Raw genomic sequence first — 103,145 nt, forward strand, 5'->3', positions numbered from 1 at the left:
GAGAGGGATGTCTGGGGTGCTTTGCTTGGCCTGCTGCCCCCGCAACCCTGCCCCAGATAACCAGATGAAAATGGACGGATGTATCAGCACCCAATGATTTCAGCATGATGTAAACAGCTGCACTTTCGTAGAAGTTTCTAGACCAAGGAGCGGTTTTATCTGTTGATGACAAATGCTTCTTTAAGATAATATATCTTCACTTTGGTCAATTATTTTGGGGTTTTTGTATTGTCCATGATGAATGTCTTGTTCATGATGTGGTCTCCTGGAGCAAAGATGGTGGCAAATCTGAGGCCTGTACTACAAAGCAAGATTTGGAGTTGGCGAGGCAACTTCAGGGTTAACTCTGGGGTTTCAGTGCTGTGAAGCTGGTTCTCCTTTTAGCAAGATAAATCATCATGGTAACTTATGTTGAACAGCTAACTTGTTCTGGAGCAGGTTAATTTCAGAGTATCGGATCACAGCCTGTCAACGACATCTGACCAAACAGATCACGGAAGAAAAAAGTATCCATGGACAACTGGAAGTCTGGAGTCTCAGGTAAAGGAGAGGAGCCTCAGTACTGTTACAGGTCAGTAGAATCATATCATTGTTCCAGGGCTCTGTTTCCACTGGTTTTAAAACAGCTTTTGAGAAGCACAGAGATCATTTATATCACAAATGATTTTAGCAGGATTTTAACTTATGCAAAGTTTATTTTAGTCTGCAGTGATAGCGTTGCTATTGATATACTCTGATTCTGTCACTGCAGCTCAAAATTACATGAGACACCTGTGTCATTAGAACTAGGACAAAACAGTCAGACAGTAACACCCTGCCTCTTGCACATGAACGTGCTCCTATCTGGATAGGAAAACCCAGAACTGACTGAACTAGTTGAAAACCAGCTTTGTAGTACCGGCTATCCAGACGACCAGTATTGGGGTTAGTCAAACCAGATAATGAAAAGATGTCCTGGGTAAGCTGAACTTGCTTCATAGTGGGGTCAATCAGCTGTTGTTTCTGGACATGTCTCCCTGCTCCTGAGTATCTCCAGTGTTACAGTTCAGTCTTTCCATGCCTCTCTTTGTTCAGCAGGGTATTGGCATGTTGAAACAGATAGAGGTCTTCCCAAACTAAAATATATTTGTTTGCTGTAGCATTAAGTTTTCCCAAACTGGAAGGAGCCTGTCCTATCATGAAAACCGTTCCACAGCAAAGCCCACACAAGTATGACGATATGAGTGTCCATTTACTTTGGTCGGACAGTGTAAAAGCATGTAAATATTAGCGAGACTGTTACCCCCAAATCAGAGCTACATATTTTCCCTCTTACCTGTAGAGCTATTTATCAGTCAAGATTGTTTTGGTGTAAATGTGGAGCATTGGTGATATATAATCTTATTATACCATGTTTTATACAAGCCCCAATAGCTGTATACTTGGGAGGATCACATTTTGTAACACCCAGAAAAAGAGTGCTTTGATTTGACTCAAGCCCACCTGGTACCAAACAGCCCTCCTACTTTTCTGAAGGGACCTGGAGAAGCTGGAGAAAGCTCAGACCGGGGGAGTCTGGAGGATGACAGCAGGCATTATTTCACAGGGAGGATAATGAATGCAAAAGTGTTTTGGTATTACTGCGCTTCTCAACCACTAAAGGGATTAAGGGCCCGATCAAGGCTGCAGTGTAGGTGATAAGAGTCAAAAAAACAAGAAGAAGAAGTGAGTCACACGCTCTAATCCCTTCTCCACCGTTCTCACCAGCAGACATTTAGCATCCTCCTCTGCTTGACACGTCCCCCTCTGAGACATAAGGAGCTTAGATGATGCAGCACATTTTTTTTCTCTCCTCTGAAAAATGTTCAGAAAACTTGAAGAAGAGCTCGTGCTCATGGTCTGCCTGGTTATTCTGACTCCTGATGAAACACAGACGCTTCTGGTAGTGTTACAGAATATATTATGCTGTAGGTTTCATTCAAAGTTATATGATACGATGCGATGCAATATGATAAGATACAACAAGATACCATACCATACCATACCATACCATATATGATGTGATATGATATATGATACCATATATTATATGATGCCATACCATACCATACCATGCGACACCATGCGATACAACACCATACAATACCATATATGATATGATACCATACCATACCACATATGATGTGATATGATATATGATACCATATATTATATGATACCATACCATACAATACGACACCATACGATACGACACCATACGATACCGTATATGATACGATACCATACCATATATGATGTGATATGATATATGATACCATATATTATATGATGCCATACCATACCATGATATATGATACCATATATTATATGATGCCATACCATACCATACCATGCGACACCATGCGATACAACACCATACAATACCATATATGATATGATACCATACCATACCACATATGATGTGATATAATATATGATACCATATATTATATGATACCATACCATACCATACGACACCATGCGATATGACACCATACGATACCATATATTATATGATACGATACCATACAATACAACACCATATGATACGACACCACACGATACTGTATATGATACGATACCATACCATACATGAGGTGATATGATATATAATACCATATATTATATGATATGATACCATACAATACAACACCATACGATACGACACCATATGATACCGTAGTTGATATGATACGACACCATACCATACCATACCATACGATACTATATATTATATGATACAATACGATACCATACTATATATTACATGATACGATACCATACGATACAGCATCATACGATATGATACCATATGATACCGTATATAATATGATATGATGCCATACGATACCATATGATACTATATATTATACGATACGACACCATATGATACCGTATGTGATATGATACGATGCCATGCAATACCATACCATACGATACGACACCATACGATACGACATCATATGATACGACACCATATGATACCGTATATGATATGATACGATGCCATACAATACCATACCACATGATACGACACCATACGATACGACATCATATGATACGACACCATATGATACTGTATATGATATGATACGACGCCATACAATACGATACCATATGATACAACACCATATGATACGACACCATATGATACCGTATATGATATGATACGAAGCCATACGATAAGATACCATATGATACTATACATTATACGATACGACACCATATGATACCGTATATGATATGATACGAAGCCATACGATAAGATACCATATGATACAACACCATATGAAACCATATATGATATGATATGATGCCATACGATACGATACCATATGATACCATATATTATATGATACCATACCATACCATATGATACTACATATTATATGATATGATACGATACGATACAATGTCATACGATACAATACCATATGGTACTATATATTATACGACACGATACGATACCATATGATGCTATATATTATATGACACGATACCATACAATACCATATTTGAAATGACATGATATGATACGATACCATATGATACGACACCGTATGATACCATATATGATATGATACGAAACCATACGAGGCTATGGCAATTAAACCTCTGATTGTTCAGAAGTGAATAAGAGTGTTTCATTGCTTATGAACTCAACATCTCATTTGTAAAAGAGAGGATGTAGTCTGGCTTCAAATAAAATTGTAATCACATTTGCATCTTCTGGTATAAAGCACAAGCTTAGGTTTGTAAGTGATTATGTATTATAACAGTTACGGTAAGTATGTATCTTTAATATGAAGTTTAAACTGAAATCAGCTCAAATTCATCTGCAGTCACTGCCATTGAGGTGGTACCTTTTTCCAGGTAAATATTCATGAAAAATGGTATTTCATCAAATAAAAATCATGTTGACTATATGCAGTTTAGCCTTCAACCTTTCATCTAGTCTGATTTTTAAATCCCCCCCAGCTTTTCTTTGCACTTTGCACTGTAAATCAGTGAGAGCAGATTACAGAAAATCCTGTATTTCAGGTGAGAAACTAAAATTAATCCAGGTTGTGGAGGCTCAGTGTACAAAGCACCAGGATCACTGTGAGATTTGCAGCACACACTGTATATCGTCCTTCCTTCTTTCCGATGTGCAGCATTTTTGTGTGAGGAGGAATAATCATGAAAAGATGCAATCAGTTAAATGTGATTGATTGTCCCATTATTCCACATTATATAACTCAGTGCTGGGATGCAGGGTTTGAATCAGTTCACTGACAGCTTCTCACTGAATGTGTCATTGATTTCTGTTCATATACTGACACCTTGTGGTCATTTAAAGTAAGGCAACACATCGTGTGTATTGTGGAGCATCATACACTTTAGGGGTACGTTTTTTTCAACCTGTACCCTTTTCCCCATGTTTTTGCACTTCATTGACTAATGGGACCAACAGTAGTAATCGGTCCAGTTCTGAGCGTCATTGGTGCAGTCAGAACAGCATCCCAATGTCAAATTATGTCCACTAAAAGTTTTTTTTTTCCTACCAATAACATGCTCTGACAACTCATGAAAAGCAGATTAACCCTTCTGTTAACGCGTAAAATCCTTTTTTTTTTTAATCCTTTAAAACCTGGAGCAACATCACTTTTCTTGTGCTGCATTCAAAAGCCTTTGAAGAGTATTTAAACCTTTCAAGATTGAGCAAATTGGTCCGATTTCTTTCAAAAACATGGGTAAAAAAAAGGCACTGAGCAACTTGGTAATGTCCCATGAACTGCAAAATCATATATATATATTTAGAAAATTAGTTAAAAAAAAAAAAAAAAATAGGGTAAACGCTAGGGAAAAACTATATTTATATTTATAATAATTATATAATGTTTATATTTTAAAATTATGATACAGAACAATTATAGTTTTTTTTTCTTTTTTCTTCTCCTTTTTACACTAATTTTCTTTCTTTCTTTTTTTTTTTTTACTAATTTTGTATTAATTTTTAAGGTATTTTTTTCCTTTCACTGTTCATTGCCTTCTTGCCTTCCATGTTTTTAAATGAGTCAATTTGCTCAGGTTTAAAGAGGTTAACCAGAAACAGCTCTAAAAATTGCGTCAAACAATTTCTACCAGACTCCATGTAAATAAACAGTAATTTAAGCGTGTATAGAGAAAGCATATTTTCAGAACTGGGTGGATGAAGAGTTTATTTCAACAAACCAGAGCTGGTGATTGTTGATACAGTGGAAAGATGAACCAAGACCGTTTTCATGACTTTTATTTTGCATCTGTTGACTCGGAAGTGTGAGCTACAGTGATAAAATTACTGTATATTTAAATGGAGTCTGGTGGGTAAGTTGATGGTGAATTTGGGGCTGGTTCTGGTTTAACAAAACGTGTTCAACAAAACGTCTCTGTAGGGATGCTTTCTGTGCGTTGTCAGACACTCAAGATATTATTCTATTAGTGGAGTGCACTTTTAGTGGACATAAATTGATGGGGGACTGCAGGGGTGTCACTCAATAGTGGACCAACTTCAAAAATTGTTACTCCCATTAATTTCTTAATCACAAAACACAGGAAAATAGGGCCCAGGTTGTATACCCTACTGTTACTTCAAATATGTTACTTGTAGAGTGCACATACTGCCATAACACAAACTGCCTACCCTCCCTCTCAGTGTCACCTACTTATCAATGAACACAGTGGTTTCATACCTAACAAAATGTCCACGTGCAGTTCCTATTTTTGTTCCACATAAAGTTTCCAGCCCTTAAAAACAAACCTTTTAATTTCAGTCTCCTCAAATAAGTCAAATCCGCTTTGGATAAAAGTTTAATTCACAAAAATACATTGACCAATATAATGAAAATGTACTAAAATGTACTTTAATAATCCATAAAAGCTGGAACATCATTGACAGAAAAACACAAGAAGCATTATTAGAGTTGGTTTAGTATAATATATTTCAGCTTCAAGAGACATAGAAATCAATCCTTATTTTTCCCCATATTTCTTCTATAAAAGACCCATTTTTTTCTGAAGCATTATTATGCAAAAAATGGCATTAGAATATATTATGGGAGCTATGAAATCCCAGTGACTGAGTATAAAATTAAGTCACATCAGAGAGAGATATTTGCAGAAGAGAAGTCCATGAACAACAGGGCGAACAAAGAAAAAAATATATAATAAAAATAATAATACATATTATAGACCTTGATCTATCATCACTGACATGACAGGCATGGAGAATAGGTGTATGGCTATAAAAAAAATTCTCACTTTTCCACTTGATTTCACTTGAAAACATCTACACTTAATAACTGATGCATTTTTTTCATGCTCGTTTTTGAAGAATATTTATAATCATACAACTAAAAAGAGGTCAACTTCCATGTCTTTCAAATACGATATTGATATTGAAAAAGATGAAAAATACTGAATCCAAGTTCTAACTTTGTTTTTCCTTCTTTTTAACGCTGTTATTTTCTTTTTGTTAAAACTGTCAAGAAATGAAAATAAGTGGGCTGCTGTCTGGCCACATAGGTGGCTCATGGACACTTTTTTTTAAACTTTCAGAGGCTTTTATCATCATCATCATCATCATCATCATCATCATCATCATCATCAGTTTGTGGTGTTTGTTGGTGCAGAAAATGGAGACTGTCCGTTCAGGGTTCACACTGAAACTGAGACACAGAGGAAGGTCCTCGGAGGCGAGAGACCAGAGTCTTCTTTCTCTTACTGTCTTTTCTTTCTCTCTCGTCACTCTCTCCATCTCTCTTTCTCTCTCACTCTCTCTGGTGTAGATCATCCTCGTCTTTGATAGGAGCAGTTCAGTCAGCTGATTCACCGTTTATGGCTGATGGAGGGAGGGGGGGAGGGGCTGTTGGAATGCTGGCACGTTCCAATCAGGGCAACAGTTCTTCATTACAGCATTTCTGCAAGACAGCACAGACGTTAAGACCTCGTTTCAAAGCTTCACTGAACACCATGTACAAGTAATCAGCGCCCTCTAGTGGCAGGTCAGTCACATTACACCTGTAAGAGGAGTAGGAGGACAGTGTAGGAGGAGAAAAACAAATTCAGGGCCACTGTGTTACATAAAACCACTCAGGAGTAAAATTTTGGCCTTAAAGCTACGGCTGTTAACTCTTATAAAAATAACCTGCAGTGTCATATTTGCCGAAACTGTCACTATGTTCTGAAAAAAGAACATGAGGCAGATTATCTGTGAAAAAAAACATGTCGCTCCTCCTCCTACTGCTGCTTCTAAAGGCATTTGCCAGAATCTCCCACAGCTCACCAACAACAACCCATCAGAGCTGAGGAGTCTCTAAGCAGCTGTCAATCATGTCAATCACATTTTAGCAAGGCAATTCAAAGTGCTCTACATAAAACATCAAAAGCATCAAGACAAGGTGCAAAGAAACACATTGTAAAAGGGCATTTTAAAGACAACTATAATATAGAAAATAAAAAGTTAAAATATTCTAAGACAGGTATAAAATTCAAGAATAAAAGTTACACTGCAGTGTGATAAATTAACAGACAAGTCATCGGCCTTGATATAAAAGAATTGAGAGTTCAGGTCTATGGAGGAAGTTCATCTGGAAAAACACTATGAGGTTCTTTATGACTCCCCAAATTAAAAAAATGTGTCTGCTGGTCATTTTCATATCTTTTGGGAGCGTCCTAAAATGTCTTCTTGCTGGGTAGATGTGGTCACAGAGATCAGATCAGTAATGAGCTTACTAGCAGGTTGTAAAAAAGGAATAACCAGGAAAAGAGTAACAACCTCTGAATGGACAGAAATAGTTAAGGGAATTCTGTGTGCTTTTTTTCTTTTCATGAAAAATAAATAAATTGTTTAATTAACTGTTTAAATAAATAAGGCTTAAAAAATAAAAGAACTGAGAGTTGCAGCAGACCTGCCCTTTTCTGGGAGTTTGGGTTTGAAAGCAGGAGCAGTTTGATGAGCACTGCCTAGTTTGACAGTTTGACCACAGTTCACTCGCGCTGACTGGCATGATTGACAGCTGCGTTAAAGACTCCTCTGCTCCGATTGGTTGTTTTTGTTCACGTGTGTTAAGGCGATTAGAGGCACTACAATGCAATAGACTAGGCAGAGTATGATTTTTTTTTTTTTACTGATTATTTGTCTCACTTAGTGAGAGTTTCAGCAAATATTACAAGCAATTTTTTTTTTTTATTTTACCAACTTGAGCTTTAAGGGCGAAAGATCCATTTTTAATTCTTATTCTCCGATTCAAGATTAAGTCAATTTTATTTACATAACCCAATATCACAAATGAGTAGAGATGGGCAGATGAAGGCTTACGAAGATTCAGGGCTTTCTTTCTAATTGTGCTGAAAAAAATCCAAAGCTAAGGGTTTTAAATGCAGCAAACACAGTGACTGCTAATGGCTTGTAAAACTTAAGCATTCCTTCAAGATGAGTACGAAACACTGAAACATTAAATTTGTTCAGAGGAGCTGTATTAAATGTAGATGGCATTGCTTTGGTGCATCTGCATCATCTGCCCATCTCTACTAATCCGCCTCCAGGGGCTTTACAATCTGCACAGCATACGACACTGTCTAACGTTAGATCCTCAATTTGGATAAGGAAAACTCCCACCCTCGAAAAAAATAATCCCTTGAACGAGGGGAAAAAACGGAAGAAGCCTCAGGAAGAGGAGGAGGAGGGATTCCTCTCCCAGGATGGACAGAAATGCAATAAATGTGTGTACAGAACACACCAACAGAGTACAACTACACAGCTGACACACAATACAACCAAATTATAGATAGACTGTAAATATGTATGAAGAATAAAGTGTCACGCATAAATGCTCCCCAGTGTGGAGACAAGGTCTTGGCTTTCAAATTATTTAAGAGCTCTGCAGAGGTCTCCTGAGTCAGTAACCAGCGAGGCAGCAGCTGCACGTCTTCCATATTTTTGAATAAGTGTATAAAAGATCCGAGGTCTGAGCTCATACTCACACTACCGCAACATAAAAAAGGCAATGACATGATGGATTCAGTGTAGTACACATTAGTGCGATTCTTCCTAATGTTCACACTGAACATTAGATCACTCCCTGGTGGCTGACTGCAGTACAAGTCATAAACCTCACCCCATCCATGTGGACAGGACATGGGACGAACTAAAAGATCCAAATACATGTCAAATTAATTTTTAATGTAGTTCTTTTCCCACTCATCTATCTTTGAACCACCTGAGCTGGCCCCTTTGAGGCGGTTCAGGCATCTGATCGGGATGCATCCTTCTAAAACGTTTTGTTTTAATTCGTTTTTGATGCCCTAAAAATCAGGTGTGGTGTCATGATTGCGTGTGTGTCAATCAGTATGCCAGCAAATGGTGGCGCTGCTCCCGTGGGTCTGGAACTCAATACCGCAGCTCCACTTCCTGATCACTACTTCACAGACTCTGGTCACAAAACTACAAGATGGCAGTGCCTGTATCGGAGATTTGTACAGTGTGTAGAAGAGGAGACAGGTCGTCCATCTTTTTATACAGTCTATGGTTTTTACCAATGGCAAAGCCTGAGGGTGGAGGACAGACAACAGTCCTGAAGGTGCCTTGCTACCATCCAACCGGCCAGTGAGGGCAGTTGACTTGTCTCAGGATGCCAAGGAGACAGTAAACCAATATTTTTCACAGCTGACATGTTGACTTGTGATGGTTACGAAGCACAGATGTTATTAACAAGATTAACGATGGCTGCATTCCAATTAAATGTTCCGAGGCCATGTTATCATGCATGCTACTGCAGCTCACGATATGTCATGACCAACTGGGGAACTTAAAAGGAAAGTAGCCATAACTAATGTCCTTGGTTTCACCTGTGCTTTTGCTGCTGTGACAGTCTGCTTTGGAGAGAGTCTGTTGTGAAGTCTCTTAGATGTTTCTCCAGGTGGGAGGTGTGTATGAAACTCAAAGTGGATTTTAACGTTTAAAAAACAACCCAAAGTTACCAAGTCTATAAACTCTAATGGCAAACTTGTGTATTGCAGTAATAAAACAACATGTGGGCACATCTGACTCAACACTGCAGAGTTTAGCACTGAGGGGGAGGAAAGCCACCTGTTGCCTGTAAGGTCTGTCTGATTTTTCTCAAACACAGTTATACTCAGATCTTTTAAGACACATCGCTTCTTTTTTTTTTTTATCTCCCATGTCTACAGTATGTCCTATAAATTCCAGGTTAAGAAAGGTCTATAATACTGGAGCTGCATCTGTTCTTGTATTGGTACTGAACCGTCATGGTCTGGAGGTCATGGTTTGATGCACGCAGCCGCACGCAGAACACACGGTATGTAGATTGATGCATGTAACATGGAACCAAAGATCACAAGCAGGAGCTCGACTCAGAAACTCAACACTTGCACTACCATCTGTTTAAAATGTCTTTTTTCCTTTTGCTGTACCAAACTCACACCAAACTGTGAGGTACGACCTCTACTGAGCCAGCGAGATGCTAAGAAGCTTGTCCGTGCTTTTGTTTCTGGTCGTTTTCATTATTGTAACGCCCTATACAGCAGCCTACTTTAAACTACTATTGCAAAGGTGCTATAGAAATAAAGTTCATTCATTCATTCCTAACCCTAGGTATGAACTGAAATGTGACTTTTGTGCATCGTTACACCCCTAACAAATACTAATATTCTGCACCAACACAATCAATATACCATGATATCAGGTATCAGATCTCTGTCACTGTCAGCCACAGTAAATCCAGTGGCGGCTATAATCGCAGGCTGACAGCTCATGAGGTCAGCAAACTGGAAACTGCCCATGTTGTACAAAGTGAAATGTCCCATTAACTCTCTCTCTGTGTCCTGTCCGAGGCTGGCACAGTAACCCCTCCCTCTCTCCTACACTGTATGAGCTTATGTGTTGGGAGCAGAGGAACAGGGGCGCTGTAATCCCATTAGTGTTGGTTCACTGGGCTGGCCAGCGTGTGAACGGGGGCGCGGACAGACACCGCCCCGGGGCCTGCTGACAGAGGCCCCACTCTCACACACTGGACCACTAACTGACCAGCACAGATGGATTCAGACGAGGAACGCAGTGGGTGGTTCAGTGACCCTGATGTCTAGGCTGGGCACAATGGTGCTGTCTGTTTCACTAATCCTGTGTTATCTGTCATATCAAAGTTTTATTCCCCACCCCCACCCCGAAAGTTAAAAGTGAAGGTGGATGTAAAATCTCTGCTGCTGGCTAATTCGGTGACACTGACGTTTTGTCCTGACAACATAATGACTTTACAGTGATTGTGAAACCTTCTGACCAAAACTTTTGAAAAGCTCTTGTAAAATGTGAGCTGCTCAGCCACACCCATTTTAATATATGAACAACAAAGAGGCCCTGCTGCTGACACCAAACCCACACTGTTTTATGTTACATCTGTACACTTTTAATGAACTGTTTATGCTTATTATTTAATGCTGGCATAGTGCATAAAGATCTCACAGTCTAATATAGAAAGCATTACTCATCAGGGTTTCCATTATCCAGTAATTACCGTTCTTTAACTGAGGCCAACATACTTAAATCTCTGTGGGGGAAAACAGAAGAGAATATTGTAGGTCTAACATCGAAAGCAAGCACTCATCTATTACATCGCGCCACCTAACATTGGACACTTTCTGTCTACACTTAATCACTTAAGTATGAACATCTGTCAGGTCAGGTACGTCATGTGAACAAACCACGCACCTATCAGCTGCGTGCTCCAGATCAGCCTGGATATGTGGGGTGAGAACTTGCTATCTTTCACCTTTGTACTTTTTAAACAAATAAAAAACATTGTATGCTGTGATACTTACTGGAAATGACATATGGTGTAGCCAACAGAAAGTATGTTGTTATTAATGATAATCATTTACCAGAAACTTTCAGCTCCCTGGTGATCTCCCTCCAGCCGGCTGCCACCTTATTTAGGTTTTTGTAGTGAAATGAGGGGTAGGTAACTCCTCATTTCCACAAATCAGCTGCTCCTTGTCCACTGTGGTGCTTTCAAAGGGAGTGACAGGAATAACGGGGTTGTCCGGTAAAAGCTCAGCTCAGGCCGACAGAAAACAAAGCAATCAAACTGATTTTGTTGCCAACACTCACTCGGGTAGCATTCAGTTAGAACATGATGTAAAGCTGATGGAAACTCTTCGTGTTGTATGCTATAATGATGAAGACACCAGATTTTAGAGGATGAATAAAGTGATAAACAGGTGGGCAACAGCCTCTCTCCTGCAGTAGTAATTCAGTACTAATACCAGAAACAATACAGGAGATTCAGCAAGAGACATTCATGTCAGAACGCTGTCAGCAAAGAATATAGCCATTATGATTACGTGATTATGACAATGTGACACTGAGGTCTGTGTTAAGAAATATATTTTTCAACTCAAATAAAATAGTCAGCTACAGGACGGCAGCCCTGAACCGTGTCAGGATCAAGGACACTTCAGCGTGGTTGACACCCACAGAAATGACAGCTCATACTGAAGTCCTGCAGTCTAGGACAAAGTCTATTCATTTTGCCACCCTGGTGCCCTTTAGTCTCAATGACTAAACACAGTGGGGGTGAAATAGAAAGCTTCTAAAAATTCAGGCAGCAACGTGGTGTCAGAGACTCCTGTATCATCAACAAACATGAGCCAACTAACCCAAAAAGTGTTGAGGCCTTAGTTATAATATTTGTAACTGTCCACTGACAATCATGCCCCCAGGCAGGGCTTGAACTTCTCTGTCAAAGCTCTTTTATTCTTCACACGGCTACGTCCTTCACTGTTGGTGTTTCAATCCAAGTGCAACACCATGAATGCCCTTTGTCTCATTCACACTGCACAGTTCAGCTTGACTCAACTCACGTTTCTACTGCAGGTACCCCCTCAGTGTAGGTGTAGGCTATCAGCTGATCGCCATAGTGACGCTGCATAAACTGCAGAGACGTCACGTTTAAGACAGCACTCACTGAATGCTTCATCGGCAACCAAACAGAGGGATGTCTGTACTTCATCAACTGTATGTTGTAGTTTTGAGGGCTGGCATTTTCTAAAATCTGGAGAGCCAATAAGGAGCAAGTCAAGTTGAGTAGAGCTGTGAAAATTCAGCATTTGACTCTCCGTCCAGCTCCTCATCCTGCCTTTGAGAGTGGCCATGAAGAACATTTCTTTCCCAGTATAGTGTACACTTTAGGCTTATACCCTTCAATGTTTGGAAATACTGAGGCCCAACTCCATAATCTCCATGTGAGGCTGAATATACATCATGAGATCTCACAAGATCTGCTCAACTGACTGAACCTAAACTCATCTTTCAAAGGAAACTTTCCACATCAGGTTGGAAACATTCTTACTGAGACTTTTTAAGTCAGCGAGCGGTGGGTTAACCGGGGTTAAATCTTATCAGCAGCTCATGGTGACCTCTGACATACAGTGGGTTTTTGGCCAGTGTGACCAGCAGCAACTGCATGAAAGGGCAAAACACCATGTAGGATGGAGAGCTTTTGTCCATGGCTTCAGGGAACACACAGGCCTTAGTAAGTGTGTATATACAGTATATATTGTGAGATGATAGAGATTTGTCTCTCTGCAGTGATTTAGCTTCAGAGCTTAAACCAAAGTAACTATGCCTTTACTATTTCTGTCTGTTTAAAGCTATTATAGCTGATGTTACGAATCAAAGACAGGGTTTTCCGACACATTTGTTTATTTGCGATGGCCCGCCAGGATTGAAACATCTGCCGCCACATTCTGATTTTCTGTTTTTGGAGCCCATTAGGTGCACTGTTGGAATATATACATACCGTTCAGTTATTCATTGCTCCATACTCGGCAGTGCAGAGCGTACTCTAGGCACAGAGAGCAGCAGAACGTCAGGTGCAGTGACAGTGAAAATCATTGTGCTGGCTATTTGTATTGTATTGTATTTTGCTTTCACTTGCAAACAGCTGCTCCCCTCATTCATCCATCAGATCTGATTAGATCAACTGATTAATAATCCACCCTGCAACTCTTAAACTCCACAAACTGCTCCTGAGGAACAAAATGAAGAGCTCCACCTGTGCTGCCTTCATGGACCCACAAAAACCTTAGAATTTACAGAGCGGACACAAACTGATACGCAAGGACACCCAGCCAAGAAAGGGGGAAAAATGGACCTAATGATTTAAACCGGTAAAACACTGAATAAAGCAGTTTGACATTTAACGTCATGAAAGGACTGTTAACGACAGTGGTCGACACAAAAACACGAAGGAACTGGACTACTGTAGAAACACGTTGGTGCAACATGCCGGACTCTATGGACGATGACGCTCTCCCCAAGTCGACATAAACGGCTCACTCTAAGGTAACGAAAAGACGGTGATTCTTATTTTCAGTACCTGGTTATACATTTTAACTTATAATAGTTTCTCAGCTGAATTTTCAGGTAAATCATGACACATATGACAGCAGATGTATCATGACAATTTTCACCTTCAGCTAAAATAAAGATGTATAATATTTAAGACAACTGTAGAAAAATTCTTAAAACATTACAGCAGAAGGGGAAAAATGCAGCTACCAATGTTTACAGAAAGGGCTGAAAGGTATCTAATGTCCTGTTAAGCTGCAATCCAACACACCTACCATAGATGAAGATTAATTATTGCATCACGTACAGTAAATACCAGTAAACGCCGGTCTAAAATTAACAGACTTGATTCTCTATTTAGAAAGACTGACGGGAATAAGCAGCTTCGTTTACAGAGCGTGTCTGTTGCCAGACTTCCTCTTTACTAGTATCCGGTCAAACTGTTAAAAAAGGCTGTGAAAAATACATGAAAAAAAAAAGAAGAAGCGATTCTGACTTTCCTGGGAAACAACCTGATGACAGATCCAGATTTCCTCAGATTTAACCAGCCGCTGCAGTCTGCTGAGGGCCATGTTTAAATCCAGCCATCATACAGTGACTCATTCATTCAACCGCTATGAAGACGTACAAAAAATTTGCTAATGAAAGCACTTCACACATTTGAGGGCTGACTCAGGGGATGTTTGCCTGCCCAGAAACATTTAGTGGAGCTGTAACTAATCAGCATCAAAGAAGTGCTATTCGTTGTCACAGGATGACAACTGGAGCCATTGACAGAGTGTGACAAGACATGTCGGACACATACCGCTGGGAAAAAGAGGTCTGATCTGTTGTCACGTGGAATAGTTCCTCTTAGGACAAACACTCAATTTGAAACCCAAGACAGAGAAGAGTTACACAACTAAACACCAATTAGTTGCAGTGGAATAACTACACACACCTCAAAACACACATATGCTTGGTCAAGTAAGATTTGAGGTGTCAAACACATGGCCCACAGGCCAGAACTGGCCCGCCAGAGGGTCCAATCTGTCCCTCTGGATGACTTTGCAAAGTGTGAAAGTTGCAAAGACGTCATTAATTTCATTTCTTTTTTAAATAAAATGCACAGCTATACTGTGGATCACAGTGTAAACGGTCCAGTTTTACTATTTCTTCACTGAGGTAAATGGGAAGCCAGTGTGTTTGGTGTGTTCACGGTACCTTTCAGGGGTCAAGAGTATAATATTTGGCGCCACTCTCTGACTAATCATGGCAAAAAATGTAACAGGCGTGGACAACTGAAAACACAGATGATAAATGAAATGTTGGCAGGTTTGAGAAAACAGCAGACTGTTTTTATTCATATCCAAGAGATAAGCGATGCAGCTGTTAGCTACCTAAAGCTAGCTGCCTTATTGCTAACAAAATGGCATCAGCATCAAAGCCATACTATGAGGGAGAGTTTGTGAAGACTAGGGGTGCAATGAATAATCAATGTAGATGACAAAAATCTATGACCAAATTAACTGCCAATGAATATAATACTGCAATGGCAACACTTTCACAACTAAAAATCCCCTAAGTGTGGGAACATTTACTGTTAACTCAGCCAAAAAAGATTGTGTGTTGTAACATTTGCAAAGCTGACCTCGCCTGGCATGGGAGCACATCATTTATATTGGAGCATCTGAAGAAGAGACACGCTGGCTCTCCTGATGATGAAGGCTTGTCTTGTAAATTAATTAGCTTTTTAGCTAGCTAGCTTAGTGTTAAAATCCATGATTTGAAGGAATTAAACACCATCTATGACCCGCATTAATGTCCAATGGAACATGAGCTGTAATGTCCTTTGTTTGACCAAAACACTAAATCCTGGAACAGCGGACAGCGTCATTCAACCAGGTGACTTTTTTTAATATGGTGATCTGACAGAGTTAAGGAGTCTGTCGAAAAAGAAGCAGGAGATGTGTGCTTCATGTTGAGTAAGGACTGTTGTGACAGTAGGAAACAACATTTAAAAAGGTAATAAGCTAAATAAGAGCCATTACTTAATTGTGCAATTCATAATCTGAATAGCTGATTGTTAGTTAGGCTATCAGACTAGTCCTTAGTTGCAGCCCTTGTAAAAACATGCATGCTGAAAAAATGAGACATACTATTGAAATTGGACTTGTTATTCTTAAGAAGTCAGACATCAGACAGGTTCATCTGTTTCATAAATGGATTGTTCATTAATTGTGAATGTTTTCAGAAGTCAGAAAACATTTCAGAATGTGCATGTCCTTCGTTACATGAAAAGAAAGGGAAACATTTGGAGGTCATGTTATTTACAAGTTATTATATGGCCCATGAACTTGAATGAGTTAGATGAATCGTACTCAGATGTTTGAGGAGTCAGATTATTTGGACTAAACTGACCCTGTTAACTTAACCTAGCAAAATAACTAAAGTTTCCACAGAAACCTTTGTAACATTTTCCTTCTTATAGCATTTGTTGCACCCCCATCTGCCTGGAGGGGGGGCTCTCTCTCTTCTCCAATACTCCTTATGTGCTCAGGTCCTTATAAAGCTAAAGAAGGGACGGTAACAACTGTTGACACGATGTAATATTACGCTATACTGATTAATTTGACTCTACTTCACTGCAGGTAAACTTGTAATAGCCTGTGATGAATGATGACCCACAACTGATGTTAGCAGCATCATCTGAGATGACACAGAAAGATCAGAGCTATTATGTAACGCTAATTAACCTGACAGCCTGTGCCTATGCATCATGACCCCGTGAATAGGCAAGCTGCTGGGCCATTATGACTTACACTATGTGTCGAGAAATTTTAGACACACACACCTGGCTCAGAGCTGCTGCAGGGGCTGGAGGGGGATCTTTAAAGGAGGACACAGTTGGATTTCTTTTTCGCCTTCTTCTTTTCCACTGGCGTTTTCCTATTTATCTGTCTGACCAGGTCATAGAAGATCTGAGGAAGACGCCACAAACAAAAGAGAAAACTGTTAGTGATTTGACAGTGGTAAAATAATCCGTCATCATTCATACACAGCAGCACACTGCGGCACCTTTCAAGGGGACCCATTATGCTCCTTTTCAGGTTCATACTTATATGTTGGGTTTCTTCTAGAACATTTTTACATTTTTTAATGATCAAAAAACACTTTATTTTCCTTTATAATGCCTGTGCAGGAACACCTGTATTCACCCTCTGTCTGAATCGCTCCATTTTAGCACTTGTCTCTTTATGCCCCCCACCCCCCCCCCAAAAAAAAGCCCAGTCTGCTCTGATTGGTCAGTGTTTCAGGTCTTCCATATCCTGGCATCTCTGCACCATCACTGCAGCCATGGGAATGACTGTAGCAGAGTTCAGCGGTACTTTCTGCCATGAAAAAAAAAAAAAATCACCAATAAAAGCTGTTACACTTCCAAGCTCACAATTGGACATGTTCCAGCAAAAATCTGATCCGAAATCTGGGAGGAATTAACATCGGCAACCAAGAATACATGTTTCCCTGTTGTTAGCATGTAGCTACACGTAGCAGTGTACTTGCAGATTAAGTGTGACTATGTATAGCGTGCTTTCTACTATTAAAAACCACCAATAAAATCTTCCCACAACCGTACATGTTCCAACAAGAATATGATCCAAAATCATAAAGTAACAATATCGGCAACCAAGATTATGTTAGCATGTAGCTACAAGTAGCAGTGTATGTAAACACTTGCAATAGCATGGAGCAGATGACCATATAAAGACATCCATCACGATGCAACATGAGTATTCAGCGGTCACACAGGGATTACTTTCACATGTGCTTACCTCATTATTTTTAACTTAAACCACATTTCACATGAACATCCAACATTGCGACATTATATGTATGATGGGAAATAAGGAAAAGCATAAAAGGTCCCCTTTAAAAAAATCACTTGTAGCCTCATCACTAAATGGATTTATGTCAGCGTTTACACACAGTAGGTTTAACAAGGGTGTAGCACTGAGTAGAGGGAGTAATCCAGCTGAGCTCATTATCACCTGCATCTTGGATAAACCTTAGTGATCTTTGTTAACAAAATAAAACTCTGCTGAGGTCGCTTTTCAATTAGGTCAGCATTTAAACACTTCCCTGAGAGATAAATGTAATGGTGTGTCTTGTGTTTGAGGACTAATTGTGTACAATACGGGCTGTGATTTGTATCTGTGTGCACTCACATCGAGGACGTTGATCTTTGACTTAGCAGAGGACTCTAAAAAGGCACAGTGGTTCCACTGTCTGGCCAGGTTCTGGCCCTGTTCCTTCCCCACCACACGCTCATCCTCCAAGTCGCACTTGTTCCCCACCAGGATCATCGGCACCTGAGGACATGCAAACAGAATGTAAGTATGAATCCCTTTGTGGAAAGTGTGTTAGTTTGTTATACATATATACACATAAGTTGACTGCACACATGCCACTAAAAATACAGCACTGTCTCTTTTAAAATATTTTCTTTATACAACATTGTACAACAAAATTGTCAGCACCCAAAGAGGAGAAACAACATCTGAAGCAATGAAAAATGCTGATCAAACACAGATGTGTCTTGACATTTATTTGACTGGTAAGCCTGAAGGTTCAACAGTAAGCCCATAAAAACAGAGAACAAGAGGCAAGAGGAAGCGAGTGGTGAGGAACATTTGGTAATAAAAAATTAAAAGTTAGACAGAGAGGAGAATAAAGAAAAGTAAGGGCTTTAGAGGAAAGTGAAAAGGGATATGGAACGATGTTTGTGGGACAGTGTGAGGCATGAGCGAGATTTTTTTTTATACAAGCGCCAATAGCAGTACACATTTTAAAATTGTACTTGCTAGATATAACGTTGATAACATGAGAAACAAGTTCTTTTTTTAACAAAATTATCCAAAATTTACAAACAGTGTGTATGCATGTTTGCATCTTTTTTTATACTTTGCTTCGCTTGTGGAGCCAGCCTCAAGTGGCCATTAGAAGTACTACAGTTGCTGCTTGGTGAACACATGATTAACAGCTAAGTAGTCTATCCACTTTAATTTGAAGCCTGGATTATAGGGTCACAAACACAATCAAGGGAATCAATCCATCCCTGGAGGGAGGCCAAAGTAATCATTTAGGTTACACAACAGTGACAAAAGAGATTAAAGAATCAATATGAGCTTCCAATGAATGCAGTTTCTTTTGGTTTTATTTCTTTTGAAAGAAAATCCTTTTCAACCAAAACTGAAAACACAACCACTGACATGAAGTGCAGCTGGGTTTGGAATCTCCCAAACACCCAACACTTCTCCTTTCGTGCCCCGATTCAGATGTTTCAACGACCAAGGTCAAAAAAACAAAAACTCTCAGAGGAAGAGAGAATATTCTGGGCAAAACTTCACCCCTAACTGTCACAGTGGGCAGAGCCGGGGCAGTCAGGGTGTCGGGATGCGTCTCATCCTGCCTGCTGTTTCCTGACCGTCTATCTAGGGAGCACGCTGGCCCGGAGGAAGTCATGGCAGCCCCGCCCAGCCCGGGATAACATCGCTTTCCTTCCTGAATGTTTTCGAACATTTCAGCTGGATTCCACGCTCAGACTGCTCCCTGGAATTATATGATAGTGTGAGGCTGTGTGTGTGATTGTGCTCATTCGTCATTTAAAATTAGCTTTACTTTACTGCCCTCTATAAACCTGTATGACACCAGAGAAAAGCTCAAGACTCAAGTCTGAGGAAGAGTTCAGTGCTTTGTCTCAGTTTTCCAGGGGTTCACGGGATATTTGTGTTTGTGGTGCAGCTTAGCAAACAAGACATAATCAACGAGTGGAAAATTTTGCAGGCAGCACAACGGGCGCCAATAATATATCAGCTGGGGAAATCTATTTGTGGTGGGACTGCAACAAATAAATCCATGCATGGGAAATCCTGCCTTCTCTCCCTTCTCCTGGTCCAGAAACAGCACCCAGACATGTCTTGTGGATCTGGAAAAACTGGGTATTTGTCAGCAATATGGTCGTACCCTGACATGCTTTGACTTGCTCAAACTTGAGACCTTCTCCCACACACAAGTCGACTGCTCAAGGGTCGTTTTTGACAGCACTGTGGCCACACTCCTCCAGAAAATAATACTTTTAAAGGCATAGCATGAATATTCCAGGGTTCTTTTTTCTTTTCTCTCTCGCCCTCTCTGTGCTGTGGGGCAGACGACAGGAAACTGCGATGTTTAGATTAACCCCATGGAGGTTGCTGCTTGATGTTTGATATCCAAACAAGCCCTCACACTGGACTGCTGAACGACATTTCTCCCAGGGGTCCTGGGAGAACGAGTGCTATGCCCCTCCTAACACAAACCCTGGGCCAAGCTGGGATGAAAAGGATGGAGAGAGCGGATGGTAGGATGGAGGTATGCAGGGAGGTAAAAAATGTTCAGTGTCAGCAGCACACGAGGCAGCATTAGCCTACTTTAAGAATCCACGCAGCCCACAGAGAATCTGTTCAGAGGCTGTTAACATGTTACAGACAGGTCCTGTCCCGCCCACAATGGCATGCCAGAGATTGGATTGCAGGGAACACAGAATGCAGTATAGAATGGCTTAAATGAATGGAGCCAGTCGTTCCAAATGGAGCGGTGAGTCACAAGCATGGAGTCAAGCATTAGCACCGTCCGAGTCACACAAGCAGAGACGGAGATGGCCCGGAAAAGTCATAAGACCTCTCTTACATAAGAACAGTGGAAGGAAGTAAATGGAGTGAGCTTTTAATACACTGGTGACTGCTCACTCACTTTATTCTTCTCTCCTAATGACTTTTTCTAAGGAGATGGAATTTGGTCCCACTGTGTTAAATGTACAGTCATTAAAAGGCTTGTTAATTGAGCTTGGCGATATCAAGTGCGTCTGTTCATTTTGCCAGCTTTGCAGTAAATGTTGCGTAGAAGAGCTGAGAGTGAGAACAGCTGCAGCAGCAACGAGAATGTCTGCTTTAGCAAAAGCTTGAAAGCTTTCACCAATAAGAAAATTGCTCCTCTTGGATGGAAAAAAAGGAATGAATGTTAAGCATTTCCTTTGTGCATTCCTGCAAGGGGCAAAGAAAGATAAACAGATGTCACAGTCAGAGGTAAAGGCTTAAATCACCAGTGGACTGATAGCTGACAGAGTGACTGTTATACCCAGATAAGCACAAACTGGGGATATATTCACAGGCAACATAGTTAGGGAAGAAAAGGGACGTCAAACGTTTTCCTGCGCGCTGAGGAGCCACTGATCCTGCAATCCATCTGTTAGCCTGAGGCTAACCTCAGCTCCCTGACCACGTAGGCCCTAATGAAGAACCACAACCTCACGATCCTGTATGTTTTTGATGAGCTGAGGCTTTCCTTGCACATCATCCCTGACAGTCCAATCACCCGCACAGAGTGCCAAACCACAGTAAGACCACAAGGCAGGCCGTAAAGAAGACGGGGAAAACACAGAGCAACAGGCGCTGAAAAGGCCAGTCAAAACAACAGGCAGAGGAGAATCCTGGCACAGATATAGAGGAAGGGGAGCAAGAGAAGGACTGACAGAAAGATGGACATTAAAGAGTGGTATAAAGCTTCCTCGCCAGGGCTGCACTGGGGCTTTTAGATGGTTGACAGGGAACAGAGAGATGCAAAGGAAGGAAAGAGTGAGGAGGAAGAGAGAGAGAGGGTTATGGTAACATTCCCTCCAGAGATCACCAAAAAAGGGCATCTAAGATCCAGCTGACGCACTATCTTCCCCACCAGAGAGGGGACGGAGGGCTTACTCACTCTACAGCCTCACAATTAAACAGAAAAATGGAAATGTGCTTCGAACAAACAGCGAACTAGGAAACTAATGACACATCCTCTTTTTATTTGCACTGTTTCGGGCAGACTCAGAGGGGAAAACCACATCCTATGCGTGTTAAAAAGCAAGAATAAGGGCTGAACATCCACCAGTGAGGCAAAGACATTCCCTTAATTTTAATTAGCTAAGTGGGGATGTTGGCTCTGTGTCCATGTTAAACAGAGATGAAGTAATCAAACCACAGGGACCTAACATTAGCTAATGCTAGGCTACGTACAGTACACAACTTTCACTGAGTGCTTTCTCATTGTTTTCGCTCCACGGACAACACAGAAATGACACCATGACACCGTGTACATTATGTCGAGCTCATACAAATTTGTAATTACTGGCATAAGATGCAGTGATTACAGTGTTGAATGGTATCCATAGCAACAGTGCAACCAGGTCCTGAACAATGTAGGCGGCTGAGAACACAGAAGTGGGGAGCTTGTAACCTATCTGTACCGTTAACACTGTCTGTGTTGCTACAACCCATTCAGCCATGATTTAAAGTTGTGTGAAAATGAAGAAGAGCTGGGGTAAACATGCTTAATAAGAGTGTACACTAAATACTTACATCCTCTGTGTCCTTTACTCGTAGAATCTGTTCTCTCAGGTCCTGGAGGTCGTTGAAGGTGGACTGTGCTGTGATGGAGTATACCAGGGCGAAGCCTTGGCCGTTCTTCATGTACAAGTCCCTCATTGCTGTGAACTGCTCCTACACAGCGGGAAAAATAAAGAGCAAACAGCTCTGTCACATGTTCTCTGCGATTTTATAAACTACTGAATGGTTATTGTAAAAGTCTACTGCATATTAACAGGAAATCACAGTGTCGTGATATGATCTGAGACTAAGTACATATAGTGACAGATGTAGTGCAGTGGAAGTGTTGGATCTCTGTCAAGTCTTTCCACCACACACACACACCGTTGTTCAGTGTAGGTAGACTATCAGCACCGTCTGATTCTTTCCACTAAAAAACAAGCATGAACACATATGTTGCCCCTGCACCATCGACATACGTACAATTACCTTACATTCTTCCAGCATACCTGTGCTGGACAAGACAGAGGTATTCCTACATGAACAAGACTTACAGTCTACAGCTATGTTGTAAGGCTGTACCTAGCTTTGATGCTAACATGCTGATGTTGAGCTGGTATACTTAAAATATTCATCATCTAAAGCCCCTCTCACTTATGCACTTCAAACTTGAAATTACCTAGACATTACCTGGAGGAGCTGTATGTAAGTAGGCAAGTCTGAATCACTTGCATTGGACATTAAACGGACGTCACCCTACCAGCACCTGAGTGTGTGACTAAAGCAGGTAATTGTCCAGAAAACTCATAGCGAGCAAGTGGGTGTGTAAATATCAGTTAAAGTATTAATTGTTTCCTCACAGACACAGGAACATCTGTGCCAAATGGTAGTCCATCCAATAGTTGTCAAGATATTTAACTCTACTAAACCACTAATGTAAACTTTAAGGTGGCACTAGGGGAAAGTCTGGGCGTCAATAAAGCCAGTAGATTTCATCCTGTGGGGAACAGGAGTTGCCAACTCTTTTCCAATTAAAGTAGCTAGCTCCAAAAGTTCACCAGATGATGTAATGCACTCATATGCATTTTGGTGACACCACTGTGTATTAATTGGGGATAATGGAAGCATTTTACAACTTTGCTGGATTAGATTCAAAAGAAAAATCCTCAACAAAACATCTGAATGCAATGAGAGCTTCCAATCCAGAGAGCCAGAGTGTCAACTGAGCCATAAACTACTGAACTCCCACAGTGCAGCAAGCAGGGTCTACCCTCCTCCCGCCTACACCACACCTACTGACTGCCTGCACCGTGCTGCTGCATAGCAGAGAGCGGGAGAGACCCCTTGCCATTATCAGAGGAGCAGCAATTACTTTAAGCAGCATGCAAGGGAATGAATTCCAACTTAATATCTTTGAATCTAGTTCTCGTGTTTCCTCTAATGGTCTGAATAAGCCGCTAAGTGTGTCACAAATCACTTTTTAGAAATAATGTCGCAAAGAGGGTCTGAAAAGTTGCTAAATCTAGATAGAAAGTTGCCAAGTTGGCAACATTGCTGAGTACTCTAAATGTCTTTACAAGATTTTATCTTTATCCATAATAGTTGTTGAGTTTGATTCAAATATTGTTTTAATCTGGATCAACCTCCCTTCGAACCGACACTGCCATCCTTAGATCCACGCCACTCACATAGCTAAACCGTAACACATAATGCTGTCGGTTATAACAGTGTCGCACAACTTGATGGCATCTTAGGTGGTAAAATCTTTGAATGCAAGTCCAGACATTCGGTTCATCGACAGCTTTTTTTTTTTTTTTTTTTTTTTAGATTTTCTTCAAAGATTCACATGTTAAGCCTGACATTTCTGAGAGAAGTTTCCATCATCTAAAATGTCACCGTTCAATACAGTGACTCAGGGGTCCGTATACACAGCGGTGCAGGGTATCGACAGAGACTTCAGTTGTATGGAGTTCACTTACTGTGCCTGCTGTGTCGAGAATTTCAAGCATACATTGCTGGCCATCTACCTCCACTTGCTGTAAGAGAGAGGATAAGGTAACACATTTCAGGATAATGGGCAAGTCATTTCATATTTAAAATACTGCATACAGTGAGAATAAAGAGAGACAACTAACACAGAGGGAGAGATGAAAGAGAGTAAAAGTGTAAAGACAAAAAAAAGAAAAACAGGAGGGAGAAGGAGAAATAGAGAGATGAAGGGAGTTAAAAAAAAAAAAGAGCACAATATCATGACGTGAACCCGCTGAGCAGCTGCTAACAATCAGCTCCTTCCTATCCAGCACTCGGCCTCCCCCTCAACCCCCCTCTAGGGACACTCACCTTTCTGTACGAGTCTTCTATTGTAGGGTCATATTTTTCCACAAAGATTCCCTGTACAAACTGAACTGTCTGTAAGAGAAGACACAGAGCGAGCCAGCGTCAGATCAATGTGACCTCCCCGGCCACAAGAACAAAACATCCAGAGTGGCAAAAATGGCCCCAAGTGCCAGATGTCCTTGCTGGGCAGGAGATTGGAGAAGCAGTTGTTCATGATGTTGCCAGAGAGACCAGAAAGGACGCAAGTAAAAGTCTGACTGATCTCATAGACAAATGTGACATACATATGCAAATGAAAGACTCTTAGGTAGGACAGTGCTACATTAAAGTGACGGTTCACTCGAAAAATAAAAAATATATATTTTTCCTCTCACCTGTAGTGCTGTTTATTAATCTAGATCGTTTTGGTGTGAGTTGCAGAGTGTTGGAGATATCAGCTGTAGAGATGTCTGCCTTCTTTCTAATATAATGGAACTAAATTGCACTAAGCTTGTGGTACTCAAAGCACCAAAAAAAAAAAAAAAAAAAAAAAAAAAATTTGAAAATCTCAACAGCAATGTCTCTTTACAGAATTCATGGCTCAGCTACTATTTTCATTGTACCGAACTATACCCGCCATCCGAATCACCAAACAGAAGGAAGAGTGCATCTACTCATGGACCTCATGGTCTCATAGTGAGGCTTGTACTCGTGACAGCTCCATATTTAAACATAAACTAATCGGCTGAACTGTAACATTAGCTAGCTCAGTGATGCTAGGTGAGCTAGCAGTAGGGCTGGGAATCACTAGAGGCTCCATGGTACAATATCACAATACTCCAGTCACGACACAATATTATTGTGATTTTAAACACATTGCGATATGCTGAGGATTGCAATATATTGCAATTTATTACCTGTTTTCAACTGCAAATAATGTCCCAAAACAAAACCCTTAAAGTTATTTGACAGCACAGATGTTGAAAAAGTTCATTTCACCAGTATGTGCAGCAGCGGCAGCAAAATGTTTATGGTGGTAATAACTGCAAATGATAATATTTTTCAAGTAGGCTACCTTAAGTTTAATTTGTATTTGTAATATTCATCATTTTTACATTAAAAAAAATCGATACTTGTCACTGTAATAATCCGATATTGCCACACAAAGATATCACAATATTATGCTATATCAATTTTTTTCCCCCTCCCATAGCTAGCAGTAGATGCACACTTCCATCTGTGCAGTGACACGATTGGTGGGTGTAGTCCGGTTGAGAGAGAACAGCTCCTACATCACGAAAGTGATCACAGTAAGGTCTGAAGGTATGATTTCTGCAAAGAGACATTGCTGTTTATTTGTTTAATTGTATAGATTTGGCTCTTTGAGCACCACAAGCTGAGTGCCATCTAGTTCCATTATATTAAAGAGAAGGCAGACATCTCTATAGCTGATATCTCCAACACTTGGCAACTCACACCAAAACAATCTAGGTTGATAAACAGCACTACAGGTAAGAGGTAAAGTATGTATTCTTCATTTTGGGGTGAACTGTCCCTTTAAGCACTGTGCCTAATGGTAGGTTTACATTAGGGGTAGACTGAGTTCACCTAATAATGTCTTAAGGTCTAAACATGTCTGCCTGCCAGTTTGAGGGATTAACCTGACTTCAACACCTGGTCGCAGTAAGCTAAGGAGGACATGCAACATTTTACAGACATTCACAGCCTCCTGACAAACTTACAGTGACAATAAAGTACACATAAGTACAGGACTCTGTGTTGGTACTTAATCAAAATGGTGAATTTGGAAATGGATTTCAACTTCTATATATCCGTCAATCCTTGACAAATAGATGGGGAATACAGAGTCAGAGAAGCCTGCAGCACACACAGCTAATCTTTTGAAAGAACTGTACTGTGTAACACCGGGCTTGAAGACTGTAGAGCTGAACACTTACCTATAAATAGTGATAGCAAAACAAAACACTTGAAGTAAGAAATGGGAAACAGACAGTTTGTTCTGAGGTGTTGTTGCTCGCTGTGACAGAAATGCCTCACATTATTTTACAACAAAGTTTTCACAAAGTTTCAATGACAGCCCTACAAAGCCTGAAGGCAACACACTGCAGAGGTGTAAGAGGTGATGGTGGTGGTGGGGTCAGAAAGGGGTTCAGGAGTGAATACTCACCAGAGCGGACTTGCCCACACCTCCAGAGCCTAACACCACTAGCTTGTATTCACGCATGGCGGGTTTGCTTCACTGGACAGCCCAACAGTCTGCACTGGACAAATGTGGGAAAAGCAAAAATGGACAGACTGATTAGAAAAAGGTGCAAAAAATAGATAAAGACAAAACAAAAAAACAAAGTCGAGCTTTTCAAGTAAAACAAAGGAATTTTCCCAGTCTGGTCTGTGAGTTTTTCCACTCGAGAAAAGGAGGGATTCTAGTCATTCCTGGAGGTTATGGACAAGAAGCAGCACAACAATGGAGGGAACACCCATAAGTGGAGCTGCTTCAGGGTGGAGGAGGTGAAGAGTATGTGACCCCTCTCTAACACAAACCAGCTGTGGTGTGTACGAGTGGTGGGGGGAACTGAAGGGGAGATGATACATGGATCTGGCAGATATTCCTCCTAATGACACAATAATCTGGCCTTCACACACCAAAACACACCCTGCTGTCAGATGTTTCAGTCACTCGCTCATTCTTTGGTATTGTAACACAGCAACACACTGTCAGTGTTTTTTGACTCATGACAGAAAACAGCTGAGGGAAGTGGAAACTGCGATGGGGAGGAAATTGTGAAATCACTGGAACATCCCTTTAAGGGATGCAGAGGCTTCGACTCTTTGGCACACAGTGTGGTGTAAAGTCAGTTGGGTTAGCCAACTGGGTCACTACAAGTTGGGCTACAGGGACGGAGAGACGGCTACACTGAGGGATAGCTGAGGATGGGTGAAGCGGGGGATTTTGGATTCTTTGTCTTCTTTCTGGCCTTAAATAAAATTATATTGTTGGAAAATCTGATGATCAGTCTGCAATATATTTAAACTCCTAAATGTAAAAACAGCTCAACACAGAAACAATCCATATTTAGGTTTTTCAATGATTTATTTAGTTTAAGAAATTGGAGAATTTTTTTCAAGCCATAAAAAATATTAATCTTTCAGGTTAGAGCTGCAAAGATTTGTCAATATATCAATCAGTTTATTGAAACTACTTTTTTTCTTTGATGACTGATGAATGATGGGTCAGGTTTTTTTTTAGAACAAATCCCAAAAATCAATTTATAGCATCTTCCTCTTTAAAAAGATTTTTGCTTTTAAATGAATAAAGTCTGACACACTCTCACACCTAAAGACCATGTCAGTTTTAACTCACACACTATTAGATCTCACAAAGACTGGTAAGATTGTAAGACTACAAACAGATTCCTTTGGAGATTATTTCCGGTCCTGATCTGGGTGGAAAACATTACACCAAACTCCCTTTAAGAAATATGACATATTAGCAATTACTCACTGTCCGCAAAAACACAAAATTCTAGAAACCCTAGATAAAAGATGCCATATGTCAACAGTGTTTTTGTCATTTTGGCATCAATATAACCCAGAAAGGTAGAAAGCATTTGCGTACAAACTTGACTTTTTTTGTTGCTTTAACTAGCTACCAGCCTCCATTCATTAACTGCGCTATTTTAGTGGGAGGAGACTGTAGGAATGAGAGGCAAACAGTTTCAAAAATTTAGATTTCTCAGTAAAATAAGTGCTAGTTGGTAGGTCAGATACACGCCAAATTTAACACTGACTCTTGTTCACGCAACAACTCCATCAGAATCGCCTCCTTTTTCACAGTTCAAGGGAATCAAGATTGGTGTGAGGCTGGCATTAGCCAGAGAAAACAGCTCATCTGAAGATGTGACCTTTGACAATTTTCACCATTTTCTGGCTATTTATAGACAAAATGATTACACAAGAAAGTAAATCTAATCTATAATGAAATAATAATTTGTTGCAACCCTACCTCGGTTAAAATGAAAAATCCCCAATCACCATATTTACAAATACATGGTTTTTACTGACAAAAACTGTCATGTTTTTCTTCTGTGTCGAGATCATTTTCCCCTTTAATTCATGTCAGTATTCTCTTTAATTGAAATTTTCATAATTTTTGGTGTCTGTTCCTGCACTGGGAATAAAGATGATGAGCAACCAAAATCGCAATAGAGGCTAATACTTAATCAAGCGCGAGGCTCAGGTAAGGTGCCGCCATCATTTCGGGAGCCAGTTTCTCCAGTTGGAGCTGGAGCTGCTGTACCCAAACTTCCTGAGCGCAAAACAGACACCCAGTTTCTTTGACTGAACATCAGAGGACTAACTAGCCCGTGATCCCAAAACCAGAGGATACAACTTAGGTTGAAAAGTGCAACACGTTGGCATCAAGGCTGTGTTGAAAATCAGACAGTGGCTTCTGTTAAAATCAGGTCTCAGGGGAGAAAGTATAGCCTCGCATGATAATCAACCCTTTTTACAAACCATTAAAAGCTAATCGCCAGCCATTCTGGAAAGCAGATGATCCCCTCCTACACTGTTCTTTTTACAGCACTCTCCATCGAGACACTCAGGGGGTTGGACAAAGGACCAAGGACCTCAAACTTCAATCACAAGCAGTGACCATGTGGGATATGAAGCCCCGACTGTGAATAATTCATACTCTCTAATCCTCTACACACAAAGAGAAGTTCTCCTTGCACGATTAGGGAGGAGCCATTACAGGGGAGAAGAAAAAGACCAGGACTGCACGAGCGCTGTGCAAACAGTCCCTGCTGCACTCTCATGTAAACATTCAAGTACAGAGTCAAGTGCATGCACAGTGTCACATATACGATGTCATACAAACAATGTCACGCTTAGATTTAGGCTAGGCCTCCCTTGTCAGCTACTCACACGTCACGGTTCTTGTACGGACGCTGTGGACTGAGACAGGTGACCCGCTCTGTGACAGTGGCTGTTAGATCATATTGTGACTGCTCCAGAGGTCGTTATGGGGGACATCTGCTCCTCCAAAAAAGTATCAGTCAAACTTTATCTGTTCCCTCTCACATTTAAAAAATCCTTGAAGGATGAACAAAAAAATCTATGTGGTGCTTGTCCAAAGCCCTACTCGCATGAGATTAGTATTACCTGGGGACCTCTGGTAATTTATAATAACCATGGAGGTCGTCTGTGATCTTAATCCAGTGTGAATCTGCCATGTCCATAATTGGTCACGTAAAAATTCCAAGATTTTGGCAAACACAGAGGTCATGTCGATATCTCTTTGTTTTGGGGTCTTTTTTTTTTTTGCAAGATTGTTTTTTCTTCGCCCTTCTTTGCTGTCTCTTTCCCAGTCTAGAATCATGGAGTCTGCATTGGCGATTATAAATGATAGTTTTGGCAGCACTTTTAGGTGCAAATTCACAAGGTTCATATCTATACAGTCTCGGACCAACAATTAACTGAGTCACTCTTTGCGCGTCCAATGCCTGTTTTTCTTCTTAGCAGCCATTGCTCTTGTCATTCAGGAGGCGAATGTCATGCACTGCCTTGACATCGTATTTGGGGGATAATGTCAATAAATTTGAGTAAAATACAGACACTTCTCAAGTGAATGAGCCGCACAAAACCCAGACATGGAGAGCTAACTTCTGTATCACATAAGATCCCCTGGTAATACTAGTCTTGTGCAAACAGGGCTAAAGGCCTATTGTTTTCATTTTTACCACAAAAATACCAATAATTTGACTAAGTCCATTTACTCATTCACCTGCATTTTACAGGAAATTGGACAGTAATGCAGTGTTGTCAAAAATATCGCTTCATCAATCACTATCAGTCACCTCTGAATATTTGAAACGCTTACGAGACTCATTTTCTGCAGTATCGACGGTACCAGCAGCTATTTCTCACTGTCTCTTATTGTTTAAGTTCACCAAAGCTATTATGTTTTTTTCTGCTACTAACCAAGAAAATAATATTCATCATTATCATGTTACAGTCTTGATATGTTTATCTTTTAATAAAGGTGATGTTTAGTTCACCTGGTAGAGCCTGCACCCCGACGATCTAGGCACTGACCGCTGTTCGATCGAAAAGCAAAGCAAAATTGCTGGAAGCTTTTATTACAGTGTGGATCTTCTATTTGATTCTTGCATTAAAGTTAGAAAATTCAGTATTGTGACAACACTGCAGCAATTAAATAATTTCTTCTGTTGGTCAAAGAGGCACTCCTTATTTCAAGAGAGGCACGGTGCCTACATTTAAAAATGTTAAGGGAAAACGTGTTGTGAAAAATGAGCACATTGTATGGCCTGTTTCTATGGTCTATGGTTATATGTATAGCCTATCTCGATAGGGGGGATGGGTGTTTGGTTTGACACCACAGGTGTTTCAACAAGTTTGGTCACCAACTAACCAACTAAAATGAGAACTAGTGCATATGTTTTTAGTTTGCAATTCTTGGTGCTGACCACAGCAAAAAACACAGCACCATGAAAGAAAAAAAATAGGGAAGAGTCACGTTCACACAACATGAAGTAATGGTTTCTCCTTTCCAGAATCCCCAAAACTCTAGAGCAACTCTCATTAAGGAAACGAACATTTACTCTTATTTTTAACATCAGATATTCTGTGGATTATTTTACCTATTGGTTGATGAGTTGTTTGGACTGTAAAAAGTCAGAAAATTGTGAAAATTGTTGATCAGTTTTTCTTATGACGTCCTGAAATTTCTTGTTTTTTCCCCACATCGCAAAAGCATTAAGTTTACTGTTGCAGAGGAATGAAAGAAGAGAAAATATCTTAACATTTAAGAAGCTGGAATCAGACAATTTTTACTGATTTTTACTCAATTTTTTACTCAAAGCGATTAATTGATTATCAAATTAGTTTGTAATTCATTCAATAGTTGACAAAAATTAAATAATTGTTGCAGCTCTAGTTTATCCAAAGCAGAAATCAGAGTGTATATGCCAAATGTTTTGGCAATGTTGGCATTGTGATTTAGTTACTTTAAAGTTAGTTGTTTTCCTGTTAACTTTCACATAATCACGTCATAAAAGCGTATAAAGATTGGCTGGTTATGAGCCGGTAAGCTGACGATTAAGCTCAACATTTGCCTACAAATAAAGACAATTAAGCTTTTGAATTCAAAATGCATCATTACATGTAGGTATTAGGCCATTTAAAACGGCAAGACTCTGAGTGCGTCTTACTGAGCTCAAGTAGGAGTCAAGGACAACAATTCTCAGCTCGAGTGTGTAAAGTCGTGTTCTCGAGAACAGCGAAGTGGCTGTGTTGCTTAATGCCTGCCAAGACACAAATATCACTCTGCCCAAATCAAATGACCTTACTGATCAACGCTCAAACAATTTTTGCTTAATATTCAATTCATGAACAACACCTGAACTCCTTTTATTTGAGCTCCCCACTCATAACTGTAGCGCTTTCTACAAATGGCTGAATAGGATGCTCATGCTTTGACACCTTTTCTACAAACTTTCATACCAGGAAAACTACACACAATGCTGCACTCACTCAACTGCCTGCCTACACACTCACTACACACACACACACACACACACACACAAGGCCATTTAAGGACATCTCCCTTTAAAAACCAAACCTCTCCCGTTTTCCACTGCCCTCAACTACACACTGTCATTCCCAACAAAACAAACACGCTGCTGCCGTTACTCTGCTCTTGTAGTAACCCCAGCAAATAAGGAGCGAGGGAAAGCCACATGCCACAGCAAACATGCTCCACCATGACATCACTGCATCACTCACCCTCTACAGCCAAAGGTATGTATCCATCTAAGGCTGGGAATTGGACGAGGTGGTGCTGCTAGCGAGAAAATGCAGTGAACGTGCCTGGATAAAAACCACGTCTCAAACCAGAGGAAAGTGAAATGAGAGAGCAGGAGGCCTCACAGCTAAACTTACAACATTCAGGATGCACCGTTTCCTGGTGTAGTGAGGCTAATCCGACAGCGATGAAGCTGTCACAGCGCCTGACTCAGCAGGACGGTGTGATTGACAGCTGCCCTCTGTATCTTCCACCCCTGTGCGGATGGTACAAAAAAAAAATGCACACATCCGTTGGTTAAGCTAGCAGCATGATACCGACTCATGTGTCATCTTCTTATGTGCCTGCTTGTTGACCCACATGACAATTACAGGAGTTACACTGAACAAAATATCCCCTTGAGGTTTAAGGGTAGGAAAAAAAAACAAAAAACAGGGTGAGATAATAGTTGTTCTGGTAGAGTGTTTTTTAATGTTGATAAGCTCCTGGTTACTCATTACCTCCACCACAACCACAGCTCACATCACTTGTTCACACTGAGCTTAGCATGAGAAACCCACTAACTTCAGGGGAATAACCCAGAAACTACTGACGGCAGAAAACCTGTCAAGTAAAGAGCTTGAGTAAAGAAGACAGGGCGCTTTAATTTACAGCCAACTTAGAACCAACTAATATCCTAATAATATCTTGAAAATTTCCTGGATAGAACGATGTTATTTAGTGCTAATTATAGAGGGGAAGAGACTGTTTGAGTAGTTGTGTTGAGTTTAAAACCAGCTGCTGAAATCCAGAAGAATTCCCCTCAAAAAGTTGAACTGTATTATTTCATCTACTGTATTAAAGCGCATGATATCGCACATATTTCCATGTTTAGCTGACCTGCTGTGCCCTAACTAAAAGACTACTTAGCTTTGCAGTTAACTGGAATTAATTAATTGGAAGTATACTAATTGAACCCTGTCACCCTGTAATTAGTGCCAAATCACATAGTTGTTTCTAGGAAACTTCCCAGGAAATTACGGATTTACAAGCCTGTAAAATAAACCACTACCATCACAGCTTAAAGAAAGAAATGCCACCTTTTCACAGCAGAAACTGCTTTTAACACTTCACAGACAACACTGCATCATTCAGGTAATCAAGACTTATGAGTAATGAGGATGTTTATGATGTTAACACTTGACGATGGTGTCAAACTTCCTGCACAATCTTTTCCATCAATGGTATACCTAAAAGTGCAAAGAAGCGAAAGCTCCTGTTATCTCATTGCAAAGTTCTTACATCTCTTTTCAGGTCCAATACAACCCTGGATGCCCCCGTGAGTCAGAGCAAAACTGCAGCCCGGCACACAAAACTTCACTCTGACAAAGATCTGTAACTGACAAACACCATCAGCCGACTACATCTGTGTCGCTGGGGCCTTGACCTGTAACCACATCCTCTTTGCAGAGAGCAAAAAGGCTTCATGCTGATAGGATGGAAAAGGAGTAGCTACCAACTAAAATAGCCTCTTCCAGTCTCTGTTCCTGTTCAAGACTCCAGACAGCAGGTTTGCATCGAGAGAGAGGGGGGAGGAAGTGGGTTTTTACAGCCTGTATCTCATCATCAAAAAGCTGGGCTATGAAGAGATTCAGGGCACAGGATGAGGCAGATGTATCATTTCAGTTACCACAGGAAAAAAGAGACTCCTTACAGCAATGTCTACTTCACTTGGCAACAGTGATGATCCATTATTAATAAAGCAGACCTCCTGTGTGTTTATAGTTTGAGGATGGAGTACACACCTTTCCTGTTTCACACCACTGTCCCCCTGCAGCAAAAATAACCTGCAACAGGCTGGGGCTCCCAGACATGAGAAAGTCATTTGAGCTCTTGGGTTATCTCACTGTGAATCTACCTAATTTGCTTACGGCAGTAGCATATGCTTATCACTCCAGGTCATGCTAAGTCCCTGCAATCTGTGGCTGTGGCTGTGCACCACAGAGCAGTAACTAACACTCCGTCGATGCATCATTATTAGCTTCCATAACATTAATCAAATTCCGTTCAAATCACAAACCCGCTTAAAGATAAATACCTAAAATACCCATAATCTGTAATCCAGGCGACTGAGACTAGCATATGTCCATAAACAATCTAGTTTCATACCAGCAAACTACACTAAGTCCCGTTATCAAAGCTTGTTAGCAGCATTCCGCTAACTAGCTAGCTTTAACTGCTCGCGACGGGCCGCCGACACTTCACAACCGCTAGCAACGGCTCGTTAGCAACAAGCTAGCTTAGCCGACACATTCCTGTCCTCGGCGTACAATCAAAACACAGCTAGGTTGTCAGAAACACGCTGCAATCAAGCGCATTTCACAGCTCAAACGTCAACCGGGCTTGGCAGGGTTGAAATCAGCCCGCATCACGGTGTATTTGCTCGGGAAAGACCGACTAGCTAACGTTACCTGCCCTTCCGCCTGGCCTTGACTAAAATGGGAGTGCACACTCCGTTTTGTACTTGCGGACAATTCTTCTCATTTCTCCGACACATATGAAAAGACGCCGTGCACTCCGCTGTTTCTCCTCGTTATCCCGCGTGTGTGGACGCGACGTGCTCCCACGCAAATGACTTATTTGACCGCGTTTGGCGTGTAGTAAAGTTTGGCATTTGTACTCACCGTTTCTCGCTCGCTGTCTTTCGCCGCTCCGCAAGTGTCAGTTTGCCTCCGGCCTCTGTGCGCAGCAGACGTCACTCCCCACTATTTCTCATTTTTCTTAAAAGGGCATGACACAGCGGCCACTCGTCCCGCATCATTTGCATGATAACAGGGCTGCACAGTAACGATGAGTGTCACTAAAACACACACATACACTGATTTGATCCATTATTACCTATATGATGCAAACACATTTATTACAGGAGGATTTAAACAATTTACAGTCTTGAAGCATGACTCACTTTCTGCATGTGAAATCTGTGCAAACATGACAAAAACTAAAAGAAAGAGTACTTTTGCTTATGAAGTGGCATCACTAATTGTCATGTTATTGTATTATGTCCAAGATATCTAAAAGTCCATGAGTAAGAGCTGCTTTAAGTCTGTTCTGCAATCAAGTCAGCACAAGTCTCAGGTCCTTGAGGGTAAATTCTGAGCTTCCTTCGGTTCAATTTCAGGTTTCACACAGACACAGCATTATTTTTTTTAGTCTTTTTTAAATTAGGGACAGATAACAACAGTAGAGATTTACAAGTGTTATTTTTTTTTTTGGTTAACAGAACAGGAGCAGTGAAAATAGCCTCTGCAATATCAAATAATAGTCATAAATGATTTAAATATTATCAAGTGTTTTTCCAAAATATACACTACAGTGAAATGTAAGTAAGTAAACCCTCACAGTTAGCTTGGTTGGTTAAAGAGAAAAAAGGAAATGTGGATAAATAGAAGAATAAAAATCAAATAAAACAAGGTAAATAACAAATTCAAAATAAATGAAAAAAAATATGATTAAAATAAATAAAAATAAAATTAAAAAATGGTTAATAATAAATTCAGAGGGAATACATTCTTAAAATATATATACAAATAAATAAAATAAATAAATAAAAATAATAAAGGGGGGCGGGAGGTTAGTCCAAGGACAGGGTTGGTGAGGAATTAAAGTAGTAGACACACCCTTTAGAACATTTTCCTCGAAAATAGGTTAAAATTAGAGCTGAAAACATTAGTCTTTTAATCAAATAGTTGATCGACAAAAAAATAATCAACTTTAATAATCAACTTATTTTTTAAGTAGAGTTATTAAGTGTCAGGCTTAAGCTCCAGCTTCAAAAATCTGATTATTTAGTCCTCTGTGATGGCATACTAAACTATTTGGGGTAAGCTATTCTAATATGTCAAATGACTTAAATTCTTTGGGGCAAGTTAAAATAAGGTCTCAAGACAAGTCTCAAGCAAATTTCAAGTCAATTCAGAGTCTTCATATGAGGTGTCTGAATACTGATCATTAAAATGACAAACATTTTCCTTTCAAAGCTGTTAGTAGTGTTTATCATAGACCTGGCTGAGACCAGTGTTGAGGAGCAGTTGACTAGATGTAGTTCAGTTACTTGTGTAACTACGGTCTGCAGTGTTTGGCTGTCAGTTTAACTACATTCAAATCTCAGTAGCTTTATTGCTGATTAACTACTGCGGGTCATGTAGTAAACTTGAAGCTACACGTTCATACTACTCTCATGATGTTTTTTGCCATACAACATGGCACAAGATCACTCACCTGCCTCACCATTTGACTAACATCAGCTTTGATTTGCAACCAACATGTCCGCACTCTAATACTAGGAGTTTCCCTACAAGTGTAGTGTGTTTCTGCTTCCACCCCTGCAGCTGCTCCCTGTCGTCTCCTTAAAACGCATCCTCAGGCTGGCTCAGGGAGGACTGCCTGCCCTCATCCCTAAGCCACACACACCTACAGTTTACTCAGAGTCAGTGTCAGTTGTACCTGTGTGTAACAATCTGACAGTCCAGACTCAGATCGTGATCATTTCCCATAATGCAGTCTGGACATAGTTGAACTACATGTTGGAAATAGTTTTACTTTGACAAGCTGAACAATTCTGAGCGTAGTTAAGATGTAATTTAACTACTACTCATTATGAAGGACCTAGTAGTTTGGTAAACCACAGTTTTAAAGTAGATTCTCCAACACTGCCTGAGACCAAGTCCTTTAAATTCAACAACTGGTCGATTAATCAACCAATATATCAATGGAAGATTAAATAGCAGCAGTTTTTTTGATTCAATAAAGTTACTTTTAAAGTAAAATAGCTGGGTTCAGTTTCTCAAATGTGAATATTTCCTGGTCTTCTAAACTTTCTGTGACAGCATTATGAATATTTTTGGGCTTTGGAGAGTTGGTCTGCCCAAACAAGGACTTTAAAATATGTCAGTATGGTTGTCTGTTGAAATTGTGATGTTTTCCTTCATTTTTTTCAACATTTTATAGATTAAATGATTCATTATCTTTTATTTAACCTTTATTTAACCAGGAAGTCCCATTGAGATTATGAGTAATGGGACAAATGCAACATATAATACAAAAATCCACAATAAAACAACAACTATTCAAATATAGTGGCCTCTCAAGAAACCCAAGCACATCTCCATCACCACATTCTTTATGATGCCCTTAAATTCATGGACAGATTTAAGTGCTTCTAATTTTAGGTTACTTGATTATTGAACAAAACAAGGGCGTGGTTTTGTTTCAGCAATGGGGGTGACACATGAAACAGGAGGTTTACGGATCCTTTGTCATCAAACACTTAATTTCTTGCATCTTGGTGACTTTAATGCACCAATTTGTGCTATTTCTGCATCAATATTTGTATATGTCTGTAATCTTTTCAAAATAAAAGTCTTCTGCTTCTTTCTTTTTTTATTTGGTGGGGGGAGGCAGTGCACGTTAAAAATATTGAGGAAGATGTGTCCTGTGTCCTGAAATTATGTGAGAAAATACTATCCATATTAATCGTTAAAATCTCTCAATGGTTACTTGTCCTAGACCCAGTATCTCAGGTGTGTCATGTAGTGAGTCTTGCTGTCTTTATTCTGTATTGTTCTGGATCTCTTTTTGTAGTTGAAACTTGAGACTTACGCTTAACTGAAGTCTGAAGTGTAAAGCTTACATTAAATGAACAATCCCTGACCCCAAATGTCACACTGATGATGTTAAAGTTGCATCACCCGCTCCTTCCTCATCGCCTTATTCATCCAGCGTCCTTCACCTGTCACCTCACGGAGCGGGCTTCAAACCGATAACAGGTGTGTGTGTGACACCAACATACAAGAATGTGAGAGCAAAGTGCTCCCTTATGTGGCTCCTGTAAACACATCCTTAAAGAGTCAGTTGCACAATTCTGGCCGAGCAAAGACAGAGCAGTGTTGGTCTGTTTGTTTGAGAGGACTACCCTCTAGTGGGGAATGAGCCGTCCTGTCCAGACAACACTGATTATAGGCGACTGTGGCACCAGTACATTACACTGTAAGACTTTGATGTACACTCACCCATGATTGGCACTCCTCACGAGCCAAAGCAGAAATGATGTCATAAATGCATTTATAAGACTACGACAGACACACTTAACAACTTATTTGTTTTATTGTACCATAGAATAATCTATCATACAGATTTCATACAGTATGTATCCATCCCCTGCTTGAGTTCCTCCATTTGTTTGTACTGCCTAGGCCATCCTTTGTCATTAGCAGCCTTTGCCACACTTTTGTGTTGAATGTCAAAGCACTGTCACATATAATAGAACAATATGGTACACGTCTTTACAATTTAAAATAAATAAATCACTTTAAAACAAACCAATATCCCAGGAATAGCATCGTATCTGAATGGTGTTTGCCTTCATAACTCTACTAAAATCAAATAAAAAAATGCTGGCAGGATGTCAGCGGCCAGCACAAGCAGGTCGTTTAAGGCAAATAAAGACTAAGTGAACACAAGCAGGAAGCTTTTACTGTATATACACATAAGTATGCTTACATATTATTCATGATGTTCCACGTGTGACATGTTTTTGCTAGATTCAACACTATCCAGAGTTCCTCAGTCTTGCCCTCGCGCTCGTTGGGCCACATGCAGTGAACACTGAAGAAAACAGATAAACACACCTCGTCCCCACAAACCATCGAACAACAAATCTCACCACATGTCTGTATTTAACCAGTGTACGGTGACACAGATGCACATGACAAGGCTGAGAATGGCAAAAGGCAGATCTGTACATGGCTCGTGAAAGAAGGGAAAATGAAGATGTATTTTGTCTTTCGGTTCTCTGACACGGTCCATAAAGTTGGGTGCGGTTGGTATTGTTTGATGTGGGGTATTTTACATCTCCATTTCTTCTTTGTAACTTCAGCAAGGAATTCAAAAAGGCCTAGTGGATGAGATGTGTCGGGTGGGGTTGGGGGGGGGGGTCCTCTCACTGGTATTGTCGGTAGTCTCCAAAGGAAGGGGTGGGCATGGGAGCAGGGGCGGGTTCCTCTGCAAACTGAGGTCCTGGAGAGAAAGGGGAAATGACAGTGAGATGATGGTAAATCAGACTTATAACAGCTGTTAACTAAGTGGGCAATGCCCTAAAATATGACATTTACACCTGAGCTTTGCCCAAACTCTACATTAGATACTTATTTTGGACAAATTTTTAGTATGTCAAGTAGCTCAGCAACTATAATATGTTTAAATATAAAAAAAAAACAAAAACCCTGAAAACGTCCGTCACAATTCCCAAAAGGCCCAAGATGACTTATTTATATGTTTGTTTTGTCTAAACACCAACCTAAAATTCAAATATATTCAGCCTGCAATCACAGCAAATGGAAAATCCACACTGAAAGCATTTTTAGAAGTGTTTTTGACATCTGTCACTCTGGCATCGTTTAGACAGTTTCACCTCCATTTTATTAAATGCATAAATCCACATTCCTCATTTAGTGAAACACAGACTGCATAGACAACTGATTAAATAACACAAATATTCCACTGTATGTGTGTTTTATGTGTATATGTTTTGAACTTCTTAACAGCATAAACATTGTATGACTGAGGCTCCTAGTCTATCTGTGAACTAGCCTGTTTCACTACAGGCAGATTCCCCTCACCCAATAAGGTGAAATGGAAATAAAATCAACAAATCAATGCATAAAATTGCTGCTGATTTCTTCCCATGGAACCAACATGAAAACTATTTTGGTTCGGTAAATTTCTGTTGTCAGTCAGCATGGTGAAAGCAGGTCAGCGCTGTCTATGCAGCTCCCCAGAAACTGCTGCTGACAGACTGCTGAGACATTAAATAATTAGTCAGTGTGGACTGGATGAGAAAACGCTTACACACCACTCACATCTTGCTTCCAAAGGGCAAAGCAAATATTTCCATTTTTAAAGCTAGAACCCATTCATTTTTGCCTAATCATTTGGCTGAAAAAATGACTTATCTATTAGTCAATAATTAGACTTGCTGCAGATGATTTTTTGCTGATTAATCAATTCTGACAAAATTGAGTACACTCAACAAGGTTTAAGCTAGACTTTTTTTGGGGCCGTGTTGTGGTTAATATTCCAGAATTCCAACTAACCACTAGATAAATGTTTTAAATAGCCATTTAAAAGCCTACATTTAAACGGCAATAAAGCACTTCAAATAAATAACTTGAAAATAGGCTAAATGAAGAGGCGGCCTATAAAACACAGTGACTAATCACAAGTTCAGTGGCAGAGGCGGAATAGAGGAAAAGGACTCTGGGTGGCAAGTGTCACCATAAATCACCAAGCCTGCTATCCACCATCTGGCTTGTCGTGGTGGAGTGAAGCGAATCTCTAGGTCTTACTGGAGAACTTGATCCATCATGCCATCACCTAACTACATTGAAACACACTACAAATAAGATGGTGACCACCCTGGATGTGACGTTCGCTCTGAAGAGGGTTGAGATGCATTCTGTACATTTTCAGTGTATCAACTAGGGTTGGGTACCGTTCATAATTGAACCAATACGGTACCGGTACTGGTATCTGGAATTCGGTACCGGTACCAAACGGTACCTTATTTCGGTACTTTTTAAAGTCTAAACTTCTGAGTTTCAACATTTTATTGAGAACATTTAGGAACAGTGCTGCATGTTAACTTTTGTCTGCACATTTTTTTTGTCACCATTGTTGCTGAGTCTGAGGTGCGAGTCATGCGCTCTCTCTCCGCCTCCACCTCAGGTACCGAAATTTGGCACCGATTCATTTTAAGTGAATCGGTACTCTGTAGTACCGACGTGAATCGGTACCAAGTACAAAAAGTACCGAGTTTCGGTACCCAACCCTAGTATCAACAGATCCGTCCATAATCAAATTCTTAAAATCTGGCCTGCACAATATAACTTTATATCCAAGTTCTCTTGGCAACATATCTTATACATTACACAATATTCGGCTATTTAATACACTAGTAATGAATGTATTTATTTATTTGGCTCATTTCCCACTAGACAATTTGCCCGTGGATGTTTTCATCTGCCGGACAACTACACGTGATACCGGCCAAGAGCTTGCATATACCGGCTAACATAAACCCTGATACTCAAAGAAGTTGGCATGCATGCTAAAACACTTGGTTTTTGAGTATGATGTGTATGTAAACTATTATCCCAATAAACAGAACACCACAGAAATGGTAGGCTTGCTCATGGCTGAAAAAATAAATAAATACAAAAACAAAAGGTAGATTTGAGCTCATCCGAAAACAAATTTTTTTTTAGTCTTTGGAAAAACATTTGTCTCACTGAACGATGGTTTATTGTATACTAACTGTAAAAACAACATACTATTAAAATTAGTGTATCATAAATGCTGCATATTACTGAAAATTACTGAAATTACTGAAACAAATTATTTGAATTGAACAAACCTTTTAAACAGCCGACATTTGTCTTGTTACAGCAGGAAAACAGGGATATAACTAATAATATTAACGATGCTTCAGCTGTGTGTCCTTAACATAACATACTCATTAATGTTCCTGATTACACCTGTGCTTTCCCTACTATGACATTTCATAGTACTGTCTTGTTTTACTATATAAAAGATGTTCTCTGTGTAAGGAAATATCTACAATGAAATGTTTTCTGAAAACATTTTAAAACCCATCACTGGTTAAACTGAAAATAAAAGCGAAAAATGAGACGTTTACCATTAAACGAAAAAATATATATAATTTATCGCACACCTATTACCCCTGGCATTCATATTTCATGTTAAAGGATATATTGGGGTTGGGTGCTGTTTTTTGTTGTAAAGCATGGTTTTAGGCGGAGAGGTGACGAAATTGCGTGCAGTGTAAGTCAACAAAGACAAATGTGTCAGGCACAGGGCAACCAGAAGTGAAATTGCTGTCATGGTCGGTATATTTTCTTTGCCACAGCAGATGTAATCTTTCGCAACTGTGAAGGCATTTATACCTGGCTGACTTATGACATACAGAACCATCACACTGTTTTCTCTGTCTATGTATTATCCTTTATGTCTCTATCGGTCATTCAATGAAACAAACCACCAACATCTGAAGAAGTATTACTCACCAGTTGGGAACTGTGAAGAGGCAAACCTAGTGAGCAAGATTCCAGCGCCCTCTATCAACGCCAGCAGGATACCTCCCATGGCTGCAGAGCCTACCATAGCTACTGGTCCATCTACAGAGGAACAGAGTGTGTTAATGCATCACAAGCACACAGTACATTAGTCTTCATATTTTACATAAGAAGTAGATTAAACAGGGAAGCCTAGATGCTACTGTATGTCAGAGGTCGACCACTGTTTCACCACTTTGTTTTTAAACATAAAAAAGTTTGCGAAACAGTGAAAAATGTCCATGGTGTTTATGATGCTAACATAACTTTAGGCCCTGCACACCCATACAGGTGTTTCACTTATGCTAAATAAATCTGTGCAAAGATTTAAGCTAAGTGGAGCCGTGCTGGGGATCCCACAAGTCCATGTAACCCCAGTAAGCACAGTAAAATGAACAGGACATTGAAAAAAAGTCAAACAAGCCTGATCTGTACACATTCACACAGTCCTAAGGAGGAGCCTTTATCAGGCAATAAATTGATAACACCTGTGTGAGTGGACAAGAGGTATGTGAGGTCTTCTTAAAACTTGTTTAAAATGACCAAATGTGGACAGTCTCAGTACCTGACAACTCCGCTTCCTCTCATTCAGTGAGGTTTATCTGCTTATTTTCAGTTTAAATACAGCAAATAAGCCAAGCTCAAACAATTTCAATAACTCTTTAGTCAAAGATGCCAATCAGGCTCTTGTCAAGTTGTGACACCTTTACTGAAGCTCATCTAAAAATGTTTACAGAAAGAAACCAGATTGTCACAGAGACCATAGGTTGACATTAGAGTCTCTTATGAACAATGTGACTGCAGTCCAGTTTCAGGACTAATAAAAGATATGTTGCGACATGCATTGATGTCACCGACGTTTAAGCTTTAACTTCCTCTGTTGGTGCTGGACAAGTCACAGTGCCTCTCTGAAAAACTGACTTTCACTTGATGTACTGTTGCAAAACAATGTTGGTGTTCTAAAAGCATGCCAAGCAAACACATATCCCAAAAGACACTCTTACTAATGTCTCTTAGCACCCTGGGTTTACATTTAAACTCTGTTCAGGGTACAACAGCAACACACCGTTTGCTTTTTGTCTGAGGAATGTATGTGCTCTATGGACAGTTAACTGCCAGCTTCTTCTAGGGTTACTCACTTCTTGCAGCCAGGATAGCTCCTGTCATGGCCCCGCTTGTAATTGAGTTCCAGGGATCCTCCTTCCCTCGTACTTTTACTAAACCACAGTCAATCATGGAGAAGAGGCCTCCCCATACTGCAAAGCTTCCTGCAAGCACAAAACATTCAGATTAGTTCAACAAGAAACAGTTCAGAGTGGAGTCCTGCACAGGTCCCTTTTTGAAAACCTGCAACCCTCCATACCCATAAGGATCAGTACCAGAACCAACTCATTAACCATCATTATGTCTTAGTCAAAACAACATTGCTGCAGTTATTCTTTATAAAGACGTTGGGTTTTTCCACGAGGTATATGAAGATGTCAGACCACTGTGACTTTTAGTTAAATCATTGATCCAGTGACCCATCAATTAGGAAACTTTACCCCATTGCTCAGAGTTAATTTGTTAGTGTAAGACCATAGACGCATTGTCATCTCCGTAACTATTAATGAAAGACAAAAAGCCAAATCCATGTTTAACAGAAGTGAGTTTTTACAGTTTCTTTTGATGATGGGGACAACTTCCGCCTTTCTGCTCCAACACTGACTGACAGCTGACTCCACTGATTCACACTCACCACTGCCCCAGGGCCGCTACCATATGCTATTTACAGAGATAGCACTGGCGATCTGCACCGGTCAGTGGCGAAAAAAAGCACTTTTATACGGGACGCATTTGCCCCCATTACCGTTTTAGCTCATTTCGCAGCTCAATACTGAACCAATTTTAGAACGAGTGGTACCCATGAATCATACGCACACATACACATGGGGAAATAGGGCCCAGGTTGAAAAATACTGAAGTTGTCCTTTAATGCACCACAGCTAACGTTACACCATGTGTCACCTAACATTATTATTCAGCCGTTTTATATTTTCTGTTTACTTTAACAGTCAAACATGAGTGAGAAAATGGCTCAAAGTAACGTTACAAACTGTTGCTATGGTTAGATTAATCGACTAAAGGAAAAAATAATCATTAGGTGCAGCCCTTATCAACATGATCAATCAACACCAAGCTGACTATAGGCCCTGTTCTTTGCAAAGGAAAACAGAGTACCCTTTCCAGCCAACAGTGAGTGAGTTTTTTATATCAAAAACAGAGCATCTACCTTTCAGGCAGATAATGTTGATATTTAGCAGTCACTCTTACCTCCAAGCTGTGGTGCTCTGGTCTTGATGGCAGTCAAGCTACCTCTCATTCTGTGGCTCATTCCCTGTTAAAGACAGTGACACCAAACGCAGGTCAATGGACATTCTTTGTCAACCCAAGGTACCTACTTTCTTGATGAATGCCAAAATTGCAGAGTATGACAATGTCAAACATAGAAATATCTTATTGTGTCACTGAAATTACTGAGAAGATTCCTAAGTAGTAGAGTTTAGACAAGTGTGCCATGCCAGAGAAAAAAAAGATAACATTTACATGGTATAGTGTATAGTCCAATTTTATCTGTGTTAAAAAGCAATGTTTCTGTTTAAGACAAACACTGACTGTGGTGAAATAATGTTATTTGTGCGCATGTATGTGCATCTGTGGGGAGGGACTGTAACAACCACAGAAAGCATGTGAATTGAAATCACTGGTAGAAGCCACTGCTGTTTAGGCTTGTCTATGCATTATTCCAAATTATGCCCCACGATGGTAGATATGTGTGGTACTTAATAACACCCTCATCTACGATCTTTGAGCTCATTGTCCAGCAGGAAACACAGTCTTAGTCTTAGTTTTTTTTTTTTTAATGCCAGTGATTCAATTAAATTTCATTTTACTGCTAATGTTGATTTTTTTCTGTTTTAACATTAACATTAACCCATTTAACTTGACAACAGACCTGTTTCTGATTTCGGATTCTGGTGTAAATCTTATCATACAATGAAGCTGCTGGTGATGAAAAAAAAAAAAGACTGACATCTCTACAGAGAATTTCCATCAGTAATCTGACAATGACATAGTGTATGCTCTAAACCAGTTACAAACAAGTCCCATGTTGCATGTAGTATGATTTGTATAAGGATGTCATGATTGTCTGATTTTTATATTATCTGAATGAGGCCAAACAGCAAGGAACACTGTCAAGCTACATGAGAGAACTTACTGAGGGTGCATTTCTGAAGCCTTTTACTGCCTGAAATATTCCTCCACCTATAGCGCCCATGGTGAAGGCTCCTCCACAGTCGTCCACGATCCTCCAGGGGCTGAAAAGCACAAGGCTGCTATTAGCAAGGGTCATTGTCAAATAAAGTACATAGTGTGCATGAAGGCTGCACTGACACGTGCCAGTATCATGACCTCTGATAGCAGGTTTAGCCTTGATATACCCCACAAGTACAGACTGGAGGCCAAGCGTGCTTGTAGAGCGACAAGCACTCTGTTATTGTTGTTGTAACGAGAGTAAAATACGGATAATCTTAACATTTCTATCTTGAAAACTGCATTTTTTTCTTTTGTTATAGCTAGTTGTTACATTAAAACCGCGAGCTGAGTAAAAGCAGTGAAGAGATTAATGTCTAGATAATGCCTGGTTATTACAGGATGTATCACCTGATCAGGGACAGTCATACAGCATGATAACAGACCATGATATAAACGTGTCACTAATGCTAACCACTGGTAAAACAATTCATCTTTAACGCCACATCGACACTATTAATTTCAGTCACTAGGTTTCCAGATAAATTGGTTTGGTCTTGACTCAAGGTACCCTTCTGTAGCTGTTGTGCAATCCCCAGGCTGCCCCCAACTGATAACATTAGCACACAGGTGGCTAACCTAGCTAGCTTTCCGATATACTAAAACATCCGTAACTGATGCTACAGGGATAAAACTGTCACAGCGACTTTTGGTATTCACTGCAGGTCATTTATCACCTTGTTCACCGAGTGACAGGAGTCAGTGAACTGAATGTGCTGACACACGGGCAAGTAAACCGACAAGGTCACTAACAACGTGATTTAGCAACGACGCTCTGATGCTAGCACACACCGCTACTACAGATCTATGTAAAGTTAGCATCTATGCTAACGCTGGTTAACTAGCCGGCTTTGAGATATCTGGGGTGATATGACGAGTTGTACCATAAAAAGAATTACACACACCTAAAGTGGTAGTTGATAGAAAGAGATGACTTAGTAAAACAGAAGGTAAAAAATATATTTTAGCCGGATATAAGACTCACCATGGCTCTCTGGCATATTCCTCCATCTTGTTCTTTCGCTGTTCCCTCGGACGCACGTGACGTTGTCGACAAAATGACGTAACGGCACAACGTGACATCCTGAAGAAGCATTTCATGTGCTCAAGCAATGCGCCACCTGCATGCAAAATAGGTTAGCTTGAGGGAATGGGACGCTAGGTTATTATACAGATTATTATCTGGCAGAGGAATCAACATATTGTCTTGTTGTTTTGGTATACTTTGAGTTTTAGCATTAAAAAGACAGCTTTCTGGGGAGTTCAGGGACCCTGGACCCTGTTTGTTTATGCGTAAATATCAGTGGTTCCCTACTGACAGTTGACCCTGGGGGTCCGGTATCAACGTAACCAAACCCTCAGTAGGCCTAGTGCGTGAGAGGGAGGCGCGCTTTGCAGCCATTTAAGCCACAGTTCAACAAGTGACAAAGCACTTTTTAATAAGTGCCTTACAGGAGGAGAAAAGAGAAGGGGGGCATACATAGACAGAGTATGATCACATCACGCTGATTTAAGCCTCTCTACATTGGCTCCATGTTTGTTTTAGGACTGACTTTAAAATATTATTGATAACTTTTTAAGGCTCTTCATGGCTCCAGATTACTTTTCAGACCTTTAAGTCTCTTATGAACCTTTGCATAGTTTGAGATCATCGGGCAAAGGTCTTCTGCTTGTCACAGAGTCCAGGCTAATGACTAAAAGGGACAGAGCTTTTGCAACTGGGGTCCTGATGCCCTGGAATGGCCTGCCTGAGGATATAAAGTTGTCTGAGTCACTGACTTTGTTCAAGTCTCTCCTGAAAATGTATTTCTGTTGGAAAGCATATCTGGACTTTATCTGATCTGTCTGTCTATTTTATTGCTATCTTATTTATTTTATTTCCCATTTATTATCTCGATTTTATTTTTGGGCCTTCTTTATTTTATCTTTGACTTTGGTTTAATTTTATGACAGTTTGTTTCAATCTCCTTGTGTTTTAAATGTGTTTAGTTTTATTGTACAGCACTTTGTAACTATGCTTTGTTTATTATTATTATTATTATTATTATTATTATTATTATATAAGATGATACATGTAATTTAAAGTTATGGAAACAAAAAAAAAGAAAAGAAAAGAAACAGGTTTTTTGGAAGCTTTTTAAAAGTGTGCATTAATTTGGCCTCTGTGGGCCCTCACAGGAGAACGTTCCAAAGTCAGGGATCACCTATAGCAAAAAAATTAGCAATAATTATAATAATAGCAATAAAAAGCATAATATTTTGTGTATGTGATAGATGAATGGCACATGGGAAAAGCCAGGTATCTAAAGAAGGCTACTGCACAGGGGGTTTTACATTTTGGGCTACAAATACAACAGCATCACACTGATAGGATAAAAATTTCCTTTAGAATAGACATAAAACAACTGGACACAAATACACAGCAATAAAGATTAAATTATTAGAAGAATTCAGATCTTTTAGTAAAAATAGCATAAGTGTAAAAAATACTCAGTTAAAAGTAAAAGCATCACTATTTACTAAAGTAACTGAGGTAAAAGTACTCATTATGTCGAACAGACCATATTGGAATATTGGACTGGACTGTGTTCTTCACTTTAACATTCCAGCTGCTAAAGGTGGGTCTAATTTAGTTGTCGAATAAATATAGTGGAGTAAATAGTACAACCCCACAGGTTTATTTTAAGGCCACCAGTTAGAATTATCACTCCACCAATGAGGTCATGTTTTCTGCGCCATGTGTGCGTTTGTCTGTTTGTCAGGATTGTGGAAATACTGCTGTCCTATTTTTTATTAAACTTGGTGGAAGGGTGAAGCATGGGCCAAGGAGAAACCCATTTCCTGTTGGAGTGAATCTGAATTACTTGGTGGATACACACATTATTTTACATTGTGAGATAGGTGAAGGTGTACGCTCTCTGAGAGCTCTTCTAGTTTCAGCTTTGTTTGTGGAAAATGTTTTGTCCATCATTTTGGCATGGAGGATGGGTCTAAACACTACAATACCCACGAACCCTGGCCACTGTTGGCATGGAGATGAGGCCTGTCAGAGGCACGGTAGTGAATCCAGAACACTTTGTCATCACAACTGAGAACAGAGCATAGCACCATAACTTTATTACGCGATCTTGGTTCCTGTGTCGAAATCTTGTTTTATTTCTTTACCATATTAGCTGATACAGCACAGCATATTGTTTAAATCAGACTGACAAGGCAAACCTGGGCAGAGGGGAGGAATAGGGGCCCATTGGCTCATTTTTGCCCTGGGGCCCCCGAGCTGGTTAATTCAGCCGTGCTACAGAAAGGAAGGAACCTTAAGGTACCTGATGTGAATAAATGCATCAGTGAATGCTCACTGAGTTACTTTCTGCATACAAACGATCAACCGAGTTGTCCTCAGATCCCCTCTGTTGGTGCAGAACAACCCGTAATCTCAACATTTTCATTCCTTCCCCTCTTTTTCCTCCAGCTGAGATCAGTGCCGCTGGTCAGGGGAGCAGCTACAGCCGAGAGACAGACCGCTGGCCTGCAGCCCATTATTAGGAACGAGAAAGGAATGAATTGCAGAGCGAGCTTTCATTGAGAAATGACCAAATATAGGCATTTCATGGATGCAGAGGCTGAGGCAGGGAGATGGAGACGTAAACTGGCCTGCTGCTGCTGCTGTTCTCCTTTTCTCCTCTGTACACCAGGGATGATGGCTGTCTCACCAGCTGGAGGGTTGACAGGCTACACAAGCTCCCACTGTGTCGCTGTAGATTTAAATACAATATGTAAGGAAATTTTCTTGGGTCCTGGTTGCAGAAGCGCAAGCATGTAAGAAGTGCTTCTTCATATCAAGATGTCAGGATTCACATTAAGTGTTACAAGAGTCCTTTAAAGGAATACTTCACCCACAAAATGACCATTTGTATATCAATAAGTCACACCGTGTTACCTTGAATTCATTAGAAAGACTGTTTTCTCGCATGCCTCAATGGAAAATATAGATATTGAAATACTGATTGATTGGGGACAGCATTTAACAGCAAAACTATATCAAAACATGAGTTTACAAACTTTCACACAACTCGTGCAGTATAATCCAAGTCTCATTTATTCAGTCGTATACTCAGACTCTAATACAAAGGTTTATTTTAGTGAAAATGCATGTGTTTGGTAAGTACCGAGCATACGACTGGATAAATGAGACTTGGATTATACTGCACAACTTGTGTAAGAGTTTGCATACAGATGTTCTAATATAGTTTTGCTGTTGTTAAATGTAGTCCCCAGTCGATCAGTAAATCAATATGTTTGCAGTTTTCCATGGAGGCAAGCCAGTTTCCGTCAAAACTTTGAGGTAACACAGCATGCCTGAATGATTTGGTCATTTTGTGGGTGAAGTATTCCTTTAAATCTTGTATTTACGCTGCAGGTTAGTTGTTGGCTGTGGCTACATATCTATATATGGTTCTGTGTACATGTACTGTGCGTATCTTCTTAGCAACAGCTCGATCTAAAGTGGAGTGTACACAGTGAAAATGGAAATACCAGAGTCTATTATTAACGGTGAACGATCTCATTCAGACTATAAACCAGCTGAAATGAATGGAAGCTTATTATATATTACATACCTTGATTTATCATACTGAAAAATATCGCAAAGGTCACTTTACATGTATAGTACATATTCTCCTTAATGATATCAGCCAAGCATAACATTACACTTGTGACGTGTCATTGCAAACATACCAGAATCTTTTATTGAAGACATACAGGCTCTGTAAGAAAGGCATGTGTAATCAGATATGACAGAGAATCCTTCAGCGCACATACGAGTGCCCCTCGTGATTTTTCTTGTTCATCACATTGAACTCCTTTAGAAATGACATTCACTTCAAAGTATGGCATAAATCAACAGGAGGGTTGATACAAGCCAGCAATGGTTTTTAACAAATCCCCTTAAGGTTAAGACGTGTGGATGTATTACATTACAAGTTATGTAAGGTATCCAAACACGCAGGCTAGAATGATTCTGTACACAATATAACATCAGATACTGAAGGACAGCCGTTTGCACTTCCTGATAAAAATGCATTATGTAATTATTTCCATGCGAAGACTCTTTCGTCATGCACCAGGATTCCACTGGGCCGCTTTCCAATCCATTAAACCCTGCCTGAGATGTCTTGAGATTTGGCAATGAGACACACAATCAAAGACCACCTTGACCTTTTTTTTCTCTTACCCAGATGTTTGTTTGTTTTTTAAGTCAGGCCGCCATGTTTGTTAATTCCCTGATATTTCTGCCATTTCAGAATTCCCAGTTTGAGCAGATTTACAAGTATAAGGTGGATTCCCTCTCCACAAATAAATAAATGGTCAAATTAATGTCCACTATATCACTGATAAACTTTTTTTTGTATATTAGAGTTTTATAAAGAGTTATTTGAATATCTTCTTATTAATAAGCTCACACTCCCACCACGCTCACATTCAGATGCATACACGACATGTTATATGATCGGCTTCATGTTATCTAGTGCAAAAAGCGTCAATATGTACTGAAGACAAACAATCACAAAACTCATGGCACTCTCCGCGGTCGGCTAATAGAGAGCCCCGCATCACTCATTCTCCACAGAGTCCTTTTGGTCCAGTGTTTGAGGGGAGAACTCATAGTGAGGGCTAGTCATCCAACCGGTCTCATGTTTCACTTTCTCCGTCCGTCCCACAGCGCAGTTCTCCGACTGCATCCGAGGGACAGTTTGTCTCCTTGACAACCTGTGGTGAAATGTCCCTTTGTCTTCTTTATCACGTCATATTCCAACAGGAAAATTTACTGCAACCACTTTGGCACCGGCACCTGCGTGAAAAGTAAAAGTATGTGAGGATATGTATTGGGTGAGCAAACCGATACGTAAAACAATCTTACGAACCTTCTTGAGTTGTTTCTTGTCGCTTCCTCTGATCGAGGCAAGCAGTTGGTCCCTTGAGTTCTTACTACTGGCTGGGCCTTTCCCATCCAGCTTCCTCTGCGACACTGGGGTCAGAGAGTTCTTCAGGGCATCTACATCCAGCATGGGAGGCGGAGGAGGTGGAGGTCCACCCCCAGGAGGAGGCGGAGGTGGTGGTGGACCTCCAGCTCCTCTTTTAGGCGTCAGCTTTGGTGATGGCATAGGTGACGGTATGGGGGAAGGTTTAGGGGAAGCTTTGGGCGATCCTCTGAGAGATCCTCCGCCACCCACTTTGGGTACCTCCAGCGTCTCCTTCTTCTCCCCGTTGGCCTGGGCCAGCTTCTGCTCCTGCAGGCGCTTCTGCCTCTGTCGGTCCATGTTGCGACTCAGTATGTTTGTCGTAGTCATCCTGGGTCCGGCTAACTCAAAGTGGTAGCCCAGTTTGAGCAGGGTTGTGTTCTCTTTCAGGATCTTGGTCATTTCCATCTCCGTCTTCCCGCCGCAGATGTGACGCTGGTTTTGAAAGCGAAGCTCAGTCAGTGTGGAGTTGTGTGGCAGTGCCTGGATCAGAGCCAGGATGCCTTTGCCAGTGAGATGGTTGGAGTCTATGTTGAGGCTAGTGAGAGTCTTGTTGTTGCGAAGCATGCCTGCGATGGCGTAAGCTACGTGGTCGTCCGCACGGCAGTTAGCCAAGGCAAACTTCTTAATGTTGGTGTTCTTGTGCAAAGCCTCCGCAAACTCTATGAGCGTTTTGATCTTGATGACCTCTGAGTTGTTGACGTTGAGCTCAGTGAGGGAAGGGTCGTTGCTGCGAACCTGCTCCATCAGCTCATCAAACATGCTTGAGTCTTCGTCCTCCTCCTCTTCCTCTTTCGCCTTGCTGTTTGGGGTGTTTTTGGCCACACAGTTGCCAAGTTTCTCAGTTTCCTCAGGTTTTTTAACTTTTCCTTTACTCTCCTCTTTTTCCTTTCTGTCCTCAACTTTCTTCTCCTTCTCCTTCACGTGGTCACTATGATTCACCAGCTCCTCTCTATCTGTTCTCTTCTCCGCCTTGTCATGTTTCACCTGCACCTCACCCCTCACTGATGATTGTCGCTCAAGTTTGACATCAGACTTTTTATCTTCAACTTTTTTCTCCTCTGTTTTAGGCTTCTTCTCTTCAGATTTGCTCTCCGGAGCCGGGCTTTCTTGTGCCTTGCTCTGTTTCTCTAGCATCTTAGAGACAAGTCCTTGCGTCCTGAAACTCTCAGATTTCCTCTCCTTTTCCTTGCTCACATCCTTCTCTTGTTTTTCACGTAGCTTTGAGATAATGTCTTTGGTTTTGCCTTCATCTCTTCTCCTGCTGTCGTCTTTCCTGTCTTTGCTGTCGTCCTTCTTTTCCTGTAACTTGGAGATCATATCCTTTGTTTTGCTGCCTGTGCTCTCTCTGTTTTCTCTTCTGTCTCTTATCTTATTGTCCTCAAGTTTCTCCTTGGTCTTCTCTTTCACGTCACTCTCTCTGCTCTCCTGGTTCCTGAATCTGCTTGAAAGCCGACTCCGCTCCTCTCTCAAACTTTCAGGACCTTTGCTGTGTCTGTCGGCCACCTTAGTATCTTTTTCATTTGAGATACTACCTTGTCTTCGTAATCCAACTGTCACGTCGTCGTTCCCCTCCTGGCTCAGGCCCATCTTCCTCAGGTATTCCTGCTTCCGGCTTTCCTTCTTAGTCTCACCCTGCAGGAGGACAAACATGAGGAGAATGATATGAAAAATTATATAAGCAACATGTCAGAAAGTAAAGTAGTTAAAGGGATAGTTTGGATTTTTTGAAGTGGGGTTGTATGGGGTACTTATCTATAGTTAGTGCATTACATGTAGTAGATGTCAGTTGGCACGACCCCCAGTTTAGAGAAGCAGGCTGAATGCCAACACGGAAGCTAAGCAATGTACTGCAGTTGATGGGGTCAGCAATAAAACATATTTTAGCCTCCTAAAAAAGGTCCCACCTAAAAAAAAATCTGTTCAAGTGTTTGCTAAATTGAGAATATTTTCACCACTTTACCTTTCTGTCAGACAGCCTGTTTCAGCAGAGGAAGCTTCAGTTCCTAATCTAGGATCTCATCAAAGCCACCAGACTCCACTGACAAAAACAGTAATTTTAGCTCATTGAACACGGAGGCTCAAGCAAGAGGGTTCAAGAATTTTGTGGTCTTGTTCACGAGTCAGGGTAGGATGGAGCGTGGGATGGATTGGCGGTTTAGTGCGTTTTCTGCAGTGATGCGGGCGCTGCGCCGGAGCGCCATGATGAAGATGGAGCTTAGCCGGAAGGCGAAGCTTTCAATTTACTGTTCCATCTACGTCTAAACCCTCACCTATGATCATGAGCTCTGGGTAGTGACTGATAGAATGAGATCTTAGATACACCTGGCCGATATGAGCTTCATCCCAGAGGTGGCTGGGCTCAGCCTAAGAGATACGGTAAGGAGCTCGGACATCTGGAGGGAGCTCAGAGTAGAACCGCTGCTCCTTCTCATTGAAAGGGGTCAATGGAGTTGGTTTGGGCATCTGATCAGGATGCCTCCTGGGCGCCTCCCGCTGGAGGTGTTCCGGGCACATCCCACTGGTAGGAGGGCCCGGGGCAGACCCAGAGCATGATGGGGGGATTATATATCTCATCTGGCCTGGGAACGCCTTGGGGTCCCCCAAGGAGGAGCTGGAGAGCGTTGCTGGGGGGAGGGACGTCTTGGGAGTTTTGCTTGGCCTGCTGCACCCGTGACCCGGCCCCGGATATGCAGATAAAAATGGATGGAAGGACGGATGGATGAACACAGAGCTGATGGTCTACCGCTGCTTCTATTTGTTAGTTAGTTTGTGTTATTTTGTGATTTTGGTGAATCTGAAATAATTATTTATATGCCAAAGTCACACAATAACACAAACAAAATAATTGTTCAAGGCAGCCGTAGACCAGCAGCTCCTGTGTTCAGCGATGGTAAATCACTGTTTTTCTGAATGGAGTCTGGCTTTGAAGACAGTGTTATAACAACTTAAGTTTTCTGTCAAAAATCGCTGTCTGATGAAAAATATTCTAAATATAGCAAGCACCTAAACTGATATTGATTTTTTCAGGTGGGACTTTTTTGAAGTGTCTAAAATTTGTGTAGTTGTTGATGTCTCCACAGCAGTACACTGCTGAGCTTCCATGTTGGACTCCAGTTTGTTTCTCCAAACTGGGGGCGTGCTGACCACCATCTACTGTATGTAATATATTGTCTATGAATAAGTACTCCAAACAACCCCACTTAAAAAAGTCTGATCTATCCCTTTAAATATATGTCAATACCAAAAACTGTTACAGACTGTATCAAATGATGTAGTGACCTAAACCAAAATAAATCACAGCAGGTACAGAGTAAGACCATTTCACAGAATTCAAAAGCGTCTTTAAAGTCTCATAATAATAGAGAGAGTACAGAAGTTGTTCTTGCAGACGTACAGTATCTAATGCACGACATGTACCTTATGATATAACACCTAATACTGTATCCCTTACTGTCAAACAGCTCCTCGTCCATCTGCTCACTGTATGTGTTTACAGTGAGCAGATGGACGAGGAGCTGTCAAACAGCTCCTCGTCCATCTGCTCACTGTAAACACATACACTCCCCCTGATACTGTATGGCGTGTGTGTTTACAGTCAGCAAAAGGACAAGGAGCCATTTTTTATAGTGCAGGGATACATTTGCGGCGAGTCGCTTGCAAAGTGTTTGATTTGTGAGCCTCCATCTGTTTTGCCGTGTGAGGCCGTGGCCCTGGCAGATGTATCCTTAAAAGGCAGTGAGCGTAGGAGCAATCAACCAAGGAATTCCATCGGGCCGGGATTAAGAAGCTCCGCAGGGCCTCAGCTCCATCGACTGAAGTGTCTCTCCTTTAAACACACAAACTACAAGAAACCTGGCTCCCTGACACTCAGACAAGGAGGGCTCTTTTATAGCATGTCACAGGAATAAAAGAAATGGTGTGGTGTGTTTCTGTTGCTGCCTTCTCCGCTCGTGAGAAGATGACTGAGAATGTGAAATGTATGTAAGCAAGCCACAGAGGGGAAAACAATGTTTTTCCTGGCACAGAATGCTACACTATTTATGAGCTGATGGACTCAGGGTTCATGAGGTCCAGTTGGCGCTTTGCTTCAAGCAAATTGAAAAAGAGCACATGGAAGCTATCATTAGAATCCCCTGGGGACAGTGGATGTTACATAAGTCATAAGTGCATTAATTGCTGTTTGATTTCATAAACTCATCTAAATCACCCATTTTTAATAAAAACTGCTTAAAAAACAAACATCTTAAGAAAGTTAAGGGTCTTGTGCCACAAGATAAGGAATCTTTTACAAACCTCAAATGACTGTTGCCTCTCGCTGAGCCTCCCTTTACGGTCACTCTCTCGTCTGCTGTCCAGTTTAGCGTCCTGGACATTGTTGCTCGTAGGTGGCTGCGCAGCTTGGCTCTCCCCTGCGACAAGGATCTTCCCATCCTCTGGCTTGAGGTCTGGCACTTTCATCATGTCTTTCTCCAGCTCCTCCATCTCCTCAGGGGAGAGGGTGGACAGCAGGTTGTCCAGGTCTGGGTCCTCACTGACCTGACGACCCGTACGGGTCAGGCCTCTCACCTTTCTCCTGGACATGGTTGCCTATAAAATCTTGGGAAAAGGCTACGCCCGTGGAGAACAGCAGAGAAATCTTGTTTCTTTAGAGGTGTTGGTACGGTTAATCCCTTTATTTCAAATCTGATTATTGTGTGATTTCTCTCTTATGGTGAGAAGTTGAGTATTCCCATAGGCCAAAGCTGATGTCCTGCTGTCCTGTCGCGTCCCGCTCACCAAAAAGCCACCAGAGGCATCAATCCTGGTGCAAAGAGGCTGGACTCTCAGTCCGCAAGTGAGGGGTACCAGTGATGAACTGCAAAAGCCTCGCATCATCAAAGTGGACTGTGAGGCTGGGACATTCTTGGAAATCCTGTGAAAGTGCATGTCCATATTTAGTTCAGGGTACACACTCCTTTAAAGGTAATGGGAAGGGCTGAAGTTTACAGAGATGCCAGAGCAGAGTTACACAGACTTCCTATTGCACAGTTTATGTTTATACAGAGACCAGATCCTAATTTTGTGTTTAGTAATGAATCTAATTTTAACAGGTGAGACTCTCACATTAGATTTTATGCCACAGTGAGACACGTCTGTGCTTCTTTTAGAAGCTTTTCTTATTTCCTAGTTCCTTAAATTAACACATTCCCAACATTTTTTGGAAAACAAAGCAATTTAAAACAGCTTTGTTTTTACAGGAGCTCTATGGAACACCAGCAGGTCAATGATTTAGGGGGAAGCAAATGATTTATGTGTCAATAAATATGTGGAGTGAAACACATGTTGGGATACTCTTGAGGCTGATCTACAATCTTCAATAAAGAACAATATCCTGCTGTTAAAGAGACCAAAATACATTAAAATTTTACAATAAATAATAATAATGATAATAATCATCATCATAAATAGTATAAAAATAAAATAAAAAACTTGAAAAAAATATATAAAGAAACTGAATTAGGAAAATAAATATAACAAATGCAAATAAAAATGGAAAAATATATAAATATTTTAAATTATTTATTATTATTATTATTTATTTTGCAATGTAAGCATTAAAATACTGACCTGGTGTGTACAGGCTGTGTAATTTTTCAATACATAAAAATGTAAAATGTACATATGTCAAAGTTGTATGGAAAACTGTACAATAAAATCTTATATATGATTGAATGAAATATATAAATGACAGTTTCATTAATCACAGTATTTTTTGTGGTGTTGTATAAAGATGTGATGCCTCTTGAAGAGGCTGTGCAAACATTTATTAATACGGATATATGCTATACTTTTTATGTATGTTGTCAATTAAGAATTTCAATTCAATTAAATTCAATACAATAGGGGCAAATATCCACTATGGCCATATCTGTATAAGTGAAAAGTGTAGATATATTGTATATAGCTTTTATTTTAATTTTTGTCTTGCTTCATTTTTGTTTATCACTCAGTTTTTTCCTTTGCCTTTGACTCTTGAGCTGCTGTAACAAGTTATTATCATGGAAATATCTTGTGGTGTTGTATAAGATGAGTGACATAAATCAATCCAAAGCCAAACTTTTGGACACATTTAACATTATTTGGAGGTTAATGTGGACATCTAGTGGTCAAAATGATGTACACACGAAACCCCTGTTCAAATGCTGTATAATCAGATTTCTTGTGAACAAAAACACACATCAGACAGGTGCATTTTTACATTCCAAAGTTAAATTTTATGTTAATAGAAATAAAAACTTTTCACTCACTTTATATTACAATGTCATACCATCCATATGACAACAGACAAAAAAGCCATATCCAGAAGTTATTTTTGCCGACTGATGTCATTTCATTGAACACACTCATGGAGTTGGTTTAGAAGCACAAATAAACAGAAACATCATTGAGCAAATGTTATGTCAAACTACATATGAAAGCATCTTACAAAGAAAAGTCTTTCAAAGGTGTTCTCTTTGTGCTTTACAAAGGCTCGACAAATCTGTACATATGGACGTCGCCATTGGAGGAAACTAATTATGCTGTAAACTTCTGCAGAAACAAATACAGCATTAAGTCTCAAGAGGTTTGCCCAGGCCTCTCTGATCGGCATAACAGTGTTTTATACCGTCTCATTTCACTTTGAGGTTGAGATACATCACACTCAAAGAGTTATTTATAATCTAGTTGTCAGACAGCTGACTGTACAACACATGCTCGAGATGTCATGTTTTACAGTTCACACATCTTACACAGGACACAGGGCTGTTATTGCCTGTCAAAGATGATAAATAGAAGAATTTCAGATTAACGTTACAGACCCTGACCTCACTGGAGCCCAAATTGTGAATTTAAACAGTTTGACATTTTGGGAAATACACTTACGTTACCTGCTTTCTTGTGCTGTTAGGAGAGGTTTGCCTAGAGGGCTTTCTGCCAGAAAGCTATGTCTCGGTTACAGTTAAGGTTTCTGCCCTTCTCCATGTGCTTTTCTAATTGGATAATGCTAATGATGGTTTAGCTGCAGCCGGTTAGCTTAGCTAAGCACAAAGACTGTAAACAGAGGTAAACAGGTAGCCTAGCTGTGACATAAAATAAACCTCATATCATGTGCCGTCGGACTAAAGTAACGGTAACCATTCCAGAAGTCTGTTGCCTAGCAACCGCTACCAGCAATTAGCCTTCCCCTGCCGCATAGCTTCCCATTAATGGCAAATTAAATATATATACATTTAAAAACGGTAAATCTGAGTTTCGCCAATAGATACAGCGTCAATTAGTGAGCTTTAAAGTGGCTGGTAGTCCTGTTTTGTTAGCTAAGTAGAGCCAGGTTAGCCGTTTCCCCGTTAATTAACACAGATTTATGAAAATATAAGTACAAGAAGTCGCCATTTTGTATGACGTCATGTGCCGCCGGACTTCTGTTGCCTGGCAACCGCTTCCAGCAAATAGTCTTCCCCCACATACCCTCCTATTAAATGGCAAATTAAAATATATATAGAAATTGAAAAAAAAAAAGGAGGTAAATTTACGCTTTGCCCACAGATAAGACGATAATTAGTGAGCTTTAGAGTGGCCAGTAGCCATTTTGGGTCCATGTCATTGGGTCGACAACCCATTGGTTCGACATCCCATTAGTCCGACTGTCCGCGGTGCTGAACGGCTTGCGGCAGGCGTATGGTGCACCGCGACCAGCTTGAGGCGGAGCAGCTTACGTGTTTGTCACTTTCTTTTTCATTTTAACCCACACCGTGATCTTTTCCTGACCCTAACCAAGTGGTTTTTGTGCCTAAACCTAACCAGACCTTAACCACAGGGCATCATGATGATTTCAGAACGGACTTCGGAACAATGTGTTTAATATGGTCGGAACAATGGGATGTCGAACCAATGGGCTGTCGAACCAATGGGCATTTCCCCCATTTCCAGTCTATTTTAGCTAGTTGCTAAGCTAAACTAACCGACTGCTGCCTCCAGCTAGCAGCTAGCTAGCTACATATTCACAAAGGCGATCTTAGATTTTAGACTCTAGAGGGGCCCCAGGTGAAGAAGCCCATGGAGGCCCAACCCCACCTAGGCCCCCATAAAAATGCAGTCATTTCAGTCAAAAAATGCATTCACTCAGTTGTGCTTCATCAAATGTCATTATCATTTGTTAAATAAATATATAAATAACACCATTCACACAAGCATCATAGTATTGGAACAACCAGCTCTCATAAGGTAGCAAGAGGGGGCCCCACTAAGGAGGGTTTTTAGGCAGTGGCGGTGGACTTTATAGACCGAATCACAGTGACCTCACACAAGATAACTGGCAGCTGTTTTAAATTGTGGAAATTTTCAGTCATTTTCAGTTGTAACTGCAACGTTTACGGGGTGTCTGGTTATTAGATTGAGTTAAGTCAGTCTACATTTTGCCAACAGGTAAGTGCAAGTCTAAAAAGACAGTGAACAGTAGTATAGTTGTTTTAGATATTTGTAACATTAGAAATGTTGACTTTTACATAGAAAGGCTTCACTCAATTTCACAAAAATAAATTTAAATATGGATAAATGAAATTAGATAGAATGGCTGTTGTAGTTAAGACCTCACAAATTAAAATTTAAGACTATTTAATGACTTTGAAAGCCTTATTGTTGTAACATTGGGACCTGTAGACACCCTGGTTTAAAGATGTTTAGCAGAACACAGTGGTCCAACCTATCTGATGTTTCTGCTGTGCTTATTTTACGTTCTTTGATGCTGTGTTTTCATCTTTGATAAATTAAATCTACCAGCATGGAAGTTATCCAATGTGCTGCTGTGAATGCCACCTAAAATACACATTATCTCTGTAAGTGTACACTATATTTGAATTTTTGCTAAGCTTTACCTTACACACTAACCAACAGAGGCCTCAGTAGTCCAGCAGCTCAGTGTACTGCTAAATGGCTTCACTTCCCTGTTAGAACAGGCTGTTGGCAAGGTGAAGCATGAAAACATTCTAAATATAGCATACACTTAAACTGATACTGATTTTTTTTGGTGGGCCTTTTTGTAGGTGGCCAATTAATGGATGGCTAACTAAATGAGTCAGCGTTTTCTCAGTGCTGTTGGATTTTATGTACATGACATGAGGATTTCAGTTCTTGAAATTAAACATTGTGATTCGGTCTATAGTGTCTTATGGGTGATTTAAGGGGGTTTATAGTTGTCAATGTGAAATGTGCAAATGAGAGTGGCCATTGGGGGCCCATTTTCCCATTTTTTTGCTAAACATTTGCCTGGTTTGCCTCACCTAACTGCACCTCTGCTTATTTACCATACAGACGTGATATTGGTATTGATCCTTAACTCTAAGCCACTAAAGCATACTTCCCAAAATGTAAAACCACGAATTTAAAGAGAGAGGTGGTAAAAAAAAAAAAAAAAAATCTACTTTTTCAACAGTAGTGATTTTTGGCTTCATAGCTAGTCCACAAGGTGAGAACCCATTCACAGTAAGAGGTAACTTCGATAATGACAAATACCAAATGGAAAGATGCCAGAAATGCTAAAACGTCATATCTTATGTTACAATAACAATACATTATGTTTAAAATAACTTGTTACAATATCATAAAATATTCAGCTGAAGAACAGATTTACAAAATATGTATTTAAATAGTTAATCTCTTTTTTTTTGTCGTCATGTTTAATTATTGTAAGGCGGGACATTTTTTGTTTTAACCAAAGCAGCAAGATCTGCAACTCCCCTGACCTGATATGTTACAAGAAATAAACATTTAACATGAATTTCACTGGAAAACATCCTACGTGGCATTATGGGATTAATCTAAAGACCTCTAATTCATTTAAAACCAGAAAAGATGCATGAGAGGACAGATAGCTTTGACTGGAGTAGCATGCTGATGTCGAGATGTTACATTAGAATGGTGCAGATAATATACTACCATGAAGTAAATTAGTCGAGTTAGATACAGAAAAGAAGAGACAGAGTTTAAACTAACGGGTGACTAAAGGCGTCTCACACAGAATTAGGAGTACCATGAAATCCTTCGCCTGCCAATTTAAGACAGCATCACGCTGCCTTTGAGCCAAACATGTCATCTTTTTAATCAAACATGCAGTTTGTTTTTCACTTTAGCCTCTAAAATATTACAGGAAAAAAACATCAAATACAGAAATAAAGACATCATGTAATCATATTTGGAGCGTGTGGAGAATGTGTGACCTGGAATGTAGCCGTAGGCAGTTTCAAATTCACTTCAATTTATTACAAATTTAACAAAAGTGAGGAAGTAAAGCATTTTCCCTTTGATCACTAACGAGGGAGTGCATTATCATATTTGTAAATCCCTCCTATCCCCCTCTTTGCCGTCTTTAGGTCACACCCTGTCATTGAGGTTGAGTGTGTCAGAGCACAAGTGGCAGCACAGAGTCGAGACGCCAGCCGGATACCTCCTCACTTTGGGGATGGTGTGACGGCCTCTGTGAAACCCGCCGGGAGCGTCGAGGCGTCAGGTTGCAGAACAGAATTTGACTTACGTAAATACTCCGGGGAAAGTAGGACAACATTGGAAATAAACAAAGAAAGAAAAAAACAACCCTTAAAGTGCCTCCTGTTCTCTTTCACAGACAAACCACTGCTAGTCGAGTTGTAGCGTTTGAGTGTTGTGTGAGAGTGTGTGTGTGTGTGTGTGTGTTTGAGTGTGAGAGTGTTGCTGCCTTCTCCTTTTGAAACAGTCTTTGCTCTCAGTTGCTGTTGTTTCCCTCTGTGTGTATGTGCGCTTGCAGACGAGCTCATCAATGTCCAGGATACTGAGGTGGAGAGTAAGGTGGAGGGGCTGAAAAATAAGTTGGGAGAAAGATAAAATAAAGTCAGATCTTCATATACGACTACTGTAAAAATCAATTAGAAAATAAAATGAATAAAAGCCAGCAAATTCAGTAGGATTCATCCTCAAAAATAAAACAGCTGTTAAAGGGAAATTTTGGTTTATTTCAACATGTCTCCTATCGTCCTAAATTTGTTTCAAGTGACTAGTGACATAAAAATAATAGTTGGCATGTTAGCCGTCAGCCTAGATACAGCCGGGCCGCATAGTAGCGTCAGACCTGTTAAAACGTAAGTGAACGGGCAACCTTCAAGTGCAAAGTTGGTCCACTAAACAAGCGTTTTTTTCCACAAAGACCGCCTCATATTGTTAGGATAAATGTCAGAGAACATATAGAAAATGACATGTAAACGTGTTGTGTTACATGTGTTACCTTACCGGTGCCATACTGTGCCTGAAATCTCGCAAGAACAAGTAGCAACAGCTGGAAGGCAGAACCGGATAGTAGCCTGAAAAGTTCATTCATTTATTTTATGAAAGATTTATAGAATAATGGCTGACTTTTTGCCAGACTTCGACTTTGTGGAGGAGGAATTTGATTTTGCAGAGTTTGATGGCCGCCCTTATATATGTGAGCCAGAATACACTGACGAAGAGCTTCGTGAAATTGAAGAACAGAGGAGGAGAGACAGAGAGGCACAACAGGTAGAGGACGAGAGAGGAGGAATGGCTGCTGCAAGGCTGCGTAGCTCTGGAGATTGGTGGTGTACCTGTGAATGCTGTGCCCCAGTGCCCACAGAAGAGGAATGCCTCTGTTGCAAGGAATGGGACCGGTTGCAGCCTTATTTTCAAGGTCTGGATGTGACCGAGGAGGAGACACCTCCACCTGGAGTAGTATCCAGCTGGGCCTTATCTAGAGCTCACGAGATTTCAGGCACGGTATGAGATCGCTGCTTCTTCTCATGATATTTCGGCTGCGCTTTGGAAAGCAGAGCTAGATGGTAAACAAACATGGCAGCACACTGGTAAGGTAAGACAACACGTTTACATGTCGTTTTCTATATGTTCTCTGACATTTATCCTAACGATATGAGGCGGTCTTTGTGGAAAAAAAGCTTGTTTAGTGGACTAACTTTGCACTTGAAGTATGCCCGTTCACTTACGTTTTAACAGGTCTGACGCTACTATGCGCCCCGGCTGTATCTAGGCTAACGGCTAACATGCTAACTATTATTTTTATGTCACTAGTCACTTGAAACAGATTTAGGATGATAGGAGACAGGTTGAAATAAACCGAAATTTCCCTTTAAGATATGGTGACTTATGCCCAGTTCAGACCAAAGATCCACGACAATGCACCATTCTGCAACGTTCTAAAAACCTGCTGGTTCACACCAATGCAACTAGACGAGGCGGTGTATCATCTCTATGCAACAACTCCCTGTACTTCTGTTCTGTTTCCATCTTTTCAGGCTTATTTTGTGGCTGAATATAATTTGTTGCTTCTTAAATATGAATGAGGATAGTGACAGTGAGATACTGGCTACAGCTGCAAAAGCAGTTATGATGAAATGGCGAAAAACAGAAACAAAACCAACATCAGATGGACTGTATTCATAATAAATATGCCACAATAATATTATTAACCAGCACCAATTTATCAAATGAGAATGTGTGTGTGGGGGCATAAGCACATACAGCGAGCAGCATCAGCAACCCACCACCAGCAACAGAGGGACTGGTGGGGAAAGAGCACCTGCTGCAGCAAGTGAACATGTCGTTCTCGTTCATTTGACTTGACCAGTGGACCTAGCTACATTCACTGTTGAAACTGGTGAGGTGACAGGCTTTATGTTCTAAAACCAGCCGCCAGCAATTTGACCTGCTGAGTTGCAGGTTATACCATCAGCCATCATTTGAGTCGAGCTCAGACCAGCCAGTTCACACTGCTGCAACTTTTTTTTCTGTAACATTCTAAAACAGTTTAGTCCCGCTGCAAATCTTTGGTCTGAACTGGACCCAACAATGTAATCCTTAGAGCTGCTAAAAATGTCAAATTTCCTGGCAATAGGCCTTTCTCACAGCAGACATTTTGACTTGTCACAGTAGGAAAAGCGCAGGTATTACTAATGACACCAACGATGGCTCTGCTGTATTCAGATGTTCCAGTGAGAGTGACAGTGAGCCAGCATGCACAATATCAGAAACCTGAAATCAAACCAGCTAATGGAATTCAGTCATCATTATTTTCACTATTTACATTCTCGTTTTTCCCACTGAGACAAGTCAGAATGTCATGAGATGAGCGATAAATCATGAGATACTTTTCCATTTAAGGTGACCTTTTCAACTGCTGCTGGTTCTAGAGGACAGTGTCTAAATCCCATGACAAATTACTGATCACTTTGTTAAGATAGAAAGCATTCCTTCATAAGCCCCTCAGTGGGAAACTAAATTTTTTCACTATGTTGTTAACTACAGACACATGCATAAACAGTTCAGAGTTCAGTGCCTTACTCAGGGACACATCGGCAGTGCCCAGGAGCATGAACTGGCACCTGTCCGTATTTGGTCTGTACGGGGACTTGAAGAAGTGACCCTCCAGTTCCCAAGCCAAGTCCCTGCGGACTGAGCTACTTCTATTTCTTGTTCAGATTTTCGTCTGGTGTTGGTCCTCCAGGTAACACAAGAGTGTCACCCAAACACCCTGTGGCCAATTAAATATCCTTAAACAGATTTTATGGCAATCTGTGATCTAAAAAACCCAACATCACTGTTATTACTTCCTGCCGTTAGCAGGGTAAGGGCGTGTGTCCACAGAGCGTTTTTTTCTGGGCGCCAGCGTCTTTTTTGATTGTTCCCAATGAGGCGAGAGTGTATGCTGCTGCATGCTGTGTCCTCGAGACAAAGCGCTTTCAGGAAACCAATCACATGGGGCGGGACTTCTCACTCTGATAACCAAGGGAATGGAGGATAAGCTTGCTCGGGCCGTGTCTATCCCATAGACTGGACGTAGCTACCATGACATCGCCCACTAGTTTGTGGACTCCTGTTCTGAAGCCTTGAGTCCTGGGGTCTCATTTATAAAACAATGCGTAGGATCCATACTAAAAGTGTACATACGATCAAAAGCCAAAAATTGTGTGTGCAATGACAATTTCTACAATCAGGCTTCCACCTCACTATCTGTGTCACCAATTTCTCATCTCTTAAATGTTTGTAAGCATGGGTCAAAGTTTCTCCCATCAAGTCTGTTTTTATAGATCACAACGTTTACTTGGGAAGCGGCGTACGCCTCATTCAGGCCTCGTTTTGTGTGTACGCAATGTTTATAAATGAGACCCCAGGACACTATCAGCAGACAGCCTGTCATTCGAAGTGGCATGCCCTTAATTATATGTAAGTTTAAGCCTTAATAAAATGTAAAGAGGAGAGTTATATAACAATTACCCCCGTACAGCTGTAGTTAATGAGGTAGTTAGCTATAGAAACCAAAACCGTTTCCTGCACCAGGCTGTAAACATGTTTATTTCTGCTGTAAAGTTGGGCATTTTAACACGGGGGTCTATAGGGATTGACTTTCTTCCTGAGTCACTTCTGTGTTGGCTTCATTTTTCATCCTCAGAGGCTGCCGCTTTGTCTCTCTGAGCTATATGTCAGACAAAAACTACCATAACAGAGACAGAGAGGCTCATTTGTGGAAGAATATCAGCTGGACTCAGTATTGCTGGTGAGTGCTTTTATCCCCGTACATATACGCTGGTATCTTGTACAAGCTTGTTAGCTGTGTAGACAACCCTCCGTTAATGTTGCCTCATCAAAAATTGCTGGGAGTAGTTTTTTATGAAGTGCTCCCCAGTGCCCTGCCACCACTGGCTCTCTACCAAAGAAAGCGCTATGTGCACACAGGCCCTAATAGACACAAGACGCACATCCTGTGTATCTTGGCTCCAGCAGGGGCCACTTCACTGTCCCAAAGGCAAGTAACAGAGCTTGTAATTGAGACAGGATATTGGCACATTGATTTATGTGCGTGTGTGTGTGTTTGAGCTTTTTTAGATGAGTTTTTTGGTTGTTAGTGCAGATAAAAAATGTGGAAATAATGTCTAATGCTTACCCTGGCTGTATGCAGGGTCCATCAGGTGTGGTGGATAAGGTCCAGGCTGCATCATCGGGTACTGTGGAGGCATGCCAGGGTACTGGGGTGCCATGGGATAACCTGCGTGTGGATAGTCAGAGGGTCCCAGTGGTTTTCCATAGGCGTCATACATGGGCTCCACTGGATAACTGGCCATGGGGATCTGCTGGGCTGTGGGTCAAAAAGTACAGACAGCTGTGAAGGGAAACTACAGACTCATATGTAAATGCTTGGACGTAAAGAGTGGAGGTCTCACCATCATAAGGTGTCCTGCCCCTCTGCTGCCTCCTCTGGTAGAGGTAACAGCAGGAGCACATGAAGCAGCACACCATGGTCGCAATGATGGCCACAAACAGCAGGATGGAGGAGGCGATGCCGGCTAAAGTGGTGGGGCTGAGAGGAGAAAACAGACGAGTGCTTAAGTTACAAAGCATTTCCTTTCTCGCTTTGATCATCTCGCCTCGCGTCGTTCCTCCCCCTCTATCGCGCTAATTACGGCTCACTTTAGAGGGGATTAAAGCGGAGATGGCTGTGATGTGAAGCTTTTGATTCAGTCGGGCTGTTTAACACAGACTGACCCTGAAATCACATCAGAGTTAATGACGTACACCCTGCGTCTCTCTCTGTTTCTCTCCACCACATCCCATCACCTCATCGTCTCGGTGAAGCAACAAAGCCCTCCATTTCAGCTCAGCCTCCACCGCCCACTGATCTGATCTCCCACTGGGCTTAATAAGCTGCAGGTTGTCTGCTCGCTACTGGATGGTGATGGATGGTTTCCAGTGCTGTGGAGGGAAAGTGCCATGGTGCAGTCTCTCAGGTACGGGCTTGCTTAGTCCAGCATTATCACGACCACTCACAGGGGAGCGCTGATGTGAGAGAAGGACTAATGAGAACATATTACACTGTGGGGATCAATCCATTACAGTGATGTAATTGAAAGGCTCTTGCTTTGTTGAATTGCTTTAGTGTAGTACAGTGTGTACTTTGTATGGATGGATTTCAGTTAACAGATGCTCGAGGGTGCATCTCATTGTACAGACTGTGGCTACAAATTTCCTCCAGCAGGATGTTCAAGTCCGCCTTCGGAAAATGGAGGATACATGATCCCTGCGGTGATGGCCTTGAATTGTGAACACAAACACTGACTCTTGGTGTCGAGTACATTTATAAATAAGTCATTAAATTAAAACCCCGCTGCTCCTACCTGAACTGGAAGAGCATGCAGCGCTTCTGCTCCCTCTCTGTGATCATCTTGAAGGCGTCCAGGCAGCAGTAGCGCAGGTGGCAGTTCCCACAGCAGAACGTGATGAGAGGGCAGTCAAAGCCATTGTGCCAGGTGCCATTTTTGTCCACGTACCACAGACAGTCCTCGTTCCCACTGACTGCGAAACAAAAACACAAAGTGTGAGGCAGCGTGACACTACAAGGAAGACAATCAAAATGAAAAGAAGTACAGAGAGAAAGAGAACAAAGGAAGCAGCAGGTCGGACTTCAATTTGTCCTCTGAAGAATTTATTATCCTCAAATTTGCCGACATGCTGTTGCTTCTGCTGTATCACACATTCTGACGTTCTCGCTCACTTACAGACACCGCTTTGTTCTGCCTTGGGGAGAAAATAAATATTTATTTTGAACATGTACTGGCTCTTCTTTCTTATTCCAGGCCAAACACAGCCGTAATGCATTATTCAGCGGTTCACTGTGAAGAGGTTGAAAACTGATTAGGGGTGGAGTAAGGTACCTTGGATTTAAATGTCTGATTTTTTTTTTTTTTAAGTCCAGGTATTAATTCTGGGGCTGTGACTAAGGATTATTTTCATCAAACAATTATTTTTTCAACCAACTAATCATCTGAGCATCAAAAGGCCCTAAATGTCTTTTTGTTTAACCAAAAGTCCAAAAACTGGCATTTTTGCTTGACAAATGACCTAAACAATCAAACCCACTATCATAAAAGTTGCTATTTTTGGCCACTGTATAGTACAAGTTCAAATGATCAACTTTTTTCCAAAAGCCAGAAATAAAACAAAGATCTGTGGTGTTTCTTTAGAGACTAAACTTCACACACTGACTGAGAAACATTCAGCATACTGTCGGTCATCAGAATAAATACATAGCGAGTCCTAAATTGAGTTGGAAGGAGCTGGCCTCATTATGTTTTCCATAACATAGAATTCGAGGCACACTAAATTACAGCCTGGTGAAAACAGCCACACGTGTGCACAAGCTGCTAAAAGTCACACTGACCTTTGTTTTCTCACATCTGGGAGAACACTGACGCACATAAAGTATCTTTCCCAATACGACCTGACTGAATACTGAGAATTAAACAGCATGTTTGTCCTCAGAGAGCTGCACTTGTTTGTTGAACCGATGATTCCTCGAAGTGTATTAAACTAATGGAAACTCCATTAGAGGATGTCTGCAGCGTGGAGCCAATCTATGAAGACTTGGCTGGTGAAACTGTTTGGAGGAAGTTTGGATGTTGACCTTTGAGAGCTGGCATCAAGAACTCTTATAGTGCCATTTGATTTAAGTCTTGATATTATTTATAAAATCTACTGTTGTGTAGTAGAAGTTTTAAACTGCTGTGGCCTCTTAACTTTTAAGAGTCAAATAACAGTCAAATAAAAGCAAAATAACAACTATTTGTCTGATATTATTGTAATACTGTCTTGTACATATTGCCTTGTAATGACTAGCCTATCTTTTTTAGGCAAACAGTGTTTAAGGCAATACTGTGTTGGAAAATAAAGGCATTTTTGTACCGTTATTCTTTCATTCTTGAACAAAAAACAAAACAAAAAAAACAACAAAAAACAATTAAATTAAGTTAAATTAAATAATAATAATTGTTTATCCTGAAACCTATTGTCAGGCTAATGTTAACTCAGGTTAGGAGTCACCAGTGGGCCTACACTGCGATATTATCTCAATATTTAAACCACAATACACAAACACTACTGCGATTTTAAATGTTTTGTGATATCCTGAGTACTGCAATAACATATATTGCAATTTATTTTATTAAATTTTTGTCAACTGCAAATCATGCCCCCTAAGGAAAACTTTAACATCTGTTTTATCGAATAAGATAAAGTATTCAGTCCGTTCATCTCCCTTTAAAAATACTTACTGCAACAAAATGTATCTTGTGGACTGAAAAACGACAAATTTATTATTTTAGTTGGTTACCAAATGTTTAATTTGTATTTGCAACATTAATCATTCCTATAATAAAAAAAAATCAATACTTGGCACCTGTGTATGATGCACTACTGCCACGCAAATTACTGTATACTAAGCTGTATCGATTTTTTTCCCCACCCGTAATGTTAACAATATACACAATATTAGCTATCTATCTATTTTTTACTATTTAATTAAAATTAAAAAAAAAAAAAAATTAATAAAATAGCAATCTGGAAATCCATCAGTTAAAAAAAAAAAGTTCTTTACAGTGTAAATTGCAGAATCTGTCTTGAGAGATTAATAAAATAGTAACAGTTTAGCTGAACAAACACACACAAAAACCAGGGAAACTATAGTTTCCTTTTCAAAAAACAAGGATTATTTTGTGGACAGAAAATTAATCTGCAACTATTTGATAATCAATCAAACATGAGTCATTTTTCAAGCAAAAATGCCCAAAGTGTGGTACCTGCATGTTCTCAAATGGGAGGATGTGCTGCTTTTCTCGGTCTTATATTATAGTAAGTTTAACATTTTCAGGATTGTAAATGTTGGTTGGACAAAACAATATATTTGAAGAAGTCACTTTAGGCTATAGCGCAGTAGTGCCACAACATACTGCCCGTGGGCCAGAACCGGCCCACCAAAGGGTCCAGTCTGGCTCTCTGAATGACTTTGCACACCTAATATTGATGCACATGTGAAGGCTAAGAGGTGCCAGGTTTCAGGAGTTAAACCTGACTAGAATACAGTTCTCTTAAAAAAAAAAAAAAAAAAAAGACCAGTCATGTTTTTGTTACCTTAGAATGAAATGTTCCTATCAGGGAGCAGGTCGTTGCCCATGGTCTCCATGGACTATTATAGGTGGATAATTTGGCTCCCGTGAAAACCTCCAATAAACACTGGAGGAATTGTAACTGGGAGAAGTTTCAGCTGGTTGTAATGTGCAGTCCTCACCACTAGATGGCACTAAATCACCTTAAATCTCACACACTGTACCTTTAATAGGTTAAAGGTCCTGAGTGAAAATAATTAACTTTCACATTTAAGTTTCAGATTTAATTAAAATGTAATGAAAAAAAAACTGCATACATGTTTATAATCACAGTTTAGGGAGACGAGAGGAATCTGGAGATCAATCTGGATATGTCATACTTTTGGGACGATATTGATCACTGTGCAAAAATAGCGTCAATCAGCAGCTTAGGTCAAAAAGAATCTGTATCAGACTTTTATCCTAAAATAATATGGTGGCTGAGGCCATGCCAAAACTTTAAATTTGCGAATGGTTTGTAAGGCAGCGGATAACTTAACATGCTTCATCAATAACTTCCAATTTGGTGTGGGGGTACCACATTGAAATTGCATGTCTCTTATTTAAGACAACTCAGGCTGTTCCTTATCTGTTTCATAGATTAAATAACATTTTATAAATTTACTTATTTACAGTAAAACAAGTGTATTTATAGGTTATAATACTGTGGTGTTACTCATGTGGCCCACTTCTTGATCAAACTGGGCTGTATGTGGCACATAAACTACTCTAGGATATAATTAACAGGCTTTTCTCACTTGTTTTCTAATGATTTTTAAAGACCAAACGATTAATCGATAAGCAGATTGATCGATAAGGAACACAGTAGTTAGTTGGAGCCCTGTGGTGAACAAATGGCTCCCAGCATCAGTGAGGACAGACACTATGAAGTGACGGTTTGGTGACAGTTACCAGGACTGAAATAAACATGGAGGTTAAAGTAAACAGCCGGGGAGCATCATGAGAACACGCTGTGGCTGCTACAGGACGTTACATGAACACACGCCATCATTAACGGCTGTGATAAATCAGGAACACGCACGCGGGGCAGCCGTTAGCAGGGCTGTGGAGTTAAACCGTTAGCAGGCGGCGCGCGGCCTGGATGGAGCTCCATAATCTTACCCTGAGAAGTGCAGAGGACGACGGTGAGCAGCGCCAGAGCCGACGCGATGAGGGACATGTTGCCCGCTGGAAATATCATCCTCGTCCTAATTAGAAACCGAGCGAGTGAAGTGTTAGAGAAGAGGTGTAGAATACACGGGGATTTAACGAGCTAACGGCCGTCCGCAGACATCCTGGCTCTGGAACAGCAGAGGAGACGGGACGGCTTTGACGAGCGGTAATTTATCCGTCGAAATGACACATCGCGGCTGTGACGCCGTTTACCCGGGATGAGGAGGGTGCTGCCTTCAGGGACCGCCTGGAAGCTCGGAAACAATCTCCATCAAGAGCCAGAACCTCACAGTCATCCTATGAAACAGGGATTTATGCTGAAGCAGAGGTGACAAAAATAGAAATAACAGTCTAAAAATACTGCATTTATATTTAAAAGGTTTTTTTTTAAGTTTAATACAAACCACATATGTATTATCAGCAAAATGTTAAGTATTTATAAGTATTCATAATGCAGAAGTGCTCCTTTCAAAATATTTACTACTCCTAGTATGTTCATGTTTTGCTACTTCTGCTCCTCAGCATTTAAGAGATAACATACTGTATTTATTTATTTATTTATTTATGTATTAAATTTCATTTTATTCTATTTTATTATATTTCTTCCACTACATTTTTGTTGATAAAGTGTTCATACAAAACAAACGCAGCTTTTAAAATTCATTTATTTATTTTATGTGCAATCATTTTTAACTTATTTTTTGTTCAAGGCATATGTTGGCACTGCTTGAGTGTGCATATGTGCACGTGCGTGTGTGTGTTTAGAGTATGAATGAGTGATATCTTATCCCCTCCCTTATTTATTTATTACTTTTATAATGTGTTCCATTTTATTCTGTGCATTTAATTATGTTGTATTTATTTACAAAAATGAATTGAATTGAATAAAATAAGAAACATTGTCCAATGAAAATATTCTACTTTGAATCGTGCAATCTTAATCCGGCACGTAAATCTTTTTATTTATTTTCATTTTATTTTATTTTATTTATTTATTTTTTTAAAATTGAATCTTATTTCATTTTTATTTATTCAGTTCAGTTTTTTGTTGTTGTTTTTATACAAAAAATGAAATAAAATCTAATGGGAATATTTCATCCTATTTTAATGCAAATTCACTAATTTAAAAAAAACTGATTTTTCATAATTTGATCTGATTGTTGATTTAAAATCACCTCGACCAACTACCATAAAAAAAGATGCTCATATGTTAATGCATCAGTCATAATAATCCTACACAACCCTATGAAAGTAGTCGATTTCTACATAATAAGAAGGCTACTTTCTACATTTACATTTACTTAAGTAAATGTTGGACTTTTACTTGTACCAGAGTATTTTTATTTTGTTATATTTTTTATTTAAGTCATGTATCTGCATACTTCTGCTGCCACTGAACTCTGGTACCAAGGTGCAGGCAACATCTGTAAAAATGTTTACAAAAACCCCCCAGAAACAACAAAATTTTAGCACAGGCTCAAAACTACATCAAATAATATTTAGAAACAGGTTTAATGTGTCTATTTTTAGTGTAATCCTCGGATTAGCTGTTCTGTGTATAAGAAAATCCCTCCATTGCTCGATATATAGATGTAACTCATGTTTTCGAGCAGTTTTGAATGCAGCATGAGGGGTCAGAGCGCCCCCCTCCCTCCCCGCTCCGCCCTGATGGAGACAGAGAGAGACTGGATGTTAACATGCTCATCCACTTCATACAGAAAACAGCTGCTCATCATCAGGAGCTGTTTTCACATGTGATGCACAGTAAGGAGAAAATGTAAATGCGTTTCCTGTGGTGGTGATTTAAACACAATAAAGAGGCAACAATAAGTTTTAAACATATTTTATGTGAGGTTAGAATATACTGAATTGTTGGGCATCATAGAGACAACTTTATAGAGATGTTACCCTAATAAATAAACACAGAAACACACGTGGCTTTAAATCTGTGTGACGCTGAAGTCAGTCCATCTCTGCATCTCTGGATTAATGATGAAGATGAAGAGGAACAAGCAGCTCACAGCTCCCTCTTGTGGATCATCTGAAGGCTCCCAAAGGTGCCCTGCATCATATATAAATAGGTGTTTTCACTTGTACCTGATGAGACCTACTCTTGAGGGCAATGTGGGGATGTGCAGACTGTAGTTTAGTCGCAGAGGATACACATTTATCATCTTTTTTAAACAGCATTTTGACTTGTCACAGCAGCAACAGCACAGCTGTAATTAATAACATGAACAACTCAAATGTCCCAGTGAGTTCTAACAGTGTGTGAGCATGCCCAACACCAGGACCAAACTGTGGCAGCTAAACGGACTTCAGCCGTCAATCATTTATTTACACCTGGGATTTTCCTGCTGTGACGTGTCAGTGTGTGCTCTCTGTAAAAGGCCTGTACACAATAGGGAGTGTATTTAAAATCCACGTTTTCATCCCTTTGATTCTCAAGTCCAAGTCAAACATGGAGGCCGTGCCTTGAAACTGTTAATTTATTTTGGGTATATCTGTGTAAGCTGTATTATTCGGTATATAAAGTACGTACGTGGGTTTTTGTTTGTTTGTTTTTTAGCATTTTGTCCACTTTCTGCTAACAAATGTTCCCATAAAACATTAAAAATGAAGAGTATTTGGGGTGCCCAGTGGCTCAGTTGGTAGAGCAGGTGTCCCGTGTATAAAGGCATTGTCCCTACCGCAATGGCCATGGGTTTAAATCCAACCTGCGGCCCTTTGCTATACTAAATAATAATAATAATAATAATAATAATAATAATAATAATAATATTTCACTAATGAATACCCTTGAACTAGATATTTCAAGTGGTCATTTTCATTCTAAGGCAGTTTATATCTTTAAGATTCATACCTCCTACCTCCAGCCTGACAAAATGTTGCATTAAAGGACCTCTGTCCACATAGCGGTTTTTTTTCCCAGCACAGGCATCTTTTTCCAAATGTTCCCAATGAGGAGAGGGCCTTAGGAGAAGCGCTGCGCCTAGCATCCACATGGCATTCAAGTTTAAAACAGCTTAATCAGCACTTTATTCTACTCTTATGGGTGAGTTTCACCACAGTTGATTTAAAGCTAACGAAAATGCAAAAATATTGCTTATAAATACTAAAACAAGGGGAACACACAGAAAGCGTTTTAGCAGTTGGAGGTGACTTTTTATTAGGGGCCGAGCAGCCTACACTGCCAGGACCCTATTGTTATCCTGTTCTTCTTCTTCTTCTTCTTCCGAGGAAATCATACTTCCCACACCAAACTTTGCACCAAGGTCCAGTCCCATGCCAGATTGCCTCAGCTGCAAAAACAGGCCAACAGTCCTGATGGTGGCGCTACAGCAAGCCTCTAAAGTTCAAAATTTTGAAAATTCACAACAAATCAACCATATGTGCTACAGATTTGCAACTTTCACCAAAATGTAGCCCCAATACTGAAGAAACTTTTGTACATTTAAACCTATTGCAAATTATGAAGTCCATCACCTGTTTTTTTCAAAATCTGTGAAACTTATTAAACCTATGTCCTCCCCCAATTTTTGCTCAATTGACACCAAACTTGCTACACAGCATCTTCAGACTGTCCTATACAAACGATCCACACGGATTTTTGATTTATCGAAAATTGAGCCTACAGTGTATCAAAATGTTTGACTGTAAACGGTATTGTAAACATATACTTGCAAATTCTTGCTAAATACATTTTCAATGTTCATTAAAAAAATGACAACATTTTGGAGTCATGGTAGATGATGTTTGGAAAATATCAGAATTTTATCTCAAAAACTGAATTTTTTTTTACAGCATTTTGAATTTTGCTCTAATGTGAACAATTGGAGTCGATGCAAAAATGACATTTTTAAACATCAGTTTTTCACTTATGGAGCCAATAAATTATTGTTACAAATTACCAACATCTCCATGCTGTCTAGATGCAATTTGTGTATTTTCAGATTTTTCTCTAAATAACTGAATTTTTGACAGCCGTTTGAAATCTGCCTTTACACACTAACAGCTGCTGTCTTGCACACAGGCATGGGTGCAGATCCCGGGGGGGACGGGGAGGACATGTCCCCCCCAAATTCTGAAAAACACAAATTGTCCCCCCCAGTTCTAAATAGCTTAAATGATTGAAATTGAACAAATGTATACAGTAGTCCTATATACTGGGAGAAAGGGAAGATGATGAGGAGAAATGGGAATCCGTGAGAAGCGAGAGATGAGAACGTGAGCGGATATAACATGCCTGAGACCCTGAAACTAGAAGTAGCATTAACTAACAGCTAAGCAGTGAAAAGGAGGGTGATGGCTGGTTCCATGTACTACGGGCTGTAAACAATAAAGGTAAGCATATGATTCTCTTTGTAGTGCTTTTTGAATGACTTGGTGATGGTGATGAGCCTCTATGAAATCGTGAAATACGCTGGCAATCTCAAGCGCTCTGTGGGCATGATTTGCATGCGTGCAATTAAAAAAAAATCACAACTGATTGTGTCCCCCCCAAACTTGTCATCAGATCTGCACCCATGCACACAGGTGACTGGCTTAGTCAATTTGTGAAGCTGCATGTAACATTTCTGTTTGCCAATTAGCTCAGTGAGATAGAGGATGGTTCTTGGTGTTGAAGATTGTGAGCTCAAGCCTCAGCTCCTGCAACATTTCCATATGAGAAATCTATCCAAACTTTTCATAAAGGTCCAGTCCCATGCCAGATGTCCTCAACTGGAAACACAAGACAGTAGTCCTGATGGTGGCGCTACAGCAAGCCTCTAAATTTCAAAACTTCAAAAATTCATAACAAATCAACTATATGTGCTACAGCTTTGGAACTTTCACTTTGAAATTTGCTTTTCCATGGCATGGATGGCTACTGTCTGGCACCCTGATGCTTGGCTTAGTCAATTTGTGAAGCCACACATGAACTGTCACTTGCCAATTAGCTCAGTGAGATAGAAGCCGGACCTCAGTCTCAGAAGTTGTGAGTTCAAGCTTCAGCTAAGGCAGAATGGACATTCTAATGTGACAGTCCTATGTTCAGGCATCATGCTATGTGGATTAGAGACTAATAAGGTTAAAATAATTATGATCCAGGCAGTTTCGTGGAGAGACAAATACTCTTTATCAACACTTTTCCCTGTTATCCCTTGTCTTTTTCCCTGTTTATTTGGCTTAGCTATCAGTCAATATGCAGAGTCTATCCAATAGCTACTTTTACATTTTAAAAATGTTTTCATCTTGCCTAATTTTGCCTAAAATTGTCCAGCCCCGACCATTGCTGCGCAGCAGCTATAATTATCATTTGTAATGTGAATGAAGCTTTTTGCTTGCGGTTTTTGAGTTACGACACACCTCGGGTTTCTGGACTCTTAAGTGCCTGCCATTTTTGCCAGAGCACTCTGAACTCCTCTGAACTTCAATTCAGAGCACAAACACCCTACGTCATCTCTTTCTTTGTCATCTTTTCCCATTGTACAATCAGATGACCTCCAAGGCTGCTCAGCCTCTGTCCAAATTGGTAATGTGTACTCCCCCTCTGCCCCCATCTTCTATGGTGTTCCTCAAGGTTCCATTTTAGGCCCAATTTTATTTTCAGTATACATGCTTCCATTAGGCTCTATATTAAGGAAATACAATATATCTTATCACTGTTATGCATATAATTTCCAGTTGTACCTCCCTTTGAAAAAGAGTCCCAAAAAAAGTATCTCAGGCCTACAACTTTTACAAAACTCTGCTGCACGCGTGCTGACGAAGACCAGAAGGCAGGCCCACATTACACCGGTTTTAAAATCAGTGCATTGGCTCCCCGTGTCTTTCAGGATTGATTTTAAGGTTCTTTTAATGGTTTTTAAATGTCTTAATGGTCTTGGGCCTTCTTATCTTACAGAATTGCTTGTATCCTATGAACCCTCGCAGACCCTGAGGTCCTCCGGCACTGGCCTCTTAATTATTCCTGAAGTCAGAACACGTGCTCAAGGTGAGGCATCTTTCCAGTATTATGGCCCCCATCTGTGGAATGGCCTGCCAGAGGACTTTTTTTTTTTTTTTTTTTTTAACCTTGTAAAGCACTTTGTGCTACATTTATGTATGAAAAGTGCTTTATAAATAAAGATTGATTGATTGATTGATTGATTGATTGATTTGAAACCATCAGATCCTTGCAGCATTAATTCACTATGACAATGACATAAAATCTTGGATGGCACGAAGCTTTCTCCAGCAGAACCATGACAAAACAGAGGTCCTTATCTTTGGCCCTACAGACATTTCTGCCTCTGTTACCAGTGCTCTTGGTCCTCTGTCTTCACATTTAAAATCTCATGTAAAGAATCTTGGTGTCATCTTTGACTCTGGCTTTAAATTTGATAAACAGATCAACTCAGTTGTCAGCTCAACCTTCTTCCATCTAAGATCCATTGCAAAACTCATTTCTGTCCGTAAAAGATTTAGAAATTCTGGTACATGCTTTCATCTCCTCCCAATTAGATTACTGTAATTCCCTCTATACCGGCATCAACCAGTCAGCTCTATCACGCTTGCAGCTCGTTCAGAATTCAGCAGGAAGACTCATTACTGGTACCAGGAGAAGTGATCACATTTCCCCTGTATTGGCCTTGCTTCACTGGTTACCTGTAAAGTATAGGATTGATTTTAAGACTCTCTTACTTGTTTTTAAAGCACTGCATGGACCAGCACCAGATTATATTTCAGAACTCCTCACCCCCTATTCCACCTCTCGTCCCCTCGGATCCACTGACAAATCACTGCTTTCCATCCCACATTACAAAGTTAAAAACCAGAGGTGACAGAGCTTTTTCAGTTGTTGGTCCGAAACTGTGGAACAGCCTGCCACAAACAGTTAGATCCTCACCCTCTATAAATATATTCAAAGCCCGGCTTAAAACCCTTCTCTTTGCCCTAGCTTTTGGTGCTACATCATGAGAACATTTACTGTCTTTAATGCTCTCTCTTTCCATCTCCTCTGTCTTTCCTTCGGTTTCGTTTTAATATTTTTTAATGGAATCCAGGCAATGGAAATCATCAGCCAAAGCATCTTACAAAATTTGTTAAATATTCATCCTTTCCATTGAATTTGCTCAAGGCATTTACAGTATGTATCATATTTTAAATCAGTCCAGGCTTTAAACAAAGCTGGACCTTATTTCTAAGACCTTTTGTACTGATGTTTTTAAGAATACCTGTGAGCAGGAACTCTACTGTTTTGGATGATTATTTTTCTTGATTGTGCATAATTGTATCCATTGTAAAACACTTTGGTCAACGATTGTTTTTAAATGTGCTCTATGAATAAAGTTGACTTGACTTGATTCGAGAGGTGGATCTTCTGTGGTGGTCACAAGTTTACAGTTGGTAAACAATGGAGGAGAAACTGGTGGTTGCGGTTGCTGGATACCCAGAGTTATACGGCCTGACGATAGACTGCAGGTTGCCCCGAGGCACGAGTCATCCTAAAATATGCCTGGAAACAGCCATTATGGAGGAGAAGCTCCTGGACCAACTGGTGGTACTCCCAGTGATCCACCCTCTTTTTTAGGGTCTCATGTACCCACACAGATCTGTTTCCCTGTGCCCGACATACTATGTGCTGACAGCCTCTCACCCTCAACCAGAGCTACAGCAAGTACCCTCTGCCTCAACACTTTAGGAACTAGCTACTGATTACTTTTGCAACCTGCAAAACACTTTCTTTGTGATTGGGGCCCAAGCAGTGTTGGGCAAGTTACATCCAAAATATAATACATTACATATTATTAGTTACTGTCATTTGAAAGTAATTAGTTACATTACAATATTACTATCTCTGAATTGTAATGCGTTACACTACTTTTGCATTACTTTCAACAAAATAGCCACAGAAATATATGACTACGCATTTAAAATGCTAAAATGCAGATTGTTGTAGCTGATTATTTACATTCAGTGGAGGGGAATGTAACATAATGACTGTGTAGGCCCCTAAAGCTACTAACAATTTAATATAATAGGCACAGTAAAGGCAATACAATAAGTAACAATGACTGTTAGAATCATACAAGCAGACAAAGGATCCAAAGGATTAAAGTCAGTCAGTCTGTCTTATGATAGAGATGCTGCAAATATTTAAAGTCTTGGCCTATTCATATGAAACAAAATAGAGCTAGAGCCCACTATAACATAACCTACAACCTTATGATATGACAAACAATCTTTTTCTTTTAGTTTCTATTATTTGTTCTACCTTGTCATTGCTGGTGTTCACGGGGATTTTGCTGACAAGCTTTCTGAACGCTGGCGATTCTACCGTTGATAGGGAGTGCATGTCTTCCACAATATATTTTGCCACCAGTCTCCTCACTTCTCTGGCTTCAAGAACCATGGCAGACCAAGAGAAACTTAACTTTTGCTGCTTTGTCTGTCCTGTATGCTCGTCCTCTTTTTTTTTTCTCTTCTCCGCAGGTGCATCTCTCTCTCTCTCAGCTTTGTGTTAGTGTGGCACCGGTCCAGGTGTTTCTTTAACATTAAGTTACACGTGCTATTTTTTGACGTCAAGAGTTCCCTCGGTGTCGCACACAGATTGCATTTTACAATTATGTTTTTCTCCTTCTCTCTGAGGAACTGAAAATAATGGGCGAATGTCCATCGCGCAAATGTAGAGTCCAGCATCGTGTCTGTTGTCATCTCAGCCTCAGCGAATTTCAGCAACAGGAAACAGCTCTTACTTGCGGCTTTTTTTCTGTTGTCGGGATGTCTCACGAGTCGTGGTGTTGGTGAATTCTTAAAACAACAGCTAATCGGGTTAAAATGCGTTGCAACGTGCGTTACTTAGATTGTAACGGGTAAAATATTACCGAAAATTTATTAGTAATGCGTTATATTACTGCGTTACAGCAAATAGTAATACATTACTGTAATTGCGTTACTTTTGTAACGCGTTACTCCCAACACTGGGCCTAAGACACCTTTGTTTTTATCACTTGGTCTGTTTGGAGAGGAGGAGACCTTTGCAGATAATTCAGCTCCCAATAAAAACCTCATGAACAATGAACACTGAATGAATTCTAATCAAGCGAAGTTTCAGCTGGTTGCAATATGCAGTCCTCTCCACTAGATGCCACTAGATCCCCTTATATCTCACACACTGGACCTTTAAAAGGTTAAAAAAAATGTACACAGTAGCAAGAGCATCTCAAGTAATCGTTCTTCCTGAGGGAAAATTACACATTTTCCCATTTAAGTTTCAGATTTCATTAAAAACGTGCTAAAAGAACCTGCGTACATGTTTATTCTTCACAGTTTAGGGAGACAAGAGAGGAATCTGGAGATCAATCTGGATATGTCGTCCTTTTGGGACTTTTATTTAGAAATTTTTTCCATCCCAAATTTTAATGGGTACAAGGAAATGACAAGGCTGTGAATCACCATGGCAACAGTGTGAATTTCCCAAATACCCACCGTACCCCGAGACACGATGACAGCTGGTCGAAGAGCTTTTCATTTCCTGTCAGAAACAGTCAACATTTTTTGTTCTGGAATATAAGGCCGCCAATGTTTCTGTCCCTCTCCGGTCACAGATCAGGACGTTTGTTTTAGTTTGATTTTTCCTTCAGATCAGTGTAACGTCTCTTGGAAGTGTTTTCCATGTTGCATTTTTACTGTTTATACTGGAACACAAAAATAACAGGTTAAGTTACAAATAGGACATGGCAAACTAGTCCGTTCATATTTCATGGTTCACCTGTCCCACTGTGACGCCGCCACCTTTTTATCCAATCCTCTCGTCCGGGCTGAATTTACTCTAAAATGGCGAGTCCTCTGACCTTCTTCAGGCAGTCTCTCACCTCGTCATACTCCTTGATTAAACACCTGCAAAGTCTTTTATCCCATCCTAAGTACGTAGAAACAGGAGTCATGGGTAAGTGCGTGTCCGTCTCTTTGAACTCTGTTTCCTTCGTCCACCAGGCCCATCGTCCCATTCCTCCTTCTTCTTTGCTGTGTTGTAAATTCATCATGAGCGCTTTAGTGATGGGGCAATAGAGAGAGTTTAGATGAAAGATGTGTCGGAGCGGCAGACGGCGGGGCTAGAGGCCTATAGACTGCAGGGTTTGTCTCTCGGCGCTGTTGAGGTGGCCTGAGAACATGCTGTAACATGGCTGCTGGGCGAATTGCGTCAGGAAGTCTGTCAGGTAAGCCTGGAAAACACAGGTGATACACTGCAGGTTAATTATAATCACATCAGCATTATTAAAGGGATCACACTTACAGGACACTGCCAAACTAATGCACATACACTTACTTACACTCTCACATACACGTGTTTAAGCCCTGTTTCCACCGAGCAGTACAGTACAGTTCAGTTCAGTACGCTTTTTCCCCTTTTCCTCTGTTGTGGATGGTACCAATGGAACCATCACCTCTTTTTTTGGTCCCCCCTCTGTTGGGGTAGCACACAGATCTGGTACTAAAAGGTGCTGTGGGGCGTCGGTGGCTTAGTGGTTGAGCAGGCATCTTCACTATCACTTCACTATCCTATCAATTAAAGGCAAAAATGCCCTAAAAAATATCTTTAAAAAAAAAAAAAAAAAAGTGGAGCTGTGAACACTGCAGTCTGTTGATTGGTCAATAGAGGACGGTCACTCTGCTCAGGGCTGAGTTGTGGCTGGATTTGTAACCACTGTTCATACCGAGAGACACTCTCACTGCAGCCTGTTTAATTTTGTTCTGAAAATGGCGGCATGCAGCCTCGTTCTGTGGATGATTAACAGGGTGCAGACTGATAAAGGAGGAAATACAGTGAGTGCTGGACGGAGCAGTGAGTGACAACAACCCCGCCCACATTTAAGAGTACTGTTTGCAGTGGAAACGCTAGGGTCTAGGTACCATGTCTGAAGGGTTACTTTTGGTTCCAAAGGTATCATACAGAAAGTGTTCGGTGGAAACGGGGCTTTATACTTGCCCATACTGACATAGTATCTGTATTTTAACTACTCTCTAGTGTTGTACATATCGGATCTATATCTTACCTCCAATTGTTAAGTCTACTGGTAAATGGTACAGCGCCTTTCTAGTGTTCAGGCCACTCACATCCACAGCAAGGCTATCATACAAGGTGCCACCTACTACTCACTTTAGACATTCACACACACAGGTGATGGGTTCAGTATCTTTTCCAAGGATTCTCAGACATGTGACCTGCTCTACCTCCTGAACCACAGCCACCCCATCTAGAGTTGGGTCAAATTCTGGTTTTGCTATTCCAGTCCGGTGTACGAGTTTAACAGGGTGTCTACAGGTAAAACCAACTTAAATTTAAGACTTTTTAAAACCAGCTTATACGAAATTTAATACCAAACTTGCAATGGAAATACACAATATATATATATTTTTGTGTTACACACATGTAAGTACTCTTTCCAACTAAACCACTCAAAATGAGCGGTAAGGAAAAATGACAACAATTGGGTGACTTCAAGGTTGATGTTAAGAGACAACAAAATCTCATCGCTGTCATAAATGCTATTTATTGGAATTCTTCAGCCTGTCCAATGATTGTTAACAGTTATTGGGTCTGTCAGGCTGGACAACTTTTTGTGGTAGTGTGACTAAAAATACACCCATTGAATCTGAATTCAAGACATTTTAAGACTTTTTAAAGGACCTGTAGACACCCTGCATCCATATCCGTCAACAGTTGCCCAGATAACTGACTATATCATGATATATTTTGATATCACAGCATAATATTAAATATATAAAGTGATAGATGATTTTCACCACAGCACCCCCTCCTACTGGTACAGTCTTCAGCTGAGTGATTAAACTGAGATCCTCCAGCTGAGGGAACGTCTCCTGACGCATGAACCCACACAGCTGCCTGACAAAACAATACATATGGAACTGAAAGTTTAGAGTACCTGCAGATCGATCTGATATATGGGGTCTTTCAAGGCATCTGGATCATCCTCCTCATCATCCTCGTAATAATCATCATCTGTAAAACAGGAACACATCTGGAAACTTACTGACCTGAAACAAACTCCGACTTTAAAGACAAGAAGAGAAACTGAAGACAGAATACGGGAATAGCTGATGCACTGGGGAGATACTGTACCGTATTTGTTGGAGGCGATGAGATCAGACAGCAGCTGCCCTGCAAGGCCTTCATCCTCCTCCTCATCGTCCTCCCCCTCTTCCTCCTCCTCCCACATACCGCTGGAATCTGAGACAAACAACAGCAGGTGACGGAACATGTCTGCTGTCCTGTTCTTTAGTTTACAAGCAACTAATACAACAAATCTGAAATCTTACAGCAGGTCCACAGCTTCACCTGCAACATATGACAAAATGCACTGCAACTACTTCACACTTCATTGATACGAAAATGAATCGTCCAGCCCTACTTCTGATTTGGATATATTGTATGACCTCACACTGCCTCTTAAAGTTTATAGACCTCAAAGTTAATTGAAACCGGGGCTTGGGCCTTGTACATGGGGCGCCTGCTCTACCACTAAGAGCAGGCGCCCCATGTACAAGGCTGTTGCCGCAGAGTTCCCACTGCAGAGAAGCCACAAGTTTGATCCTCTTAACTGTGTTCATGTCCCTTGCCATGTTGCCTATCAAAATATTTCTATTTTCTATATTTACCTTGGCTCCAGTCGGCTGCGTTCGCCCTGCTGGCGTTTGCCTCCACAACCGTCGACAGCTCGTTGATGATCAATTTAAAGATCTTCACTAGCAAAGGAATGTTGGTCCACCGCTCAGGGTCTGTGGAGGAGACATACATGATGAAGCGCACAAAGACACCGAGGTCAATGTTTGGATATCGCCGTGTGGATTAAATGTGATGTACAGCTGTCTCTATGTAATCTGCTGCCTTACTCTTAGCAGATTTGGAGCGTGTGCGGATGCCGTCTTCAGGGCTGTAGATCTCCTCTCCCTTCACCACGATGTCCTGGAGACGTTTGTCGTCAGTGTTGAGGCCGTGCTGCAGCAGCTTACAGAGCGCCACCGTGCTGCAGGAGTAAAACACAAAGAGGAGAAAAATTTAAGAGTTTAGTTTGTAATAGTTTTGTAAAGAATGAACAAAGCAGGCTTGCATTTGTAGACAGCTACAGCATGATGTGATTATGTCCGCATTAACAAGCTACTGACACACAACTAGTTTATAAACAAGCTTTGGCTGATGGTTCAACTTATCTGATGGGTTTACCTTTTAAAATGTTGTAAAATTATTACTTTTGAAGAACATTCATGAATAAAAATGCTGTCTGACCTGACTTTACCCTCGTACTGTCCGTAGAAGAGGTGCTGCCTGCTCATCCACTCTGTCATAACAAACTCCAGCGCAGGTTTCCCCGTCGGGCCGGGCAGGCTGCACAAGAACTCCAGCAGAGGCTCCAGCTGGGAGTGAACCAGGTGGGCGAACACCATGATCAGAGACTGCACGCAGAGGGAGGGAGAAATAATGAAGCAGTGAAGATACACCAACATATGAAAACAGAATATCAAACACATCAGAGACAGGTTTAATGTTAACATTACCCCCCTACCTGCATGACACTCAGAGTCTCAGCTTGCTGCATCTTGCTCAGAATCGCTCGGAGGATCTGGTCCAGCTGTTCGCCAAGCTGCGTTCCCGCCCGAGAGATCAGCGTGGACACCAGCCTGCCCACGAAGGCGGCCGTGAACTCGGAGGTTCGAGGGTCCAGCAGCTGGTTGACCACCTGCATGACGTACCAGAGGCCGCTGTTCCCCTGCTCGTCTCGCCACTGAGCGATCTGCTCAAGGGCGACGGAGACATACGCCCGCAGACACTCACCTCCGTTCTGGGGAGGAGAGGATGATGGTGACAGAGCAGAAGTAAAAAGATAATTAGAGGAGAGCAGTGCTGACACAAACTGTAGTTCAAGGAACAGTTCACAGGCGCTCATGACATCCTCATTTTCATGCTGCGTTCAGTGTGCTCGTGTCTTAATAAGATGCAAAAAGTTGACCTGTGTTGGGTGTACCTGCATTATGGTGTTGTCGTCAGTACGTAAGGTGCACTGTGCCACCACAGGGAAAGCCTGGCACACCAGCATCTCTGACAGAGGAGGTTTAGTGTTTCGGACGACTGTTGTCAGGATGTCGATGGACGTCTGTGGTGCAGCAGGAGGAGAGATAGAGCGTTTAAAATCTGTTATGAATCTCAGGAAACTAACTGTTAATTACATCACAAAGCAGAGCTGATTATTTGGGTTTGGTCCTGTAACATTTTTAAAGTCAATGTGCCACAGTCTACTCACAGCACAGAGTCCAGAAGGGATCTTGTCAGGAGGAGCCTGCATGATGCTGACCAGAGTGGGGATGAGACGCATCTGCATCGGGCCCTGGCAGCCTTCTATCTGTGCCAGTTCCTTAAAGATGTCCTGAGCCAAGGACGCAACCACGGGGTCTATGGAGAAGAGAGGAGACAAGAAAAGGTACGAGACAATTTAAAATCTATGTTCATTTACTCAACATGTCTACGTCTTCTCTGGAAAGTCTGAAAAAGTGGGTCAGAGAAACGGATTCGAGTCAATCTAGAGATAAGCTGGAAATTTTTAAGTCTCAAGTCTTGACAATGTGTCCTCCATTTAACCTTTAGAAGACAGGAGGATAAATTCAGAGAAAAGACATCAAAGGAAGTTGAACTTTAGAGTACAGTCTGATCAGTCTGATGTGGTCAGAGGAGCAATATCAGTACCATTGTTATACTTCAGGAAAATTGCGATGGTGAGGGGGCAGATCTTGTTCTCAGCGCTGGTGGTGAAGGCTGGGTCGACTGTGCAGACGATGCACAGAGTCTCCATGACGAGGGTGAGCACCTCTGAGCTGAACTGGGCGGCCAGTTGGACCAGTCCCTCGAGGATGCTGGGGAGGAAGGGCTGAAGGACGTGGGTGCTCTCTGACAGCTTCAGCTGATCACAGTACCTGAGAATGACATGGCGTCAGTGAACAGACAGTAACCACCAAACATCTTAATAATCACTTAGTGACCTTTTCAAACTCTTACAATGCTCACTAAAAGTTTAACATTAAATTTTCATGCATATCATGTCCACATGTTTTGGTGCTGCCCATCACTTGTTAACTTTTGGGAAGATATTTTTAACACAATTTGAACCATATTCTCTCACTGCGCTAGTTTTAACCTGCATAAAACTGGAAAAAAATCAGACATACTCTCAAAGGATCTAATTCTCTGCAACATGGACACCGTTATGTCTTTTATCTATGCATACTTTCAGCATGAACACTGAGAAGATCCAGGTGTTTCGATGCGATCACACACTAACAGTCTGACCTGCAGTTTCTGGCGTTCAGATACAGTTGTTCAGCTCTCTGTCTTAGATCATAATGATAATAAGAACACTCAGTTTGGGTGGCAGCACGGTTAGAAACAGTTAAGAAGACAGCTCGCTCACCCCCAGATGGCCCTGACCGCGGAGATGCGGACGGAGGGCGGCTGGCTGTCGTGGAGACCGCTGACGGTGGCCTGGAGAAACTGCTGGATGAGCTCAGGAGACATGGCTGCCGTGAAGCGACTGGCCGCCCACAGAGCCCGGCCAAGGAGGAACGGAGATGCCGCTGGCAAAGAGAAAGCAAAAACAAGAGATGGCGGTGAAGTGAAAAAAAAAAAATTGATATTATTAGAGTTATTAGATAATAAAGTGCTGTAGAAATCCATTATGTGCCTTGACAAAACTATTTTATACAGTCATTAACAAGGGCTTTAACACTGTCAATTTGTGTGTAAAAAGAATCAACAAACAAAGTTCATAAAAAAGGGAAAAACACTATTTTGTTTTTGACAGTAAACTGATCACTGTACACTTCAGAGAGTTGGTAGATTTTGAAGGTCTTCTTTCTGTGTCGTTGATCACTTCTAAGGTCAGTGTAGGACTCACCTGCCAGGTTGAGGTCGGCGAGGATAACGCTGGCCAGGAAACCGTGCATGTCAAACTGGATACGACCGTTTTTCACATTCTCTGTGATGATGGTTTTGACAGAGCCGAGCGCCAACATGCAGGCTTCATGGATCTTCCACCTGGTTGAGAAAAACACATAAACAGTATTTTTCCGATGCCCCTGTCACTGACAGGCCACTAACTATGGTGACGTGAAAATTTGAATGGCCCTATCTAGAGCCAGTGTTTGGTTTGTCTGTTCTGCGCTACTGTAGAAACAACATGGTGGCCTCATGGTGACGGACAAGGACCTGCTCTCTATATAGATATAAACAGTTCATTCTGAGCTAAGGAAAACACAACAACTCTTATTTCCAGGTGATTATACACTAAAGAAAACATACATAATATATTCTATTCCTGCCAATATTTCCCCTAAATCCGACACACTGGACCTTTAAAAGCACAGATGGCAGTTATTCACATTTAACTTAATCTTGCTAAGTCATGCTTGGTCCTCAGTGACCTCTGTTACAGCAGGAATGTGGCTCAGGCACTGAGATGTCGTCAGATACAGAAGTGTTGGTGTAGAGTTTCTCCTCACCAGTGCTCGTTGCCGCTGTTCTTGGCCTGCTCTGCCTCCTGGAGGTGTCTGGTCGCTGCCGCTGCCAGCGCTGCTGCGCTCTCATTCTGAAACTCTGCAGCAACAGCCTGCGAGCACAGGTCAAAGGTCACCATCATTAAGCACCACACACAAAGCGAGTCGATGAGCAAAGAGCTGCTGTGAAGACGACTGCAAACTTATAAATGTGTTTCTGACCCCTGTTTTACATGTGACAGCACCACGCAGCAATCTTATGATTCAACACTGCACAGAAACATCACTGCTCATAAGTAAACAACTATTTACAGGCGTTTTCAAGGAGCAGGGCAACGTGGGTCAACAGACGCCTCGAGTGTTTGCGGAGGCTGAATGTGTAGGAGAGGAAGAAGGAGAACAAGAAGGCGTGTTTGTCCAGGACGATGTGTAGAAACATTATTAGACCAGACTGTGACTGGAACTTGTTTATCATAAATAAAGACTGACAGATGGAAACCAAACATGTTAGATGTCACAGCACCGTCACATACCTTTTAGGCTAAAGGTGATTTTAAGGAAACTCACTCAGTTATACAGACTTCTCAAAGAATTAAGAAAGCACAAGCTGTAGCAAAGGTTGTTTGGTCTGTTGCATTCTTCACACAGATTTCTTGTGAATTTAGAAAAGGAGTTTTTAGGTTTCTCTCTCACCAGCAGCAGGTCCTGAGCAGAGATCCTGACGGAGTAGGAGAAAGTGTCGTCATCCTCATCCTCCACAAACTGCTGGGGGTTCGCTGTCCACACTTTGATCTGAAGAAACAAGATGGCAAATGACAGAGAATCATGTACATAATATAAATACACCAGTCCAGTGCTCATTGAAAATGTGCCTGTTCAGGCAGGTTGCGTGGCCTGTGGTATTACTGCTCATCAAAAGATCTTCACACTTGATGCTGTGCTTCTTTGGGTCCTAAGCAATACACCTGCCATGACATAGTTACGTCCCCTTGCATTGCTAAAGTATACGTGTCATTTTCTAACAAGAGAAACAAAAGCGTTCAATTGCCACTCTCTAGCTGCACTGTAATAAAGGCAATAAAACATTCCACAGCACATCTGCTCTGCATCCGTCGCGTCCTTACTGTATCCATGGCATTTAGTTAATCCCTCACCTGGTCCTCAGTGATCTGCATGTACAGGATGATGTAGTAGATGAGTTCGGGCAGGGCTTTCTTCACCGTGCTCTTGAACTTGTTGTTCTCCAGCAGTGTGTGGACAAACTCAAAGATGCTGAACACCAGGTTCTCAAAACCCAAAACCTCACCTGCAGAAATGAGCCAACGACATCAGAAGACTAAAAAAGGTGCCTCGAAATCAACACGTTCATCACATGGACTGCTGCAGTGAAAGCATCCTGCTCACCATCTGAGTCTACAGGGTCGTCCACTTCCTCTGTGTAGTTCACCTCTGTCCTCACGTAAGTAAACATCTGGTTAAGGAATACTGTTAGATTTCAGTCTTTGTCTCGACATGAGAGTGTTTTGATACTGCTGAGTAAGCGGGTGTTTCCCATAAACCAGGCCAAGCTGCTGCACTGAGGTGGATTAGTGGTCTAGAGAGGATGTTCTGCAACCAAAAGGCCACAAACTCGTGTCTCACATGTACCCAAAAGGAAGTAAAACCTCTGGTTATATATCATGTTTTCATCTCAGATGGAAGCCGCTCTCACTTCCTGGTCTCTAAACACAGCTTTTAAATCACAGACAGCAGCAGATATTACAGCATGAAATCAGCTGATACAGTCTGGCATTGTAAAGGATATAAAGCTGCACTCTCAGTCAGTGTGTTCCACACGATGGGTAATATCTGCTGCATGGAGGACACCATGGGTTTGGGGAAGTTCTTCACCAATGCTGTTACAGCCTGAGAGAGAGGATGAGAAGAAGAAGAAATATAGATTTAAATCGCAGATAGTTTGTTTGGTCTGTAGAGCAGAGTCCTGCATCGGGTCAGGAGCATTGATCAGCACATGGTTATTACAGGCTTTGCTGTTTCAGGTCGGGCTGCAGATCTTGTGTCACAGAACTAAATGGTCTTATGTGTGTCACAGTTTCAGTTCAGCAGCAGATCTGGAAAATCAGAGCCATGCAGGACTTTGCTGTGGAGTCTCTCACCTTGAGGACCTCCATCTTGAGGCCACTATCAGACGAGGGTCCATCGGGCATCTGTAGAGCCTGCACAAACGCTTCTGTGAACTGCTGCACCACGGGGAAAATCAGTGCTTTGGCTGCACCCTAGAAACACGCACACGCACACACAGAAGAGGTACAGTTACATTAATAACACTGTATTTTTATGTCCACGTCACTTCCTTTCTGTAAAACATACAAATATAATGTGACACAACATGAGGAGACTTTCAGAAAAAACTGATTTAAATGAATCCCCAGTCTGTCCTCTGTAAATGATCAGCTGCAGCTCAATCAGATTCAATATTTTCCATGTCGAAATAGTTTTATTAAAGTAAAGATGCTCCATTATACAATTAATATAAACTGAATTTTTTATGCAATGATTTATATAACATCTGAGAGAAAACCTTCACGTCTCATTGTGACCGTCTCACCTTCTCCAGCTCTTCAATAGCACAGATGAGGTTGGCACAGGTGGTGAAAATCTCCACAGCTCTGGATCGGGTACGGATACTGTACACCTGCGACAGTTAACGGACATTAAAACACAGTGCAACTCTCAACTAAGGCCATCATCTCCTTTTTTAAAACACAGAAACACTGTATAGTGCTAACAAATGTACAGTTTAACACTCTAGTTGCCGAGCAGAGATGAGAGTCGCATCAGTACCTCGGCCATAGTGAAGATCTTGTACATTTCAGGTAAGATGACTGGAGCCACCAGCGGCATCTGTGTATCAGTCACCTCCCGAGTAAACTCTGGACATAACAGACAACAGGTTGTTACATAACATTTACACATTCGCACGTTTCAAAGGGAGAGTTTCTACCTCAGGTGTTTACTTCTTTAAAGCAGGAGTTAACAAAACATGCAAGAAGTGAAACGCAGACAAATAGGAAAGGTTTGTGAGAGCTTAGGGAATAAAAAATGAGGGTGTGTAAACAAATATATGTTAGAGCTCTGGAAAATGATGGTGTGGTAAACATTTTTAAGTTAAAACAGAGTTTAAAATAAATGCAGCTTGCATGTTTTCCAACTTTAAAGGAGCTGTAGGTGACATTCACAGCATATCTATGATTCAGAGTCTGAGACAGGATTGCCTTTTTTACACTGCCCGTTCAAGGCGGGAATATCACTCTGTCATGCCACCATGCCCCTTCTGTGCATTAGGTACAATTGTGGAATGGGGAGACAGAGTGGTCTCGCCTTTAAGCCACCACAGGAGGGAGTAACAGCGCCGAAACAGTGTCTGTATAAACAGAACAGGCAGCAAGGCAGCAGGGCAGCAGGATGGGAGTGATGTTTTGACCACGTGTTACATATGCGACCCATCACAGGATATTTAAAAAGTAGCTGTTAGCAGTTGGCAGCTAACTCACAGAGGAAGCACAACAACCAAAAATGTCTGCAAATTGGGAAAACAACGCAGCCCAGGAGCTCCTTACCCTCTGAGCAGAGGACAAGATCAGCTGCCATATAGCACGGATGTAAATGATTGTTACTGACACATTAATGCCAGTGTTAATGTTTATAAAGCGCTGCTGACTTGTATGTTTTATGTCACACTAGAGGCCGACGCTGTTGTGTGTCATGTCACGCCCGTCAAGCCTCTTCTGATTCTGCAATGCCGGGATGCAGACACTGGAGTTGCATGATGCCGCTGTCATTTTGTTTGGTGTAAAAATGCAAAGCCTGCTTAAAGACGGGACTTAGTAGCCGCTCTGAAGTGCGATGTCTGTGTAAAAAGGGCTAATATAAAAGTTGCTAAACAGGGTGCTAGTAGCTAACGGTGCTAACAGCGTGAACAGTGCCAACAGAGCTGGGTCTGGACATCATTATCAGTGATAACTGTCATATGGGTACAGTGCAGAGCAGTGGCGATTAGCTGGCCAGTGGGACACACACTTAGGGACTCACATGCACACGTGGTCGGACCAGCTATCACAACAAAGAACAGAGAAGCTCGGATTACAACAAACACAGAGGGAGCGTGACTTCACTTCTGCTCAGGACGCCATTACTCCTCCACAGCACAAACTCCAGGTGTTTGCTGCTTTACTAATGCTCTGATGTCGTATACAGTTCCTTTAAGAACTTTTTTGACGCTGATAAAAATGATTAATGTTGAATATTAGCCCTGCCCTTACAGAAATTAACTTATAGCCTCATGAGTGCTGCCATCACTGCTGCTTTCTAAAACAAATATCACTCTGAAAATCTTGGTCATTTTCAAAGAAGGTTTGACATCATGTTTTCAAGGACATACGTGTACAGCTTCAGTGTGTGTTAATGTGTATCCTATTACCTGTGAGGACCCTCATGGCCCCGTGCACAGCATTGACATCTCCGCTGACCAGCATCTCCATCAGGAGGGTAAACAGCTGCGGCCAGGCCTCAGGCCAGTCCCAGTGGGCAATGGCCGACACGGCGTACGCAACACTGGAGCGGACTTTACTGATGGCCTCCCGCAGTCCGCTTGGCAGCAGCTCCCTGATGGCAGCTTTAGCCTGAAGGGGGACAACAGGAAGTGTGACAACATTCAGCGGAAAAAGTCCTCAGAGGTCAAATTAAATTTGTGTGTAAAAATACATTTGAGAGACAGAACGTCTGCTGGTAGCAAAGATGTATTTAAGGTGGAGAGTGGTTTACCTGCTCTGTAGTTTCAGGAGGCCTGAATTTCTCTGACTGGGAACACCAGTGAGTCTCCACATACTGCTTCAGGATGACTGAGGCTAACTGCAAACACACATGACAAGACAGGCACATGTTATACAGGCAGTCACAGTCACGACAAAACATATGCACATTATGACTGTCTGAGACCTTTATTTGACATGCATGTGTGTAGGCTGGACATCATTTACTCTGTTGTAAAGGCTACTATTTTTATGCTCACCTGACGGATTGCGAGTGCTCCCTGAGGATCAACTGTGAGTTCTGCCAAATGGACGCCAAACTCTACAGCAGCAAGGACATAAAGTACATTAGTGAATGCAAAAAATTAAAGAGAGCCCAAAACATACTTTATATACAAAGAGCAGGCTCAGTGTGTTGGCTATGGCAAGCCGGTATAGAGAGAAATTATCTAAAGGGTTTACACCCGTGAACTGAATCACCGCGCAGAGAGAAGTGTGCGTCTACTCGTTGACGAGAGGCTCTAGCTAGCTCAGATGCACCCTTCCTTCTGTATGATGATACGGTTGGCCACCGTAGTTCAGTAGAGTGAAAATAGTTCCTACATGAAACTGCTCACAACAAGGTCTTCAAATGTCTTTTTTGGCGCTTTGAGCACCACAAGCTGAGTGCCACCTAGTTCCATTATATTGGAGAGAAGGCAGACATGTCTACAGCTGATATCTCCAACACTCAGCAACTCACACCAAAACAATCTGGATTAATTAACAGCACTACAGGTGATTTTGTCCCTTTAAGTTGTTTAGATCACTGGTTCCCAAACTGGGGTTCCGACCCCAACTAGGGGTTGCAAAAGCCTCACAGGGGTCATGAGGCCCTTTTGAGACTAAGAAGTGTAAGTAAACCTTTAATAAAATATACAGTCGGCCTATCTGAGCATTTTGTTCAATTCTGTGAAGAAAATGACAGTTATTTTTTAAAGTTTAAATTATTATTCAAGATAAATGAAAATCTCACATGATAAGGGTCCTGTGATGACCCGAACACAAGTTACATTCACAGAGGCTTCATGCTCTGCTAAAAAGGCCTCATCCTGTATCAGAAAAGCATGCCATTTTAACAACCACAGAGCCAACTGAAGAATGGCCAAGCTTCAGGGGGAGGAAAAAACACTGAATTTGTCAAAAAAAGGAAGCCTATTAGGTATTATGATTATCAAAATTTAGAAAAATACATAGTACAAACAAAGAATCGTATAAAAAGCTCCTAAAATTGCATGCATGATGCAACATTCACAGCAAATAATCTGAGCAAATTTTATCCAAATCTCTCGTTTTACACAAAGTTATTGTGTTCAGTTATTGCGTTCACTATTTGGGTTAATTTTTCAATTTATCAGTTGTGTTATTGTTATCGCTGAATATACCCCTGATTTAGATCATTTGTTTCAACTTTGACATTGACGTTTTTCCCTGTTGAAACATGAAAATAAATGTTTTTCCCTCTTATCCAGAAATGAAACTGGATATTGCTTCTGGAATATAAAACAGCTGCAGCTACATGATGACAGAAAGGCACTGTGTGATGCCAAGTGAAAAAGAAAACACAAGAAAGCTACAGCATATACGCAGAACCAACATATTAACAGTCTCTTCGCTGGAGCTGAATATGACAAACGTCTGGGTGTCTTGTTGTGATCCTGTGTATGACAATGAATGACAATATAGGTATAATTTGGTTCCAACAACACTGAACAACTGATGAGCTCTAAAGGTAACGTAGCCCTCTGGTTTGAACCTGGCCTGACAGGCATGCAGAGTGTGAGCGCTAAATGCAGTCCAGGATCAGCATCACCCTCAGCTCTGATCCCGCTCGCTCTCACTGGGTTTTATGAAGGGTGACATCAGGCGCCAGAAGACAATGTTAATGCTGACAATCCTACAGAGCGTCTGCCTTAGAGAGGGGCCAGCGGAAAGGGTCAGCCTCGCTGCGACGCTGCAGTCCAGCCGACAGACAGCGCGCACAATTAGCCTTTCACCAGGGGCACGAGGACGGCAGGACAGACAATGGAAAGTCTAGTGGAGTGTAAGCTGCAGTCACTCCTAGGTACTGAATCATCTGTCCCAATAAAGGCCTTTATATTCAAATTAAAACACAGTGGTTTGTTACAGGTAAAATTTCCACAACACACCAACAATTGTTCACATAAGGTGTATTATCAAGTTCATGTCCAACATACTTGCAAATATATTTTGAGACAATTAATGACCATTTTAAAGCCAATGACAACAGATAATAGACCAATTCTGTCAGAAAACGGTTTATTCAACTTCTTATTTACCTACCAGAGGATAGAGTACTTAACTGGCTTAATTTTACAGCCGGTAGCTTTTGGTTACCATCATAACACTTCTATTGTTTTTAAATACTTACAGACGTCAGACACAAGGGGCCACAGATGAACAGGGACGTGCACGGATGGAAACATTACTTTTAACCAACACTACTTGGACTGGAGGAGCAGGAAAGAGCTCATTTTGGGCTGCAGCTACAGTAATGCACACAGTGGTGTAGCAGAGAGTATACATATGCCAGGGTTGGAAATGTACCGTTTTGCCCAGCCAACACTGCGGCTGATGGATTCTGAAATCTACCATCTATCACTCATAATCTTAAGTCTGTGCAAAAACAAGGAATAGACCAGTTAAACTCCACCTTGATTAAAGTTAGGTAAGCTTTTCGCCTGTTAGTTTCTTCTCTCTTCTCCCCCCATCAAAATGAAGGAGTAAAGGGAGGTGTGTACAGCCCGGTCCAGCGGGGGAGAGTTCAGTCCACACAGACGTCTCTCTTCTGCTCTACGAGTAATTCCCTCGTGCTAACAGGGACAAATATTTTCTAAATTAAATTAAAATTAAATTACATTACATTTTTTAGCTAGAGTTTGCCTCTTTATTAGGAAATGGGTGCACACAACATGCTGATAGAGTCAATTAAAAATTCATTCATAACTTTTTGTATAGGTCCAGCTTAATGTTGCAATTATAATGTGTGGCTACAGCACATTTGGACTGGCATCATGGCACACCAGTTGAGAAACACTGGTTTACAGTGTACCCACCCATCAGCCAAAAAGCCATTGAAATATATCCTCCTGAGACCCTGAGTCCTCATATGAGGACATCACATTTCGGGTTTACTTGGACCTTTTGTGCCATCTCACAGTAGTAAGAGCACAATACACTAATCCATGTAAAAACAAGATGGCAGCCATCTCTGCTTAATCAGTCTGCAGCTGATCCAAACACATATGTGGACAAGATCCAAAACCTGATCACACTGTATGGTTGAAACTTGGTTATTTCACTGTTGTCCCATTAGAGGACACTGGAACCTAATTATCGTTGACAATGTTTAGTTATTTATACTTATCGGGTCCTGCTGATCCCAAATAGCTAGGAGAAATCAAAAATGCATGCCAAATAAAAGTTCGAGTATACCCACCCTGGGGTAACCTCCCCATCTACCTACCACACATGCACCTGGTCAGATAACAGCACTAATTTAAGTACAAATACTTTATATTCAGTAACATGTATACATCATGTATGCATGGATTCATGGTTTACATGATGTCTCTGAATTTCTTGCCCTCCAGCAACAAGACACTTGTGGACTGTAGTCCTCTTTGTCTGGTGTCTCCTGATGTTGATGCGGGAAGCTGGCAGCCCTGAAGGCGGGATCCGCTGGACAAGCCCCTGGGAGACATCTTCGCGGGAAAATCTGTCATCAGGCATCCGGTGGTTGCCATAGCGACCGTGGGATAAATTAGTAAGATTCAGTTTTGGTCGTAAATCCCTGGGTTATCATCAAACTGTAGCTTTTAATGAGTATACACGGTTTAATTAGCAGTTGGTGATAGTTAACGATTCTGTTGCCATGATTCCGCCGTTGCCAAGTGACGTTATCAGATTCCAATGCGCTCGAGACCAGTTTGTGTTGCTATAGCTTCAGAATTGTGCCAGTATTTAAGCTAGTTTCCGACACATAACGTCCGAGGGGAAGTAATTTAACGCTAACTGTGCGTTTTTACTGAAACAGGGGAGCAAAACAGTGTCCACCCTGTTGCTGTGCCGCTGAGGCCGGGGTCCTCACAGTCCCCCATGTGCTTATGAACTTACTAGCTAACGTTAATGATTACAGTTGTGACACCGATAGCTGTGACTCGCGTCAGTTTGAGCCCGACATGGCAACCACCTCTCAGCTCAGGTAAGACAGCACGTTCTCACGAGCTTTCAAGCTAACTTGGTTATCTCTAACTTCTGGGAAAATGGCCTACTAGGAGAGAAGACAGTTCCCCGGCTAACGATTGGGCTGTTAGCTAGCCAAAGTTAGCACTGGTGGAAACAGCAGACAGCTGTCCGCGTGCTGCTCGTCTCTGAAGAGGCCCGTGCCGTTAACGAGCGAGACCACCGGGCAGCTAAGCCTCCGTTAACTCCCTCAAAGTCGCGTTTAGAAACAGCCACCACTCACCCTCTGTCACTTCCAGCACTTTGACCTGCTCCTCCGCGGCGGCGCGCACTTCTTGAACCGGGGACAGGATGGCCGTCAGGGTCTCGATCAGAGCCTCTTTGAGTCCCTGCTGTACCGGGCCAGCGGCCGAACCGGACCGAGCGCTACCCGCCGCACTCATGCCTGCTTGTTTCCACCCGCAGCCCGCTATAGAGTCAGTCCAGCACCACCACCGCCACCCGGGGAGGAGCAGAGAGCCACAGCCACAGAGGCGAAGCGCGCCAATGCATGGAAACGTGGAGGCGGGGCTTAGCGGGAAGGAAGCACATTTTTTTGGTCGTCCGGTTCGGCCCACGTGTTTTGTTTTCAGTTTTTTGGGTTGTCTTTGTTTTTGAGCTGTGGCTCCCTCTTGTGGAGTGGGGGAAAATGACGCCTTCAAGTGCTGTCAGAGGTCTGAAATATTTCCGGGTCACTATTGGAAGCAAATAATTTAGTTGATAAATGAAATAAAATACCAGGAAAGTGGATTATATTGCCACTCTGGATACACTAAAACATGTAGGCCGTAAGAGACACACAGACAGTTTTGTTGTCTAATTAAAGGTTTTACATAAATATATGCAGTGGTGCAGTAAATGATATACAGGCTATACCCACCTCTTTCACAGCATACACACCTATCAGCCAAAAAGTCATGGGAATATGTAAGAGAGTATGCCCACCTTCTCCTTGGAAACGCCCCAGTTAGAGTAGGCTCCCCAGTAGTGAACCCACCTCAACAACCACTACTACACCACTAAAATATGTAATAGAAATTTAGTCACATTATAACAACAGGAAAATTGACATTAACTTGTACGTCTAAACCAGATTACGTTAAAAATATGCTGCATTAGTATTATAATTACACAAAATTTGTTTCAGTTGTTACCTGACACGCTTAGGCCTCCGTGGTCATTATGTGGAACATTTGATACTCAGTTTCTGTACCCTTATGTTCACCTTTGGGAATACTCCACCTATAAAGGGGTGTCTCTCACCTTATCTCTCCCCTTTTGCTGTTGTGCTCCCTGGGAGAGGTAGGCAACATTGCTCTCATAGTATTTTCCAAGTTTTAGTGCTGTTAAGCTGTCTATGAGTTCATTTTTCAGACTAAACTTATTGTATAATATGCTAACATATTTCCATGTCACTTAATTTGTGTAGGGACTCGAGTTATATGGTCGTAATTGTAAGAGGATACTGGAGAGGTTTCATTTGGTTGCAATCACTGACCTCACCACTAGATGCCACTAAATCCTACACAATGGACCTTTAAGACAGGCGGGTATTTTGACGTCTTGCTGTCAGGAATAAATGGAGATTGTGTGTTGAATGTGTTAAATACCTGCTTTGACATCACTGATTAGGTTGTAGCCAATGTTCACTATACAGCAAAAAGTATGGTGACGTCCCAGTTCACACACCTTTTTGTACTTTGGGCTGCTTTTCATGGCTTGGACAAAACCCCTTTGGTCCCCATTAAGGGAAATCTCAATGCTACCACACATAACGAAAGTCTAGACTCGTGGTTCTCAGCCAGGGGTCCTGAAGTGAGTTCCAGGGGCACCCCAGAAAAACTGGGAATAGTTTACTTTCACTGTTTTATTCAGGATAGAAATGAAGCCAGTGTGAGTAAAAGTCTCAAGATTGACTATGCTGATAATAGGTTTCGATTCTTCCATGGTTGTCTCCTCAAATGTTGATGGCAACTAAAGAATTGTGGTCTTCATTATATCTAACAACCAAAAGGTTTTAAGATGGAGGTCCCCTAAGTGAAATCTAATCAAATGTATATCAATATATATCAATTTAGTGGTCCTTTACTTGAAAAAATGACAACAACTGGTTTTGATGGAAGTGTGTTTCCGACTTTGTGGCAACAATTTGGGGAATACTCATTCTTGTTTCAATATATCAATGTCCCTGTGCACGAACTGAGGTTCATATACAAATGGTTTTTCTCATTTGGTGTGGAAGTACTTGCCTCAACTTCAAGGGATAAATAAGGAAGCTGACTGTGAACCTAGACTTACCGCCTAACATCGGTGGCTGACCTCAATATGAGAAAATTTTTGCAGCAAAATCCCAAAACCATGAGGAGAGCCCTCCCAGAGGGGTGGAGGTTGTTATAGCAGCGCATTATTGCCCATATTTTTTAAATGAGATGTTCAACAATCACATATAGTTGTAATGTTCAGGTGTCCACATACCTTTGGCCATGTAGTGTATTTCAAAGTTTGAATTAATAGACAGTTTTCCACCCTGCATGACTGAGTCCTGATTTACCCTCTGACGTCACTTGTATGGCGTTAGCTGAAAGTGTTAGCCCACTCACTCCAACACACAGTGGGTGGTGCAATACTATGCAGATTAAATACATGCAGCAGGCCCCTTGTAAACTGCCGCAGATAATACAATTTCCCTGTATCTTATGTTAACAGGTGTAGCCTCACCTGAGCTTCACCCTCCATTACAGACTTCTCCATTCTTCACACTGACAGGAGTAATATTAAACCATCGTGAAACAATAGCGTAGTTCTTTGTGAGGTGACTGTCGGCCCGTATACACTGGAACTCTGGAAGTGTCAGTGGGTCTTGTTACTCAAGGAGGAATTACCTGCTTTACCTCATAATCCTGTTGCTCCAACAAGGAAACAGATGGAGTGTCAGCAAGGTTTCTACGAATGTGAGACAAGCACGTGACACTGTTTCTCTTTATCCTCCGCTGCAGCTTCATCTCTTACATTTGAATCTTCTTCTCAGTCTTCATGTCTTCATTCAGGAGCTTGTCGGTTGATCTCAAAACCGTGGTATAGTTTGGATAGCTTTTGAATAGCATGTTACATAATGTTGCTCCTTTTGTAATACACAGTGACAAACAATAAGTCACTGACTGAACATATTGTACATTTAACTGGATCTAAAATCTCATACCCTGGTATGTATGTACTTGCGTGTCTCTCAGAGTTGTTGTGACTTTGCTATATGTCAATCTCCAACATCTAATTTAAGTATTTGTACAAAATGTACAGGAAAATTCTCCTCATGGAAAACCCAACGAACACTGAAAACGCTTGATGCCAAAATAGAAAGAAAAAGGCAGATGGGAGTTTCTTCTTTTTGAGCTAAAATTAAACCCTTATTGCTGCAGCCTGTGTGGGAGGCCTTCAGGAGAACACAGGTGAGGAGATGTTGACACAAAAATAAACAGTGAATGTGATCTCTTCTCTCACATTATCACTGCTGCAGATCTGGAAGGATTAAACCAGAGAAGGAAACCTGGGGACTCAGATCTCTCTGACGAAGTTAAATAACTATACAGTTGATAACATGTACCAGGAAAGCCAGACAGTGTGTAAATGTATGAATTATAATTAATAAGTGTATTATGCTAAACAACTCCAACTCCTCAAGACTTGAAAAATAAGGCCCTGATGTCATCGAGACGAGAGAATTTCAGCCGTAACTGTTTCTGTATGCTCCGCTGAAATTCATCCTTTGTGTCGTGTTGAGTGAGTTGTGCGGGAAGTGACTTTGCCAAAAATTTCAAGGTGAAAACCGTCACATTCCTCCAGACTGACGGGTGTCAGAAACACATTAGTTTACACTCTGTTGCCAGTTTGTTAGGTACACCAGGATAGAACTAACGCAGTCTGATACAACAGGACGACAAGAAATCCTACTTTCATAAATGTTATAATGTTCAGTTTTTGTTTAAACTTTTAACACAGGTGGTGACTGAACTTTATTGTTAGTGAGGCTGTAGTTGTACATGTATTCATTACCTTATTTAAATTAGGTAATTTGTCTGCACGTGTATATTTATTTGAGTACACAGGTAAAAAAAAAAAAAAAGGTTGCTTGTATTAACTGATCTAAATTTTTACAGTCCACTTTTCTCATGTTGTGTTTGTGTATGACTTTATATCAGGGTTCCTACAAAGACAAGTTAAATTGAAGACTGAATGAAATTCAAGACCAATTTTACGATAATTAAAACTGACGGGAAAAAAATCATGAACCAACACCGATTTCTTCAGGTTAGGGACAGTTTCACCAAAATGTTGTAACATATAACATGACTTGTCTCGTGGTGGAGACAAGTGTAGAACAGAGGTGGGAAATATGGGCGCTTGTTACCCTACATGTGGGATTCCACTGCCTTGATTCCCATAAGGCCGAATTTGAAACATTTCTTGCATAAAATACACCAAGCTTTGTTTGTATTGCCTTGTACAAGTTTCAGTCATGGCAAAATCTTAGTTAAATCGGCAATTTTTGTCTGAACTTGCATTTCCCCATGTCGTCTAGCGTACAGTGACAGCTAGCTGGCAGACAGTGAATCCCCTTCGCTAAGCATCCTGGCCAGAAATAAAATATGAGAGTTGTTGGTTCCACTATCTTGATCTGTATGACGTTAGTGGAAGAGGCCTTCAGTAGATTATTTTCAACAATAGAAGTTACCGTTTTGTTTTTTTTGTTTTGTTTTTAATTTTACAGTGCAACGTCAGGAAAAAATAATATAAATCCTACTTCCCATGTCTAAGCAATTTCAAGACTTTTGAAAGACTTCAATACCGATTAAATCCATATTTTTAGATGAATGAATTCAATGCCT

At 41.0% G+C, this 103,145-nt stretch overlaps 5 protein-coding genes across 7 annotated transcripts; all 5 read right to left on the reverse strand.

The window, feature by feature from the left end:
* Nucleotides 1–6,614: 6,614 nt before the first annotated feature.
* On the reverse strand, nt 6,615–35,737 carry LOC125896957 (ras-related protein Rap-1A-like). 3 transcript variants are annotated; one of them, XM_049589994.1, is made up of 8 exons: nt 35,605–35,737; nt 27,284–27,372; nt 25,120–25,188; nt 24,759–24,815; nt 22,813–22,953; nt 18,607–18,750; nt 17,235–17,361; nt 6,615–6,956 (listed from the first exon to the last, which is right to left on the reverse strand). In XM_049589994.1, the coding sequence occupies exons 2-7, from the start codon at nt 27,338–27,340 to the stop codon at nt 17,272–17,274; spliced, it is 558 nt and encodes a 185-aa protein (XP_049445951.1). In that variant the 5' UTR covers nt 27,341–27,372; nt 35,605–35,737; the 3' UTR covers nt 6,615–6,956; nt 17,235–17,271. The 3 variants fall into 3 exon arrangements, with proteins under 3 accessions (XP_049445951.1, XP_049446027.1, XP_049446109.1); XM_049590070.1 differs by having other exon boundaries at nt 27,284–27,377; nt 35,605–35,656; XM_049590152.1 differs by lacking the exon at nt 35,605–35,737 and adding an exon at nt 32,923–33,062.
* Nucleotides 35,738–39,066: 3,329 nt separating this feature from the next.
* timm17a (translocase of inner mitochondrial membrane 17 homolog A (yeast)) lies at nt 39,067–47,556 on the reverse strand. The gene is made up of 6 exons (XM_049589745.1): nt 47,450–47,556; nt 46,370–46,469; nt 45,424–45,487; nt 44,250–44,378; nt 43,063–43,173; nt 39,067–39,997 (listed from the first exon to the last, which is right to left on the reverse strand). Exons 1-6 carry the CDS (start codon nt 47,545–47,547, stop codon nt 39,921–39,923), a joined length of 579 nt encoding a protein of 192 aa, XP_049445702.1. The 5' UTR covers nt 47,548–47,556; the 3' UTR covers nt 39,067–39,920.
* Nucleotides 47,557–51,185: 3,629 nt separating this feature from the next.
* Nucleotides 51,186–57,362, reverse strand: lmod1b (leiomodin 1b (smooth muscle)). Its single transcript, XM_049586261.1, has 3 exons — nt 56,778–57,362; nt 52,386–54,116; nt 51,186–52,312 (listed from the first exon to the last, which is right to left on the reverse strand). Exons 1-3 carry the CDS (start codon nt 57,063–57,065, stop codon nt 52,286–52,288), a joined length of 2,046 nt encoding a protein of 681 aa, XP_049442218.1. The 5' UTR covers nt 57,066–57,362; the 3' UTR covers nt 51,186–52,285.
* A 1,353-nt stretch (nt 57,363–58,715) lies between these two features.
* On the reverse strand, nt 58,716–72,891 carry shisa4 (shisa family member 4). The gene is made up of 5 exons (XM_049589632.1): nt 72,590–72,891; nt 68,666–68,843; nt 67,715–67,851; nt 67,438–67,629; nt 58,716–63,329 (listed from the first exon to the last, which is right to left on the reverse strand). The coding sequence occupies exons 1-5, from the start codon at nt 72,666–72,668 to the stop codon at nt 63,289–63,291; spliced, it is 627 nt and encodes a 208-aa protein (XP_049445589.1). The 5' UTR covers nt 72,669–72,891; the 3' UTR covers nt 58,716–63,288.
* Nucleotides 72,892–81,963: 9,072 nt separating this feature from the next.
* ipo9 (importin 9) lies at nt 81,964–98,794 on the reverse strand. Its single transcript, XM_049585609.1, has 24 exons — nt 98,507–98,794; nt 94,239–94,300; nt 93,992–94,078; nt 93,648–93,849; nt 92,012–92,100; nt 91,776–91,862; nt 91,324–91,443; nt 90,972–91,072; nt 90,572–90,630; nt 90,322–90,473; nt 89,861–89,959; nt 89,174–89,280; nt 88,570–88,709; nt 88,087–88,249; nt 87,366–87,592; nt 86,926–87,074; nt 86,650–86,778; nt 86,191–86,466; nt 85,914–86,080; nt 85,520–85,653; nt 85,286–85,405; nt 84,750–84,857; nt 84,553–84,629; nt 81,964–82,830 (listed from the first exon to the last, which is right to left on the reverse strand). The coding sequence occupies exons 1-24, from the start codon at nt 98,664–98,666 to the stop codon at nt 82,720–82,722; spliced, it is 3,126 nt and encodes a 1,041-aa protein (XP_049441566.1). The 5' UTR covers nt 98,667–98,794; the 3' UTR covers nt 81,964–82,719.
* Nucleotides 98,795–103,145: the final 4,351 nt, after the last annotated feature.

Source organism: Epinephelus fuscoguttatus, linkage group LG1 (genome assembly GCF_011397635.1).
Source record: "Epinephelus fuscoguttatus linkage group LG1, E.fuscoguttatus.final_Chr_v1".
Lineage (NCBI taxonomy): Eukaryota > Metazoa > Chordata > Actinopteri > Perciformes > Serranidae > Epinephelus > Epinephelus fuscoguttatus.

Coding starts and splice junctions, on each gene's coding strand:
- LOC125896957 (XM_049589994.1), bottom strand. CDS start 27,340: ATGCGTGAATACAAGCTAGTGGTGTTAGGCTCTGGAGGTGTGGGCAAG. Junction 22,954..24,758: donor TTCTCGACACAGCAGGCACA/GTAAGTGAACTC, acceptor CCCGCTGTGTAG/GAGCAGTTCACAGCAATGAG. Junction 18,751..22,812: donor GAGTAAAGGACACAGAGGAT/GTAAGTATTTAG, acceptor GCATGTCCTCAG/GTGCCGATGATCCTGGTGGG.
- timm17a (XM_049589745.1), bottom strand. CDS start 47,547: ATGTCACGTTGTGCCGTTACGTCATTTTGTCGACAACGTCACGTGCGT. Junction 44,379..45,423: donor CAGAGCACCACAGCTTGGAG/GTAAGAGTGACT, acceptor TTGTGCTTGCAG/GAAGCTTTGCAGTATGGGGA. Junction 43,174..44,249: donor AGCTATCCTGGCTGCAAGAA/GTGAGTAACCCT, acceptor GTTCCTCTGTAG/ATGGACCAGTAGCTATGGTA.
- lmod1b (XM_049586261.1), bottom strand. CDS start 57,065: ATGTCCAGGAGAAAGGTGAGAGGCCTGACCCGTACGGGTCGTCAGGTC. Junction 54,117..56,777: donor AGAGGCAACAGTCATTTGAG/GTTTGTAAAAGA, acceptor GTCCTCCTGCAG/GGTGAGACTAAGAAGGAAAG. Junction 52,313..52,385: donor ACAAGAAACAACTCAAGAAG/GTTCGTAAGATT, acceptor CTTTTCACGCAG/GTGCCGGTGCCAAAGTGGTT.
- shisa4 (XM_049589632.1), bottom strand. CDS start 72,668: ATGATATTTCCAGCGGGCAACATGTCCCTCATCGCGTCGGCTCTGGCG. Junction 67,852..68,665: donor TGCATGCTCTTCCAGTTCAG/GTAGGAGCAGCG, acceptor TTCTCCTCTCAG/CCCCACCACTTTAGCCGGCA. Junction 67,630..67,714: donor GGGCAGGACACCTTATGATG/GTGAGACCTCCA, acceptor TTTGACCCACAG/CCCAGCAGATCCCCATGGCC.
- ipo9 (XM_049585609.1), bottom strand. CDS start 98,666: ATGAGTGCGGCGGGTAGCGCTCGGTCCGGTTCGGCCGCTGGCCCGGTA. Junction 91,073..91,323: donor TCAAGATGGAGGTCCTCAAG/GTGAGAGACTCC, acceptor CCTCTCTCTCAG/GCTGTAACAGCATTGGTGAA. Junction 86,081..86,190: donor AGACTCTGAGTGTCATGCAG/GTAGGGGGGTAA, acceptor CTCTGCGTGCAG/TCTCTGATCATGGTGTTCGC.